Below are 144,179 nucleotides of genomic sequence, written 5' to 3'. Positions count from 1 at the left end.
AAGGTCTGTCCCACTCTGAGTGTTATTTTAAGTATTTAGGGGAATTTTTGTGCTTGTGAAAACGAAGAGATTGTTGCATTATAAATTCATTTCCTCTGTTATTGCACAGGCCATGCACAGTGCAGCTGTGAAAGCGCTGTAAGAGCCCCAGCAGTGTCCTCAAGCTCAACCTAGTCGGCCGAGGCTTTGTTTTTGCACAAAGAGGAGCTGGCCCTTTCCCACATCATCAGCTACAAGTACTTCCTAAACAGCAAAGTTGACACCACATGCCCGTACCAAAGGAAGAGAAGGTGTTTAATGACAGTGATGACTGTCCACAGGGAAGGTGGGCCAGGAGCCAACAGCTGTTTTCATGCAGGACTTGAAAGAGGGGTTAAGCCTAGTGCCCACAGCCCTGCACTGAGTAGTGCAAGCAGCTTCTGTAGCAGGTGTTACCTCCTAAGGAAGGGCTCAGTGGCGGTTGCCATCCACACCAGCAATTTTACAAACAAGCAAGTTTCTTGTGCGTTCTTCATCACCTCCAGGCATTCATATTCTTTTTAAGTACAGGAACATTAATTAGATTTTGACCACAGACCCTGGATTTGACTTACCCTGACAGGGTTTCCATTAGAGTAATCTGTAGGGGAATTCGCTGTTTTAACATCTGTGCGCCTAAGGCCTATCTCACATTTACTGCCGCTGCCTGAAAAGCCTCCCTTGTACGGCCGTGTGTTTCTTCATGCTCCCAATTTCACAGAAGTCATTTCAGCACCAAACGGTAATTAGCAAAGGGATGGGCCTCGGCTGACATGAATGCAATTTATTGTTTTCCACAAGGCCCTGAACTGAGCAAACAAAGAACACAGTCTTGCTGTCTGGCATTTTATTAACTTGTATTGTGTGACATACCTTACTGAAGGGAGATCTCCCAGTAAATGTAGCAGCAAGTAACCAGTAACATCCATGCTTTTGAAGAATATTAATTTTGGTTCAATTAGACAAGTTTAGCGGGACCTCAGCCTCTAAAATAGGACAGCCACTTTTATAATTATCTTCTGTATTAACTTTATCTCCATCCGACTTTTTACATAAATGCAACCTTTCATCTTTAAAATGCCAACACTTCTTCAATTTTGGCAACCGTACAGCATTGCTAATTATTTGCTCATTATGTGTGGTTAACTGATGAATCATTAATAAATGAGTGAATGGCTAATATATTTTTATGGTAATTGGAGATATAACTGATTGCAGACTTCCTTTGCTTTTCAAAACTGCCCTGAATGAGCAGTAGCTGCTTAATTGTTTACAGATGATATTTATGCCACTGACAAGCTCTTCCTATTGCCATGGTTTATCAGAGGTGAGCCCTCCCTGTGCCCCACGCAGGGTAATGCTCTCCCTTCCCCATAGTTGCAGCAGACTGGTAGGCACACACAGTTCAGACAGGTTTCCCACCAGCTCCTCACAATGGCTGGGAGCAGGACTACTGACACCACCACACTGATTGTCGGCATTTCCAAGGAATACCATACTGTGACATGGAAATGATACCTTTCTGCAATGTTCTCCCGCAGTCTGGGTGTCTGCAGTGAACACCACAGATAGGGCAGGGAAATCAGGCTCTGCTGACATTTTGTTTTAACTTCATACCACACATTACAGTAAATGGCTTATACAACCTCTCTCTGCCAGTGCACAGTTAATGAATTCAGAGATAATTGCAGGGTTGATTTCTTTCTTTCTTTCTTTCTCTCTTTCTTTCTCTCTTTCTAATAATCTATCTTCCCATAAATCATTCTTAGAATATACAGTTCCAAAACACAGCATTAAATCTTCTTGACAATTCAAATCAAAAAGCAAAGATAGTAAGATGACCAAACAAGGTTCCTTTAGCTATGCACATGCATTCTGAAGATCAAGTTAAAAATGCAAAGGAGATTACCAATTCTTAATTATAATTATTTAACCAGGTGGGTAGTTTCTCTAATGAACATTTCTATGAAAACAGAATAACTAATGATGGTCTTAAAGAAGTCTTTGTCTTCCCATGTACTAATGATCACATTTATAAATATGCAGGAAGGCCCCCCTGTACATTGCTAATGATAAGTAATTAAGCACCAGGCGTCAAAAGCTATAGAAAAGGGTCAGGGTAATGCAAGAGAAAATTAAAAATGCAATAAAATAAGTTGTGGAGCAAAACTGAATTTCTGGCTTCTGCAGGCCTGGCTATAAAAAAATCTTTTTCCCCTTCTGTATAAACCATTGCTGCTGTGGGGTATCCAAACAAAATCTTCTAAGTACTTTCATTAGATTTTACTTGCCTCTGTGCTTGTACTCATATTAAAAACAAGTGAACCACCAGCCATTTAAAACAGACACTATATTCAGTAAAGCCGCAGTTTCGCTCTATGTTTATGGGAAATCACTGTAGCTGAGATTATGGCTATCACCAACCTCCTCAGAAGCATTTCAAAACTTCTGATGAAAGAAAACGGGGACGTGTTAAAAATGAAATCTGGTTTTGTAATTATTTTTTTAATCCAGAGGTCAACACTCGAAGGGCCAGGATTTGATCCCTGGAAGGGTTGCCACCAAAGAGACAGGTCCAAGAAGCAAAGGCTGGTTCAAGCCCTCAGCTTTAGTTCAGCTACTGAACCCACACCACAAACCATTGCAAAGCATTAAAGGTAGCTTCTAAATGAAATTAAATGGATTGTCTTTGTAGCAAAGACATGTTTGCCTCTCTAAATGAAAAGCTATTAAATTAGGTAATGCTCACACTCTTTCTTGGAGGCTCAGCACAGAAGGCCCTGTGCTCCTGGTGGCTGCTGCAGCGCTCCTCACCAGCTTCCCTCTGGCACCCCACACCCACGAGCCCTCTCCATGGCTAACTCCCTGTGCCAAAATCCCATTTACTGCTGCTGTAGTTCAGGGTTCAATAAGACGACAGTGTGGGTCTGAGGGAAATAATGTACTATTATTATTTTTCACTGAAAGCAGGATTAAACTTGTTTGAAAAATTCATGGTGAGGGAACAGTAAAGAGCAGAGGGAGGGAGTGACAGAGTCAGTTGGACACAAATCAGCACTGTCCCTCTACCGAGCACCTCACAAAATGTTGTTTTAGTAGCTGCTGCAGCCCTGCTGCACCACAGGGCCACAGCCTCCCTCAGCACAGTCCCACATGGGCAGCAACTTCACAAAATTTCTTGGCCTGATCTCAGATTTTACCAACATGTTAGATTAAAACACTTGGTCTTTATATTTAGAGCTTGTGGACACCATGGCATTAATTGCAAATAATGCTGTGGCATTTCTTTCAGGTGAAACCAGTAACTCTCCCATATTTCTAGCCTTTCAGGAATTATTTTTGAATATGTTCTTAATATTTGACTTCCAAACTGACCCTTCCATTACCTCACACTGGGTATTTCCACCACTGCCTTTAGCCCAGCCGCAGCTCTGGCTCTCACACGAAGCACCAAGAGCACACAAGCCGCAGTCGGGCCTGGCGACGAGCACTGACAAGCCGGTGCGGTTTCCACTTTTATGGGCCGTGCAGCCAGCCTGCCTGTTTGAGCTGTTTCATTTTGTCTGCAGTCGAAAATCAAATAACCTAAAATAAAGCTGTGATGGTGAGCTGCTGCGGTGCAAGCGAGCGCGCTTGGCCCTGAGAGCGGGGTGTGTGCTGCTGAGCCGCAGCGGGAGCTCAAGCCCCGCCTGGGGCTGAGGCCCAAATACACCCTCCAGAGGTAACGGCTCCTGCAAAATAGCTGGGGAACATCTCTGAAGGAGACAGTCTCTGTGAATTCATGACTGTCGCCTCGTTCCCTCAGATTTGTGAGCCCAGGGCCATGCTCACTCTCCGAGTGCAGTGCGGCCCTACATGGCTCCACACGTCCCCGCAAGGGACAGCCCACACCACAATAGTGCTGCTGCCACGGCCGGGGTCTGAGGGAGAGGGGACCAGTGCCTGTGTTGCTGCTTGCAACCGCTAAAATACAAGAGGGGTAGGAAAAGCAGGTATTGAGTTACAGTTATCTTCAATTAAAAAAACGTTTATCTTTGAAAATGCGTATCTGTTACTGACAAGCTCTGAAAACCACCGCTCCAAGCCTGTCAGTAAAACCAAATGTTAAATGGAAAATATTTGCCAGGATTTAAAATTAGACCTACACATTACTTACAGATGTTTCAATGAAAAACACTTGAAACTCAACCACATAGAGTAATAAACCTCACAATGGTGTATTTTTTTTATCCTCCAAGTTAATTTTTATTATATAAGTAGCCATATGAAGAAGCCATTGCATACTGCTTAAATTAAATGTGGAGGAATGAAATCAGCAGTATCCCTTTACAGCATATGGTCCAGCAAATCAAATTATAAAGCTTTCCACATCTCATTAACTGCAATGAGTACAGTGAGATTTCTAATAAGTCACTTCTTTTTCATGTGAGAGGTGAGCAGTGACTTATTGTAACTATTCTCACAGGATGACCCTTGTGCTGAAATTAAGAACTAATCTAAAATGGGAAAGGTCATTTGGTCAAGTCTGATCATAACATTTCCTCGTTATTGTTTTAGTTGGCATTGAAGCACATGCTTTCCCAGTGCACCAGCTGAAAAATGCCTTTGATAATTTCACTGACAGCCAGTAACCCACACACTGCCATATAATGAGTTCGGGCTGGATTAGCTGACAATAAAGAATACAGTGTAAATGCTTTTATAGAATGAATTTTTCAGCGGGAAAATTTCATACAGGCATACTTAACTAATTTATTTGCATTTACCACTGAGATATCTGTCCACTGAGATATGTGGCAAAAACTTGTAGTCCACAATTAGACAGCAGCCTCACCAGTCTCAGCCTCCTCTTGGAAGGAACCTGCTCCAAGCTCCCCCTCATGGCCCACCTGTAGCCGTGGCTTCAGTTGCAGGGGCATGCCAAGGAGAGAACCGCATTCAAACCCGCACTTCCTCCTCTGCACAGAAAATCAAATCATCATACAATTGCTCATCATGTGGCTTTGCTTTATGTGGATTCCTGATTCAGTGGCAGATCTGATTCAGGAACTGAAGTATTCCTGGCTCTCCATCCCAGGCTCAAATCTCTAACCTGAATCCAATCTCCCTTCCGCCATCAGCCTGAAATTGTTTGCTAGAGGATATGTCGACCATAAAAATACAGCACAGTGCACAATGAGAGAAACATCTCAAGACAGTGGAAAAGAGAAGGCTCAGCCAGGCCAGCTGAAACACTTGGGAGGAAAATCAACAGGCTGTTTTTAGCAATTACAAAGTTGTTGGCTGATCTGATGTAGCTGGGCAGGAAATTCCATAGTTTTTGGAAACCATTGACAAAAATGTTCTGGCACTCCTATTCTCCATTTTGTACTTCAAGAAGAGTTAATGCATCATGCCCGAGAAGTTCAGCATGCAAAGGAAAATGGGAGAAAGCTTTTCAAATAAATATGGAGATGCACCGTCTTCCACAGTAGAAGAAAAATACTGTGACTTACTTGAAACCTCCTGACATACCACTCTAATGACTGCGCAGTAGTGGGAATGTGATCATTCCTGCCAGGACATTTCACTTGGTTATTAACCTCACGGAAAATTCTGGAAGACTGTAAACCAATCCTCAAAGGATGGATTTCTTATTTGGTCTGAAAACACTGCCTTACTTCTGTGCAGCCACTACTGAGAAGTCTGAAACCTAGCTACTGTTTAGATTAATTTAATTCCCCCTTAATGTTCATTAAATACTAAGTTGTTGTTTTAGGGTACCTCAAGATGAGTTGTTAGAGCTAATTTTTGGAAGAAGTAGTGTTTGAGTGCAAAGTCCAACGTGAAGGGGATGTTCGTGTCATTTCCTTTGAGCTATTTTAAGCACCTAGCACTGAATCAGTTCAGAAGCCCTGAGGTCCTCAGGCCCATGAGTGGGCAGTAGTCATGCCTGCTCTCATCCTGCTTTCCAAAACTTCTGGTGGGTTGGGTGGTGGTTCTTTTCAGTTGCATATGAAAATTCAGGGATCGGGGAAGCCTTAAAAACGTAAGTTGGAATGGTGACACTCAGACTGCAGAATGCTTAAAATAACAATTTTTTTTTGCAAACACGGACAACTCTCACATCTCAGTAGAATTAACTTTTGACCTCTGGACCTCAGAGAGTCGGAGTTTCAGAAAAATGCAGCTTTGCACAATGTGCACTGAATTACTGCAGTTCTCATGTGCATACAATTGGGTAATTATGTATGCAAAAGTTTAAATTAAGGCCAGAACAGACAATGTACTTTAAAACAATCTGAGTTGTTTTGCTGCAGTGAGTTAAGCTAAATGCAACAAATAATAACCAAAAAAACCCAATAACCAAATAAAAGCTCTGCCTCTTCCTTTGTGCAATGACTACGTTGTGCACAGTACAGTCCTTCGGCACCCCAGTTATACACCACTGCCTTTAGCATCTGCTGAAGATCCACTGCAGAAGGAGGACAGTGCATGATGGCACAGTTGCAGGGCCTTCAGTGAAAAAGGATCTCATTTAAGAAGACATTTGCAACTCTCCACTGAATTCATCTGATGCTCTTGACTGTGCTTATTTACTACATTTATCTAACCACATATTGACGTTCTGGGTACATGGGAAAAAAACTGGGAAAAGCCAAAGTGATGATACACTTCCGCACAGCACCCAGCAGCTGTTCTGAAGGGACTAATTTCCAAAACATGGGGCGAGCCCTTAGTAAACTTGTAATTCCTACTTTGAGAGCTGGTCTGCATGAAGGTTCAGGGTATATGGTGCAGACATGAGGTCGCCCTGCCAGGCTCATTAGAGCCACAATTAAGCAAAGCTATCACTTTCCAAACACCAAATGTGGGCAATTGCTATCAGCATTTCCATGCATGTTTTACTTTAAATAGTTGCTAGTTGCTCATCCTTCCCGTAGCTGAAAATTACCTACATACCTAAGTGCATACACTTGTTATGTGCCTGCATATATTTATTTTAAAATAGTTTATGCATATATAGCACAGAGACACAAAAGTTCTCCAGTGCTTGTTCCTGTAGGGGTAATAACACAGAAATATTTAAGATGATTCAACAGTGGACGGCTCAGCAGATGTCTCCAGCATGGTGCAAGACATTAACGTCTGCTGACTCATCATCAGAGTTAATTCGTGCCTGGCTCATGTTCCCGTCATCTCAGCAGCAATTTAGTACTTGGTGAATTTTCTCTCATCAGGAGTAAATGTTATCACAGACTTGTGATTATGTGCTATTTGAAACTGGTAGAGCTAAAGCCATGTGTGACAATAAAAGGTAATTGTTTACCTTTGAAGTTGATATCTATGGCCTTCACTGCACTCCGCAGGAAATTGGGCCAGTTCATGACTGCTTGGGCAGTCAGGCTGTGTCTGACACCCCTCTCCAGGGCGTGAAAATGAGGAGGGTGCACGAACAGAAGTTGAAACAAGCTAGTGGCACTTTTTTAGACTTGTTTTCCCCTACTGAGTGAAGCTGAACACAATAAAGAATGCAGTAAAGGAGAGGTTCCTCTTGTATTTAATGTAATGATATTGCTGGCTGGAGTGGAGTAATCGAACTTTCTGCCAGTGGAAGGATGAGCAATGCAACACCGTCTACATACCCATAAGCACACCTGGGCACAGACACAAGTGTCGCAGACACGAGGGCAGGTAGGGGAGTGTGTCAGGGTGGGGGTGCCCAGTGGCTTGAGTCCAGCCCTCAGCCTGCAGCACTGCCCTCCTCACAGGGCCCAGCCACACTTGGTCTGTGAGCAACAGCTGAACACCCAAGGCTGTGGTTTCCTTTGTGTACAGCCACCGTGTCCTGGGACACAGCACAGCCACCATCATCTCCATGTCTGGGGCTGGAGGCAAGTCAGCTGATGGATGTCTCACAGGAGACAGTATTTTGGATGTTCAACGGCAATTTTTCCTTCAGCAGGCAGAAGCTGTGGTGGAATTTCATGCCATCCTTAGGAAGAAGTACCATTAGTGCCCAAACCTGGCTCTCCAGTGACTGGCCTGGCTGCAGACAGACACAAACTGCATCTACCATGAGTTCCCTGATCTAAGAAACAGAAAAGCGCAGATCAGAAATACCAGTTGAAAGGATTTAGTGTTTGTAACACATGCTATTAACATGCTGTTAGCTTTCACAACTCATTTTCAGGAGATTATAACTATTCCTAGCCGAAATGGCCAGGGAGATGAAGAGGTCTCAATATCTTTGCCTGCTTTTCCTTATTTCATCTTATCCTCCCAAACAATCCACATTGGAATTCATAAATAAAGACATATGTACATTTGGAGCACGTTCAGATCAATTATCCCACATAATTTTTTTTGGAACTGGGAAGAAGGTATATTGCCCAAACGCTAATGCCTATGGATCTTTAATATTAACGTGATGCTCAAGAGATAATTACTTCTCATGAACCGGAAAAAGTCTGGCCAAAAAGGTTGAACATATCCAAAATTCAGCTGAATTCAGTGCAGCTAATTCTGGTTGAGGTTTTTTTTCTCCTCTGCTGGACACACTGCCAGATGTAATAGAAATAAACCCCATTGAAACTGGCTGAGGATACGTATCATATTCTGATTGGTAACAGATTTGCAGATTATTGGACAGGGGAGGAGAATTTACTAAAAAACAAAAGTCAGTTAAAATACCGTCATGGTTCAAGCATAACCCCTCCATGAAGTAAGAGTCTTTCCCAAGAGGAATCCTCAGATGGAAACATACCTTCTGCCCTGGCACACGATCCCAGAAGGAAGCGAGAGGAAACCATTTACTGTAACCCTGTCTGTGGCTGAACACAAGAAAACTCTGGCGCCAGGAGGACTTCTGGAAAAAGAAGAAAAGATTAGGTTTGGATTGAACTAAAACCTAGGAGTGTCAGACCTGTGGCAGTATGGTTAGTGGGTAATCTAGAGTGAACAGCAAGGTTCAAAGGCAGAGTGGATAAAAGCTGCTTCCATCACTGTACAGAGAGAAAAGCACCTTGGTTTCTTGTGTTAAGGCATGGGAAGTGGACAGCCCTCATGTACCTGTCCGGCAAAGCAACACTGAGCCCAGCTGCCACAAGCACAGCAAGTTAATTCTTCTACTTAGTGAGCTGCTCCTCACCATGGGACTGCCTTCCAGAAAGCTGCCCAAAACAGGGCTGGTGAGTGTGGAAAGCAGCTCCAGGGCGGCCCAGCTCTGCTCTGGCTCCTCTGTCCTGCTGCAGATGAGTCATGTAGAGAGCCGGAAAGGAAATAAATGCAAACACATGGCAGTCAAAATGGCTTTCACAGAAAAGAAAACATTGGGCTGGAGTTGCTGTGTGTGTGCAGCATGGAGCTGGTCCTTGTGGGATGGGCACTTCTCAGCGTGCAGCTTTGTGAAGCCGTTTGCCACAGTACAGGCAGTTACCAACATTTCCTGACTTGCTAAAGCTGTTTGCCAAGGTCAGGCTAAATACAGCACTTCTTCGTAGTAGGGTTTTAAATGTTTAATTTCCATGGTTCTGTTTGACATAAAAAAGGCTGGAAGAAGGGAATAAGGGGTGGTAGAGCAAAGGTGAAAAAAGCAACCCTGGATACAGCAGGTAACCAATCCCCCACGATGGTAGCCAGTGCCCTACCAATGCCCCACCATCTCACTACTTCTAGTATTAAACACAAATATACACTTAAACATACAGGTTACACATTCAAATCTGGAAATATATATTTATCCCATGCCACTTTTATTTCACTTCCTCATAAAAGGACTGTTTAATGGTTTTTAATTGCACTATATCATGTTCTCACCTTTCCATAGCACCTCCCTGCAAAGGAAGGCAGTAGGCGGCAGATCAACTGTGGTGTAGCAGATCCATGCTGCAGGACCCCTTTCCTTTGCCTTGGAATAAGGCTTTCAGCTGGGCCTGGTCTTGCTCCTCCTCAAGAAGTACACCTGCTGCTGCTCTTGCTGAGCTTTCTGCTCTGACAGGAGTGCAAAAGAACCTATGGAACATCCCCAATAATTTTTATTTTGGTGGTCTGACAATATTTTCCCAATAAATTAAGGGGAAAAGGCAAGTACATTTTCAAGAAAATTTCTCAAAATTTGATGAGATAATGGAAAAAAAAAAAAAAAAAGAAGTACTCTCCTGGCAAACTTTCTCTACATTTCCACCCAGAATGATGTGACCTTTTACTAACCATGTGCCAGTACTGTAGCTTCCTAAAAAGTTTATCTCTAAGCAAGGTCATAATGATTTTTACCAGACACCCCTACTAACACATCTGAACCTTGTCATGTGTTCATAGGCATTGTTCCTTTTACTCTCTGGAAGACCTTTCCACAAACAAAGATGCCCTGTTTTAATAACATAATGTGTCTCCAAAGTCAAAGAAAACATTCATGATTAAAGATGCTCACATAGCAGGGCCATGACTTTTTAAATGCCTAAGTGACAAAATAATTCAACCCAGTAATATTAACACTTCAAAATTGAAAGCAATTCAGTACTTATTGCCAGAAATACTTTTCATAAGTATATCATGGATATCAGCTTATTTTATCATCTTATTTTATGATGAATACGCACATACATGTCAGGTGTAAAGGCATGAAGAGAAGAGCCAGCCATGGTATGTTTTGTTAGTATGAGGCAAGATGCTCCACTCAGCTTTTGCATAATTATCTAGCCATGATTTTAAGTATTCAGTTCTATTTGTATGACTTCTTAAAATTCCCTGCAATATTATTATACTGATGGGAATGCAAAAAGATAATTGCTTTTAGAGAAAAGTTTCTCTTTTGTTTCACATTCATCTGGCTTCCATAAATAGAACAGAAGACCTTGAACAGCAGCAATGTGCATCCATGTGTCTCTAGCTATTTATTTACAAAGCTAGACCTTGACAAATGTAATTTGTTCAATAAAATTAAAAAGTATGCACAATAATTCACTTAGACAAAAAGGCTTGAAAAGGAACATCACTGGGAGCGTGTTGTCATCACTGGAAGTGATCAGCTGATTCCTGAAGAACTGGCAGATGCTCTTCTTTCGGAAACCAGCAGTAAGATAGTCTTCAGGAGAGGAAAAAGTGAGCTAGGAATCAGAGCAGTTCTTTATTCAGACAATAATTATACAAATTAGATCCATGAAAGCCAGAGAATGACTGTGCCTTGAACCTTGTCTGTGTGCATAGAACAATGAAGAAATTAATAATTAAATCTATTACATATGCTCATAACTCAGCACAAAAGATACTTCACTAGCTCAAACAATTCTGCATTTTCATTTGAATAAAGCTTTCACATATTTTTTCTCATTATATATGTATTATATTTTAAATTTAACAGCTTATTTTGTTGCCTTTATGTCTTGAATTAATAAGGCCACACTTTAATGCACTAATGTTGAATAGCATTAGAATGCTTTACAGTTATTACTTGAGGGGGGGGAATCCCTAGTTTCCCAGTGGTGAAATCAATTTGCCCATAACTTCCCGTCTCTCATAACCTCTGCTAGCAAACCTTGAAACTTTGTGCTGCTTTTCGTACCAAAAGACTTGTTTATATGTTCTGGCTGCAGCTGGGGCAGGATCTGAAGGTAACGCTATTCTGTTAAGTTTGCACAAACAGTTCAGGAACAGACCGAAATCTTTTCAGTCAGTTAAAGCAATTAGCAGCCAGATACACCGACCTAATGCTATTTCCTTTGTAAGAAATAATTTAGCCTCAGAAACACAGACGGCTCAGTGAGTTCTGACCCAGAATTACTTTCCTTTGGCTGGGTGGGGGACGCAGACACTCAGGGGGCTGGTGGGGTGCAGAGGAGGGCGGGGCCTGGAGCACCAGGCGACTTCGCCCCTTCCCAGCTGGGAAGAAGGACTGGCTGCAGCATCTGAATGCTGAGGGTGGAGGGAAGAGGAGATGGGGGAGAGAAACCACTGAGAGACTTCAGATGTAAAAATTAATGAGAGTTCCTCCAAAGTCCTCTTCCTAGATGGAGGCCGACTCTGGGCCCTCACAGCCTGCAGCCCACGCAGGCCCTCCGACGGCTGCCAAGTCAAATAACGCTAATTGCATTACAGATTGCAAGCAGAATTTGCTGTTCTTTTCAACTAAACCCAAGACTTTCCATTTTGTTTGGGGAATTTAAGAGGCGTGCGTATTCTTACCGCCAGCCAGGATATGGGGTTAGGAAAGGGGTGGCAGTCGCTCACTCAGAGACCAAAAGCAGATCTGTAAACGTGAGAAACCAGAGAGAGTAACTGAAGGAGCAGGCCAGAGACTGAAATCCCTGGGAACAGCAGCCTGGGAGGGGCTGGCTGTCCCTCACACATGCTGGGCAGCGCAGCCCCATGGAGGTGGCTCAACCCTAGCCCAGCATCAGGACTGGAGATGCTGCTGTGGCTCACCACAGGTGCCTGCAAACCTCCTGCTCCCCAACATGGAGCACCCACACCCATGCTCCCTGTCCCGCTATGGGAGGACCAGGGCAGGTCATCTTGTGGCAGACATTGAGCCGCAATACCTCTCAGCATAGAGGAGAGTGACTTTGAGCATCACAGCATAACATTTCTCCCAAATCCCCCATACCTTTTGGAATAAACCTAAAAATGTTTAAAAAGTTCTGTAGGAAAACCAGAGTCCATATTTAACTTTTGAACTTTACATCATCCTATTATTTCCCCCTATAATACAGAAACATGCTGATGTGTCCTGCCTCTTTTTGCTTAGTTGCACATGTCACATTCAAAACTCTAACACTACCCAGTCTTGAAATACTTTGCAATTATTAGGATGGCTCCTGTTGTCTGGCAGCTCCAAGGAGAAATGAACTCCAATTTTTGGAGCGAACAGAAATTCTGACAAACCCTCCCATCAGTCATTTAATATGGGAAGACTCTAGTCCTTTTGAAAACCTCCGCAGGATTGCTCACCCCACTCCATCAGCTGCAATGTAATACACATTTCGCACTGCAGCACCCCTTTCAGTGGCATTTCAGCTGAACAGAGATGTTAGACTGTCACGCTTATTTAAGCAGAAGGGTTATCACTGTTCCTTCATACAATACTATATAGCTCAAAGGTGCAATAAGAACCCCAGAAATATGCCAAAAAGGTTTGCGAAAATAAACAAAGCCAATTTTCTCCTTTAAGTATCATCATGACAAATTCGCCAGGAGGCTGGAGAGATAAAATGCAGCACTTTAAATACCTAAACTAATCAATACAGAGAGCCGAGCGTGCAATCCATTTTCTGAGAAGGACAACCTTTTAAGGTTAATTTTTCATTCATATAAATACAATGCCAGGGTCATCATTTAACTTAAAGCAGCCCCTTCAGTAAACTATAATAATTAGGCTCAATTTAGCAATAAAATTAGCCACCAAAAAAGCCACCTTACTGAAAATGAGGGCCAAGCCTGGGAAGGGAAATGAGGTCCGTCCTGGCGGCGGCGGGAGCTCCCGCGGGTGCCGGCCGGGGCTGAGGGCGGCAGCGGGGGCTGCAGGGCCGGCCTGGCCGCTCCTCCTGCGCCATCTCGTGGTGGCTCTGCCGCTCCGCAGGCGGTGCCGCCCCGGCCCCGGGCCCTCATGGCCCCGCCCGCCCCGCCGCGATCTGCGCTCTGGGCAGGAGTAAAGCCGCCAGAGGAAATGAAACGACTAACACTGAGCTGTTCGTTTCCTTAACTTTTCGGTCTGCGCTCAGGAGCGAAGGGTTGAGGGTAGCAGGGCAGGGCACGGGCGCGGAGCAGGAACAGGGAGGGTGTCCTTGCCGAGCCCCCCAGCCCGTGGCTGCCTCCCACCAGCGGCCTGGTACAGTCTCAGAATCATTAAGTTTGGAAAAGACCTCTAAAGTCATCCAAACAGTAGCCTAACACTGCCAAATCCACCACTAACCATATCCTAAAGTGCCACATCTACACGTGCCACATAATGTTTCCAGGGATGGTGACTCCATCACTTCAGAGCCTGACCAAGACTGAACTCTGCAGCTAATGGTTTATCTGTCCCCAGATCCATTTTGGAAAACCATCCGATTAAAGACTAGGTCCTTTGGTGACAGAGTGATAAAAAGCACAAATGATCTTTCTGATTACCAGATATGTCACTGCAACTGTGCAACTGCCACCTCCTAACGAGGGCAAGGGGACAGCGAGCAGCCCCCACGCAGCCCCAGTGCTGGCAGCACCTGGTGTCCACAGCCTCCTCTTCCCACGCCCACTGAGATCCCACAGCAGCTCGGCAGAGGTTCTGCCGCTGCCCTGACCTTGGGTAGCCAGCTGTGAGCCCCTGTTTGCAGAGTGGGGTTTGGGTAGGTAAGGCCAGGGCCTTGTCTCACTCAAGACACCACAGGACCCTCTGGCAGCACAGGACTTCAATCATTCGTTGGCCAGATCGTTCCATATGTTAGTGCCAATAAAAAAAAACTTCTGGTCTGACTTTGGGGAAGTCAATGAATCTTGCCATGTCTCAGCTGTCTTCTTTTGTAAACCAGAGCTGAATACTTTTTTTTAACTGTATAATAGCATCGTAAAAATCCAGTGCTGTTTCCATTTTTTCATCTTGGAATATCCCTCCTTCTGTAACACATTATCTAATTTCTGTCCCCTAATGGACTCAACTGCTACTCCATCACCCTTCTGTGGTGGTGCATGACACCTTCAAATATCACTTAGAGAAGAAAACAAAGTGTTTGTGACTAAACAAAGCAGCTTTTTGCAAACCTTCCCTCAAACATTGTCTAAGTGACACTGGGAAGCACCACCATCACCCTCTGCTGAGGTATAGCACCCAAATGGGGACACATACAACCATCCCCCCAGTCCTGAGACAGACATTGCTCTGGCAGCCACTGGCCTGCCACGCTGTCAGTGTTCATGCACAGTCAACTTCACAAGAAGGAAAAGGATTAGCAGCACTTCTGGTCAAAGGAAAGGAGATAGCACGAGTTCAAAATGACTTTCCTGTGGCCACACAGGAAATCTGCAGGGAGATGGAGGGTACGACCAGAGACTTGTGACCGTGGCTCATGCTGGGCACAGCAAGGGGCCACCACATCAGCTGTGGTGAAGGGTGCACACACACGCTTCTAAGATATGGAGTGAGCTTTATGCCTTTCCTTGGCATAACCTATCAGCAACGTGGTTACAACTGGCCTAAAACATGAATTAAAAGTGAATTCTCTCTCAGCACTTGCATTGGATTTCTTTGCTTTGGGCTTTGTTTCTCATAAGCATAGCAATAATTAAATCTAGTGAACCAAACTTTTAAAAAAAAAAATTCTTATGTCTATTTATTTAAAAAAACTCCACCTTTTGAGAGTCTTTTGCCTTTCATGAGAGTCATCTGCAACATGCAGCCACAGAGGGTCTGTGTGAGGGTCTGAAAGGGTCTGAGAGCTGGTGGCAGCCAGAAGCAGTTCCAGGCAGGAAGTTCCAGGTTTCCCAAAGGTAAGTGCATTAGCACAGATCCCTGCCTGAGAAGACAGAGAAGTCAGGGCAAACACAGGAGACACATGGCAACTACAACAAGGAGGCCAAAGGAGGTAGCAGAGCTGTGGGACTCTGCTGGGTTGGCAGGGACAGGATTGCTCAGAAGCGGGTGCAATGGCAGCATGCTCCTGGTGAGCACCACAGATGTCACATGCCCAGGATATAAAGATCCTTCTATCCCCATAAAAAGGGAAAAACTTATTTTGAAGGGGAGGGGAAGGGGGGCAAAGAGATGTAGAAACAAACAGGTTCAAACAAAGTTTTATGAGGAGGAGCTGGAGTGCACTCAGCCTGTAAAACAGCCCATGGCACTGTCAGGTCACCACTGGGCAAAGGTACCTCATGATGGTGTATAATCAGGTTTTATGAGAGGGATACCACTGTCAACAGGTGATTGAATAGCTTTTTGCATGATGGACCTTGCCAGGGACCAGCAAAGGGAAAGACAGAGATGGCCATTTACCTTGACATGCTTCTTCCACACAAGCCAAACTAATTGCACACGTCAAAAGGAAAAGGCAACGCATGGCTTTCATCCGTTCCTGATAACGATCAGATAGGGCTCTTCCTGTCTTCTCCAGCAGCCTTTCCTCCAGCATAGCATGCAGAGGAGGAAGAAAATACAGCTTTGAAGGTCAGGTAATGGCCTAATTAAAGCAGAATTCCAACTCGAATGCTGTGGCCCTGCCCTTTTAAAGCACAGCACTGGGTCAGGCTGTCAGTTGTGGTTTAGTGCACTGGTGCTGTTAGCACACCCCTAGTAATATGCTCTTTGGCTTAACATAGGTCATTTGACAAGGGGGTTTCTAAATAATTGCAGCAAGTGCAAAGAGACGTGTTAATTTTAAAACAGTTATTGCCCTGTGAAGGGCGCCTACCCCCAGCCCTGCTGGAGACGGGGAGAGTGCTCAGAGGTCATGAGAGCAGGTCTCCCCTACAAAACCCAAAGCACAGAGTGGGTGGTCAGGGATGGGGAGAACAGTACAATGGCCTTTGCAGCAACGGGCAGTCAGAGTTTAAATCTGTTACTTGCCCAGAGTCCCAAAAAAGCGTGCAGTGGTCCTGTGGGTATGGAAAGCCCTGGGTGCATCGCTCTCTAAAGCAGATGTGATGTTACAGCCCTCAGCTTGCACAGGCATGTATTTATGGCCCAATGGTATTTGTCTGGAGTGTAGGGGAAGGGAACACTCCTTTAGAGAGCATTACTGCATGGCAAGGGCACAGGTTCTCTTAGTTTTTAGTTATACACAGGCCTGAATGTATAGCAAAAAATGACATTTTTTTGGCATGATCTCAGTCTACTATCCTCATGCTCTTATTCTGGATGACTAGTCCTTGCTAGGGCAGAGGAAAATGCTTACTTATTTTTCAAAATGAAGTAAAATAACCTTTTTTTACCCTGTTAAATATAATAAAGTTTGGGCAAGAGGGATGTTGGTCTGGGAACACAAGAGCACAAGTTCTAATACAATGCTTTCTGTGTCTCCCGAATTCTTCCTACCAGCTGCATCACCACAAGGCTATCTGAAGCATTCACTAGACAGGACTCTGAAACTCAACTATTCCCAATAGTTACAGATGTCTAAAAGGATCAGATCACTTTCTCTGATCTTTTTCTCCTTCTTTTTTAAAGTGTTTAATATAGTGAACAAACAAAGAAGGTAATTGTGGCATTTCTCTTCTCCAATCACACAAAACTTCAGAAGCAAGAATCAGACCTTGGGGGAGAAAAGCAGGCACAATTGCTGCACTGTAATCCCCTAATGCTGCCAGCACAGACAGCTGTTCCTGTTCCAACTCTTTTCCGAAGCTGTCAAAGCATTTAGTTTCAACTTTTAGAAAGTTGTTGTATGTTGCCTTATTTCCCACTTCAGGAGCAAGGATTCATTCTGGAGTCCCAGATAACAACATCTTGTTCACTGATAGGGGCAAAACCAGCAAGTTTGCAGGACTCGTAACTCATGACCAGTGCTGCAAACACAGAGCTCGCCTGATACCAACACCTGTTCTTTGACCCCTTAAGGTGCCTGAAACATGACAGGCAAGTACAAAAATTAGGTTCTGTATTAAGACATAAATTATTATTTTATTATATTAAAATGCTAGAAGTTAGTACACATTAGTGGGGAACGTTAGTCATGCCAAGGTAGAAAGTCATATGGGAAGCAGGTTAGCGAAGAGACGTAGAAGGAGCCTGAGCAGGGCTCAGGAGGTCTCAGTTGAATTCCTGGCTCCTCCACAAGGTTCTTGCATAGCCGTAAGCGATTCACCTATACCAACACCCCTGCTATATTTGTAGGCACCACACTCTTGGCTTAGGAATATCATGAAAAGCCCAACCTTGCTGTTATCTCAACATGGATCAGTATCTCAGCAGGCAGACCCCACCAGGTCAAGGCCTTATTTCTCAAAACTGTTCCTGTTTGCAGCACCTGACAGCTAGCAGCAGCATTCTCACTGGCAGAAATAGGAATCCAGTGAGCCACTCCCTCCTGGGCACAGGGCAGCCCTGCCAAAGCACCAGCACTACGATGTGGCTGGGTGAGGTGTGGGCCCGCACACAGGCAGCAGCAGGGATCAGAAGATGCAGTTTCTCAGGACAGATAAAGCTCACCAGTGTTTCAGTGCCTTATTTCTAACACAGGACAACAGTATCAGATTTTCTTACAAAAACATCGGAAAGAATAAGGGAACTTTATTCAATACTACCCAGTAATAGTCAGGTATTATGGCAGCCACATGCCAGTACTGTTTACCAACACAGGCTTCCTTTTGATCTGTAGCACTATTGGTTTATGTGCCAATAAAAATATTTATGTGTAATAATACTAACATAGCTCTTTAACTGAGCTACAAAGAACAAGCATATGTACTGCTCCCAGAGAGGAAAAGAAAGCTCTTACCTGATGGAGAGACTTTTCTCTGCTGCATAGATGATGATGACAAGCGCCCAGAGATGAGAAGAAAGGCAAGCAAGATGCAGCAATTCTTCTCTGGCATCTACGTTTGTCTACTTGCTTTGCACATGCAGGGTGAAACATCTGTCTCTGATGAGTAACTGTGGCAAAGTTACTTAAACTTCTCAGTTATGCTCTGTGTCATCCGAGTGACTGGAAAATCATCATTCCTAAAACCGGACTCCAATATTCCACAACTAACCTTTCTCCTGCCTTTCAATAGGCAAGTCTTCATCCAGCAGCCAGTTCCGCCCATCAACTGGATATTCTTCACAGAAATTTGAGACATGAACAAATGCTGCTAATAAATCTCATTATTTGATGAATTTGTAGGGAGCCGGTCCATTAGCACCTGAAGCCTAGAAAAGAATCTGCAGCAGCATGAGAAACACTCCTAATCTGAAGGGACGTTCAGAAAGCAGAATCCTATCAATTTTGAAGTGATGTGGGTGAGGATGATTTGCCCCAGCTTCAGGCAGGGGAAAAATTTGGCTTTGTTTTAAATTTATATTGCTTAAACCTTGTTTTTTTGTGGCAGCAACATCACATGAAAACCAATATTTATTCCTTGAGGGTTCCCTCTGGCCCCACCTGATTTGGGAAAAACAGCAGTATGGGTTTTTTTTTGATTTATATGGAAAGAGGAAACCACCCTGGGCTAAAAAGTCTACAGTCAGCAGAAGCAGCACTTTGTCTTCAAAGACTTAGACACACGGCTCCCACATGATTAATGTTCCTAACTCACATTTTTCTTGCAGATGTGATTACAGAAGAGAATATGAAAAGGATTTTTTAAAAAAAATTGTTAGAAATGTATATATGTATTTTCATCAGAAGGAATGAAACAACAGAAAACAATTTTCTGGGTGGTTTTAAAAGAATAAAGTCAACTCAGATGCCAAAATGTTGACTGATGAAATACCTTGGCAACAAAACTAAACATTCTGCTTTCCTAGAAAGTTACTGATATTTGCTCAACCTGAAAAAAAAAAAACCAACCCATGAACAATTTATTACGTAATTACATACTAACATAAATACCTAAATTCAGGCTCCACATTTGAAAAATTGAGAAATACTGTCAAATATCACAACAATTAGTTTGCATTGCTTTTAGCTATGGAATATCACATATTCTAAGAAACTTCAGAATATCCTGTATGGCTGTGATACCCAGGTCCCCATTTCCTAGTTTTCTGCAGTATCTTTGGAACTAGACAGTAAGATTTCCAGTTATCAATCACTATTTGAAACAAACTGAGGTTGGCATGGGGAACAGTCTACCAATGCAGCTACAGAGCTACATTCTTTTACATTTTGAACACATCTTTTTTATGCATATGAGAAAGGACAAGAAAGGGTTTAAATCAGCACATATAAGCCGAACATAAAATGATAAAACAAATCTCAACAATCACCTATGAACATCTATCATAAACCATGAACAGCTTTGATAAATCATGAAGATACCACGGTTTCTCCCTCCACTCTCAGTCACAAAGTGCAAGACTGACTTGGAAAACACTGTGGTCAAAAGAGCAATAAGATTTAGCACCAGGACTTTTCATTGCAGAAAGCTCTATTAAATTTGTTTCCAAGGTACCTGAACCATGTACAGCCCCAACTGGACTGCTCAACGGATGCTGAGAGGCTGCTTCAGATACACAAAGAAGCTGGGCTTTGAAAATGCATTCATACATCTGCCTGGGCATGCTTTGCTCCCTCTGACTATGGACACAGTTTTCAAACTTGCCTTCCAAAGCTGCCTGTGAATCTTTTTGGCTTTGTAATTAACTCTTCAGTTTTTTCAGTATGATCAAGTGATAAGAACTATGACTCCATATGAGTAGATGCACACACACACACACACACACACACACACACACATATGTAAGAGGACATTCCTGGACAGGTGAGTTGGGGAGGAGGGGTATGGAACCAAAGATACACATGAGCTGACTGCAAAGCTTTACTTAATAAAACCTGTTGATTGCAGCCTGACTCTCACCTTATCAGACACTTTTCCTGCACAAAGAGTTAAAAAAAAAAAAATCCCTACCCTGGCCAAGTTAAATATCCTTAAATATCCCTTACATGGGGTAAATGTATCCAAACTGTTGTACGCACTGTCACTGGCAAGCAGAAGCTAATTCAGCACAATACACGAATGCTACCTCTGACACACAGGACAGGGACCTCCAGTGCCACCAGGCTCTCAAAGGTGATCCTGAGTAAACACCAAGTTTGATAAAACTCCATACTGGAGCGTGATCTCATGTCCTACAACAATACCTGCAAGATAAGACTTGTCCTTTGGAAGGCTTGTGAAGGAACGAAAACCAGTACACTATCTCACAGAGCCAGCTGAAAAAAGGGAGAGACTGAACACAGATGTCATACACTCATACACATTTTTCCATACGCTTGGGGGAAAAAAATAAAACGGCACGGACAAAGAATGTTTGCTGGGGTGGGGAAGGCACTAACGTGTTCCTGTTTTGCTCTTTTTAAAGGGAAAAATCCCTGTTTGTCTTAAGAAGAAAACCAACCCAAAACCCTGTAGAAAAGTTTTATGGAAAAACAATGTTTACAGCAATTTTTGCTAAAAGTAAAACTCAGATTTCCAATCATCTCTCTGAAGTAGCCTTTAGTATTAACAGATGTCTGGTTGGAATCTGCCTCAGCCAGTGAACTCATTCTGAATGGACACCAAAAAAGTGCACAGTTTTTGTTCCACATAATCTGAGCATAAGATGCTTTCTCCCAGACTTTACAGACTTGACTTCTACCATGCAATTATTATTTTATCTTTGAGAAGCAAAGACCTCAAATACAGAGCAGACAAACCTTCCAGTCAATGTAATTTGCTTTTCCAGATCTATAGCTTAGCTATAAGTAGTAAAGGAGGAAAGTGCTGGAAGTAGGCACTTGGTCAGGGGTTATAAATAGGAGACATTTCATTTGCCAGAGTACGGGCCTTGCTTACAATAGCAGCAGCCTTGATGGCTGCAACTTCGAGTTCGTTAATTCAGTCAAGAGAAGGCACCAAAGATCCAAAGCAGATAATTAGGCCAGAGATAGCCATTATAGCTGTTAATTTAGCAATTACTGCAATCTATAGTGGCTTATATTTCTGCCTGCACTTTCCTCTGTGTTCTTTACATACCATCTTCACAGATATAAATATAGCCTTTCCTACCACATCGACTGCTTTACACGTTTGCCCATATATCCCCTCACTGTTACACACTGCTGTGAGGCAGTTGTGACAAAGCCAGCCTGTAACTGCACAAGTTTCTAGCAGTTAAGCATTCCTTTTCCTCTTGCCAATTCTCCAAGTCACGCAACATTTTAAAAGTTATTAAATTCTAAATAAAGGAGATTAGGGATGCCAAATTCTATTCTGTGCTAAAAACAGCAATCAATATTTGTCAAGACAATAATAATGTTTTAGGGCTAGAAGACTGCTATTCTCTAGACTAGCTTTTTTCTTTTTTTGGTGAAGAGACAATTCATAATATTTTCCAGTAACTGCAGCATCAAACTCAAGAGTTCTGGTTTAGTTAGAGCATTTAAATTATCATACCAAATTAGGTAATGTTTCTCTTTCAAAATAGAACAGTGTTTTTCCTTATTAATAATGAAATTATGTTTGAAATAACACATGCATGCATACAGCAAGGCAGCAAACCATTTCTTAAAGCATCAGAGGAATGCAACACCTATATACTTGAACTATCTCCACAATTCCCATAAATCACCATTTTAACCTATTTTGTTCTGAGTTGTTTTTTTTTTTTATCAGGAAGATTATTCTCTGTGCAATTATTTTGACAGTCATATTAATTATAAGTTAATATCTGTGTGCAGCAAATCTGAGAGTGGATTCAGGATCAGCCTTGTAAATGTGTAGAGAACGTTTATCACAGTATTTTCCATTTTTATGAGGATGCAGTTGGTTATTATGACAAGGTGAAAGGTCTCAAAGCCTTCATTTTTAGGCCACAGGTGGTTCTTTGTAGAGGTTTTTTTTAATAAAGAGTATTATTAGTCCTTTAAATTAGCTCTTATTGAAACTTACCACATCTGTGTTATGTGGTAATGAAGCCAGGGAGGAGGTCATAGCAGGGGACTTGTGCTTGAAGAAAACATCTGGACATTGCTTTGACATTCACTAGCAACTTCTTTTATTTTATTAAGAAGTAAGGAAATTATACTGAAATCAATTGCAAGATGCAAACAATAAATAAAATGAAAATACAGGATCTGAAAAAAAAATCTAGGTTGGAACAAAAACCCCCCTTCCCTTCTCTCTCTCCCCTCCCATGAATTCCAACCAACAAGGTTGATTACCTGTGCAAATGGCAGCATCAGTTATAAAACGGTTCAAGTATTTAACACATACACTAGAGTCATTCTGTCTTTCATGGGAGGAGCTACTGTCATTTTAAATACAGCTTTTTCTTGTATGGCAACCTTTTTTGCCTGTCATTTTATTTACTACTTCATTTCAGAGACAGGTACAGTGACCTTAGGAAGTCCTGTACCTTTATATAGGCATTTTTTCCCCTTCACTTTCCCCTGGCTGATATAAGCAGAGAGATTTTGTTTCCTGTCCACAATTACAGCTATCACTTCCACTAATGGTAGTAAGGAAAAGTTTATTTTCAACGAAAGGAGGATTGAAAAGCCATGAAAAACATCAAATGGAAGTTGCTAAGTAACTGCATGTTGGTTTTTAATCATCAAGGCTGATAACTAAATATTTAGGAACTACCACATTAAGAAACTTGTCTGGGTCAGACGACAGTTCAGCTCCGTGGCACATGCAGCTAGGGATGTTTATAGGGCAGTGGTTACAGCGGGCCTCAGAAATCCTAAACAGCAGCGTACTCATGCTCACTGTATTTTCTTGTTTTAGGTGCTTGCTTACAAATGCAAATGACATTTCTAGTCCACTCAAGTTCTTATACCACTTTCAGCACAGCAGTAACTGAGGGTCTTCCCATACCAAGGCAGTCAGTTGGGACATTTGTTCCCTCAGGCAGGGAAGCATGTATCAATTCACTGGTTTAATGCCAGTTTCCTGTTTTTACGAATCTTGGCTTTAATATTAGGAACTTTCCATTGACACTTTCAGCACAGTGTATACTCTCCACAAACTTATTACATATCTGCCTAGAAAGCCCAATGCAAATTCTAAAGGCCTAATAAATATATTTGGTTATAGCTGTATGAAATTACTACAGACTAGCTACACTCCAGCTCTCCCCTCCCCTCCAAAATCACAATAGCTGCCAAGAAAGTTCACAATACTGCGTCACAATATCTTCCAGATAAAAAGCATTCAATGTGAATGTGACACGCAAATATTAAGACAGGACACCAGACTTCTTTTCTTTCCCCTTCCCACTGGGTCTTTTATTTTATAGCATTTGCATTAGGTAATCAACTGAAACACTTCAACAACAGAAAGCTGGCAGCATAGTGAGGAAAAATGGAGATTATTTCTCAAACAGCTGTGACAAAATGGTTTCAAGTTGGAATTGTATTGCACAAACAAATCCGTTTACAGAGGGTGAGTGGGAGCAAGCATCTTCAACATGGATTGTGAGGAAAAAAGGCACTATTTAGCTGTGTGTGTGTGTTTAAAAAGAGAAAAAAAATCATGAAGCACAATCCATGTTTTTCAAAATTACATTCAGTACTGCTTTAGAAATGCTCACAAACCTGTCTCTTTTACAGAAGCTATGGAAAGCTGCCGATGTAAATATCAGACAGTACAAGTGTATGAACATTTATAATTATGCTTCAGAAAAGTCTCAGGAAGAGGGCTCTTTCTATAAATACTGCTGCTAAGGTTACACAGTTGCATAGGCTTACAGTAGAGGAAGCATCCATCCAACTAAGCAGCCTTACACTTTCCTTAAGTTTTATCTCTAGTAGTCATAAAACATGCTCTAATTCTGAAGAGCTAAATTGGCAGTGCACTTGAATCAGGCTTTTGCACTGACTGCTTAAGCAGCACAATGCAGACAGCATCATCCACACACCTTTCTGTCACATACACCTTTAGCAGCTAAGCTTAATGGAAAACTTTAACAGATGTGTAACAGAAAATAACTGAATTTTCCCCGATATAAAATAGAACTGCTCTGAGACCATCAATAAGCAAAAGTTTGTTCCTGTAATGTAAAAATAGCTAGGTATCTTCAGAAAAACTAAATACCCAGAAAAGGCATTTCAAATGACCAGGATGGGCTGGTTTTTGTCTCCTGTATAGGTATTCTATAACTATAAATTTTCATGCCTGTTTGAAAATTAAGCCACAATCAGCATAATAATAGGGAGAGTGCTTGAAAATCCACCCAGAGCAAACAGGAATGTGCACAGAGGACAACTTGCACCCTAGCCTTGAGTCTGCTTATAAATGCACTAACTAAGTAAGAGTGAAATTCTTGTTGCATGGCTGCAGAATTATCATGGGAAGGAGCTAAAACCACTGCTGTTCTACTGTCAACACTGCCCAGTGTATCACAAGTGCTCCAGACATGCTGTGGGTACGTAGTCACCAGCACAGCTGGACTTTGTGCCACTGGGCCGACATCAACAATTTCAACAGTTTTGCACAAAATCTGGGCAGTAATTTTGTCGAGAAAGTACAGAACAGTGTAACAAAATCTACTCTCAACTCTCTATATACATATATGAGCATTTCAGCACCTTTCAAACGAACTTAGCCCTGCAAAAATCCAATCTCGCTCCTCCGCGGAGTACGGTGACTTCAGTTAAAGATTCATTTTCAGGAGGCTGCATAGTAGTTTACTGATCATACAACCTGCAAAACCAAAAAGTCATCTATTGCTGCTTTCCACTATGAGTCATTAAGGGAAAATATATACGATAAATTATATTTATATACTGTAAAATATTTTTAATGGCAACAACTTTGATTCTTTTCATTTCCAAACGGAAGATGAATAGAGCAGATTATTAAAAATCTGTAAAGCTCTTTTTCCTAAACTGCCTGTTAGGAAAACCAGGTTTGATAGTTCTGAATTCAAAGGATTCTAAAAAGTTCACAGTTGACTTTAATAGTTGCACTAGATAAAAAAGGAGAGTCTTAGTTCCTTCTGTGTTCTACACATGATCACATTTTCGGAATACATCTAGAACGAATACCTCTCCAATTGTTGCTAGTATTTTCAAAAAATACTCCTTGTTTGTCTCAAACTTGTCAGTTCACAGCAAAGAACAGGAAGTGATATCTGATTAAATAAAATGTGGTCTTACATGAGCTATGAAAAATGTATTGCTTTTTTAAAAGTAAAAAAAAGTTGCATTGTTCTATTATTTTTGTTATTGAAGATTCATAATTAAGAAATTCTAAATCCTGAAGGAGAAAAAGAAACACAATTTTTAAAATTGCTTACAGAATAGAAGAAATTTCTGTAGACCCTACTGAAATCAGTAGAAGTTTTACCTATTGTTTTCTTGTCAACACAGAAGCATTCATCTACATACCTATTTCATTACTTGCATGAAGATTTTTTATTTTCACTTAGTAAACTCTTCTGCTCTCTTAGAAGTCGCTTCTGAAAATTCTGAAGGAGATGCAAGAAGGTAAACTGATCCAAATTATTCTGAAGGAAAACAAGATAGTCAAAATAAAATCTAACATGGAACTATCAGCAAGTGGAAATCTTTCCTGGGATTATAAATATTCATTCTATTTCAAGAAAAAATACTGCTTTTTAATGAAAACTTTTAGATCTCCATTAACTACTTCTTGTGTATGATTCCTCAGTTCCTTTCTTTAGCTGGGAAATGTCTTCATGTGTGACCCTACACATCCTATATCCAAACACGTTGGCATTATTACCGATGTCAATAGACAAGGACTAGAACAGGAAGTCTTATGCATGGTTCATGCTACATAAATGGTAAGCTATGAGAAGGAACTTCCCTGATTATTTGGAAAGAACAAAGAGAGATCTATTTTTAAAATTAGAAGGGAAAAATCTTAGAAAACAAAGAAACTGCAAGATGTACTTGATAGTCTCTCGTTATCCTCTCTGTAATTGGGCTGTTACTTTTGGCTGCAGACATCCAGTTCACAGACCATTTTCCATTTCCTTTGTTTTCATTACAAGAACAAGCTGGTTAAAGAAACTCCACTCTGTAATTTTAAACTAAGCCTTCAGCACCATCCCTTAGGAATTTAAACCTTCACCACCATTCCTTACTTTGTCTCCTCAGTGCCTTCCCCCATCAAACCCTGTGAAAAGCACTTTAAGAAAAGGCAGGTGTAAGATGTGTAAATACTCAGATCTTTAAGAAAATTCAACAGGAAACAAATTCTTGCAGTTCTCCACTGCCATTTGCTATAATGCAGTGGCCCCAAACATCTGTTCTCAAATTTCAATTTACTTCATCTACCAGGTGTTTCACACTGTTAATAATGGCAACTCACAAATTTACAACAGTCACTAAGGCAGTTACATAAATACAATTATGTCAATCAAGTTCACTGCATCTTTCTCAACCAGACTACACATGACATTTTTCTTCTCGTTCTCTTACCCTAATAAAAGTTGAAGACGACATTTCTGCAAAGAGAATCCCTGGACAACATTCTGGTATTGAAGTCAGAGAGGTCACTGAAGTGTGTTTCAGCAATGTCCAGCAGTTAACTCAACCAGGAAACAGATGTGATGTTTTTCACTTCACACATAACAGAACTGGTGCAAAATCCCACTTTAAACTAGTTACTTTAAACCTTTTGGTCCAAATACATAAAATAAGCAGTATTTACAGCATTTTACTCCTTTTGTAAATGCAATGCTTTAAAACACGTTATAAAGCACCTCAGTAAAAATATTCTACAGATAAAAGTATTGAAGTAGTAGGAAAACCCTAGCCATACCACAGCTCACTAATAGAGTCATAATATGGATTCACCAATACCTCAGTTTACAATTACTACAAAGAATCCATGGAGAAACTTACTGAATTTATGATTTTTATACCACTGTGTAAGGATCAACTAGAACTGCAGACAATACCAAATTTCTTTGTAGTTTTCCCAACCTCAGTCAGTGGTGGTGGACATGAAACAAAACAAAAACCCCACTGCTCTGATTCTTGAAGTTTTTACAATATTAATGTGGAAATGACATTTTAACACTAATGAGTAGTTGTAATTTTTTTAATAAAACCACATATATAAATATGGGCAATTCCAGCAGCAGCAGCATTTCTCAGCAGAAGATGATTAACCATCCCAATTAATATCATGTGACATGATTCGCAAAAACAAAGCACAGATGTCAACCAGTTATTAAGACTACTCATACTGTATACAACCAAAATTTCCATGTTGAAAGCTGGGGAAAATGATTTCCTCTTCACAGAAGTATAAATGAAAATAAATTGCTCTGAAAATTAAAAAGAGCATCAACAGAAGTGTTTTGTGTTTATATTTTCAAATAGAACTGCTGTGTATTAATTGCTCCGAATTACAGTGTAGATTTCTTCAGGTTAAGGATACTGACTCCCACTGAAAGTATTAGTCAGGTAAAAGAAATTAAGCCTTTGCTCCTGGATTACCAACACAGCCATATCCAAAGCCCTGGAGGTGATCCACAGCCCACTTTTCTGATATAAAGAAATGTCTTGGAGGTCTACAAGCAATCTAATTTCCATGGCTGAGGACTAAGATGATGATGCGATCAAAGATTTAGGTCCATAAATCTAACAGTATAGTGTTCTTAGTTTGATTTAGGGTAAATCTTTTCATAGAAAAAGTTTTGAGCCAGAATATACAATTCTCCATCTTTTTCCCGAACTGCATGTGCTCTGACAAACTGAAATTGCTCCAGTGCAAATTCATAGAACTCATTCTCCATTTTCCAGATTTCAGACTGTTGTAGCTTGGCAATAGTTTCTTTTGTGGGAAGTTTTTTCTCAGTTGTTTTCCTAAGATGAGACTTCTTTCCTAAATGCAAAATGAAAGCAATAACTTCACTTTAAAGTTCATGTGCTTAAAAAAAGGTTTACAGTTATTTTATTTACAGGGGTTTAAACTCTCAGTGTGTTGATAGACTGCATCAGAAGTGACAAGTTTTAATCCAGAATGCATCAACATAACATGCAGAGTTGGAAAAGCGCAGTCTCTCTCACTAAATGTTAATGAATTTTACATCCATTCTTTCAATTCTTCCTCCTTATTCTAATAAACCCAGGGAATGAACATTCATTCAAGGAACAAGATTACTCCACACAATATACTTGGAGCAAGATTGGTCTTTCAAAATGAATTATTTAGATGTTAATCTGGTATCAAATGTTAAGAATTTTAGAAACTGCGGAACAAAGAACTTCTTTCCTAGAATCATAGAAACATTTAGGTTGGAAAAGAAGTTTAAGGCCATAGAGTCTGACCACAAACCTAACACTGCCAAGCCCCACTAAACCATGTCCCCGAGTGCCACATCTACACATCTTTTAAACACCTCCAGGGATGTTTATATTCAATTCAGACTACAAAAAAAACCCCAGCCACTGCACTGGTGTAAGCCCTGTCTAGCACTCCATGAAGGAGAAAAAAAATCCTGTTTTCATGTGATTTCAGTTGTCTATTTCTAATCAAAATATATACTCCCTACTAATGGCATTTAAAGCATTATTCTCCCATCTAAATAGGATACTATAGTCTTATCATAAATGATACATAAGCCACATCCCTGTTGCAGAGTTCCCGAGACAAAGAGGACTAAAATGACCAAAATGATGATAAGATTTTCCTTAAGAAAGTTTATCTGTTGCTTTGTAATAAACTTGTTAATACTACACATCTTGGGTCTATACATCAGACCCTTTTCCCCTCTATTTATAGATAGATGCTCTGCTAAGAGGGACCTTTCCTTCATCACAAGTTGCATGGTCAGCTCCTAGAAACTGAGCTACTGGCTACGTTATGTCTTATTAGGAGCCCTGGAAGATAAACACGTACTTGGGTCTCTGCATCCCTCAGGCCTTATTGCTCGGCCAACCAGGCTGCACCGAGCACAGTCAATTTCAGCAGGGCTTCTGAGGAAATGGAAATCTGCCACATCAGCCACTTTACAAAACTGAAGCCACTGCAAGACCTTAAAAAATGCTCTGTTAAATTTTTTTGCATGCAGTGTACCTACACAACTGCCTTTACCCCAAACTTAAATATTTACAATTTGTGTAAGGCAGGAAGATACTTGGGCTACCCCAAAAAAAAATTGCTGAGAATCTTTTAAAAGGAGTTTATCTTATTTGTAGGAGCATCAGCCAGCTGAGAGACAAAAGACTGGCAGAGCCTCAAAACTATTTATTGAACTCTAAAGAATTCACATTAGAAAGGCAATAAGAGGACGAAAAATCCATGGAATCCATGGATATCAACTATGTAAATACCTGTCCGGTACAGTTCTGTGGCACCCCTGAAGAACCGGGGCAAAGCTGCCTCCAATAACATGATAAAGTCTTCAAGCTCTTCAGTAACTCCCACTAGGAAGTATTCATTAATCAGATTGTATTTGGCTTGTTCCAAAGCCCATCTGCTTCCCACATTCCTAAAATGACAGAGAACAATTACAGCAAGTTCTGATGGCAGCCAACAGTCCTTGGTCCCTAGATAGAGATTACTTCACAACAGGACATTTGTATAGGAAAGGCAAGACTCATTCCAAGTTATAACCATTCCTAACTTCATTTCCCTTTCCAGTTTCTCTCGTCTGTGTTTTTATCTAAAAATGTGAATCTATTTATAGAGGAGTCTCCACAAAAATACCCAATGTATGTACATGGTTAATGTCTCTATTAATGCAATTTTCGGAGGATTTACATTTTCTCAATGTTAATACTTGGTCTCCACTTTCACATTAGATACCTGATAAGAACACACTTTCCTTTTTGCATATTCTTCCTTTCTCTCCTTCTCTACGTGGCCACAGTGTAGATAGGTTTGACCAACAGGTACTGAAAGGGGAGCTCCCAAGTGGCCATTTACTTTGCTTATGTTTGAAAGAACAGTACCTTTGATGAATAACTGCCCTTGATATCACTCAGAATAGTTCCATTAATCTGTGTGGGTTTTTTTTGGTTGCTGAAGGGTTTTTTAAATATGTGCCATTGTTATAAAACATGTTGCATTGACAGATGGACACTATTTGCTTTTGTTTCAGTTTCTACTAAGTAGCATTGACTACTGGATGCCTGGTAAAGGTTTAAGAAGATAAATTTATCCTGATCTCAATTATTTTATTCTCTCCAGAAACTTCAGGAGCTCGAACTAAAATATGTCCATTTGGAAAGAAAGATACCGTATTCTGACATAAAAAAAAAGTCAAGACTCCAAATCTGCAAAAATAATTTTTAAAATTGAAAACATACGTTTTCCCTCATAGCACTGCTGATACAGTATTCTAACATATTGCTTGTTTAAAAAACTGCAACACTGTTTCAGTAACTTTTTCAGAAGAAAACCTATTACTAAAGTACCCACTGCTTCACTCTGCCTAGCTCCTCACACTTTCCCCAACTGTGTTACATATTCAAATTTGTTAAAGTTTATATTTCAGCAATGATGTACTTGACTAGCAAGCTACACCTATCTCCCTACCAGCATTCAGAGCTGTGGCCACAGAAGAATGGAATTTGAAGCCAAAGTTTCTCTGGAGCACAGTCGGAACCTCCAGCTGCCACACATTCATCAAAAGTCTGGAACAAAGACAAAATTGAGCTGAGCTTTAAAATCTTATATACATATCAAACATCTCAGACTGGCTATTTGCTAAATGTAGTGGGGACAGAAAAACACAAGATATGATGTGAAAGGATAAAAGGTAGCCTTGCTTTCACAGTATTATTAGGATGACCTGTTTGTCTAAATTAAAATAGTATTTAGACAATCTTTTATGGTTACAACTAATGAACAGTTGATCTTACCTGATACACATTGATATACCTTTGATATAACCTTAGCAAAGGATATTTGACAAAACTAGCACAGATAGTCAGTAAGCGTTGGTATAATTGTTTTCCTGTATAAAAGAAGTCACTAAAGATACAGCATGAAATGCCATAGGGAATTGTGTGATACTGGAACAGCTGCATCTTTATAACATAGAACACTGTGCATTTTGTGTTTTAGATTAAAGACTGGTTTATCTAATTTTAAATATTATAACAAATAACTGCCATTGCAGAGGCTAATTTGGTTTTGGCAACCAGAAGAATTGAAAGGAAGGTGTTCACTGCGTAACAGAATATTCCATACAGTATTGCTCTCTACGTGGATACCTGATTGCTCTCTACACAGGAGCAGCAATACACAGTTTCAACTGCAGTACCTCAGTAACAGTAAGAACTCCATTAGCATTGGAAACAATTTGTAAATTGTTACTGTGTCACCATAAAGTAAGTACTTATAATATTTCTAGTCAGCATATAAGGCCTGCATCTAGGATAGATTAAAAAAAATATTTAGTAATAAGAGATCACATATACAACTTTTAAGACAGTTTCTTCTTTATAATTACAATTTTCTGTTCAAAACAACCATGTAGAAACATGTTTGCATAATTATTTGGGGTTAAGAACAAGGACAACATCATTTGCTTCTGTTTTGTGGTGAAGATTCTGAGACATTCTGAAAAATTTACTGATACTATATCAAAGCAGGGAATAAACTGTGCCTGGGTTCACAATGAACTTTAATGAGTTTAGAGTACCTTGTACATGTCACACATCACAAATAAAAACACAGCTTAACTAGGAAAACAAGACACTGGTATGTTTTTCCTAGCATAATTCTCTAGTGAAATTCTGCACTGATCCAACATGAGTACTGGGTAACTCCAACATTATCTTAGAACTAAGCTGTTAAATGCACCTCCAAATTAATGAAATGCAGTAGCTGATGATGGCGCTAAACCCTAAATTAACACAGGAACAGTTAGTAACCAACTGGAAAGAAAAGAGGGATGGTCTGCTCCCAATATCTAAAAAGCACTGTTTGGATGGGGAGCAGCACACAAAATGATTGGTCACATTTATTAGTTGTTATGGCGTTTATAGACTAAGTGTATTCAGTATGATTTTTGCGTATTTTTTCAATGTCTCTTGGTATTCACACATTGCAACACTAAATTGTCAACACTACAGAAAAATTGCATCAGCCTAAGAAAATATCACTGAAATCGTAAAAAGTATTTGGCCCTGTAACATACAAAATCTCACTACATTTTATAAAGGATTCCTCACTGTTCTAACAATAGTTTTATAAACTGTACTCATATACTTAATACCCTCCTTTTCTTCCTGATTTAAAAACCCAAAAGTAACACGCCCCAACAAACATCTTACTGAAAACCATGACAATGGATATATAGATTCTTTCTGAAGTAAATATATTTTGTAGCCTACATGATGTTGCCATTCTTGAAACTGTATTAATAGTCAATGTTTGAATGTGCTAACCTGATCTTACAGACATTTAAGGCAGATGAGGATGTATAGAAAGGTATGTATCACACTCCATAGTTTTCAAAAAGACTCCTTACAGAATTCCATTGAAAGGTTTATGATTTAAAAAAATTAAATCAATTGGGTTGCTAATTCTAAGAAAATAAACAACAAAGCCAAAGCATCAGCAGTTCTACAGCTTTTGTTGAAAAAATGTGTCTTAGTCTTCAACAAGAAGGGATTAGCCTTCTTACATAGGAGTATAAGCTTATCGTGATACTTACAACTCTGGATACCTAACACATTTTTTAATTTTATTTAATTTTTTTAACAAACTGCAAGATTAGGTGAATTTATAAGGGTACAAAGAACATACTCAATGTTATGCTCTGCTCCATTATGGACACGAAGTGGAGAACGTAACTTCCAAATCCACCCTTATCACCAAGGCTGATACAAGAACAATTCAGCTTTTATCAGGACATATTTTAAATTGTTTTCACACTAACTTTAGTAAGTACAACATGTATAATAAAGTGTACTTTACCTTTTTATCCCCCTGTTTTCGCCTCCGTAGCCCTGGTCTGTAATCATCTCCAAAGCGCAGAAAGTAATAATAAGAAACTAGTCGTTCTATAGGATCTCTTATGACATTTATGTAAATTGGTTTCTTTTTAACACCAAATCTAAAGTAAAAGAGGAAAAAAGAAATCTTTCAAAGGATAAATCAAAGCTTCTCATCTAATACTTAAAAGCCTGTCTCTATTGACACAACTGAAATCTCTACACAAAATAAATGATACTGAGAGGAAGTTTAGAGATCACTTCTTTTCATCCTCATACCCAGTGCATTACATGGATGTGAAAGTCAGTTCAACTTCAGTTTGTCTAGGATTATGATTTTAAAAGTTTTTTCTTATTAAAGAAACAAACAAATCTTACATATTTTCACACAAATAGATACTAAAAATGTTTACACAACCACGCTGACTCTAGAAATGCCTTAATTAGTTTAGCAGCCCCATATGTGTTTATAATAAGTATGAGGAAGTTTGATATTGAGTTCCTGTCCTCCTGAACTGGGCTTTGCAATGCTGCAAGTAGTTTTCCTGGCAGGTCTCCAGTTGTCAGAAACGTTAACAGCAGGAAGACAGAGCTCAGAGCCCATCAAGCTGGGTTGAAGGTATATGGCTATGCCTATTAAATATAAGCCTAAGACAGTATCTGTAACCATATTAATTTCTCTATCTAAAGATATTAAATTTATCCTTAGACATTTACTCTAAGCAAATTTTTATCTACTGTAGTAGAAACAGGAAGCCTGATGAAATCAGGTGGCAAGCTCATAGGATACATGACAAAGATTTAAAACACCAAAACTATTTTGTGCAAATGCTACCTTTCAATGATCTGTGTTCAAATCAGCTTTTACGATACACTTCTTGGTTTTACTTTTTCTTCCATTTGAGACATCGTTGTGGCAAATAATTATAGTATCCAAACATTAAAGAGTTTATATCACAATGGAAATTGCAAGTGTGTCAAGTACCCTGAAGTAAAGCTAGAAGTTGGAAAAAAAGTTCTGTTCCCATGCAAACTGGGAAAGTGTTCTGCATTGATAGAGGGCCATTCAAGCCTCCTAGCTTGGCTAAAACAGAGAGCACTCATAGTTTCAAGATGCAGTACCACTATTGTTAAAGGGGTACTCTGCAAATTTTACTACCAGATACTGTGCATAAGAGGAATCTTAAGTTTAAAAGCTGAAGAACAGAAACATAGAATAAGCAGCAGAAAGGAGGAAGTTAGAAAAAAACCAATTAACAGGCATTACTACGGCAAAAGACCAGCACTACAGACAGAGAAATTGTTAAAGGCTACAGAAAGAGCAATTGATTCTCCACTGTTGCCAGCAGAGTACCAATGAGTCAGACTGGAGCATTCAAAGGCGGCATTGCTGACATCTGTCTGCATGCCAGCTCCTACTTCCCAAAGTCTGCAAAATAGGGTGTGTGAACATTTCAACCATTTTGATGCAAAGTCCAGACTTTGAACTGCACCTTCTTTCAGGTCCACTGAAGTGCACGAGAACACCCGTGTGTCTCCTTCCACAGACTGCACTGCAAATGCTGAGAAAGCTGTAACAGACCACTTGGTGTAGCAGCCTCAAGCAACAAACAATATGTATCCAAGGGTTAAATGGAGATGTTGAAGTCCTTAGAAACGCTTGTGCTGGACTGGATGTTCATATGGATTTGCAGATGAGCTGGCAGAACTAGCTACAGTTACAGTAACATAAATCACTTACTACTGCAATTTTATTAATAATGATAATGAATTGGTAATTGCATTTTCAAAGAACCTTTTTTCCAACTATTTACCAGAGAAAATAGGAATAAGAGTAGATGGGAAATTTTTAAAAAAAAGGGGAGGGGGGAATTAAAACTTTTATTACTGTCATTTCTACGTGGATGGGTTATGATAACCTGTCCTCAATACTGCAATCATCCATGGAACCCACTACTTTAACTTGCAGCATAACTTAAGAGGTACTTCTGATATTTGACAGAGGACCTAAGTTTGATGTTCATGTATAAGGACACATTGATTTTTCTGAAATATTTTACACTTCTTAACTACAAGAATGTTCATTACAAGAACATACCTCACAGCCTTAAAGGTGTGGGCCTTGCCAAGCACAACCAGCGTATTCAAGATATTATTTTAATAATGAAAACCCAAAGTATGAGAAAGCAAGCTGTTGTGGGAAAAAAATAAATCACTTAGGTGAAAGGATAACAAACAACAAAGACAAGGATAACACAGTCCTGAAGGGAAGATGCAGATGAAAGAAATCTGTGAAATTGCTTAGATGCTTTCTAGATGTAAAATAATTATTTTAGTTTAAGAAGTTCTGGTATCTGAAAATGTTTTCAGCTTTATAAAGTAAGTAACAAATAAAACAACATTCAGCTTTGCTGCTCCAAAAAGCTATTACTCAGTTCAAGCATTTATTAACGCTGAAGCATTTTAACTTCAAAAAGGCAGAAAGGAAACTAATGAAATTTGATATATTTATTTGATTGATTGATTTGCAAGTAAGACTTTTTGCCTGTTACTTTTTGTAAACTTCAAGCTTTTACTTGGTGCCATTGGTCATTTTCAGCTACTACTGTAGCTTTTAGCATTCTCTATTATATAATACACTGTATAGAGAATCTATGAAGGTCTCACTCACCCATCTCATTCTTTGTAATAAAAGGCTCAAATTAAAAAATCAGTGTACATGACAGAATGAATAATTAAAACGAATGACTAAACAAAAGGAATTACTACATACAAAAAAAGAATTTCATTAAATAATTAATATGCACAGAAACATAACACTGAGGACTGACTGTCGGCAAGAGGTAAAAAGAGCGGGTTACTATCGTTTGTACAGTTGAATATAATGAGATCTGAAAATTCCACTTTCAATTTTAAACCATTTTCCACATGCTCCAAATTCAAGATGAAGCACTGCCTAGTAAGCATCTTAAGCAAAACTGACTTGTCAGTTCAAGGGGAGGTTTCATAAGACTGAGCTACGAAGGATCTCTGCTTTAGATCCAGAAGCAAAAATAAGACAAGAAAAGAAACATATGAAAGGGGAAATACAGATATGACCCTGAACCTTTGAAGTCAGTGGGAGGATTTTTACCTCATTTTATTTTAAATTAATTTTAGAAGTAGCAGGATTTAACTGCACAAGAATTATTTCAGTGCTTTTTTACCAGAAGTCAACTATTATAAGCCAGAAAACTACTTCAAAATATAACTTTTCAGATTCCGATAAAGTGTAAAGGGATACTATGGTAGAGAAGAACTCCATAACTTAAGAGGTAGGTGGTATTATCCTTTATTTACCCATAATCACCTATTATGAAACATTTTTGAGAACAGATATGTTAAACTTCCCCAAATGGGAAGCCAACCCCAAGACAGAACTGCCAGTGTTTCAGAGAAAAACCATGATTGTTTGCAATACAGACATGGAATACTAATCCCAGTATATAAATATTTCTTAAATGAGACTCGGCTACATTTTGTCATGCAAGAAGATGAGCAAACGGTGAAAATCAACCCCGAATATCGCCCGTCGTGGGAATGTCAGTGTTTTACCAAACTGCAGTTCCCAGCTTTTCACCACTAGAGGGCACTCAGAGCCCAGTCGGAGCCTACTCTGCTCCAGGGAAACCTCCAAGGGAACGTACTTGGCAAAGTCCAGGTAAGATATATGGCCGTGGTAAAACCCTGGCTTCATTTCCTTCCAGGAAGTCACATTCTTCACAAATCGGACCTGTAAAAGTAGACAGCAGAAAGTGTTTCTGCATTGCTGGAACACATTATGCTTTCCCACACATAGTGTTTCCTGGTTTGTAAGTAAAATCTTATAATGCATTAGAAAAAAAAAAAAGTCTATTTTGAATATTACAAAAAAAAAGTGCCATTAAAATAGACTTTTCTGCAGCGTAGAGATGACTGATTTAGATCATCACAAATTAATGATCAGAAACTAAACAAATGCAGAATAGAGGAATCAGAAGGGCAATTGAAGGAAAGGTATCACAAAAACATCAGCAAGACAAACGTATATTTTTGTCAGTACATTCTATTTGTAATTTGAAAGGAACGTGGAATTCCTTCAGTAGAAATGCACATACATCTTTAATGGAATTGTATGATCTGTATTTAATCCTTCAAATAAAAATGTACCAGATTTACAAGCATGTTTTTAGACCTATTGTACTGGGACGTAAGAAAGATCTGATGGTTCATTTGCTCCCCAACTCCCAAAATGCAAAGCAATCCAGACATTTTAATAATGCATGCAGTGTAAATCAGGTCTATAGTTTACTATTTTGAATAGTCACCTTAAGCCTAACATTCCAGTGAAACTTCCACATTAAATCATGAAGTAGCCCTCGCACAAGGGCTGATAAAGCAGTTTTCGGCAAATTTCACAAAAATAGGAATATCTTTACATTTCAAAGAACAAAGAAAGATACAAGCCCCAAAACAGAAAGTGTGATCAAATTAAGTGGGACATGCAAATCCTGATAGAGTTTGGCTTTATTAGATGAACAGAATATTTTAACATCAAAGCATTTAACTGTAAGTTATTTCTAAACTAGTGAATTGGATAATAAAGAAAGGATGATAAATTTGTACTGCCTGAGCTGTCTGACAATGATATGCCATTTCTGAGGCTAAGAATTAGAAGATAGTGTTCCCTGCACATCTACAATATCTTTTCTGTTATACAGTGAAATAGATAACCATGAAGATAAGTGAGGTGAGACAAGAAAGTCAAAAGAAGGAAAGGCTGAGAGCTCAAGACAACACACTAACATTTCGAAAGGTCAAATGGATTGAGAATGTCCTGAAGCTTGATATTTATTATTTATTATAACCTACCAGTTGAGGATTTTAAGAGGTAAGACTAGCCTGCTGCTGTTTCTTCAAAGGTACAAAACTCACAGTATAGGGTTTAAGAGGTCAATAACCTGTACTTACTTCCTCAAACACTGGCTCTAAGACCCTCGGTAAGAGAAATGTATGTTGCTTTTTAATAATAGGCAACATTAATCTTTCCAGTGCACAAATTTCACACTGTGGCATTGCAAATTTTAAACCATAAATTGCACGTGAAAATTGTGGCAAATCTAGCTGAAAAGCACTGCATAATGTAATACAGTGGTGTTTCATAAACTGCACTGTCTTTCTGTCTGGTTTTGTGCACAGCACAAACTGATAATATCAATCCAGTTGAACCACCTTTACTGCTACTGAAACAAACCACACTTTCACTGACTGTACCTTTCCAAGTTTAATGACAAGATATTTTTAGTGGAGAGCGTCAGATATGAATATCTGTTTACCTGGGGAAAAAAGTTTCATAAATGTATCATCCTCCCTTCCTTCACCCACAAAGCCCAAAATGTCATGGTTAGTTGATACAACTCTGCAACTAAACCTATGGTGTCCAGTGCAGTGTGCATGTTCAAGCACACTTTTCAGTTACGTTTCCATGAACAAGCTTTCTGAAATCTAACACCACCCAGATTTCAGTTTCTAATAGACTAAGACTAGACACAAAGAAATGCTAACTACAAAATTCCAAGGTTTTTGTCTTAGACCCCCGTGCCATCATCTGGCATCAAACCGTTCCAGTAACAGTTAAAAAATCCTTTATTGTCTTTGTCTTACAATGTTATTGTCTGCTAAGGAAATTATTTTTACGGACATAGGATGGATGGTCTAGCCTCTAACACCAGCCAAGCTAAGAGAAGGCTAGGAAGGTTTTATATGACAGCTCTGACATTTACATCTGCCTTGAGATGGACCAGCAACACACTGAGCCCCTGAGAACTATAGCTTTTAACACCTATAACTAGCCTGCAGGCAAGAGATTTTTTTTTTCTCCCACACTTTGCAGCATTCCAAAAATCAGAATTGTTCCAGGTCACAGACAGCCTAATGAGCCTGGATTCACACATTTTAGGTCAGAGACGAATATTGCTCACTGCTTCATACTGTTAAATATGATCAATTTTACCTTTCTTTTCAGGGCTTAGCAGATACTGGAGCTTTCAAGAGACAGAGCAAGCTTCTCCATCTGAACCCAACTGAATAAAATCTGAGGTGACTTTAAAAGTTCAGATAGACGTGAATGGAATTCCTGTGAAGTTGTTTCGTGGTGCTTTTATATAATCAGCTATAAAGTTGTTTCACAGCCTTTACTAAGTGGGAAATCAGCTGAGCTTCACTGAATTAAAAAGCCAGATCAAACGCACTCTGGGGGCATAAGATGTCCAGAAAGGTAAGTTAAACACATTCAGTTTCTAGAACAGTAAGAATTTAAAACAAATCCCAGTGAGGCAAATGATAAAAAACCCAACCAGCATACTTGGTCTGAGAAAAATCTGTGTGAGCAAACTGAAGTGACATTGTAAGCTCTTACCTCTGTCCAGCAACTGCAGCTATCATTCCCTCTTCTCTACAGTCTGACCACACACACACACCCCTTTTACCATGCCTAAAAGGTGGTCTGTCATTCCCCTGTGGCCTGGTATCACCTGGGCTTTGTGAATACCAAAAAAGCCCATCTTTTCACATTATATCCAAGGGTTTTTTGTCAACTGCCTTAAAATTACAAAGAATTCGGGGTGAGGACACAGGAGGATTTTCCATTTGAACTACAATTAAAAAGGGCTCTCAAGTAAGACTGAAAACCAACACAGTGTTCCCATTAAAGGAAATCTCAGATTCAGATTTCAAGATCAAGCATTATGGGATGACAATCAGAATCCCTCTGCAGAAAGGCACTGCTTTCTTACTTATCCTCAATTGTCATATCAACTAATAATTTACAGTTAGCTCTAAATCAGAGGGTCAGGAATGCTGGAAACAGGCTAGCAGCATACCTCTGGCTGCATGCCATGAGCAACCACAAGCAAGCTCAAGGCAAGGGCAGTTGAGAATCAATTTTGTGAGATGGTGTAACGATCCAGTTCACCAGTTCAGCCACAGTACAGCCAGGATATCCGCTTGGCACATACAGCTCTTTCTCAGAAGGAAAAATACAACTGGCACCCGTGCAGCACTCGTACTCACTAGACAATCCAAATCCCAAGAGAAAAACTCTTAAATGTTCAGGAGCACATGACAGTACTTCCACCTAACAGAGTTGCTGCAACCTGCTACTTGTTCCGCTTCTGACAGCCATTGAAACCTTCATTAACACAGGAAATAAGTACCCCTAAAGTCAATATGAGTGCGCTGTCTTCTGAGAGGCCACTGTTTTAGAATACACTTGGAAGCAAGATGATATATTTTCAGGTTGCTCTTCTGAGAACAATGGAAAGAGAAACTGTGATAGAAAAAAAAGAAAAAAAAACAGAAAGCAGCAAGCTGAGGGAGTGAAACACTGGGTAACTGTACCATTCACAACAGTACAGAGAATGTTCTTATACCCACTTTTCTAATAATATATCAAGAATACATGCTGCAATGCACAACAGTTATTTAATTTTAAATGTTTTGGATGGCAATTTCACCATGTAACAAAAATGATGTTTGTATGGCTGGTATGCCATCCTGATAGCCATAACACAGGCATACTTGTATGGACAGAAAGTATCAGTGCTGAAACATGCAAGCAACAAATAAAATCCAACTAAACAACTACTCTGATTTAATGAAGAAAGCAAGTGCTTCTACTACAGACCACACAGGTCAGAAGTGAAACACGGGCAACGTGGCACTCAGCTTGCTGCGGAGAAAAGGTCCAACCTGGGGAAATAGGGGTAGTTCCCAGGATCCTGCTGCCAGAGACGCTGCAAAAGAAAGGAGGGCTGCTGGGGCAGGTTCATCTGAAACTAAAATGGGTGTTAGGACTCTTACCAGATTATGTTAAATCAGATACAGATTATATTTGGAGTGGATTCTCTGGCAGAGAGTTTAAAATCTATTACAGGATTACAGCAGTTTGGAAAAACTACCACAGAAGTACTGCATAAAGGAAGGCTTGCTATTTTACAAATTTCTGCCAGGCCCAAGTCAATCTTCACCTTGCTTACGGAGATTTGCTTTAACAAATAGTATCACTAAGAGAACAATTTGTCTCTGTGGTGTGTTTATGTATTTTACTACTGGTGCATACAGACCTAATGCACTCAAACAAGCTATGCTGATGAAGGCAGCAGTGACTAAGTCACGCAATTCCAAGCCCACACAGTAAACCTCATCAGCTACCACTCAACATGCCTGCCATCTCCAGAATTATGCACTATGACTTACAATGGCAAGTTGCTATCTCGAAATACTAAAGATGAATAATTATTTCTTCATTTTTGAACAACTATGCAATATATGAAGTTTTTAATTGTCAGCATCTCCCAGTTAATGGCCATGGAAGAAGAGCAGTATCAACTGTTTAATTAAACTACTTGATTTACTACCTTGGACAACAGCATAGTATGAAATGAAGGTAGGACTGACAGTACTGTACGCATGCCCAGCACTGGTGGATTTTAATTTTTCAATTGATAATTATTAGAGGGAAGATGAAGAGAAGAGTTCCTTGTAGACAAAACTAATTTGGTGAAAAACAAACTTTATTTGGATTAAATCCAAACAGAAGTAGAAATTCAAGGTAAGGTAGCCTGTGTTTAACTTACACCATCAACAATTGGACAGATCATTACACTTCAAAGAGACACCTTGACAGAAGCAGAACTTGTGGTGGGAAGTACAGCACTAAGTATGACTGACTTGAGTATGATTTTTAATTAACAAATATAGGCTTATTAAATCTTTTGGAAAAACCACTGCTCTTAGTACACAGGTCTTTAGTACTTGTTCTATGCAGTGGAGAGGACTATAGGGATGGCTACCAGATTTACTTTTGGTAATCTCAGTAATCATGTTTAACAACATCACCTTCATATTTAGGAAACGATTTCACAACAGCAAATACACAACAATAACAAACCCTCTTTATCACAAAACAGATTCCAGTCCCACCCAAGTACACTATGTCCCTTGCACTGATATCCTACCCCAGTCTTTCTCTGGAAGTGGAGGGCTGTTAGCATCTGCTTCCCCTCGCCCCAGTCCAGCAGCTGTGCTGAGCTGCTTCTGCCTGTAGACATCCACCTAAAGGAGCTGGAAGGCTCAGTGCTGACATGCTGCAATGCAGAACAGCTCCTGCCTCTGCTGCATATCAGCTTAAGATGATCAGCATACAACTGGCAGTACAGACCTGAGAGTTTGGAAACATTTGTTTTACAGACAACGATGATGACATACTGATGTTTCAGATCTCTGACCTCGGTTCTGTGCAAGTGCACTCATGACAACAAAAAAAACTTAAAAAAAAAACAAAACAAAAACAAAAACAAAAACACCCACAAAAAAAACCCTAAAAAAACCTAAAAAAAAATTCAAAAAACCTACTTCCTCACCCCACCCCAAGAAAAACAGGGCATTGATCCGTCATCTTTTTTTAATACTCATCATCTGATGCAGTAGTAGCCATGATCATTTCTAGCCTGAGACTATAGTGATTTCAGTGAAAGCCTTAAGTGGATGCAAAGTGACCCATCCCTTAGAGTGTAAGCTACTTACAACCATTTTTTTCTACCTGTTTTTTAACACTGGGAAGACCTGACCAGACCTAGTCCTGGGATAAGTACAGACACAAGGATAGCCCTCAACAGCATGGCACAATGCCTGCACTACTCAGAGAGGAAATCACCCAAGACTGCATTCACTGCAGACGGAGATGACAGGCAGGTACTATTACACAGCCAAAACAGTTATAACAATAAAGGTCATTTCTGCCCCAGCTGTGTCCCTTTTTAGCTTTGTTTTTATCTAATAAACAGATACTTACCACCTCCAGTAGCCCTGAGAAAACCTAAACCTACTACTAAGAAATAATATTAATTCTTTATAAAGAAAACACGAACACATTAAAATTCATTTATATTGGAAAACATGGCATAGAAGCCAATTACATCAGACCATCTAAGTCTGCAATAGCAAAGGGTTTTTTTGTACTTTCCCATTGTTTCATAAAGACATCCCAAATACAGCAGCTTACCTGATCTTGCAGAGACATAACAGGATTATTTTTGGTTGTATTAATATGTAGAACATGATATTTGTTCTTCGCACAAAGATCATAGGCAATATTTGTGAAGGATGTGCTGGCAGTCTTGGGTACTCTGTTGTAAATAATCACCACATCATCTTCCTCATCCAGTGTCACATCTTGTCGGGGACCATCTACTGTATGACGTTGTTCTATTTCTCTGACTTCATGCCTTGCAATAGCCCTTTCTGTTAAGGATGAAAAATACAAAACTTCAATGTAAATATCACCAATTCTGAAGTTCAAACCTTAGAACACAAATAATCTGGTGAAAAGCAGTAACTCTTCAGCAATGAAGGCAACACTTGCTGTCACATGTATTTCTGACACATCTGAAGCAAAACTTAATCTATAAAAATATATGAAAGACAAAAGGGGAGTTATTCCAACACAGAACACGAAGACTAGAAAGCAATATGCTTAGGGAACACATACCATATTCTATGACTCACACTGACGTTACTGAAAGCCATCATCTCTAAAGAAAAACATCTATAATGCGCTATCAAAATGGCAACATCCCCAAAATATCCCAAAGCATTTCTATAATAAACCTATTTAAAAATTATAATAGAAGGAATAACTCAAGCAATTTGAAGAATAGGAATTTTGTGGAAACAGCAGAAATACTAACACCAGAGATTTAGTCCTGAACTGCACAGACTCACTGTCTTTCACATGAAACATTTGTTTTGTTATTTCAATTGATACTCTTTACAAAGAGTAAAGCATTACAATAAATGGGGCTGCAACAACTCAATTAGATTTATTAATTTCAAGTTTGACAAGAGTAAGAGCAAGAGGTGCTTATAAAACAGTTAACATTAAGGTGAAGAGTGATCTCTAAGTACTGAAATACTTAAATGCATCAAAAAGAAACATGGAAAAGCAAGCTATGAACAAGACATTTTGGCACAGTGAGCACTTTGCAAATAAACCATCTTTTCTTTTATACAAAGGGCAATACTCTGAGTAACTGAACACTGCTTCAAGTGCTAAAAGCTTATTTGGAAAATAAAACTCACAGTATTACAACATTTATTTATTTTTTTAATGCTGCTGAATATCAAATACCCTGTGCTGATTCAGATAGAGCTTTGTTATGTTCAATATGATTTGCAGTACAGATGTCAAAGCATCTTTTCTCATTCATTTAGGGTGATATTGCCTTTAATAATGTATTCAAAGAAATCTGCATTTGTCACCAGTTCAAGCTGAAGTCAATAACACAAGAGTAACCTGTATTTTGTTCTTACACAGGGTATAGCTCTTTCTGGATGACACACTTTTAACAGTGGCAGCTCTTGGCCTTTACTTCCCTTGCTTCCATAACACAGCTCCTTCTATTCCCTTTCACCACATCTCTTTAATTATAACATAAAATCACTTTTAAAGCAGAATCATTAAGCTGTGAACACCACTAGCCTGTAATTCCACATAAATTGTCTTCAACCAGAAACTTCCATCTGTCTGAAATGTTTCAAAGCTTAAACTCACTCAGTCTCTCATATGCTCATATCTCACACCCCATAACTAAGTTACATCAGTATGAAAATGTTTGTAGAAAACGCTTATTGAGTATATCTCAATTTTCCACATGACATCTGTTGCTCCCCACTACATCAGTCACAGTTTTTGCTCCTTCCTTTCTCATTTACTACCTCTCCCGTCACTGCTGGCAAATGTCCTATTTTGGAAAGAGATGAGGCAACAGACTCGGGTTTCATTGAAGATGGCTACAACAAAATGGGGCTGGCAACTTTCTGCCAGTAACAGATTAGAGGAAGCATTTGGTAGGGGACATAACCATGTGGCTGCCCAAGGCTACATGGATACTGAGTACCACCTAGAGAGGCTGAAATGAAACAAATTTAATTGGTATTTTCTACACCAGAGTAGTAGATGGAAGCTAGATTTGAATCATAGCTGCACAGAACCTCAGGGCTGATGAGGCTGGCTGGCACAGAGGGAAGCTTCCCCTTCTACATGGAAGAAGGAAACATTCACAAGAAACAGACATGATTTGCAACAGGATTGATGAAAAGTGTTCCTCTAATGAGGTATTTTAAACCATGATGATTCAAGAATTAGTGTGATAAGTGCACTTTAAAGACCATACATAAGATATAAAAGCTGTATGATTGGATGCAATTAGCAGAAAGGCTATTGCATCCTACCTCCTTCAACTTCTTATGGCGAGGGGGGAAAGCAAGAACTCATGCAAGGAACACAACCTTCACAAGCATGAAGTACACAGACAGTTCTATTATAAAAGAATAAGGAGCCTTTAAATTTCAAACTAAAATGAAAACTAATCTTTATGATGAAGCACTGAAATCATCTTTGTGAAATAACTTCAATAGTTAAAGAACAGATGCTGAAATAAAGGGCATAAACTGCTGAAGTGCAAGGGAAGCTGAAAGTACTTGAGAAGGGGATGAAGTACCTGGAAGTGTCTAACCTGGTCACTCTGAAGGCCTATTTCATTCTAGTCTATGAATAACAAAATAAAATTGCAAGTTCTGTACACATTTTTTCCCTAATCACAAATAGCTTGCAGTTTTTCCTGTGAAGTCAGGAAGCTCTTTTGATACTTTCTGAGAAGTCAGTTTAACTCTTAAAAATGACAAGTGGTTTGATGCATATGGATTTTACTTATTTATTTGTTTATTTATTTATTTATTTATTTGGGAAGAGGTAAGAGGTCCAGTCATAGTAACATGCATCTGAGAAGAGTCTTTGAGACAATGAGTTAATCGGGAGTTAGAGAATTTGAGGAGTTGATGGGCATTTGATTAACGACTTCATTTGCTCTTCCATAAAATTTAAATAATCCTGGAAGCAAAAGTCCTGTAATGGTTGAAAAATGAACATTACTCATGTGTCTTTAAAAGTATGATAGAAATGCAATATATGCTTTAATGATATTTTACATGTAGAAGACAGGGAGGAAGAAGACACTAAGTATTTATTAAGTATATTTTTTTTTTTACAAAACATCTCCTTAGATGACAGCCCTGCAAACTCAACTTTGATTATGAGAATTTGTTTACATAAGGTTGGACTGGTTTCACTGAAATAAACTAAAAAAATAAACGAGGGTAAGTGATTTCTTTCCTATCAAAGATTCTGTTGCCAATTGCCCTACAATATCACTGCTTTGATTGCATTCTATTTAAACTTCATTTTGTAAGAAAAACATCTATGCAAAATTATTATGAGCCAAATGCTTAAACAGGGTTAAGACCCTCCACACTAAATTTGACCCTATATGACTACATCCATTAAAAAAAATAAGAAGCTTTTAAGCAAGTGATACTTTGAATACGAGACAGATTTTCATACAGGATAATTTTAAGGCATAACATATCGTCTCACTTTTTTATTACTTCTGGTTTGGGTTCACTGTAATAAACAATATAATTACTATACAACTCTGTTCTGTCACCTGTAGTTGTTCTACAAGCAAACATTCATCAACTGCAAGGACAGTTTGCACACAGGCAGTACCACATATGATCAGTGTAATAACAGTTGCTACACTGATTATTTACCAGCAGATGAATTACTTGCAGCAAGTCTTTAGCTGGCTGAAGTAGTTGCTTTGTAAACAGCAGAACAAGTTTGTTTTCCCACCTATTTGTCTATATGAGCTGCTAAATCTTCCTTTATCCCATCTACAAGGTAGCATCTTCCCATGACTTACTTTTCTTGAGCCATCCTCTTGTAGCAATAAACCAGGAAATGTCATGGCTAGCAATAAACTGGTTTCCCAGTCAGATACTACTGGAAAACATATAATGGGCAAATTATGTCTTCTCCTTCAACAGAAGCACTAATAGCAACATTCAATCTGTATACCACCACTTTGAGATTGCTGCCCTTTCAAGTCAAAGCAGTTTCTCAACAAGCTCAAAGTTACTAAAAACACGTGGAAAGAAATGGACAGGCCAAGTTGGACCACTTAGCCCTATTCTGTCAGGATCTCAACTAATAACATCCCCTGTGAAAATGCACTGGACCCAAACATAACTACAGAAATATCTGAAAACCTAACTGAATAATGTTTACATAATTACAGAAACAAATCACCCAACTGAACAATATTTATATAATTATAGAAACAAATGACTGTGATCATAAGCAGTTATTAGTCTACATTCCTTGCACATTCAAACAGATGAATGTCTCAGGTAAAACAAGCTTATTAGCATTTACTTCAAATCCAAATGTTAACTGCATACAAAATATATTCTTCCCAAAGAAAATAGTGTGACATGGATTTTAACAGCTTAAAGATTAACAAAACCAAACATTTCGAATTCCTCACATTTTTCACAGAAGCATAAAAACCTCTGGGGATTTCTTAACAAAGAAATCTATCAAAATCAGAAACTCTTTACCCTGTAACTTAGCACTTACCAGTCTTGATGAAAGATACATTTTGAGCCTTGCTGGCTGTCAAAGTCAAGTTCACTGAGTAACTGGAAGAATACTTCAGAGCATACTGCTCTACTTCTCCAAACTATGCTCTTTGTCCTCTACGTCTATTTTCCTTCTGTATGTATCTACGGATATTATCTAGCCTCTCTTTAATGTGTCTTATGCGCCTGCCATAATTCCTTGTGAAACCTCCCACTCAGATGAGGAAAGACTCATCTTAAAATAAGTTTTAGCTCAGCAGCATTCAAATGCAACCCAACAAAAGAAGATGTGGACCCAAACTTCACTCAGGCTGACTTGATGTGAAGGAATTGGACAGCTCGTGTTGATAGCACTATCCCTGAGCAAACAGTTGCTGTCCATGTATGATACTGGATGCCACTTTAAACCAATAAGCAGGTTTCTTCCAGTTGGGATCAACACTGAAGCCAGTTGACTTGGTGTCTCAGCTTTCTTTCCACTGTGCTCCCAGGCCAATTAGGCTAGCAGCTGGTAGCCTCAGGCAGTGAGCAGCTCTCAAGCTGTTTCCTTGCCCAAAAGCTGCATTAAACACATGATTGGCCTAAATACTGAACCCAGGCAGGACCAAAAACTTAGTCACTATTGACTCCATTCTCCTCTGATGAAGAATGAAAACTGAGCAGCAGCTTAAAACTGAACCATAATTATGTAGCAAAGTTAATGTTCTGAATCATTTTCAAATGATATACACCCACCATATACACACAGCCTTCATCCCTCACTGAAATGTGGCCTCCTCTGGGAGCTGTTTAGCAGCACATGACTTACCAACCAGAGTGCTCCTGTACGTGGATATCAATGCGTCAGCCATGGAGAGGAGAAGGGAAAGAATCAATGGTGCTATGACAATTTAAGGCCATGGAGGATTTGTGTCATTATACTCTACTAAAACTGAAGGAAAAATATAGACTGAATTCATAAAAAGTTAAATTTGTGCAAGGTACCAGTATTAGTATTAACATTCTAACTATGATTTAAAAGACCTTTACAAATAATAACTCTATCCTGCTCTAGTTTTAAGTCCTGCTAATAGCAGAAGTACCATTGGTTCTTTAGCAACTTCACTTAAAGACCAACACATATTTTTTGGCAAAAATAAGAAAAGGATTTGTAAGAAATGAAACTGCAATTTCAGGTAATTTTTTTCAGGCACCAGTGAAACCTGATGGTAGTGAGAATACTTAGACAATGGGTAGATGGTCCTATAGCATTCCCAGCCCCTCCCCCAAACTACTCCAAATCACCTCACAGCTTCAGAAATTTTGGTTAATAAAGATACCATTCAGGGAACTACACTTCTGGAGATCACTGCTAATGCCATATGCAATAGCCATAATTTATTCTGGTTAAAAGAATAACTTGGATATCTTGCTTTCTTCTTTTCTTAGATATTTATCTGTGTAGCTCAGAGCAACTTACCTAAATAGAAATGTCTTAACACTTAAAACATTTTAGCTATTTGCATTTCAGAGAAAAAGACTGCTGGTCTCATTTGCAAATCTAGCTGCCTTTAATCAGCTATGATTAAATATCTGCTAAATGAAATATCTGCTAAAACCTTCAATTTAACATTTGTCTTTAAAAAGTCCTGAAGTTCCAGGATAGCCTTAGCACATACTTGCTCTGAGCCCAGTTCTGACCTAGAGCAAGTGAAGATCATATACAAAGACCATAAAAGGATGAAAATGGAGTACAAAACTTCAAATAATATCAGAAAAGTAACTTTAAGTTTTTCCAGTCAGGTCAAAAAATTCTAATGACTAATTTTAGAAATTTTATTCCAGCTTGGTTTTTTTCCAGTAATGCACAAAAAGATACAGGTATAAAAGATCTTCTGTAATAAAACCCAGTAGGTTTATGACCAATTAAAAGTCACCACCACTGCCAAAACATTTTCTTTAATAGTAGTTAATGCACTTTCAGGACAGAAGGGAACCATTTTCAAACTCCAAACTTTAAACTTCAACAAATGCTCATTGGAACTAGTTAAAAGGAACAACAGCCCCCCGTCCCCGACAACACAGACCATCAAGGAGACACCGCGATCACTGACTGAGAACTAATGCAGCAGCTGTCAGAAAATTAGACTTAGTGACACTAAAAAACCTGCTACAGTTCCACTAGCATTTAGTCACTTTACTTCAAAGCAGCATTTTTGCCAAGGTTTTATTTTGAACATGTAAGTAGAAACATACATGTTTCTAGGGAGTAATTATTAATAAGTAATATTGTTAAGGGTCTGATTATAAACTAAGACAAAAAAAGGTTTACTGAACAGTGAAATCATTATCCCACATAGACCTTCAATCTGTTTTTAATATCAGAGCCTGCATTTCTCTTATTTCTGTAAATTTTTTAGTTGATCAACTGCATTTGTGAAGAGAGCATTTAATGATTAGGCTCTGACCAAGTATTTGCTTTTTTAATTTTTTTTCTTTTATTTTTTAAGACTGCAGTTAACATACAGCCTTACATATATTTCTTCCAGCATACCACACATGAACTATAAAGTCAATCTGTGTTTCGGTTACATTATACATAAGACAGGTAAGAGTCTACATCTCAAGTTGTCCCATGAAGGGCAAAACTAAACAAAACCCCATGGAAAGTCACAGATCAGATGAATTACATATATAGATCAAAGCTCAGCTACACCAGTAAGGATGGTTACTCTCAGAAATAATATGGCTTATAGCAGACATTTTGGTATAACAACATCCAACAAAACAGGAAAAAAAAAAAAGGTTTAATTCTACCAAATATGAAATTTTAAAAAATTTGTAAATGCTTGAAAATAAAAGGTGCATACTTAAAACGCATCTTCAGCTCCAACTACACCATCAATACTATGTCTCCTGAATACTGCACATAATACGAATTATAAAGTTACATAACTTTTTACAAAAGCACTTTAGGCAACTGGTGTAGTAGTACATTTAAAAATAACCATATGTCGAACAGCTCCATAAACTCTCCAACTTTGAACTTATCTGTTTTGCTTGACCCAAGTGCTGACTTCAAGTTGATGATTTAGCATGAGGGTAAACACAGCAGTCACCATTCATTTTTTTTCCTCCCAGTCATTTGCAATTTCATGTTTCTTTAGGACAAGTAAACTGGAATAACAGAAAGCTGTAAAGAGAAGGATGTAATCACACAAGGAAAAGGTTTGTGGCTTTTCAGAACCCCAAAACTGCCAGTAAACTGTTAAGAAGCACTGTGACTATGATAAACAATGAAAAATACTTGCAAATCAGGGACTTCTTCTTTAAATAATAAACCTCAGCTAGGTATATAACAGCAGGGTTTGCTCTTATTTGTAGTGCCTTACTATCATAATGCAGGTCTTCAGTGTTTGCAAGAACAGTGCACAGAACTGTTTTATACATGGATACAGTTGTCACAAGTGTTCCACCATACAAATGTGCATGTCACTCCTTCAAGCAAAATCCAATTCAAACAGTGAAAGAAAACAAGATCAATATAGAATGTCTGACTCCATTTAGTAAGACAGCCTAGAAACTGGTCTGTTACTTATATAAATTTGCTATTTATACTATTATATAAGCTCTCTCCAGCCACACAATCACTTACATTTTTTAAAAGGGTACTGGCTAGCAAAAGAGCAAAAAGTAGCACTCAGCTATCTGTTAAAGTCATTGAGAGATGTGTATGTATGGCCAATGCTGTATTACAGTAAGTCTCCATCATGTTTAATAAAATTAATTGCTAAAATATACTGTTATTTGCAACATATTACACTTATACCCCCGCTTGTCTTCACACTTCTTGGCTAAACTAATCTAATCTGGAAAACAAGCTATTGCCATCTGGTCTAGTAGCCAAAAAAAGGAAGCCAGCAAACAGCACTGCCTTCTGATCAGAACGGCAACTGACGTGGTTAAGGTAGAAGAGCTAAATACTTTACTAGGAATCTGAGGAAGTCAGAGTACCAAGAATAACCTTATGAGAACTCAGTGTAGTACCAAGAGATACAGAGTAGTATTTGCTTAATTAACATTGGCTATGTACAGACTAAGCATTTACAGTGATAAATATGATTTCTAACCCTCACGTAGTTAGAGGAGTTTGTGTAAAGTCCTTTGAAAAAAATCAAAACAAGCCTGCATGCTGAATGAGTCCCACCGTTGTTAAGTCATAACAGAATTAATTTTAATCACATTTCATTTTTAAAATACTGATTAGATAAGCTCTTGATTATATATTTATTGTTTTCATTAAGAAGACTATTTATCTTACTCTTAGCTTCATTTAAGAACTTCAGTTTAATTCTATATCCTGGTTGCTTTAGGCATAAATCAAAGTATGTTTTATTTTTCCCTCAAATATGAGAATTGTTAATCAAGATATTTGCTAGTTCACATAGCTACACTATCAACATATATAAAAAAATACCATTTTATCTTTTATTCCAATCTAAGGCTTGCAGCCCAAAGACCTCACCTGAGATGGAGATGAAAAAGATAAGCATGAATAAAGATAATCTCTAAAAACATACAGACTACTTAAAAGTTACATTTCAGGAACACCAAAGCCATTTTTAGTATATGAAAGTACAGCCCCCTCCCACTCTTTCTTAATTAAATGCTACAACAAACACTAAATTAAATAGTTTGTAAACTACCTCTGGAAAACTCTTCTTGGTATATCCTACAACTCTTCACACCTTGAGTCCAAGCTATTCCTAGGCAGAACTAGGAAAACAAATACAGGCATCATCAACCTGGGTCCTTTCTGAATAAAAGAATTACCTGCTTTAAAGGGAGCCCTTCCCTTCTGACTTTCAGAGGATTCAAAGGAGCAGTGGTCCAGTGGACTAAAGGAGTCCACAGAGGGAATCTTACAATGGAAATTCCTCTCAACACATACCCTCCTCCCACACTCTACCCTGGAAGTTCAGTTGAGCTTTCATGAGAGAAGCCCAGAGGAAATTCTCAAGAGGAGTTTGAAATCATGCATTAGAGAACACTTGTGACACAACTAGCAAATAATACAAACCTGTCATCTTCTCTACACTAAGGAACAGTGGCAATCATACTCTCTTCAAATACTTGCATATCAACAACACTAATATAAATCTCTTTGCAGTAGGCATTGATTAGCAAAATCAGAATTATACAAGCAAAAGCTTGATCTAGTTTCATGTCAGTGTGATATGGAGCTCCTTGGGCTTGGTAAAACAAACAGTCCAGGGCTGTGGTGAGGTGGTTTGGCACAAAAAAATTACCACTGGTAGGAGAGCCAGCTGCTCACTGAAAGCCTCTTGGTGCTAATCCTGATTTACACTGGCTTAATCTTTTTAATTAAAAAGAATTCCTTTCTTACATGCATGAGAAATACTTTGGTCTTTCCCCAAATCAGTACTTTTTTCAACAAGGACTATTTGATGAAAATTTGATGAGAATAAACAGGCAAACACATCCCTCATTGCATCTTAGGTAGCTGTTGTAAAAAAAGGTAAAAACAATTCCAGCTCCTCGCTCAGAACTTTGTTCCCACAGTAGAAAGGGATACAACAGATCTGTATTCATCAATCTCTAACAATGCTTCCTGACTAAAAGCCATCATAATTATTCATTATCAGAAGGTGTATCATCACTGAACTTACTAAAAGTCAAAACTGCAGAGTGTTATGTTGGGAAATGCAATGCTACTGAAATAAAAGTCAACAAGAATTCCTACAGATTTCCCTCAGTAAGCCTAGAGAAAGAAAAGAATCAAGACTCTTTTAGTATTTCAAATTGATTAAAAATTATAAGAAAGTTAATTTTGTTTTACATGTTGTTTTATTAGTAGTTGCTAGAGAATTGCACAGTATATAAAGAGTTGACTGGTTTTGAAATAAAACAAAACAAAACCAAAGCACCCCAAATCAAGCATTAGGACCACCCACATATTTGGTCAGATTATCTTCTGCAGACATTAAGACATTAAATTGTCAGATTTTATTTTATACAAGCCAAGTAATCTGCTTCCAACAATAGTCAATAGCCTAAAATCTAGCATTAACCCATTTCTAATAGGGCTGAAACCAGTAGAGCTCTGTAAGGGAATAATCCTTTTGCTGCCATTCAGAACAGAAGTGTTTTCGACTGTCAATACCCAACCAGTGATGATATTTTAACTTGATTTAAAGAATATATTACATGGTCAGCACAGACATGAGCAGCCATGCTAAAACTATGTTTTGAAGATTTGTGGAAACTTCATAGCCCATGTTCCCAAAGAAAGAAGGCATGTGACACTGAGAACTCTGTGCCCTCACCAGAGGTGCAGGTATTGGTCTGAACTCAGCTTTCTCCAGGGAAGCTGTACAGCTGTAACACTTCCTTTCTATGACAATATTAAAACTACTGAATTAATCTAAAACAAACTTTTACTCTCTGTTCTTCACATTTCCATACATGAACACAAATTCTCCTGAGCTGCTTATGGTTTAAGTCTCCAGTAACCACAGATGGTTTCCATATATACAATTTAAATTTCCTTTGCTGTCACATTAAGTCTCCATCCTCAAATTCCATTAGTCTCAATTACTATTTTTGTGTATATGAATAGTAAGGTTCAAAAGTTCATTTTTATGTTAACAAGCTGTAACCATGTAAGGTTATCTATTTTTTAATATTTGTTGGTAATTCAAATAAAGTATGCATGAAAAAACATATAAGCTTTTCTTTTTGCTATATGAAATGGAAGTTACTACTTCACAATGTTAAATCTGAAAGATATTTTAATCCAAGCCATTACTGGGGGGAGGGGCTACAACAACAACTCTATTATAAACTTCTGTGGGAGGATATACTGATTGATAAAGGTTTTTAATAAGAAATGGCTTATTTATCATCATTTTATAATAAATAGCTTATTTATCTTGGATGCTTCAAAGCAAAAGATACCACTGGTGAATTCTGTTTCCAGGGAGATGACACAATACCTTCCAGAAACATGTCACACACTAAAGTTACTCCTTGGAGTGAGTGAGCAGAGGAAACCACGAAAGGGACTTCTTTGTCATGAAACAGACTCTCTGGCAACATTGTTACATAAGGAATAAAATAAAGTAAAATAAAATAAACTTTGACTCATGATACTCAGCAAACTTATCTGCAGCGATTAGAGAGGGAACTACCCATGTACCAACGTAGGTAGACTTGAAAGACAGCATATTTTGGTTAAGAACTATTCAGACACAAGTTTGGGCACAAAAGAGGGACAAAAGAGGCAATAGTCCTTTACAGTATCACATGTGCAAAGGAAGCTCCACGACGAGTAAACACTGAGAATGTGCATACTCTCTGGCTCCAACTTTGGTAAATTGTAAACACATACCTCTCTTGCTCATATTAAAATAACGTCAAAAGTCTTATTACTTTTATATTCCCAGAAAAAAGTTACTTCTCTCAGTTTCTGAACAGCCACCTCAAAATATTTTCACACCTCTTTTGACACCTAGTTCATAACACGCTACCTTCTCAGGAAGGCGAGGATATCATGGGCTGACATCAATTTGCAGGATTAAAATGGTCTAGGGTAAAAATTCTCACTATGTTTCAAACATCACACTATCAATGAGAAAATGGGTCACTTTTCATCAAAAGAAAATTCTGTATCGAAATTGTTGTAGATCAGGACTTCACATCTCTGAACACTACTCGCCTATGGCCAACTGAGAAGATAAAGAGAACCCTCAAGGAAGACACAGAGCTGTACTTCAGTAGATACATATTGCTATTTTTTTCAGGAAAATTGTGTTAGATTTAAAAAAGGTTATTCTATCCAAGTGGCCTACCCTCCATGTTCCCAAATGTGGACAAATTATCCCAATGATAATTTGCTTACAGTAACAGCCAGTTCTTCCAGAGTCTAGGGAAGAGGCTCCGCTCTGTAGCCAATGTTAGAAGCCTGTAAACTCAACAGGTAGCAGAAATTTCACTTGATTTTACATGTGGTGTTTAAAAAATAAATGAAACTTCAATAATTTGGTATGCCCCATAAACTATTTTAACCTGTTCTTCAGCTGAGGTACAATTTCTGTAATATATTGACTTCTAAATGCTATATTTACAAGTGTATATAGTACAGCTTATTTCAAAATACAACATTTCCCATGGAACAAAAAAAGCGCTGAGCTGCCACAGCTCTGTTCTGCTTTTGCGCCTTCCAGCTGCTCCGAGAGGGGAAAAAGGCTGGTTTAGGTATTGTGGGGTTTTGTTTTGAAATCACGACTCTCAACATCTTTGAAGCAAAGGAGTTTCAGGCTGCTTCTCTCCGAGGAGGAAGAGATGACTGTGCATCAGAGCACAGCAGACGCCTCTCCTGCCATCAGAGGGAAGCTGTCACGGGTGCTGTGATGTGACTGGCAATGGGGTAACTGACACAAGTTTAATGGCGCTGTCTGGCCCAGCAGAGCCGTGGGAGTCAGACGAGCTGTCTCTGCACATCTGTTGTGGGTATAAGCATTTGAGAACAATCCCTGCTTTCAGCCCAGATACTAACTCATCCAGTATATTCATCAAAAAAACAGTTGAATCCAATGGCTTTCATTTTCCAAAATGATAGATCCACGCTCCCTCATGACTACATACATGACTAGTTCCAACTTCTGAACTTCAGATGGACTACCACCGCCTCCTCTGCGAAGGGTCACCTGTGCAAAGCACACAGCCACGGGGAAAAAGCCACGGGAAATTAGCTTATCTATTCAGAGTATTTTTGAATTGATAACAATTGAGCTGCAAACCCCACAGAAGTTCACATGCATGACACTAAAACCTCTGTAACAAACTGTCTTGGTGAAAGGAAATTCAACATGGATATGAAACACATTTCATTTTAGGAAATGAGAGCTCTTGATAATAATTATTTAGGCTATTATAAAGCTAAATCTCACCAGGGGAGCACAGTTCTCCCTCTCAGAGGCACTTTCAGCCCAATTTGGAAGTCACAGGCAGCATCCTGGCTCATTTAACACACAATATAGTTGTCCTTAAATTAGTTCTAAACTGATAAATATTAAAATGATTGTCATGTTTATTTTATTGTTCAGATTATCATTATATGTGAAAGCAGGAAATTCTCAGGCAGTACAGATATTTAAAGGCAACTTGCTTGTAGAGCTTATGAGAAAAGCAATATTAATTTATCATTTATCATAGAACCATAAAATAGTTTGGTTTGGAAGGGGCTTTAAACGTCTTCTAGTCCAACTCCCCTGCAATGATTTACAGTCAGTTGTGCAAAAATCAAGACTGACATGTGATGAAGACCATGAATAATAGAGGTAAGTTTTTTTATTTGGCTTCTTGTTTTCCCACTCTACAGATATACCTGGTTCCCATTACCAAGTTTCTTCCCAGCTGTGAAGAATGGAAACCTTCATTGTAAAACGTATGCTGACATACATCTTTCAAAAAGCTAATGTTCTAACAGTTTTATCAATTACTCTAAACACCTGAGGAAATTGCATGAGTTGTCAAAATTAAAATTATATCTGTTACTACGACAAATGCTGTTTAATTTTGTCCTCACTAGCTGGGAAGCATAGCAGAGAGATCATAGAATTTTGCTACTAAGAAACATTTCAGCAACAGTTTTCTGTTTCCTGAATTTTATTTTCTTATTTTACCATGGTAGTAAAACTATTCAAACCTTTATTCTAAAAAAAAAAAAAAAAATGGCAGTAGAAAAATGAGACACTGTCTTAGTTGATTAGTGGGAATTTTTGCATCAAGGAAGCTGTCTTGAAAATGAGTTACATGTCTTCAAAATTAAATGAAGTACTCATTTAAAAAATAATTAGTATGTACAACAATCACTTGAAAGCCTATCTCCTGCTATAGGACATTTCTATTGGGCAGCAATCTGGACTGCATCATAAGACACTATTATACATGAACAGATGGAAATCATAAAATGATATTTAGCTACAGATTTCCTGTCAGAAACTTATATAAAAAGAAAAGGAGAAAATATGCTTAACATTTTCCATTAGCCAACATCAAATCACTGAAAAAACAGAGGCATCCATGTAATGCCTATGACACAGCAACCTATTTTTAATCCATAATTTTTTAAAGTCCCTTGCATATAAAATAGGCATAAATAAGACTATGTTTTCACCTTTAAGTACACAATGTAGGATCAAAACCAATAAACTACCCAGCAAAGAATACACATGTCTTTCAGTCACAGTTAAAAACAAGACTTCCCAGGTTTGAATTCTTATTTTTGGCTGAATATCAGAGGAAGCCATTGAAGCTGTACCAAACTTCACAGATTTGTAAGAAGAACTGATTATAGTATCACGGGCCAAAAATGTATTAAGCTTTCCCATTACAAGCTGTAATGAACTGTCTTGGCTAGAATAGCAAACACATTGCTTATTGCATTCAGATATGAAAGTTACTCGAGTTGCAAAGATCAAGGTGCATAACATCAGAATAGCACAAAAATAAACTGCTCCCTTAGTTTAAGGGCAAAGTAGTATCAGCTGTTGCAACCAATACAACTACTTCGAAACACAAAATTGTCTTGGATTATACTTAATCTGAAACTTTTGCTTCATTGCCAGGACTTAAAAAGTAAATATTAATGCTATTAAAGCACAATACAGAGATCATTATAGAAAGTTATAGGAAAAATCCAGTGTCAGAACATACCATCCAAAAGGAATGGGGGTTAGGGAGATAAGATACAGATGTCATCAGAGTCATAATAATGAAGGGCCTTACTATTAATTACCCCAAGCTACAACAGTTAGGACTTCAAATACAACCAAGACAACATTCTTAATTCCCCAATTCATGTGGTGAATTCAGGAGGTCAAAGTACATTAAACATGGGGAAGAAGGAAAGGAATTGGAAAGAATAAGTAATGTACAAGCTGGTTACCAGTTAGTTATGTTGTATTATTCCACACTCTACTAAAGAGCCAACACCGAATCCAGAATTCCTTATTCATACATACAGACACACACAGTTGCAAAAAAAGGTCAAGAAGTCTATGTTATTTTGGTGAGAGCTGGGAATAGTCTACATAAAGTAAACCTGGCAGCTCACAGCTATCTCAAACTTACCCTTGGGAAGGGCATCAGAATTCTGCAATATATGTCTGGGCACAGTTAATAAGGCTAGTCATTAGGAACTAACAATGTTGTCCTTTTATTTTACATTATGCAGCTGAATAAGAACTTGCCTGTTAACCCAAACTGGAGAGAAGGCGTCTCAGGCTTTACTGAAAAGTACTATTAAAACACAACCATAATTCTAGCAAGTGAACTTAAAATAAAAACAGCCAAAAAAAAACCACTAAAAAAAGAGGGAAACCATCTTAGGGACTAGAAAAATGTACCCCTGTATAGCACAACGAAAGAACACCAGGTACTCTTGAGGGTTAACCAGGTGCACTGGAGGTAAAGAAGTAGTGCTAGTTCCACACAAAAAAACCCCCAGCAGTTTCAGAAGCTTTTCAAGTTCTTTTAGGTAGCTTTTAATAGACTTGAATGAGAACACTGAGGCCAGAAAGCAGTGAGAGGCCTGAGGAATCCATCTTGCAACCATTAAGGCTTATGCAATCAACTCCCTCAGCTTTTTCTGTGGTTGTTTTATCAAAGAATAAATGCAAATGCTTATTTATAAAGCCTCGGGAATTTGAGGGGGAATGGACATTTGACTTTCTCTATGCAGAAGAATGACACTCTTCATCTATCTTTTTGTATGTAAGGCAGTTGAGATAACATTAGGTCTTGTCTTAATGGATTTTGGTTTAGTATCTTCCAACTCAGGGGTAATATAACATGACATACAAAAGGCTCAGGAACAGGCTGCAAACACTGGGGATATCACTTCCCTTCCCCTTAAATTCCCTCCAACCACAAACTTCTGCTCTACAGAACATACTTATTTCTATAAAAATAATCAAGATATTTCTTTGCCCATTTATTAGAGACTGAAAAAGGAACCAAGCATACAGAGCCACTGATTTATTCCGAGAAAGTATACTAGCACGCAGCAATATATCCAAGTGAGGAACCAGAGGATCTTCAATACACTTGGTATTTGTGCTGGCAGACACAAATAACAGTAAACAAGTTTTTTGATTGCAGACCTGTAAACTAAAGGGGAGGAATATATCATCCAACTTCTTTCTTTTCAAAGCTCTGCTACTGGGAATTTAGTTTACTTTGAGGGGCACTTACTTCTTTTAGGAGAAAAAAGATCTAGTACTCAATTATAGTATACCCTAAATCAAATCCCAAACAAGAAAAAATGTCCCTGCCACCAACATCAAGAACTGCTGATCAGTATACAATTATGCCAAGTATTACAATAATGTAATAAAGTCCACAATTGTGAAATTTCTACTAGGATGGCCCTATTTGTGTTCTGTTCACAGCTATCAGTGTCTTGTCAAACACACAAACTCTCACTGACGTCATTTTAAGCACCAAGTCTTCAGCTGTTCAGCTTCCAGTGTCAAATCTCCCCAGTAGTCCCTTAAATCCTATGAAGCTCCTCTGTCTTAAACCCACCTGAATGTTAAGATGCCCACATACAAGTTGCTGTTGCCTAGTTTCCATTTACAACTAAAAATAAAGCAACAGGAATAAAGAAACTAGACACATATGGATAGCAACACTGTTATTCTGAACTAAGAAAATCCACACAACCTATTGATGCAGAAGCAGTCCCCAGATTAGGATAATGGTAGCTGCAAGACAGGTCCCCTAGGTCAAACATACCTACAGAAAATAAACAAAAGTTATGGGGGAGGATTTCAGTTAAAAGAAGAGTTTTGGTCTACTTTGCATTTCACAAATTCTATCAACCTTAGCCAACATTTGCTACCTCAACTTTAATTTGTTATTGTTTCACTAGATATTTATCTTTGGAAACATATGGATGCTTCCTGAAAAAATTTCACCTTCATTCTGAAGAAGCTATAAGCAATAGACAAACAAAAATCACTTAGAAATGTTTATTCTTAAGCTCTCAAGATCTGGATAATCACTACACTGTGACAAATGACACTATTTGGGTTTTTTTCTCTCACTATTTGGGTGTTTGCTTTTTTCTCCATGCTATAGTTTTAGAGCTTTATCTCCCAATCCAAGTCAGACATATGCATTTTTATGCCTACATTTTGCTAAATAAAAAACCCCCCAAAATTGTGATACAGAATTGATGTAGCAACTAGATGCTTGAAACTGATTCTACTTCAACTATTATTTCTCTATTCAACTACCATGTAAAATGAAACCGACTCTTGACTGACAAAAAATACAAAAATGTCAAATTAAAATTTTTTTTCAAGTTCCAGACATGTAATATTCTGCTACTCGTACTGGTGGTCTAAAACTATGCACCACAGATATAGCATACTTATGCAAATGAAACTCATGCTAAGGGATCCACTTCTCCATCCTTGAAGTGCAGAGGTCCAGTGGAATATATAATGGCACAAAATCAGAACTTCCTCTGAGGGGAAAAAATTTTGCCAGTAAAAAAAATTAGGTAGTGCCCATGTATATTTGAAAGAACGAGTACAGACACTAGAATTCTGATTTCAAAGTGAACATACTCAATTACTCTTCTGTCTCTCACAAGAAGAGCCCATTGACAATATCTATTTTGGAAGCCGCTATTACACATTAGATTGCAATGCTCTTCCCAGCACTGAAGGAATGCAAAAGTTGACAATAATGAACTGTTAATTCATATCCTTTTAGAAGGAATTTGGACAATTAAAATATTGCAGTTCCTCCTCAAAACAAAATCTTCACATTACAGACTGTTATATTCTCATTATACAACTTCAGGTACTCTGTACCTTGGCAGGCCAGTCAAACTCTCTGTAAAATCAAGCCCAATAATTGTCTTTACGAGGCTGGTCATTAAACTTGTGCTTTACTACCAGAGTCTCTGCTTCTATCAAAGTATTGTAGTGGACACAATTATGTCTCCTGCTTTTGTTTAGCTTTCCTAAAATTCCAGATGCCAGTGCCATATTTGTCAGCTCCTCTGACCTCTCAATTATTGTACAGAAGAGCTCAGATAGACACAGCAGAGGCTGGGAAGTACCATTCCATAACAGGAAGGAGGAATGGGCTGTGTGTCTGCCCTCCTCAGCCCTACTTCCTGTCTTAGCCTCTTACCACAAACCTATCTCCATCAGTGGCTCAAGCCAGTACAGCAACCTACAAACAGGTGACACACCTTTCAATGAGGACACAGCAAAGAGCTGAAGGAAACCCAAGACATTTTCAACAGCTGTATCAAAACACAACAAAATTTACCTGTCAGGGCCAAAGAATGATTCTCTGTTTGATCCTCTTGCGATTTTTGCTTCATATGGGAAGCAAAGCTAAGGGTGAAGAGGAGATTCTGGGGAAAGGCATTTTGTCAAAACTGCCTGGTGCTGTGAAAATGTCATAGTCACTCAAACTAAGACAAAAAGGTTGGGATGGTAAAAGCCAGACCACTATTCGTTTTGCATAAAGGCAATCAAAAGAAAAATGGTATTTTTCTCAGCAAATTCATGGTCTCTAATAAAACAATTCTCAGGAATAAAGTCACCATACACAAATGAATATTATAAAGAGAGAGCAAGTCATCTTTGTTTTGCTATTAGCAGTATTAGTTCCTCTTTTTTCCTGCTGGTTCTTACAGCTGTACACACAGATATGCTATTTTTCCAAAAGAAAACAAGTTGTGCAAATTTACTGCAGAGTAAAAGGGGCAGTCTGATGGTTTATGGTTTAACATCAATAATGGATGGTTTATCTCAGTGAGAAGCTGATAGACAACAGTGGTTTCTACCTGTATGAACCAAGATCAGGGATAGAATTGCTTCATACAGTCTGCATATGATTTTTGTGACAACTAAACAGTGGGAGACAGCTAAGACTAGTGCATTAGCTGATACTTCGTTCTAGTTACATAGGAATGGCACTGAAATTTCAAAGCAGGCTCAGAAGTACCATTATGGGCACTGTTAGTGCTAAGGGATGGAAGATGCTGCCACAGAATCACTAATGCTAGCCCTTATAATCTGATTCTTACAACATGCCAGAAAGCATACAAGTTCCCTGTAGTCTTGCTGTGTTGGCCAGTGAAAAAAGAGAAAATCACATTTTAGCAGTTTCTGGAGCATGTGTGTGTGGAGGTGCATGATATGCTTCTCTCTTTCTCAAGCAAACAGTGCTGAAGAAAGTAAAGAAAGTAGCAAAGCAGCAAAGTGGTCCCTTATTTTTTTTCAAGTCTCACCTCTTTTTCCTATATTCTTTTACATTCCTTTACATTTTCCACCTTTCCATTCTACTTCCCTGCCACATCATCTTCTGGCCAAAAGATACCATTCTCACAGTGGGACCCAATACACATTTCTCTTCCCTCAAAATCTCCTCCTGACTCTAGGCAGGTGAACACTAACTTTGTGGTTGTCAATTACTAAAACAACGAAATACATGACACTTTTGGAATATGAAGGAAAAAAAACCCAACAAAAATCCCCACAAAACCACAAAAAATCCAACCCACCACAAAAAATACCCCACCAAAATTACATAGCCAAAACAGGTTGTCTGTGACTGCCATTTTTTTTCAATTAGAGTGTCACAAATAATTTTCTTATGCTTTCTTTCATCATTATTTTTAATAAAAAATACTGTTACAGAGAACAGAAGCAGCCAACAAATAAGATCTTGCGTATCTTGTATAAAATAACCTCTCTATATATTTCTGTTTCCCTCAACTTTTAGCTGATTAGATTTCCACTTTAACATTGGACAAAGGAAACAAAAAAAAAAGTGGTTACTTCTTTTACACTGCAAGACAAAGTCTTTAAAGATCTTTATAAGAACTTGTGGTACCAAACCAGCAGAAAAGAATTAGCTTTCCACGAATAGCTAAAAATGGAAAGTGATCATCTATATTAAAAAGGTGAGAAAGATTAGGGAAAGTTCAGACGAGATTTATGTTTAGAGAGCTAGCAAAAGGAATGAGTTATAAAATATCAATCTATAAAACACCTTAAAAGAACATTTAATATAGAGCTTGTAGTAAGGATAGTTAATATCAGTTTCCACTGTGACAGGAACTTGTAGTTTCAACTAGTTGCTAGATTTGTGTTGAGAGACACAAAACACACTAAAAATTGAAGCCCTGCCCTTTTCCAAATGTTAAGAACAAGTGCTTGATTAACATTATGTAAATGTATTCCTATTTTGATCATGACCAAGCAGAAAATGTTCATTAAGATGCAAACACAATATGCTGAGAAAGTGTCAGTCCACCTCTTCTGCAAATTATTCATTAGGAGTCAGGCACTACATTAGCACAATTTTCTATGACAATAAATACACATAGATTTGAAGCTTAATGTGGGATGAAATGATGGGAACACTCACATTTTGAGACCAACTTTAATATACTGCTACATAAAGTTTCATGACTAGTGATGGCCTGATTTACATTTTATGAAACAGCATATTAGACAGATAGAATTTTTGGCTGTTCCCCAGGAACACCATTAATTTAGTCAAAAGTCTGTAAAACATTTTGATAAAACCTCCTGTATAATTACATTTTTATACAATAAAAAAATAAAACTACTACTGCTAGAGTTTTGTCTGATGTTTACTCGGCACTGGAAAATAGAAATCAAAATTAGTAAATATGCTTATAAAGATTAAATAGACAATGTGCTTTTTTCATAGCTTTAAATGAACATTAAAAGAAGAGAATGCCAGTTGCAGAACAGGTATTTCAAAGTATCAGAAAAATAAGTACAGGTTCCGGTTTGAAGTTTGTTCTTGGAAAAATCTTCACAGATGTTATCAGAGAAGCCACTTACCACATCAAAGGAATCTACAAATATGCTTTTTTAAGTGGTTCCAGGAGGATGGCACTGAGTTTTCATGTTTAGTCAACAATGTGGTGACTCCTTCCCTGCTCCTTCCTCCAGCTCCCCGTCCAGATTCCACAATTGCGAGAACATACCAGAGGGAATGTACCTGGCTAGAATTTACTCCTTGCAAAACAAATTCCCATTTGGGTTTCTGATGGTTCACAGTGCTTGATTAGGCCATTGACCATCTTCATAGCCCTGCTATGGACACCTATGGACAGCCTTCTTATATTGCTAGCACACAAACTGTGTTACTAAAAATATCTCTCCAAATCTAATGATTTTCCCCCCCTTTTGGAGCACCCCAAAAGGCTGGAATGTCAGAAGAGAGCTGTTCTTTCCTCCCTAGAATCTAGTCTTGTTTTTCCTCTTTCACTTCTGTGGACTACACTACAGTGTAATTACCAAATGTAGAAATTAGTGCAACTACTTACTAAATGAATATTGGCCTCAAAGCTTGAATTCCTAGCAAGCAGAGCCTTTAAAATGTTGAACAGGGACTGTCTCATAGAAGTAGCGAGAAAGAGCAACACTACTGATACCAAGAAAGTCTCACTGCATTTACCAGTAACTATTGGATTCCAAGTTGGTACACTCCTAGAATGAAGTATTTTCTGCATGAAAAATTTTTAAAAGTAGAGAAAAAAAATTTCTAAAAAGTACCTAACCAGTATACTGTGGTCCTCAATCTGACAATTGTAATGTGACCATCTTGGGCGTTCCAGTCCACAGTGGTGCTTTCTCGTATCTTTGGAGTTTCTGGAATTACCACAATGGCCACACTGCCATGAAACCTGCATGCCTCCACAATTTATAAATTTAATGTATTTTTCCATTTTATAAACAAGGAAGCACAGCACAAAGCAGCTGTTTGTGCATGCACACACACAGAGCCCCCAGCCCAGAATTCAAAGCTACACCGCATAAGTGCCGGGCTCAGACCTAACTGTAGTATCAGTTTGACTCATCATAGTTCTCTGTAGCCCTGACTGATCCAAAAGAGCAGCTGGTATTTCAAGAAGGATATCCTGAAATCTTATTCAAGTTTGTTTCTTAGAAGAAATACCTCAGCTGCACACCAGAATGCATATTTTATTTTCCACTTCTTCCCCAGAATGTTTCGTCAAATAGCTAGATAGGATTTATTTTGCTGCAGTATCACCTTATGCCCTACTTTGCTACTAATGCAGTTGTCTAACATGCATTAAATTACCTGTTTGAGCACTCGACACTGAGGTAGATGGATTAAAAGGACATACTATCTTAGGTTTGAACCTTGCATACTGCAGAGTCAAGACAGCAAGGAAGCTGATACTCAGTGTAGATAATTCAATTATATTATTGCATTAAGTGCAATACCTTATCAAAATCTGTTAAGTCATCAATGTCCTTTGAGGATGACAACAGACACACATCTATCAGGAAAAAAAAAAATCAGCCACGAAAAGTTTACCTTTCCTTCCTCATTTCTCTGGTGCATTTCAAAATACATGAAATTATATGCTTGGGGGAAAAAAACCAGTGAGCAAGTGTTAAGTCCCTCAAGTATCAGGTCTGACAAGAAATGACACTTTCCAAACTAATTACAGTTTTAGAGAATTGTGCTTAGTTAAACTTAACTGTAGTAATTAGGCCCTTTGAGAAAAAAAGGATAGCTGGCTTTCAAGGAGTATATTAGCATGGGACCAAGCTGCCAGCACCTGTATAAAGACACAGAAAGATTGTTGCGTACCTGTTCGTGAAGGGTATTCTATCAAGTACCAGGTTTATTCAATGAAATTTAAAATTGTAATTATCAGATTTATCTTACCTAGACATCTTGTAGTTTGTCCTGAGAATAAGGCCCAAGACATCAGTGATACAGTACTACACTGCAATTAGGTGGTTTTCCATCAATTATGCAAAAATTGGTCCTCATATTTTGATTCCACCAACATGGTTTCCATGTGGACAAATGGAGGATTAGACTACATCAAATACACGGTTGGGACTATACACATACCCAACTGATGTACTTCGATGTATTTTTCTGAGTGCCCCTTGAGACTTGCAAGCTCTGCAGGGTCTGATACCATGTGATGTTTCTTGCTTCATCAGTAATGATCTAGTAGAGAAGGTAAAAGAAATTCTGGCAGATTCATTCAAGATATGCACTAGTCCTCCCTCCAATACAAGTATTAATTATATAATGATTTTTAAAAGGTATTTTAATTAGGGAGTATATGACTATTAGAGATGAATAATCTTGGTTTTGATAGTAAATTTATTTAGCTTGTTAAAAGAAGGAGCTTTATTTCCCTGAAAGAAGTACTTGTTAAGTGAAAGTCATGCCAAAATTGCAAAGGAAAATGTCAGCAGTGCTAGCCTCAAAAACAGAAGCAGTGCTACATAAGAACCTGGCTACATTCCTCAGCTTGTCTTGTGGATGGCAGCTAGTTTTGCAGAGGTAGGTTTGCTGGCCTTTGTAAGCATCCATTTTGTTGGACCAAGCTCAATAATGAGCTTTGTTTTTTCCATTTTGATACTCAATGTTGAAATTGATCTTAAAAATACTGCAATGACTTCTTTGTGCTTTTGGAGATGAAAACAGTTCTCTGCATCTTGCAGTTTCCATGACTGATAACATGATCTCTCCTTTCCATCACATGTACATTGTGATTTTTTTTTTCAGTCACCCTTCACAGAATTAAAAACTGAATTTAGAGCTTTAGTAAAAATTTTAAAACATGTCTAATACTGACCACAGTTTAGCATCAATCCGTAGGTTTTGCTTGCTGGTAAGAATAAGAAACCAATAATCCATAACCTAATCTATCCAATGAATTATATAACATTAACTAATCAGAGTTTTAGAAAACTAAATCAATGAAGTTTAAGGTTGTGGAAATACATGCTCTCCCTCTAACTATGTATTTTATCATTCAAGATACTCCAATGTCTAGTGATAGGAAGATAGCCCATTCCTGTTCCCAGCTTTCAAATTCACTATAATGCCTTAGGAGCTGTATAACCCTTACAGCTCCCTCAAACAACTACTTGATAATCTAAATCACTGTTTTGAAACTACATGCCTAAAAGTGGATTTTTCTCCTATTATCATAATATTTCGAGGAATGTAGAAGTTTCTGACATGTTTCCCCATTTTCAGGTTTTTCTACAATCCTGACGGGAAACATTTACAGATAGGAATCAACAGTCCCACAGCAGACCCAATCAGTGAGATCAAGAACTATAATTTATCTACCTGAGAATCACCTTCCATACCTGACAGTCTGCACATAATTACTCATTTATTGTTTAAAACAAATCCAACCTTATTGGAATGAATGTCATCAATGAGCAGGCAGCCTCTGCCCATGCAAATCAGCCTCACTTGACTTCTAAGTATTAAAGACAAATTTTGTACATTGATTTTTTTATTAAGGATTTAATGGTATTTATAAAGCACAAAAGCAACAAATCAACACAACTAATATAGTTGGAAATATCTCTATAAACTGTACCGAATTTCTCTGGCAGCAAAAAGAAGCTGGGCTGGTAATGTCAACGTAAAAACCAGGCCTTAATTCACAGCTATTCTCATGAGAAAATATTGTTATGGCTAGTTCACTGTACATTTTAAAGTAACAGAAAATACCCCAAGGAAAACAGCAAACATTTCAGTGCAGCCCTACTGATGCACTAAAGAGCCCGTCAATGTATTTTGGAATTTCATTAAAGTTTACAGTAAAACAAAAGGTCTCTCATCTCATTTTGTGCAAAAAAGATAGCCACTAATTTAACCTTATAATCCAAGGTTCTACTAAGAATTTCAGTGTTACTCTATAAAAAATATGATCCAAATGCCCTTATTCATCTCTTCTTCCCTCATGTCAAGGGAAACAAGCATATTTCCATTTATATTCTAGAATACATTTTTAAAACTTTTTTCTCCACTTTTTCTGGGAAGATAAATTGAGAATATGGCAGCAGGAAAAGCTGACATTCTAGTCACAGAAAGCAATGAGAGAAAGTTGCAATAGCGTTCAAGAGTAACAAATCACTCATCTATTGGCAGAAAATTTGCAGAGTATCTCTTTCACAGATATGTTCAAACCCAATCCCTTGGCACTGACCAAGCAGTTCCTTACCAGGGACTTCCTGTGCATCACTGCAATAAAACAGTATTTATAGCCATAAATTGGAGTTGGTTCTGTCTTCCTTATTTTCCATTATGTTTTGGGGTTTTTTTACAGAAATAACTTCAGCGATTTCTTTCAAGAGTTGCTCTGTTCCCTCGTGTCATGTTGTTCCTTACCAATAGATCCATCAGAGATATTTGTATTACAAGATGGGATGGGAGACTTCTTTCAAAATACTTTCTCTGGAGAGACTGAGGGAATCAGTTTGTATGATTTTAAAATCAACAGTCAGTAATTTGATATCTAAAGGAAATGCAGGGAAATAATGTTAAAAATGTAGCAAGCTTCCTCCAAGGGAAGGTAAAGTATCCTGAGGTCAGGGGCATTCCCATTACCATTATATTAAGAAGATTAAACCAAATGCATTGTCCTGCAAATGCACACACTATATATATGAAGTTATTTCCAGAATTTTTGTATCCTCATTCTTGTAACCAAATGTTGAGGGCCATTCTTTGCTATCGTTACTCTAAATCAGATGACAACCAAGTAACATTTGATTGAAAGCAAACAGCAAAACCTGACTAAAGTAAAGTACCCATTAAAACATCTTCAGGATCACTAGTGCCAGTAATGAATAACAAAGTACATTTACTATCCAGATGAACATACAGCACTCAGCAGCACACTTTTACAGGCCAATGGGTTTTCTATAGAGCCAGTGCAGAGAAATATTTCTAAAGTACCTTCTCAAATACGCTTGTCTAAATCTATATGTCCAACAGCAAAAGTAAGCTGTCAGGCCATAAATAAAGCAGACTATTTGGCAAGCTATTTATTTATTTCCTCAGACACTGTTTATACTGTTGCATTTCCTTTTGAAGTGCTAAAGCTGCATAGGTATTTCAGGTTATGTATGTAAGTATCAACAGTTAAATTGGCTGTTTTCTTCTAACGGCAGCCACAGTATTCACAGACCTTACAAAGTTTTAAAGCCCGAAAAAAGACTGACACTTAGTTCGAAGGTCTTACGAGAGGGAGGAGGGGCAAGCATGTGGTGGTAAAAGCAAGTGTGCACAAAGAATCCATGAATATAATTTTAAGCAGATGCAATCAGAAGCAGATACAATCCCTATACTCTTCTATTTTTACTGCTGTAAAAATGAAGACTTATTTATTAATAACTGCAGAACTTCAAATATTTTCACAGGCTTAAAAATAGTACAATTCTAATCTTAAGTAATTGCAAAAGACACTACCAGTCGCATGATGCAAAAAAAACCCCACAAGATCTAAGGAAATACTGTTCAAGCTAGAAAAATGTAAGATGGAAGAGATCTCAATAAGCAAGAAGGCTAAAAAAATTATGAATCCACAGGGATAACTCAGGTCAATCAAGACTTATATATCATAAGATTTAAGCTCTCATGAAAACCAGAATGGTCTTAATTGAGTAGGCTGCTAGTGTGCCCAGATATATTTCCATATATGCCCCTAAAGTCAGTCTTTAGGTATGTGAAATGTCAGATAAACAAATACTAAGCAATTCCAAGAGTAAACTTGTAAATAATGCAAAATACAGAGCATGTTAGTCTAGCAAGCCCAATTACAAGCAGTTTCACTAGAAAATGCTGATTAAAGCAAAATGTCAGGCATAAAGCACATAAAGGAAAAGTGTGCTATAATAATCAAGTCTAAAGATGACAAAGATGGATGCCTGCAGTTTTGTTCAAACCCTCAAAGAAAAGCTGCAATCACTTGGCCAGCTGGAGACAAATATATTTTCCTGGCTACCCAGGCTATCCAAAGAACAAGCAGTAAATCTCTCACAACCCAGACTGCAGTTCACCTTCACAACTGAAGGCCTTATGCCTCCAATTTACCAAACCAACTAGTTTCTAAAACCACAGCACCTTCTGCCCAAAACCATCCCTGTTCTTAATGAAGCTGAAGTGCATGTCAGCTAGCCTTCTGGCTCCCTATCTTTTTTAGATACTGTGAAAAGAAAGAATGTTCATCAAACAGAAGAATAAGAAAGTATTAGAAGAGCATCTCTGCTGACTTCCCACAGAACAGTTTCCATGGGAGATGCAGATGTCTGTGATAATGCAGAGAAATGCATGATGAAACACAGGCTATGGAATAATCAACATCTAACAGTGAAGTGAAAACATAGTAGATCAATTAAGACTCTTTTCTGCAATCTTACAACTTCTATGAGGTCTTCATTCCAGTGACTTACAACATGGCAACCTCAGACAAAGGAAAACTAGAATTAAGCATCATTCCTGCCCCCTTTACCTAGCATTCTTTACTGTTCACCAGAGTTCATATACAATGGTATAAAACACCCCTTCAACCATGCTTTCATTAATAGTTTAATTATACGTAGTGGGGAGGGGGAATCTGATCTTACATAGAATACATACTTAAATTACTTTCAAGGTATATTTTTTCATCTTCTTCCTGCTACCCCTACTGTGACATCAACTTCATAATTTTCTGTTCCAGTGTCTAGCAGCAATACTTCAACAGCCAGCTTCCCTCTATGACAAAGTATCTATTTTCAGAGAAATAAAGGAGTGAAACAGAAAAGAACACCATCAGTATACAGATATTTAAGCAATATCCACATTCTACACTGCTCTTTTGGTGCTTATACCTGTAAGTATCCTTTTGCTACATAGTTAAACAAGCCTCTGATTCAGTTTACCTTTGTATCCCTCAAAGATTATACAGAATTTGGAACATGCACCGAGGAAAGGAGGCGGGGGGGTTGTGCCTAAGTCAGCATTGCTGACAGAAATAATGCATGTCAGAGTATATGCCTAAGACATCTAGAACACTGAGGAATGAATAAATAATATGTCTGGATCCTAGCCTGCTTTTCAGAAAAGCAACATTCTTCTCAAAGCCTCTTCTCCCTCACTGTAATATTAAATACAACTTACTGGATACTTGAAAACAGAATATAACAACAGTTGTCTTAATAAAGCTAATTAAAAAAACCCAACCAAGCAACCAACCAAAGAAATAACCCCAACCCCAAAAAACACAACTGCCCCTCCTCCTCCTCCCCCCCTCCAAAAAAAAAATTAAAATAATGATTTTCTAAAAAAATTCTTGTACATTTCTGTGTACTGGACTCAGCTTTCCAAAAACTAACAGCTATTTCATTACATAAGAAAAATCATTTTAATGGAAAAATAAGCAAATTTAATTTCTGTATTTCAAGATATTTGTAGCATTACTTCATGAAATTAGAAACTCTAAACCAGTAACATATACCTAAAGGAATTTTGCCAGCTACCCTTACTTATCCTAATGGAAAAAAAGCCCTGCTAAATGTTCCAGAAGGGGAGGAGAGCCCAGTTAGACAGCACATTCACCAACAATATGCCCCAGGAGTTTAATTGCTGGACCTCTGTATCTAAGAGAGATAAAGATCTAATCCTGTACTAGTTGGAGATACTGCTAACAGCTCAGTTTCCACTTCAACAAGATAATTAAGTACGTGAGTATTTCCACTCACTTGCACAGGACTAGTCACATTTTCAATTATTCGTAATCAGAAATCTTACATTTCTGGGGCTTTTTTTTTTTTGGGGGGGGCGTATTATTTATTTTTTTATTATTATTGTAAGATGGAGATATTCACATATCCTGTGCCTCAAATAATGTTCATACTAACATGAAAAAAATGTGTTAAGACATCTCTAGCTATACATTGTATAAAAGTTAAACAATTTGCTGGCAAAATAGGTACAATTTTGTCCATCACTAGCAAAGCAGAGAATGATGTTTGACATGTTTGTTCAAAACAAACAAAACCATAAATATCCTGTCATAAATACCACTTATGCAAAAAGCAAGGTCAAAATTCACAGACTCAGAAGTGCTATGCCTTTGTTCAACAGGTTGGTCAGCACCTACTGACTCACTGAAGATAAAAAGGTTTCTAGACTTGAGAAATTATGTAACTTAATTCCTTCCTAATGAAGGAAATCATTAAGATGTATCTACCCAATTCTAATTTGCGGCCACTTATTTCTATAGAAATTTTATAGGCAGTTTTCCTCAGATCCTGGACTCATATTGGCCTAAAGCCCCCCATACCTCAGAGTTCTTGCCTGCTGACCTTTACCAGCTGTGGAAAAACCACATTTAAGGATTACATGAGCTCTCCTAAAAGAGGCTCAGGCAAGGTGAGTTAGCTCTTATCAACCTTTATCACATGTTTAAACTGCCATCCTAAAGCAGATGAGGAAGCATGTATCATAACCTCTTCCTGTCAAAGCAGAAGTGAGGGCAGCAACCTCTAGCTGGGCAGCAGCATCTTCTATAGGCACAGCTAGATCCAGGAAGGGACCCCATCCTAGGCCTTGGGCATCTTCTCCATTAGCTACATAAGCATCCAAGACTGTTTAGTTTTACAGTGCAAAAAGTCCTGGCTGGGAGTATCAGACTTATAAAACAGTCAAAAAGCATGAAGAGAAGCAATGTGTGCCCTTGCTTAAAGAAGACTGCATCTTTTCAGTACTCATCCATTCCTTCTGAGCATGGCTATTGATCTTATGTATTCAGCCTTCCTAAGGGCAGAGCTTACATTCCACTTTTTCTAAATCAGAGCTATAAAGCTATGACTGTATTATTATTCACTCCATATTCCAGCAGAGTTGGTATTCTACTTTTAATTGTAGAGCTTCTCAGTGACACCTACTGACATATGCAAAGCCCTGGAATCTTCTTACCCTGTGTGAAAACAGTGCAAATTTAAAATAAGAATACAGTCAAAAGTAAATACCATCTGGTTAAGTTATAAGGCACTTTTGAGGACCACTTACGTACATATTTCCTATTTCTTCCTCTCCTCTGCCTCCACATTATACCTCATTGAAATAGCAAAACCACTTCCATGACAGGGTTCTAGTTCTTTTGGCTAGTTGCCCAGATAAGAACATTACAGTAACTGCAACTAGAATATATGCTCTGTCCTATACAAACTCACCATGAAATCCTAAATACAGTACAATGCGTATGAATCATTATTATAGCCAGTGATACTCCATATCTCTTACCACTGAGTCATATCATGCACAACTAAGAAAATTACACTAAGATTTAAACTAGACTTACAGAATCTACCTGACAAGTGCCTTTTTATTGTACTAACACTCCCAATATTTAAGCTATTTTCTTGCACTTATTTTGTATTGAATAGGAAATAGTGTTTCCTCCACACACTAAAAGTAACTTTCAGATCTTGTTTTCTTTTGTCACCTTTCTTTGCTCAATGGCTTGCTACATTCCTTGCTACTGAAGAGGAATGTTAGAAATGTTGTATAATCAAAGTAATTCTAATGGGAAAAAGAAGTTTTACAGAAGGAGTTGTTTTCCATATTCTGCTAGCTACTCTCACCTGTAGCAATCTCCCACCCCCCGCAGTACTCCCCACCTGGAGTACTGTGTTCAGCTCTGGGGAACCCAGCACAGCGAGGACATCGACCTGTTGGAGCAAGTCCAGAGGAGGATCCCCATGATGATTAGAGGGATAAAGCACCTCTCTTACAAGGAATGGTTGAGAGAGTTGGGGTTGCTCGGCCTGGAAAAGGGTGACTTAACTGCAGCCTTCCAGCACCTGAAGGGAGCCTACAAGAAAGATGGAGAAGGGACTTAAAAGAGCATGGAGTGACAGAATGAGGGGAAATGGATTCACACTGAAATAGGGCAGGTTTAGATCAAGCATTAGGAACAAATTCTTTACTGAGAGGGTGGTGAGGCACTGGAACCAGTTGCCCAGAGATGCCCCATCCCCTGAAGTGTTCAAGGCCAGACTGGATGGGGCTTTGATCAACCTGGTCTAGATGAACCCATGGCAGAAACTCCCATGGCAGGGGGTTGGAACTAGATGATCTTCAAAGTCCCTTCCAACCAAAGGCATTCTATGTTTCTGGGATCTTGTGATTTTATGAAATCTAGAGAATAGATAATCTAGACACTAAAACCATGAGAAACAGATCTAATCTTCATGAAAATACCTGCACAATCTGAAAAGGCCATTAGGTAAATATGTTCTGAATTGAATTAAGTTAAAAATATATTTCTTACTATTTCTAAAGTCAAAAAGCCACCCAAAACTAACTGAACACATCACAGTAAGCAAGGAATTCTGTTTCATATTCACCCAAACTCCCATTTACTAAATTGCATCGAGGGAGAAAATATAATCACAGTGAATTGATTATGCAATTATGATATGATTATGTTGCCTCTTCCCTCTTGGTACAATTTGGTAAATGTATATTTATGCAAATGTTAAGCAATACTCCACAGGTAATGCAAGTTACATATTTCTTGTATTTTAGTGGGAGTACCACCAAAAAAGCAGGAGTCATAAGTGCACATTTAATGCTTTACTGTAGAAGATTATTCCAAATATACATGACTGTGAGAAGGGAGACACTGTCTAGATCATTACTATTACATCGTAGTAAATTTACGGTTATTTCAATGTGTATGGCACATATTTTTAAAAAGCTGAAATTCACAAGTCTGCTGTACACTTTATAGCCAGAAATGTAACAAGAAATGAGGATCACAGAAGTCGAAGTGAGAGGATGAGTTGGGTTTGGGGTTTGTTTTTTTTCAGTAATAAGAAATACACAAAATTAGTTTTGTTAGTAACTTTGTGTGGTATACAGGAAGACTTAAATGTGTATTTTCCTCATCTCTTTGCTTCTAAAGTCATAGATCTGTAAAGTCCTAACACAGAAATATAAAAGATATATCACATCAAGTCAGACAGCACAGAACAGTATGAAATACATTATATTCAAAAATCTGAAAAGTACATTTCACATTTTCAATTTCTGCTCTCAAAAGGAAGGAGGAAATAATCTGCCAGAGAGTTTTCAGGGTAACTATTTTGCACTATCCTCCTTTTCAAATACCATTAATAAGTATTTGTTCTTTGGTCACAAGCATTTCTTTCCTGCACTAACTAAATCCACTTTCTAAACAAGTCAAGGAATGTTTAAACACTCTTCAGATAATCATCTTCACCTCCTTCTCTTGTTTCTTCCTTGGACAATCCTTATTTAAACCGATACAACATAATACCAGAACTACAAAGCCTGTTTTTACAAAGGGGCTCCTATGTCCCAGTGCAATGTGCTCTTACGTGATCCCAACATTACACACAGAGCCACCAGTTTCAATGGTTGAACTCATATCACAGCATCCCAGAATGGTTTGGGTTGGAAGGGACCTCAGCAATCATTTGGGTACAACCCCTGGCCGTGGACAGGGACAGCTTCCACTAGATAACGTTGCTCAAAGCTCCATCCAACCTGGCTTTGAAGCAGTAGCAGTTTGAGTCTTTGCCCAGAAAGCCAAAAGCTCCAGTAAATGTCCTCCACCAGGACAAACTCAGACAGGATAACCAAGCAGTGCATTAGGTAGAAGGTGATCACTTAAAATACAACGCATGAACTTGATCTTGATTGACCCAGACCATGGTTAGAAACCTCACAACTTGTCACTGCATTAAATGTTTCATTATTCAAGCTTAGCTAGAGGAAGCCCCAGGCTAATCTTGCCAAGATCAAATTGCTATTTAAAACTAGCATTAGATCATATAAGCATTCTACGATATTTCAAAGTATCTATCCCCTGCAGATTTCCAAATTTCAAAATACAACTGGAAAGCTTATACTGATTATACCAGACAATAACAAAGCAGTTAACCTACATCTTGTATAAAGGATTCTATTCACTAAAAAGCAAAGATTACATCCATTTATTTTTTTGGCCAACTTACATCAACACGTAGCATTCACTGTTTAAATCTGTGTTTTATTAATTTATTTTTCAATGATTCACTTAACCTTTACTTACTTTAATGAATCAGATTATCACCAGATTTCTGCTCAGGACTGAAGCTTGGTGGACTTTACTAGAAGATCTCTTGTAAATATAAAGTCCCACATAATAAAGAAAATTTCTGTTCCTAGTAGTAAACTATCAAGCACTGGGATCCCACTGTACAATGTTCTGATAGGCAGAACTACATCAATACCAGCAACTTGCTCTGTAAATATCAGTTCTAAAGAAAATTTTAAGTTCCAACTACTTGGCTTACTGACAAGTATGTTTCTGCTACAATTTAAGGCTATGAAAGAGAAAGCTTTTGTATTTCATTTATCTTTCAGTTTATAATGTGGAATACAACTTTAGAATCCAGTTGTCATGCACTTTTAAATCTCTAATGAGCAACAATACACTTTCATTTTAAATATTTTGGCCAGACTTCACTTTCACTGATTAGAAAAATACAGATTTTGAATTGTCAAATGATTCCTCATGTGTTTAGTAACACCCCGAATGACGACAAGCAAGGTTTAAGAGCTGCTCTCATCTACATGCTCCCTCAAACAAAAATCACTCTTTAAGAATGTCTGGAAGCAACTGTAATTGAACACTGGAGTTGTTAAACAATTGCATTTCCATAATTTAAAAAAAGAAAAAAAAAATAGGAGGATATGGAGGTCTTAGAGGTAGAAAGGGGCATTGGATACATAAAGAAAAATTTTCTCAAGGGAGAAAATCTGTTAGGCCAGAGTAGCAGCAAAGATCTCAGAAAAGGGAAAATGCTGCACATACAGAACCTCAGGTATAGAATGTTCAACACAACACAGTAACTCAAGCCCATCTATGCTTTCAGTACTTAAATATAATGCTAACATTTTTGTCAATGGCAATAACTTCTCCCTTAGCAACCCCCCTCACTCGTGAATTAGGCTGGGTAAGATAGGATTTGTCTCTGGTTAATCAATGTTTAACCATTTAACAGAGACATTTTAATTCTGTGTTTAAAGATTACTTTCAATGGATGTTTATCAATTATATATACTTTGCTAAAAGAAAAGACTATAAGTTATTCTCAAAAGACTTTTGATCTATAAAATGGAGCCTGGGAAACCAGTATGAAATGAAAAGTCCATTTTGAAGCCCAGCAAAAATGAAAACAAAGAACAAAAAAATTATGCTCTTCTATACAAGTATCTGCAGAGTTGTGATAGGTGATAGAGCCTGCACAACCTAAAACCCTACATTGCTCAGAAAATCTACAACTTTGCTGTGATGTGGTTTTATATACTTACAGAAATTAAGCAATTTCACCTGGGCTTGGAGGTAAAGAAAAATTGAAGTGAAAGGTCATATTTTCAAGTGCACTGATTCTAAAAATAGTATTTAAGAATTCTGCTTCAGTGACATTCATGTTCAGTCTGTGATACATCTGTAGCACTTAAGGAACCAGAAGAAAAATGTTTAATTTGGGTGGCACTTTTTCCAAGAGTGCCATCTACAAATTCAATTTCAAAACACGATGCATGAGCCAAGACTTCAGTGACAGAAGTTAAAGCATATTTGGTTATTTCAAGTAATAACAAAAAATTTAGCCATAAACCCATTCGTCAGGAAATACATCTCCAATTTTAAATACATCCCCAAAAGCAATGCCACTTAAAAAGCCAACTTAAAACTTCTATTGCAATCTTTATCTATGACATATTGAATCTTTATATATGATGTATTGAATGAAGGGGGTGCACTCACTGCTAACAGAAAGCACTGACTTAAGCAGAATAGGAATAAGTGGCATTGTCCACAAACCTTTTCCAAATTGTGGAATACAGAAGAAAATCTGTTGCTGGGCATTTGCTAGTATTTTTCATGATTTTCCTGTTTTTTTATTAATAGAGCTTTATTTATGAATTCCTATTATGTCTGGAAATTCCTGACCAGTGAAAACAGTCAGACACTTTACAAACCCATGCCCTGACTGAGGAGTCCTTCCCTACCCCCACCCATAATCCCCTCAAATAAGAAGCCAGTGATGAAATTGCCTGAGTGTATCTGAGCACCCAATCCAAAGCCCAGTGATCGTGCACTGTGCTGTTTCCTCAGCCAAGAGCCCCTGCTTCTGGTCTAGCCTTGAGTTCATGTCAAATCTTGAGGAATATCAGTGCAAATGGGTCCATGAGCTGGGGCAAAGCCCCTTCTACCATCTCTACCAAAGGGCTCTACCTTTGGCAGATTGGAAGGTCAGGTCTACGAGGCAGAGAATTACTTAAACCAAGATAGCAAAATCCATCTGGGAATATGATTCAGAGTTCTTTTATGAAGGAGGGGGCACCGGATTTCTAAACACTTAGCTTCTATCTACTGTGCTAACATTGATTGCCAACCACCACAGGCTCAGCACTCTCATGGATTTATGACAGCACATTTGGAAAGGCTAAGTCGTATCACCAGGGGATTAAATTTTCTTGAATTAGTATTCCAGAAATATGATGATCAAACTCGATTACTGCCACTGAGATACATTAATATAGAGGAGCAAGAGCAGAAAAAAGGAACAGTTCTATTATTATACAGGCTGTCCCAGTAGAAAGGGTTTGAACTATTCAAATCAAAGTAATGCCAACCAGTTACAGTAATGGGGTTATTGAAAGTTCAATTACATTTTTAAGAGTTTTTATGAATTAAAAGTGTTACTTCTTAATGGGGGGAAGGGAAGGGGGCTGTGATACAGTACAGTAGTAGCATTATTATTTTCTCCCTTTTTAAGTAATACAGGGTTTGTTCACCAAAATTAAAATGTCTATGTTTAAATTATAAAAGGAGTAATCAAAAGATATTTAGATAAAACTGGAATCTAGCCCCCAAAAAATACTGGAAATATTTGCTTCAGTTGAGGAAAATAAAGCATCTCTGCTGGGTAGCCTGGATGAAGGAAAATGACTTACAGACAGATTTGGTTAATCCAACCTTGATTTCTCTCTATGTCTGGATACTCAAAATAGGGTAAATAGTAACTAATCTCATAAAATTTCTATTCTGGTATCAATCTAAAATCTGAATTAAACTGGAGTTAAGCTCAATAAATACACCAATACAACCTTATGGTTACACAGAACTGGCCAAAGTTCTGATATTGGTTCATTCACTTCACTATCTTGACGGTCTGTAGCCAAGGTTCACTTTTCCGATTTTGTGAAGACATGAACAATTAGCATCAGAGAGAAGAAAAACTGAATTTCCACGTGACATGAACAAAATATAGAGCAGAAGAGTTGAATAGCCTAATTTTTCCAGTAGTCAAAGATCAGAGAGTCTTTGCACAGAAAAAGTCTGGTTACGGGTATTCATATAAACAATTCAAATAAGCAAAAGCTACAGATCAAAGCCCTCATCATCCCCTGCCCCAAAATTACAGACAGAAATCCTCCCCTTTTCCATTTTAAACTTCTCTTTGCCAAGATGGTATTACTTCTTAGTTTGCTATTCCTATCTGCAACATGTCAGACATCTCAATTAGATACCATAAAAACACTCTACTCCCTTCCGTGAGTTTTGTAGGCAGTAGCTGGGAAGAAGTGACACTCTTAAGTTACAAGTGGATACAAACATAAATAGCACCTCCCTGTAGATCTATATGTGGACCCCAAAGCATCCTGGAGTCAGGCTCCCAGGCTCTGAACTTTAGCTGTACATGACTGCTGTCTTTATGAAAAGAACTCTTTGGCTCAGCTACAGTTGTCATGGAAACAGCAACTTTGATTTTTAGATCTTTAGTATACGTGATATTTCAGCCATATGTTGCGTGCATTTAAGTTCTCAACGTATCCCACCTCTTTAAAACTGAAAGAAGAGAAACAATGATTTCAACAATGAAGTAAAATGCACATCATGTACTTCTCAATGTGGAGAAACACACTTGCAAGCCAGAATAACCACAAATTTGAGATACTATGGGCATACTTGATCCATGTTTTTCCCTCCATCCCAAACAGTTTCATTTGTAACAAGACTTGACCTGAAAAATTAGAGCTCTATTTTTCTGATAAAGCCAGGAGATGGGCTTAATTTTGCTTATTAACACAGCAAACTGTGCACTGCTCCTTCACTAACGATGTCTGAGAGAGGTTCCAGTATTGATCACACAAAGGGTAGTGCTGGGCAGACACAAACTCTCCAATATCCCAACTGGTTTGCCTGCCTCTCTCCAAACTGGGACCAGCATGGTCCTTTACACCACCTTAGAAGTAAATATAGTCTTGGCCTGACAGCGTGGCGTAGCTATAGTAAACATCATATACACATGCTCTTCTACAAACACCCCCAATATCCAGTGACATAAAGGACTGAGCTATGGTCTGGATTCCAGAAAAACAAAACAAACAAATACTGTTTAGCTCTTATAAAACAGTTAAGTAAATAAAGCAGTGCAACTGCTCTCACACTTGGCATTACAACCACGATTGCCTGCGTTTCCGTATTTTCAACTTTAAAAAAAATGAGCAGTGCTATTATAAGGTGCTCTAATCCTCCTTAATGCAACACGTCTGCACAGGCAACCAGAGGGACAAAGAGTACCCACTCTTCTATCCCTCAGGGTGCTCAATACAGAGTCACAACTTCAGTCCAAGCAAAGTGCACTCTAACAATATTTCTTTATAAAATGGAGAGCACTTTATAACAAGTTGGCAATTATTTTCTCAGCTGCATGTAAGCTCTTAATTTCAAAGCCAGGAAAATTGATACCTGACCAATAATTCTAAAAGTTTACATCTGAAGCAACCATTATTAATTTAGGTGAATACTAAGTTATGGGTAAGATCCTTTGTGACAATTGACTTGAACACTGTACTGCAGCAAACTCACAGCTTCCTAGACTACACACAAATCCCACCCTCACAACATATATGTATATTTGGTCTTTAAAGAGATGTCCTTGTTTCATTTTGCACATACTCACTAATGAAGCTCAGTTCTAACTTAAACTATTTAAATAATCAGACCCAGAAAACTCTTGTCTTTTCAACTCAAATGCTGTTAGGAAGCATTCAGCATATTCCTAAATGATTTTCACCCTAGATATCTTCCTCCCACTCCTGGGGATAAGTAAGCAAATGAATCAATCAATGGTAAAGAAAAAGACAAGACGGTAACTTACTCTGCCATGGAAACAACTCTAGAAATTCAAAATAGATCACTTTCTCCTACATAAATATAAATGCAGTGTAAAGCAGCAGCTACAACGAATGACTTTTTTTCAACAATGAGATACTACCACAAGAGTTTCCAATCTCTAATGCGAGACAATACCAGTTATGGAACAGAAATACGGGCTACAAACCACTTTATCTCCAGCTTAAGCACATCACAAACAGAAATCAGAACACTGAGGCAGGAAAGTAACTGTTGCTCTCAAGAAGAAGAAATTACATTTCAAGTATTTAGGTAGGCAGCAGAAGTATCACTTGTCAATTATAGAATCAAAAATGTCTAACTACTTTCTCAAGGAAAAAATCAGGGAAACAGTTTCCCTAAGGAAATACGTAGAAGAAAAAAACAACCCTGAAAGACTAAAGTGTGAGCTGCTTTCTCTTCCACTGTATTACAAGCGGAATATTACAAGTAATAAAGAAATATGTTATCTTAACATGTTATTTATTCCACCAGCACACTCAGAATGTAAACTGTCACTCATCCTGAGACGTGTTCTCTCATATTTCATACTGTTATAACACTGAAAATTATGCAGTATTTCAAATATATACTAAATCCATACACATTTAAGCACTCTCCAAATGACACTTAGACCTTTAAAATTAAGGTCTGCGGTTTTTCATGATTTGCCTTCTATAAAGAAATTTTTCTAAATCTCTGAGTATCATGTGGACGAACTGGAAAACAGCTCAAAAATAAAAGCAACACAGTTACAGAAATATGGCTTCATGCCAGTTAAACTATAGTGGTTTTGGACTGAAACTAGAAACTACACGTTACATATATTCACAGTATTTGATAGATATACAGTGCTGCTGTTATCAAGAGTTCTAACTACTATTTGATTTCAGTAAAAATTGGGAAATGTGAGAACATGGCATCTTGTTAACACAACCAGACACTTCAGCCATAACTGCAGCTGCATTCTTAACCACAAAGGGCATGCACTGATGTGTCAGGAAGGCAAAACAGAGGAAAAACAATGGAGTGCATGGCAGGGAGGAGCCTGCTACTGAACACTCCATGCTGGTTTTGTCCATTTTAAAGTGGTTGGTAGAAAATCATGAGGGTGCAGAAGTGCCATAAAAATGATTCAAGAATCAGAAAGGTACCTTACAATGAGAGGCTTAGGGAATTCAACGGGTTTAGTTTTTCAGAGAGAGAAGAAGTGAGATGACTACAGGACGTAAGTACCTTCACAGGGCAAAAATACTGCAGGGTGGTGAGGAGGGAGCAGAGAGAACACAGTAAGATCCAGCAGCTGTAGCATGAGACCAACCACGCCCAGATTTTAAGAAACTGTGGCTTTATTTTGAAACAGTGAAAGGTTCCAAATGAACAAGGGAAACGCTCCATTTCTTGATGACATTTTCAAAGCAAGATTGCTTATCCTCCTGGAAGAAAACTTTTTCTAGGTAGGGATTGAAACATAAGTGACTAATGACAAACAAAAGTCTTTAATTGCCTTCTGAAGAGGCAAAAGCTATGAATCTACACAATTCTGAAGAGCTGTCAGGCATCCCCTGAAAAGTATAAATGAGGATGCAGTAAGGGACACGTGGTATTTAAGAGAAGTGGCCTGGTACATACATTACCTAAGGGCTTTACTGGTTCAGACCAAATTCCAATATCCTGTTTCTGACAAAGGCCAAAAGACACGCCTGGAGAAGACATAAAAACAGGTCAAGCAAACGGATACGTTCCTGATGTATTTAACATCATCCACCTACCTGCAATTTAGTAGATTAATGAATTTTCAGAACAATGAATTTTCCACTCCTAGTCTGTCTAAGCATTTCAATAATTGTTTCATGCTGAGGCACTGTGTTCTACAGTTCCCCAGTTTGTTTCAGCATTTCTGAGGCTATCTACCAATAGTTTATTTTTGATTGTTTCCTACTACTTGTATAACAAGCGCTCCTTGCTCACTTTATCCATACTACTTAAGATTTTTGCAGGCTCCTACTGTATTTCCTGATATGTTTTCCCAAATCTGGTGAGCCTTGGTCTACTTAATCATTTCCCATATGGGAGATGCTTTGTTTCTTTGATTACTCTCATCAGTCATACATCTTTTTCAAGTCTGCTATGACCTTTTCTGCAATGAAGGGCGAGAAAGGACAACACAGCAGAATTGCCGCATCCAATAGAAAAAAAAATTATCATGTTGTTCATCATTTGTTTTTAATGGCTTCCAGTATGCTACATGCATTTTTGACCATTGTGGAGAATTGATCAGAAGTTTCCAGGGAGCTAACTTCTGTAACTCCAAGAACTCCTGCCTCAGTCACGACAGCCAATTTAGATTTAACACATGTAAACCTGGGATTGTTTAACTACAAATATATTTAGATATGACAAAATTAAGTTTTAACTGCCATTACCCAGTCACCTGGTATTAAGAGATTCTTCCCCTGAATAGCTTATTATCATCAAAAAATGCACAATGATCCCTAAACCGAAAAGTACATATCACAAGTTCAAACCATGACTTAATGCTCAGTAAAATATACAAGTAACAATTCTAATTACAGTCCTCAAAAGATTCAGATTTTTTCCCAGCTAATTAATACGATGAAAGGACTTTTAAAGAACATTACAAATCTCATTCAGCTACCATGCAGCCTTCTCTTTAAGCATTAGAAGGAGCAGGAACCAGATGTAAAGGAGGAGATACCTGCAGAGGTCACACTATGTGGTTATTTTTTAAAAGCCCACACAGGCCCCTCCACTCAGTGACTTAAACTCTATTATTCAAAACACATTAAAGCAGTTTCCAAGCAACAGCCCTTTTTTTAAATTTTTTTTGTTTTTTAAACAGTCTCCTTCAGAATTTAAGTTTAAAGACACCTGTACATGTGAATAAAACACAAAAGCATTCCCTAGGTACTACTGTATCCAGTGTGACTATATTAGAAACTTTAAAAATCTAGTTGCAGAAGAAGACTCCAAATAATCAGTTTCACTGTTAACAACTGTCTACTCCTCACAAGACACCAAATCCCCAGATTTAAACCAAGTCTGTTGTGTGACTTCATTAAAGGCTGGTCAAGCAACTGGGGTTTTTTATAGCTGACACTACAGCTTTGAAACATCTCACCATTTAATATGCAATGTAATGTTACAATGTTGAGAGCATACTGCTATTGTCAACAAAGAGGTAACACTATCGTCCTTCAAGGTGCTGTGAAACCACACAATAACAATTTCTCAAAGGATGAACACAGGGATAGAACGAAGACAATAGGGAAGGAGGAAATATCCAATCCACTGTCTAGTTCCTATCTCATTTCAGTAAATCTGTGCTAACTCGCCTTTATAATTTCTACACTACAATACATCTGCTTCGTGTTTTATGTTCTCTTGATAATAACACTTTCTGCAAGAATTTATAATACACGAGAGTGCATCATCCTGAACTCATTTTGTTCCCAACCATTTGTGAAATTATTAACCAACTGTTTTTCCTGTGCACTGGATAAGAACAACCACTTTGGACATTCAAAGTTTTCAAAATTTCAAACTGAGTTTGAGTTTTGGTATAACGGGTTTTCTGTTTGTTTCTTTGTTTCACTGGAGGCCCATTTTCCTGGCATAAATTTCACTACAGTAGAATTTAAAAACATGGTTCATGCAGACATGTATACAGTTAAATTATTTGTTGATTTAATGTTAAATTTATATTGTGTGGTTTACAAAATAGAAGAATCTATTCAGAGACTGTAAATTTAACAGCTCCATTTAAGTTACTTAGACCTACTGGGTTCCTATTCTTCCCTAAAGCCAAGCTTGCATAGATTCTTGGCATCTTTCAGTTGTTATCCTCCCCCTGCAGATGGTTATATCTAAAAATACCATAATTGTATTACTGCATATACAGTGCCGTAAGTCTGAATGGCCAGGCTAAATTAGCTTAACATGATAATTGTTACTGAAACTTATTTCCACTGAGAGATGACAAACACACTGCCATGTTACAAAGCAACAGGTTTATGACAGTAAAAGCTAAAAGGATAAGTGAGGCTGCAAAGCACCAAAAATTGTCCACTGTTATTCTGACCTTCTGTTCTTCATTTTCAGAACCAGATTTCGGAAAAAAATCACCACAAGCCTTTGTATGTTTTCTTATGAGATTTTTCACCCCCTCTTTTTCAGAGAGAGAAAAATTTCTCTCATTAATGTAAAGTCCTGACTTTATTAAACTTACATTTTTAGAGTAACAGTAAGGCTTTGCAAAAACTCTACTGTATTTTTCATGGGAAATAATTAATACGCAGCAGCTTTTAAATTCATCATCTTGCAAAGGGAGCAGGAGAGAAGGAGAAATGGTCTCTTGTTCTGAGGGAGAAAATAAGTTCTCTCATATTTATCATTAATTGGAAAACCCAGAGTTGCACTAACAAGAAATGTGTTCATTAGTTGGCCTATGATAAGTGAAGCACCAGGCAAAAAAGAAACCACAAAAATTTGTATTCACTCATGCAGGGATTACTCAATATCTATTCTCACCCATCACTTCATTCTGGAGCAAGTTGGCTGCATGCTTCCATGAATCATGTCTAGAAAGGCCTTCTATCCATTCACACAGCCATCAGTGGAGTATTCCATCTGCAGTATCTCATAAGGAATTTTTAGCAAAGTCCCTCACTGACTGTTCCACAAATTCCAGTAACAGAAACACTGCAGCAAGTTTTCCACTTAAACAGCAGGGCCATATATTGCCATTAGAGAAGGAACACTGTTAAAATATGACCAATTTCAGTTCTGTGGTTACAGATCAATATAACAAGTCTTCAAGGAAGAAATAAGACTCCTTGAAAGACTACATTTCATACTTGCAGACATGGGGGGATAAAAAAATAAGGAAAAAAATCAATATATGAGAGGTTGTTTTCAAGAATGTTATGAAACGTTATCATCTTACAAGCAATTTTACATGCCTTTTCTGTTACCAGCATCATTTACAATATGCTGTTCTCCTTAGCTGATTTTATTTAACTTATTGCTGAGTAAGTGGTATTCAAGCTGCTCACAGGAAGAAGCCATGGAAATGTCAAAGCAGGTTAAATTCTTGAAATAGCCAGTGAGCTCCTAAGGCTGACAGACTACTGCCTATCCAAGGAGCAGAATAATAAGCACAACACATTTGTTCCCATACACATGTTAAACATTGTAAAGTCTTTAATAGTATGATTTTATTAAGAGGTACTGTGCAGAAATTATATACTGTCCCCAAAACTGTCATCAGTTTTCTCAACATACGCTCTTTCCTCTGATATGTTAGTTTAATGAGCTTACTTCCAACTATTATAAAAAGTACCTAACTCTATAAAGGTTTTATTTCAATGTGTACTGAACATAGTTTATTAAATAATTAACAACCCATATGGACTAATAACTAAAAATATTTCATTAAATCCTTTAAGCCCAAGGATAAAGATTCTCTCAGCACTAGGATGGCTGCAGGACTCCAAGTGAAGAAAGCGCTCGATGTTCTGTGTGATGTGCAATGGAACAAATGGCATAGAAAGAAGACCTGTAAACCCCTTTTTGTAGTAACTTGAGGGCAATACACATCATGAACAGACTCAAGCTTAAATCTACATCATAAATGCAGAACTTCAGAAACATGCAAGTGAGCTGTGGAAGAAATACCTGGGCAGGAATAGGCTTAGAGAAGCCAAGTTCATACCTGCAAGAGAGGCTGCAGTAGCAGAGTAAGCATTATGGCTCATTCAAATCTAATTCATGGAGCTTTAACAGGGTAACGGGGGTTAAGCAGTTCTCTGTCAGGTGACACAAGGATACCAATATGGTTTTCTATCCATAGCAATATTTATCAAATTTCTGAGAAGAAATACCAAGTTTAAACTTCAGTATAAATACAAACAGTGGCATTTTGTACACATACAAGTTTGTAATGTCACATACCTTTAACACACCTGTGAAAAACATGAATCAAACAGACCATATAGTTTCTGTACCAGGGTGGTCCCTATAGATATTTAAAAAATTCCTGTCCATCTGAAATAAAAAGACTTTGTCATTCTCCCCTTCCCAAACACACACATAAGCCAATCAGCGACATCCTTGTGACAGGGGCAGAAGAGTTACTGAAGGTTTCCATGATTGATGGCCTATAGTGACCCACACCATTAGTACCAACCTCCTGCCATCATGTCATCTCTTGTATTGCTATGAATCATCACAAGGCCCTACAGCCCCAACCTCCTCCCTGCTCCAAGTACAGAATCTTTAAAAGACGTGGGAAAATTACATTGCCCAACAGACTCTGTTTTATATGATTGTTACTCCGTGTTACAAGGCTGCCCTTTATACTCTGTAAAAGTTGTTCTTTTCAGTGAGTGGTTCACAAATTAACCTGTAAAATGGCAAAAAGCTCAATAAAAAGTGTTCTTCATTCTAGCATCATAACCAAGACTCACAAAGCATACAGAGGAAAATATCCACATAACACACAAACGAGAAATGCCATGCGCACTTTCTTGATCCTGTGGTTGTTAGATCACGCAAGGCAAGAGATCTTAAATTTTCATTGGAAAATTCCACTCCAGCAGCTGGCATTAGTAAATGTTCTTCTTGGATGTTCATTTTAAATAAAACGGAGATAACGTCCCTTACCTCTCCCCCCAAAAAAACCCACACCAACCAAACTCCAAACTCAACAGCCACTTCTATACCAACACAAAGTTTAGCTCTTTAGCAACCAGTCAGGAAAGACAGTGTCACTGCACAGTTTTATTCCAACTATTATAAAATAAAAACCACTAATCACAAGACTGCCACCAGAATCGTTAATATGTGTATTTACCACACAAAATTCGCAAGTACAGGTTACGCTGACATTTTCTGGTCAATTGGTAAAGCTTTATACCACCTGGTAGTTCTGCCTGTTAGGTTAAGGACTAGACTTTCTTCTGTAGAGAAGCAAATTTAGGTTGCTATTTAATTTTGGTACTGGACACAGCAAAGGTTGAAGGATCAACAAAATTTGCAGAGTTTGTAGATAAGCAATTCCGTCAAGGCCAGAAAATTCATCTAAGTCAATTCATGGATATTTGAGAGGATTTTCATATAGGTTTCTCTAGCATAGTAGTTATCTCCAGAGCACCAACTCATGTTTACATTTACATGTACATACTTAATATATATTAAGTAAAAGAGATATAGGAACAATCACTGTATTTCATGTTCCTGTTACTATATGAATACTTGACAGATTTGTTGGTTAAGTGTCAAGTTGTCAGACATTTAGCAGGTTTTTCATACTTAAAAAACACATGATGTGTTATTTTTATTTCCATATTGTTTTAAGATGGTAAAAAAAGGGGAAGTAAGTCTAAAAAAACTTTACCACTTTCCAATATTGATTCTTGAAAACTGTAATATCAATCTCACTTAACATTTAAAATCTTTTCTCACAATTTCCAGAAAACAAGTACTTTGGATGAAAATTTTATAGCACCAGTTTAAGAAATTAATTACATCCCATTACTTAGCTCAAAACAATATGTGTTTTCAACTGCAACTGTGACACAAGCTTTTACCCCCTAAAGTGTGCACATATTTAAAACTTACACATAATCACCACTAATGCTCCTTAGTCATTCAGTTTCTAAAGGCTTTTTATTATGGATTAGAACAAGAAAAAACACCCCAAACATCTTTCAAATAACTTCATTCCTCCTTCACACATTTTTTTCTTTAAACTTGATATATGAATAATTTATCAGCTATTTCTCTTTCCTAATTCTCATATTAAGACTGCCTTGCCATCTGCACTATGCAATCACACTTAAGTAGGCACATAAAAATCAGTAGAAACAATGCTTTGGGTTGCTCCAGCAACCACAAACATTTAGAAAAATGCCCCCACAAGCATGTCAGCAAGCCCGTGATTTTCAGAGTATGGTTTGGAAAGCATAGACAGGAAAACCAGAAGAGGATACATTTAGATGTTTTGCTGTTTGATTTATCATTTCTTAGTGCTAAACCACCACCTCAGTTTTATGCTGTGTTTTCACATCAGAAAGGAGACAAGAGTTTAATGGCATTTTAGAGGATAAATAAAAAAGCAGTGGGAATCAGAAGCAAGTACATTTTCAGAGTGTTAAACTAGAGTGAAGCCAGCCTTGAAAATAAGCATATTCCCCAACAGTCGCCAGTTGTTTGTTGGGATCAGACAGACTACATGTGGATAGCTCACAAATGCAAAAGTTGCACCGATCTTCTCATGCACATCCTTCCTACTCCTCAATTACACTCTTTTGAAGTTTGTCTTTAATATTTTCCTCTCAGCTTCACTACTATGTGCTTTAGGCCAAATGCGTTTAATGTGCCTCAGGAATAACTAAGAGTCCTGACAAATATTCTCTACCATTTTTTTTCCGGGTTGGATGCAGGGGTGGCTGCCCTTTCCTGTCCAGAAGCAAACATTTGCCATCTCTGCAGCTCAAAGCCCAAAGCATTAAACTCAGCTGAAATCAACAGTGTTTTACCTTCCTGCTCCAAGCTCTGATCTGCTGGCAGAGGAGCTAGGCACAGCTCTGGTTGTCACCCCTGCCATCAGTGGGGTGATACTCTCCCCCCAGCGTGCCAGACACACTGCTGGGAGAACAACATTTTGTGCACTCTCTGCTAACTTCAACAGCTCATCTGTCAGGTCTTGTGACTCCCCAGCCCTCTTATGCACCTCTACGACTGATAGCAATTTCACTTCATCAACCACTCCAAAATCTCTCCTCAAAATGCAAAATGTTGATATAAAAGCAGCTCCAACTGAATTCTGTGCAGAAGGTTTTACATAACCCTAGCTGCTTTGGCCATGGAATAGTTTCAAAGATAAAATTCAAGATTGTACTAGATATGACAGGTTATGAGCACTGCTATGTTTAAGTGTAAGCTTAGACAGGTATTTCTGGTCATTTAGCCTTTGCTTCTGGCTCAGGATGCATGTTTGAGAGGCAGTTCAAGGAGTACAATAAATATTACTACCCCATTAGAAAGTAAGGCTTTCTGGTACTTCTCATAACAGAAAACACCTAGACTACTGCTTGCCCATTCAACACACAGACTATAAGCCTTCATTGACAACTATAAATCAAGTAGCGTGCTAGAAATTTTCTAGGGTGTTTTTTACAGATTGGTCAAAATATGAAGTACATTCCTATTGAAGAGAACATTAAACAAAAGAGGTCCTGCAAAAACAGTGGAGAAAATTTTGTCTTCACTCAGATCAACAGCAGTGTCACAATTAGCACATCAGAATTAACAATGTATAGAGCAAAGGGAGGGACACCCAGAAATATGCAAAAATAAAATTTGTTTTGATAAAGTAGAAAGATACTAAAAATGCAAAATATTCCAATTCCATCTAAATGTTCTTACTCCAAAAGTTGTGTTTTTTGACAAGAACAGTCTTCAAAAAGCAAATATACATCTACTCTTGAAATGCTATCTTTCTAAGTGAAATGGAGTTCAAAAACATACTCAGTCCAATCCCACTTCATACACTTTGAAGTCATCAAATTGGATAGCAAGATCTAATCACTTCATCGTAAAAGAGCAAACTATTTATTAGGTACTTATCTTCAAAAGCTTGCTTTGTTGGCAGCATCACCAAAGTTAAGACAAAATAGTTAATCTGCCTAAAAACCTATTAAAACAGACTAAATTATTCACAGATAAGGAGGAAGGCTTTGTAAGGGTCTTTTGTTTGGTAAAACGAAATTAAAAAAAAAACAGGGGCAAACCACCAGACATTTAATATTCCCAAAGGCAGTAATTTGATTAATTTGATTTTAGTGCTATGGTCATCTCAGTTCACAGGGTAATGTATCAAAAAAACTATGCAATTATAGGTATTTTTGCCAAGAAAATATCTTTTCACACTTCTAAGAGCGCACACATTGCTGACGGTTTACTGACAAATGAGACGCTGAAAAATCTTGGCTCTGAAGTTGTCACTGGGAGTGCAGCTGAAATTGGATTCTACCTACGAAATGTTTTATTCAACACTAGGATACAGAAAACCTGACTTTGTTTCAAAAAATACAAATCCTCACACGAGCTCTTTTGTGTGCCTGGTACAAAACCACACCTTCAGAAAGTGATTATACACTTGTGCCCAAGAATGCTTTGGTCAGTAGACAAGGTGTAGTATTTTGTCCGTCATCATGGGGATATGGCTTTGTGAGATACTACTTTTACCACAGACAATGGAAGGATATGGCTGTACTCAGGCTTTCGTAAAAATGAAACCCCATTTCTTGAAAGAATAAAAACTTTTAAATAAGAACTTGGGAAAAAAAAAATTCCTCGATTTTCATCTGTCATTCAAATGCTAAAGGAGCCAAAATCTTAGACTGCTTTGTTTTGTCATGGAGACAATTTTTGGTCTACTTAATGTGTCAGAATAGGACTCTATCATTTCCTCAATCTGTTTTTTGACTTCTACTCTAAATTTGCAAATCCCTATTATAATTAGAGAAAACCTTTGCTAGGAATGAATGATCAAAATCAACTCCAATATAATATAGTCAATTGTTGGTTAATGTTTTGTATATTAAAATCCATTGCAAATGCCACGTTTTGTAGAGACTTCCACTCCTCCACAGAATCAATGCAAAGAAATGCAATTATTTCAAAGAAAATACAGATATTCTATTTACACAATCATTCTAAATATGTTCAACAACAACATATCCAGAAGACAACAGATATTTAAAATGGAAAGGTACGTGGGGAAGATTCAAGAGGAAAAAAAAAAAACTAAATTAATTGGATTTTCCTCTGCAGTTTGCAGAATGTGAGATGCACAAGCATAATCTCTGCTCCACTTCTCTCATACCTCCAAGTTCCTTCATGTTCTCAACAGCCTTTTTGCACCTTTTTCAAAGTGAAATGAAATGCCACTGCCTTTACATCTGTTGTCCAAGATGAGGGTGAGGAATATAGACATATATATTATTTATATTTCATAGGATCACATGCATCATAAATTTACATACTCCACACTCTCACCTATGTATTTTTAATATATATTTAAAAAAAAAAAGAATAATAAAATAAGATCTTCTGAGAAAAGCCACTACAGAAGTAAATGGAGAATATATGCATTTTAATTGAAGGAACCTAAGAACCCATCCCCACACTCTTTACAGTTTTACAGCAATTATGCACAAGGTTTGCATAAACACTTCAAAATCATCAAAAGCTGTTTTATCAAAACAGCACTTAAGTTTTACATATGTTTCAACACAAATTAGTATTCAGAATTAAACAGCAAGTTGATGAAAAAAAAGGATGTCAGCTGTCATTTTAAACTCTAACCAGATATAGAAAATGGACATGAAGAAGGAAGATAAAGACTGGGCCAAAGTGACAAATAGCTTCTTTCCAAATACTTTTTGTAATTTAATTATCTTATTAATTCTTTCACTGCCCTAGACTCCTAGCAACTCGTGATGAATTTTATCACTACCAGAAAGCTTCAATGATAGCAATTATTCCAGAAGTATTGTTACTGGAACCATGATGACATAAGAATATTACAAAGAAGGGACAACAATAATGTGTTCAATACTAGAAACAACAAAAAGACATGTGGATGTAGGTGGGTTTCCTGCAGACACATCTGCAAACAATACCTCTATGGTAAAAATACACTCTTAATTTAAAATAAAAAGCTGAACTATAGCAATGAATTAATTCCTTGGTAACATAATGGCACTCAGTATCAGCCAGTCTCTGACACTTCAGGGCACATCCTGCAATAACACTGATGTCCTGAAAGTTAGCATATTTCTGACACAAAACCATACAAATCTGTCCAGCATGAATGTTTCTACAAGTATCAAGACTTGATATGTTTCGTGAAGTGCCTGGGCATACCAATTATAATCAGCACTAGCAGTTATTTGAATACAGGTAATTACTGCTTGGAATGCCAAATGGAGGGACTTGAGTTCTCCAAAACTTCAAAGGTCAAGTGGTGAGGAGCTGGGGGGTGAATAAAGAACCAGCTGAGCCAATTCCAGGAAGGAAAGAGGTTTACTTTTCTCTCCTAAGTGAGTGGAGACTCCTCTGAATGCCACCATTCTCAAGATATTGGGCTTTGAACACAACAGCTTCACAGGCCACAAGTTTTTAGGGGAGTGGGCAAACCCAGCAGAACTGATGGGCTTGAGCACCAGATGAAGCAAAGGGTTTGAAAAAGATACCACCTATCTCCCACCTAGATAGTGAGCAGGACAGATTGCAGCTAAAAGTCTGTACATATTTATGAAAGGCTGCAGCCAGCTGGCCAAATTTCAGATGCCTCTCTGTATACTGGAGTTCTTTCACTCAGTCTTTTAACTTTTATTTCCGGTTGAAAAAATAATGAAAATACATGTACTAGTTCAGCTATTTTTCTACAGCATAGAACTTTCATTATGCTTGCCAGGCTAGTATTTCAGATACATAAACAGATTTCAAGCAAAGCACTTACCACTATTTTAATACTGCTTTGACAAGGTTTAAATACACTTCAGATAAGTGACAAAAACTACAGATTGCACACAGTTACACAAAAAGGCTGTCTTTTGATCCACTGAAGTGATAATACATGGAGGATTCCATATGCAAAAGCCATCTAATTCCAAAAGAGGAGCAAGAATTTGAGGGAAGGCACTCAGAAGACAAGTCTGGCCAGAATAAGTCTAGCAGTGAGTGACTCATGGTTGCCAGTCAGCAGATATGGAAATTACTTGTTCATGAACTGCTCAAAATGTCCCTAATTTCAACAGTCAGAGACAATACAAAGCTATGCAAAGAAAAAAAGAATTCAGCTGCAGATATGTCAGTTTTCTAAAATAAGGAAGAAAACAAAATTCCTACAATTTATTTCACTACCCATATACACAGAATCATAGAATGGCTGGGTTGGAGATAATTTAGTTCCAACCCCCCTGCTGTGGGCAGGGGCACCTTACACTAGACCAGGTTGCTTGAAGCCCCATCCAACTTGGCCTTGAATACTTCCAGGGATGAGGTAGCCACAGCTTTTCTGGGAAACAAGGATAAACTGCAAAGCAATGATTGAATCTGTTAACTCCAAAGTTTAGGTAGTTTAACAAGGTCTGTTTTGGACAGGTTTTTTAAATATACATGGATTTTATCTGTTTACATACATGAGTACACAGATATACATATATAAAATGCAAGACCAGTCGATTTTAATTTGGCAGAGTATTTGAGAGTTTCTGGGTTTGTTAGGGTTTTGCTGTCTTTTAGTCTTTTAAGTCTTTAGTCTTTTAAACCTTCAGTAACCTCCAGTGAGAGCTAAAAAAAAAAAAAAAAAAAAAAAAAAAAAAAAAAAAAAAAAAAAAAAAAAAAAAAAAAAAAAAAAAAAAAAAAAAAAAAAAAAAAAAAAGACATGAACTTCCAATCATTGCTCAAAAGCAGAAAGTAGACATAGAAAATACAAAGCCAAAACTTGCTAGGTATTTCATTATTGAAAAAATCCAATCTCCCTTCCTATGTAGAAAAAAAATAATATGGAAGAACAGGATGTAGAACTCCTTTGAACACTTTCTCCTGAGGTTCTTAGCCTTGAACTATTTCCATACCTCATAGCTATCATTACCAATTTTGTAATACTGCCTTAATTCACAATGAATTGCATGGTACTCACATTTCTTTTGCTGTCCAAAAAGGCTTTTCTGTCCTAAACAGGTGATTGTAAATGTGGCTTTTTTCCAGGATTTCCCTGAAGGATGATATTGTAGTTCTATGTACTCTTCAACTTAAATTTGTGCCTTACAAAGTAACGTACATAGACATGTACTGGCCCAAACCTCCTTTTTCAATGGAGAATCTAGAAAGATTGAGTACCTTACCTGGTGATTACCTCATCCACCGCTGCCCAAGGTTGGAGGGACTGGAGGCATAAGCTTTATCTGATTTCTCAAGTCCAATTCATCTCTCAGAACTGTTCTCAACATTATCTAACAAAAATACCCCCGTGCCACATGACTCTTCAGCACAGCATCTGCTATTAGAAGTGAAGGTACAGCTCTCACATCACCAATTCTCAAAGCTATTTCACTAAAAGCATGAGGCCTGAAAACCAGGTACAAAAACAAAAGTTTCTTGTGTGCAGCCTTTCAGAAGAGGATAGAAACTTTAAAAAGTTATGCCTCTTATTTCCACTGTTAGAACCAGCTGTTGGGATGCCAGCGAAAAGGGATAAGATCAAGTCACAGAGCCCATCAGCAAGTCTAACGTGTCTTGGTATGTGCTTGGGAACACGAACAGTTCTGTACTAGTCAAAATTCAGAGATTACCAATTTCACAGAAAATACAACTGCAGCAGCTGAAATATTTATTCCCCCAAAAAGTTATAAATAAATACAAAACCACAAACAGCAATATAATAAATTTTTTTAAAATTATACAATTGCTCTATATCACACTTTTCAATGGGAATTACTTTAAAAATTAAAATAGTCCGGAAGTACTTTAAAATTTATTCTGAAATTCTTTAAAATTTATTCAGAGGCATGGTCAAGGGAAATGGTAAAGGGGAACCAAGTGAAAAAGTATGATAGAACCAGCAAGACAAAGCGGAAGAAAATTCCCCTGGTTGGAGATATACTGAGGAAGCAGCATTACAACTCTTATTTCAGGAAGCCCAGTATACAATAAAACAGCTTCTGAAAGAATGCCTTGGGCTGCTTAACAGAAAATAACTACTGGTGAACAGGGAGATATTCAAAAGAAATGCTGGAAATTATTTGCATAGTTGTGTGTGGCCAGAACTTCCAACAACCACAAACTCTTCTTTATAACTGAAGTTCAATTATAAATAACAAGATATTAAGGAACCATGCATGCTATATTATAAGAGACAATTAAAGAAGCTTTCTGAAGGATTCTTCCCAGCACATGCGACTGACAGGCCTACTGATGGGAGATTTTATTTCTAAATGAGGGAAACATGAGATACCTACAATTTCAACATTCCACAAAGCAGAAAACCTTGTATTTCTATAAAGTATATGATTTAATCATTGGGAAGTTAAAAGTTTAACTTCAAAGCAACAGTGGTTTATTAGGGACTTGCACAGTGTTTCGAAAGACACTACCCCAACAAGGGCTGCAGGCACTAAGAAACTACCTTAAACTTTTTTTAAATCTGGCAATCAATCATCAACTAATTTTTTTTTCCTGGGCTTAGGAAAAGACCCTCAGCCTTTCAAATTATTTATGTATTTTTAAACAACAAAAAAACCTGAAAAAGTAAAATATTAAGAATTTCTTTCAAATGACAATTCTATATGCTGAATTCAAGGTGCTGAATTAAGCAGATATGAGCTGTAAGTTTGTTTATCACTTAGTAGAAGAAATACTCCCACATTACAGCTAAGAAGTGTTTCAACATGATCTGAAGCAGGTTCAATCCTTGCTTTTTCTATTACGATACATTATGTTTCTCAGATATAGACTACTTCCAAAATGCAGTATGTAAGCATCACTAAACTGCTATAAAGGAGTACTATTTCTTCACTTCCACCCTACCAAAGAGTAATCCTTCCCCATCTACTGTCCTCACCTTTTATGATCGATCCTACAGGCTGGAATCCTTGAATGAGGCACTGTCTTCTCCCGCTTCTCTGGCCAAACTTCAGGTGCTACTAGTGCTGTAAATACTATTACTTTAGCAAAAGAATTAGAATACATACAAACTTTCCTCTTCAATGTCCCCACGAATAAATTATTGAATTTTGGGCAGGGAAGAGAAGACAGGGATGGGTTTCTTCCAGCTGGATAATCTTTTTGATCCAAGTCACCACAAATATTACTGGCAGTGCAGGACACGGCATGCACATGTTTAACGCTAGGTCAGTTTATACCAAAGGCAGAGCTGCACCCACCGGGCTTCCAAAACCCAAAAGGGCCAGTCAGACATTATTTCAGTTCCAGGAATGACAATGAAACCTCAACGTTTGCCTTCCATGGGCAATATTCTCTATTAGGGCTGTGTATTCCTAGAGCTAACACACAGGCACCTACATCAGGCTTGAATCAAGACATTAAAGCTCTCACTGGCACTTAGGGACAGCTTAGTTTGAAGAGAATGCTAATTTAGCTGCCCTTACATGTAAACTTGTAAATAATACGAAGAATTAATAGCTGTATGTACAAATCTCACCAAAAAAAGATACTTCAAACTGTTATCACTGGGCTCTGCCTGTGATCGCACCAGTACAGAGTATTTGTAAGGAGCTGCAAAGAAGTTACAATGAATATTTTGATTTTTTTTTAAATTAGAGTTATCTTTCATATGATGAAAAAAACCACAGGTTTACAAATACCTTTTAAAATTATATTAGGATCATCATAATCTTGTCACAGAGACAAAAAGCAGCAGCAGCACTTGTGATGGTCATTTGCTTTCATCTCCTTTACTTCTCAACTTAAAAAAGTTTGCCAGGATGACTAAGTTTTAGCTACATAAAGGAAAAAAAGAGGTCCCCATTCTTTTTTCACACAGAAACACACTCCAATTTCACACTATAGGCAAGATATTTCAAGTTGTTGAACTGAAATTAAGCTCCTCAGCTGTTCAGTACAGAATCCGGAGTTGCTCATTTGTGAAGAAATTGGATAAAGCCCTTTCTATCAGAAAGTATGGCTGAATATTATTAGAACTGCTGATAAGATGGCACAATTATTTTATTTGCTATCAAACCTGAAACAATTTGGTTTTCCTAGTCGACGTCTTACAAGTACTTTCCAACATGACAGTTCATCATATGATAAGGACAAGAGGGCACAATCTTAAGCTCTGCCAGGGGAGGTTTCAGTTGCATATTAGGAAGAAATTTTTTATGGAGAGAGTAATTAGACATTGGAATGGGCTGCCCAGGGAAGGGGCTGCCTCTGTCCCTGGAGGTTTTTAAGATGGGACTGGATGTGGCTCTTAGTGCCACAGTTGTATTAATCGTGGTGGTGTTGGATCAACGGTTGGACCTGATGATCTTGGAGGTCTTTTCCAACTTAGCTGATTCTATGATTCTAACTCAATTCAAACATGTGACACAGCTCAAAACCTAGTACCCAACTGATATGGAACAAGACTTTCAACATAAAGCGCCCACTGAAACACAACTGAAAGACCAAAAGAGCTACTTTGTCATTACCGTGAAATCATATACCCCTGCCTGCTCACAGACACACGCACACGTGCACCCTTCAGCCTTTCAGGGGGCAGGGAGAAAGATCGGAATTCAAGTGCATTAGGCCAACTAATTACTTTGATTTGGAGAAAACCATTCCCCATATTCCAGCTCAGTAGAAATACTACCAATTGTGATGGTAAAAAAAACAGCTGTAATGAAACTTTAACATTTACTACTCATAAAGTACATGCCAAACATGTAAAATGGGAGACATTCAGACAGTTAGAAGCTTTTAAGCAAAGCATACTCTCACACTAAAAAAAAAAGAACCCGAGTTCAAAGGTGTTGCAGAAAGCCCATTTTCCCCTCCTTCCACAGGTTTGAGAGAATCACTAGGAAGCTTCTCACAAAACAAATCTTTCCATTTTATTTTTAATAAACCATATAATAGTTTTCCCTTGTCCTTAGGAAATAAAATCAGCAAAAAATAGTAATTAGATTCTTGTCCCAAAGCAGTATGAGCTGTAGGAGTATTTTAATCCTCTAAATATGCAGCTTAAACATGCCCACTGCATATATATTAAGGAGGAAGTGGAAGTTTTAACAGCAAAATCCTTTATTCTCACAGGCATTATGTTATTCTTTTCATGCCAGGAGGTAGATTTCCATCAAGTAACACACACTGTCAGCAACAGAGGCACTGAAGCCATGGGTATCAAACACCTGAAAGCAGATGTATACAGAATTCCACTGAACCTTAAGCACTATGTTAACACCTGCTTGAATTATCTTCCAATTTCATTCATTTTCTTCTTCAAACGTTTGTTTACAGTTATTAAGACCCTGCAAAAATTACGCCTTGATTATAAATGGTACAATCTTTCAGTTGAAAAATATGCAGAATAAGGGCATCCCTCAACTCAGGCAGTCAACCATTGCAATTTCCAGGGTCCCAATCTCTAACATCCAGATCAGAGAGAGCAAAGTGGAAAAGAAATGCTGTGAAGTTAAAATCCCAGTGGCATTCATACAGCTCAACACTGAGTTATGCTGACTCTGGCTCTGTTAAAAGCTCATTGTTAAACTTTCCATGTCACTCAAAGTCCATTTCTAGTTTTAACACCAAAAGGAACATGATGTGCACTTTTCTTACTACAATCTTAAAGTGTTCATAGTCTAAATATCTTAGTACAGTCAAATAATACGAGAAACCAAATCAACCATATCTGCAAACCAGCCCCTGCTCTTGTATACACCAGAAGTCTCAGTGCTCTGTTTTTACAACTCCTAGGCACCACAAACTAGGTTCAGAATGGTGTTTTTTCACATCCTTGAGATTCTTGATAAGTACTGTAAAATATATACAAGTTCTGCAGCCTTGTGTACAACAAAGTCATAAGATGTTATCTGCCAGGCAGATATTAGTCTAAAAAGATCTCTTTAAGGCAGGAAAAGTAAAAGTAATCTTACACAGGAGGTGTCAAGTTAATCACAATTCTGTTTAACTACAGCTCAGTCTAGATCACTAACTACACTCAGTAAATGCAGAAAACAGCATCCAACATTCAATGAGAGTAAAACAAATTACCCATTTGTCATTAAGAGCAATGTCTTTAGCTTTCTTTTTTTTTACCCTGTGCTTTCCATTACAATGTCAAGCGTCAGTAAAACATCTGAAATAGAAATTAGATGTGAGGAAGACGGTAATTCTCTGCAGCAGCAGAACTAGATTGTTTCGGCACCACGGCGGCTTCTCCTCTCCCTTCCCGGTGCCTGTCAGGAGGCACTCACAGGCCGGGCGCTGCTCCCAAGGGCTCCGAACCGCTGCTCTTCTAACAAACCCCATCGGCACAGCCACAGAAATATTTACCTTTCCGGCACCGACCCGTGCCAGGTGTGCTGACCTCGCAGAGCACACGCACATGAGCTCAGGCCAAGGCTGCTGCAGACCCAGCCCGCCGTGCGGAGCGCGGGGCCGCCCGCGGGGCTCGGCACACACGGACCCGCCGGGGCTCCCCGGGCCCGGCCCGGCTCCCCCCGCGCCTCGCCTGGCCGCGCCCGCCGCTCACCCAGCTTGCCGCGGGACTCCTCCAGCTTCTGGATCTGGTTCTCCAGGAACAGCACGGCCACCCCGAACACCAGCACCGCCAGCAGCTGCAACTTGGGCGGCAGCATAATCCTGAGCAGCCCCATGAGCAGCAGCAGCAGCGCCGCCCGTCCGGGATCACGACATAACGCGGGACCCGGCCCGCGGGGGCCGGCGGGAGCCGCAGGGACGGCGCGGGCGAGGAGGGACGGAGGGAGCGCGGTCGGGGGCGCGGTCGGGGGCGCGGACAGGGCCCGGCGCCGCCGCTCTCACATCGCCGCGCTCAGCCCGCCCTCAGAGCGCCCTCAGAGCACCCCCGCGCGCTGCCCCGCCCTGCCCGGCCCCGCCGCCCGCCCGCCCTGCGCGCGCTGCTCGGCAACCGAACGCCCGGCCGCGCGCCCGCCCCCCGCCCCGCGCCGCCACAGCCGCCGGGCCCCGCCCCCCGCCTCCATTGGCTGGCGCTGCCATCGCCCCGCCTCTCCCGCAACTCGATTGGCCCCGCGCAGGCGATGCTCCGGCCCCCGAGTCTTGACCCCGCCTCCCTGGCGCGGAGCTGCCGGAGCGGGGCGATGTCCCGCCTACATGCGTCCCTTTCTGATTGGAGGGTACGCCTTGAAATCCCGCCCACCTGCCCACGCTCATTGAGCAAAGGTACCACGGCGCTTGGAGAAAGCAGAATGGTATTGGTCAGATTGGCTGTCAATCACCGGGCCGGCGGCCGAAGTGCCAGGATGGCAGCGACTTCCCAGAAAGGGGAAAGGGTCTTGCTTCGGGCTGAGTCCGCAGTGCCCGACCAGGGCTGAGGAACGGCAGCTCCTCTAAACTCGCTGTGAACCCCTGCTCCGAACGTATCTTTTCTGTAGAATTCCAAGTGATGTTCTGTGTTAGCTGTTCCTGCCGGCGGTGCCGGGGGTTGGGAGCCAGTCTGTGCTCTCCCACATCAGGCAGTGTGCGGGGCAGCCGCGCTGGGCGGGGTCTCCGCGCAGCCCGGGAGCTGTGAGGGCTCCAGCACAGCGATGGCGGCGGAGGCCGAGCCGTGGGCCCGGCGCTGGCCCTGCTGGTCCCTGTGGACCGTCTGGTTCCTGGGGCTACAGGCGGTGAGAGCTGGGGCGGGCGTGTGCGCGGGCCGAGCGCGGCTGCGTTTCCTGAAAGAGGGCGGGTGCGAGGGTGGGGTGGGGGCGGAGTGAGACGTGTCCCGGTGCTATCCCGGCGGCTGTTCCCTGCACATCCCGTCCCTCTCCTGCCTTCGCCACCCTTTCTTCTGCTCTCCTTGTCGGAGGCTGGTTTCTGCTTCACAGTTTGTATCAGTGCTACTTTCGCTTTAACATATTAAATTACCTGGTGAAAAAGCAAAGCAACAGTGCAACGTGTATTTGTAGTCAAAGCTTTGAAGGAGAAAATGCTGCTGAAATGAGACGTGTCACTGATTAAGAATTGTTATCTTGTCCTGTTGAGAATTCAGCTTCTGAGGTGTGAGGGGTTCCTTATTATGATTAGTACACTTACTATTTAAGAAAAATATAATAGTTAAGGTCCTAAAAATTGAGGAAAATTAATGAGGAGAGAGAATTTCTCCTTTCTGATTATTTCTTTTCTTGTTCCCCTCCCTATGGTTTTGTTCTCAAGCTGTTTTGAGCTTGTGTAACCAAAACTTCTTCACTGAGGGATTCGCTTGTAATGGAGTCTTTACTTATTCTCATACTTGGTTTATTTTTTGGTTGGTTCCCACTGCACCTCCCCAAAAAACACAAAACACAGAATATTGGCCTTATCTTCGCAGATGCTTTGGGGGCTTGCTGGGGAAAGAAGTGAGGAGTGTGGCTGGTGGAAGCAAAGTGTCAATGCCAGGAACACCAGTTTTGCTTCGAGGTGAACAGATCCAAAAGTGAGGAAAAGAGGACAGTAAAGCATGAAAGGGGTGAATGGCAAACAGCAAGGTGCAAGAAAACTGCTTTAGGTACTACCATCATTAATTGAATAAGTGACAAAAATTTAAATGTAACTTTGCCAGGGTTTCTCATCAAGTTGCACCAGAGGAGGTTTAGATTACATATTAGGAATAATGTGTTCACTGAAAGAGTGGTCAGGCATTGGAATGGGCTGTCCAGGGAAATGGTAGAATCATCGTTCCTGAAGGTGTTGAAAAGGTGTGTGGATGTGGCACTTGGGGTATAGTTTAGTGGTGGACACAGTGGTGCTGAATTAATGGTTGGACTCAATGATGATCTTCGAGGTCTTTCCCAACCTTAACGATTCTATGAAAACAAACACCAAATGTCGTTTAAGTGCTATGATAGTTGATTACATTGTTTTTGCTGCCCATGAAAAGCAGAACTGGTGTTTTCCATGGAAGCCATGGAATTGAATTGCCTATTTGAATGTATTACTAAAAAGTCAGAATTGCAGGTTTTTACCTACACTTCCATTTTTCATATGTGATTTTCCTTTAATATTATTGCAAACATGAAGATAAAATCCTATCTTTGTGCCTTGTTGAGCAGTTTGGTCTGTGTCATCACTCCCTGGTTGTGTTTTTCCCAAGCTTAGCTGTTCTACTTACTTTAGAAGTGGGTTTTGAGTGACATGAAATTTACTGTGATTGTTTTGAAAGAGCAGGCTTTGGAAAGCTGTAGCCATGTGCATTTCAGCTGATTCTTTATGTTTGTTTTTTTTTCCTTAAATTGTCAATAGGAAAATAGTAGAGTTATCAGAAGTGTATATAAATTAATTTTGGCAGGTCTGATACCTCAAAATGTACATACTGTGAGTGTCTGGAATTGACTCTTAGTTTAAGACCATTCTTTAAAAGAAGGTGGTGTTTTGAACCTGCGGGCTGACCATTAGGCATTACTGTAAAACAGTCACAAGAGACTTAGTTGTTCTTTCTGATCATTAAAGCATTTAAAGTCATCTTAAAAAAAAAATTAATACTAAAAAACATCATTGTGCTGATTTTCAGGTAAGTGCATATGGAGCACAGTTGTCTTCAGAAGCTTGCAGAGAGCTGGGCTTCTCCAGTAACTTGCTGTGCAGTTCTTGCAATCTTCTTGGACAGTTCAATCTGAATCAGTTGGATCCATTCTGCAGGGAGTGCTGCCAAGAAGAAGCTCAGCTGGAAACTAGAAAGGTGAGTTTTGGACCAAATCCTTTGTGGAATAATTCAACATGTTATGTTTATGAAACTTTGCATTTTAAAAATATATGAGAATCTGCATTATACTTTCAAGAGGAACACACAACATTTATTCGTAGCCCAATATATATATATATAGGATGCAGATTTGCAGACTGGCCATAGTGCTCTAAAATAACGTCCCTGTACGAACAGTGGAATCTTTGGTTCTTTGGCAGCTCTTCTCTGGTGTGAAGTATCCAAACTGAGGAACTATGTCCAGCTTTCTTGAAGGGGATTTGAAGAGGGCAAAAGAAGAGGATAAGGAGACTGGTGTTACTGATCTGGTGTTACAGCCCTTGCTTGGTCATTGACCCGTAATGTAATGGCCAGGACGGCTTAGCTCAGTCCCAAGGAACAAAAGGCTGGTGCAGCTGCCAGGTCAGCTCCTGAAGTGGCACAAACCTGACAGAAGCAGGACTGCTCAACTCCATTCTGCAGCAGTGGGTACAGCTGGATATTTTGGGAATGATCTTGCTCAGAGCCCATGCTGTGCTTCAGTCAGTTAAATTAAGGCAAAGCCTTTCCTTTATCTGTAGTAAATAATTATCTCTGTTTCTTAAGGTACATCATCAAGGAAGAATATTTTTAGAGTTCTTGGAAAGAATACATGTTTTCTCATATGTGGTAATTTAAGACTGTAGCATCATGTATAATATTCTTATGAATGCTGTTTAAGAAAATGGAAATTTTTTATTCTGTTACCACTTCTTAGAAATGTGTTTTTCAGATTTGGTGATTGTTTTGTGGTTTTAATTTTTTTTTTAAAGCTTTTACTCAGTAACTTCAAGTCTAGCCAGTGGAAAATTAGTGTAGGGAGAAATGACTGTTAATACTATCTTAACATATTGTACTCAGAATCATCATGGTTTGGATTTACTTGTGTTTGAACATATTGCTGTTTGTAACGGTTTTCTGTAATTGAGCTTAAGATTTTACTGTTACATAAAAATTAACAATTTATTGTAGCTTCTTGCTAAACAAGAATTTATATGATATGCATGCAGAGTAGAAAAACTGAATGCTGCCTTTAGCTGTAGTTTTTCCCATTCCATTTTTTTTCAGGTTACCATAGAAATCGTCTATTAATGAAAATTTGATAGTGAAGAGTAAATGGATGTCAAAAGTCTTAAAAGGGTTTTTTTCATACCCTCTTGCTTGTAGAACTTTTAATCTTACTCTGAAAACCTGCATCTCGACGTAAGATGTTTGACTTGCTGATTTGCAGCCTCGTGTGTTGCTGAGTTCCAGAGCAGTGGTGCTCTGGGTTTTGCTGATGCTGTGACCAGGTGCTTGCACATCCTCAGAGTACAGGAGTCTTTTTTTTCTGAGCCAGGATTCCTGTACATGACGTAGCTTGTTGGTTATATGAGCAGGTATTTGCTCCATGGTGTGGGACAGCATGTTCATACTCTGTGCTACAACCAGATTTGCAAACTAAAGAATTCCAGGGCAGGCCTCAGGATTTGAATTTAATTCTCTTTGCAAGTGTGTGGCAAATATCAGCAACAAGGAAAGCAGGAGTTAATTTATTGCATGACTTGTGCCTGAGTTCTAAATGAGAATTTAAAGTTTAAGGGGATAGCACATCTATCTGAGAATTTTTATGTAATTGCTACTTTTCACAAATGATCTGTGAAATATCCTCAGGGCTAAAAATACTTTGTGCTGCGTGGTATCACTGCAACCTCAAATGAGATGTTTACGGATTTGAACTGTTTCGTAGTCTTGAAAGATGTTTATTAATCCTGGGTTTATTATTGGTCCAGTAGTTTGTGAATTGACATTGTGGAAAATAGCTGTGAGGTACTCTTGTTACCCACAATTTGTCTTGCTTTAAACTTCTGCTGACACCTGTCCAGTGAAATATTTTAATTACTTCAGAATTGGACTGTGGGTAAAATGAAAAACATGTTTTGGTTATTTTCTCCTCCTCCAGAGATTTTGTATGCAGTTTCACACTAATTCAGAAGCTAGCTTAAACAGTATTGCTTTAGACAGCTGCAAGTTTTAAGCCTCAGTCTGTCAGATGCAGAATACTGCTGGTGTGTAAAATGTAGAAGGATGAAATGGAGGTGAAGCTAACTGTGCATGAAATTGTAGTAGCAGGAGAGATTGTCCATATTTTGCAGTAGCTGAAAATAGCTGCACTCCATCTGCAGCTTCACTTAGTCTGTGTGATCATTTCAGACATAGCTATAAGCATGTTCCATTAATTGTGTGTTATAATCTTAGACTTATCTCAACAATATATGCGTGTCAAAATCCAAATTGATTTTAAAAATCAGCTCAGTGATAAACTTTGCAATATGTTAAATTTCCCAGTTGCACTGGGATTGCTACAACCCACAGAAATTATCAGTATGTCTAAATGCAGCTTTGAAATAAGTTTTTGCTCACGGAGGTGTGTTGAACTTCAGCATTTTAAATTTCTACTGTCAAGTATTTGTCACGTTGTGGTGTTTGGTGACTTAGAAAGCACAGCCTCAGGTGTAAGCAAAAGTTGAGTCATGAACATGGATGGTTCAGATGGCAAGTTGTCATGGGTAACTTCACGCGTGTCTGTCGTACGCTATTTCGAAATAGTTTATGATTCTGCTGTGAAACAAGGCAATCAGTGATACAGAAATCTATATGCATAATTCAGAAGTTCCATGGAGATGGGTAATAACTGCTCCATTCCACATTCCAATTCCAAATTTAAGCAAAAAGTATAAAATCCTGAGATTTTTAGCAACTTTCTTGCATGTATTCAGGGTTATCAAAATATGCTAAACTGTCAAAGTATGGTTTAATCATTTAGTGAAATATCTAGCCTCTGCACTGCTGAGGTAATGACAAGTTTAGGATTATTTTTCACCAAATTTGTCATAGGTGTAACAATATAAGTTAACTAAAATATTTCAGAAACTTGAAATGGATTGTTGTGCTCTAAGAGGGGAAGTTTGCACCTTGATATTCTTCCCACACCATTAAATAAAAAAGTTTCCTTTCAACCTTAATGCAAGGTATAGACATTACCCTGCAGACAAACAGAGTGGATGAGACTTAGAAAATAATGGTATTTAGAGACTTTAAATACTGTGTTTTTTCAACATCTTGAAAAATTATGAAAAGGGAGAACCACCTGGGGAGAAAATCCTGAGAATGCTTATTAAAACACTGGAAAATGGAGGGAAAAGTCAAAGCTCAACAGTGGAACCTTTCCTAGGTTTTTGGTGTTGATTTCTGCTTGCCATCTGGGTAGAGGTGTCTGCACGGCAGTTGCATTGATCAGGTGTGGTTTAGGCATATTTGCACACCCGTTCCCCAGTGCCACATTGTAACCAGTGCTGTACTTAATCAGGTACTTGGAGCTGCAGGAAGATGGTATCATATTTTCACTGCATCAAGCCATTCTTTTCCTTGAAAGTCCTTGGTACTTGAAATTGTGGAGCGTCATTTTAAGGCATGAATGATTTGGTTTGTTTCAGTGCTGCAAAAACACAGAACTTCTGGTCTGTTGAAGGTGTAGCCTGAACTCTGAACCCCTTTTTCATTATAATGAATATTACTTATATTATCCTTATGATGTATGTCAGGTGTAATTTAAAACCTGTTCTTTGCATAGAGTTAGTGTTGGATCCCTCTATGAAATGAAAGAAATATTTGCTGTAATATTAGTAGTAACCTAAAAAACATGACCATTGTCATTATGACTATGTGCTACTTTTATTTAAGAAAAATCAAATGGAAAGCTTTCTTAAAATTCTACCCTTTTACATGTACAGGCTTCTTAAATGTGCTGTTATGAATTACAAGCAGGAATGAGGTGACATTCTTGTTGAGACTCACTTTTTAAAACTCAAAATAGTTTACAAAACTCACAGTAATTACTAGAAGTAGAATAACTTGAAGTGCTTTTAGTGCTTCAGGCTAGTCCTGTGTAACCCAATTTACGTTCATTTTTCAGGGTTTTTTTTTTCTTTTCATTTCACTAATTAAAGTGCTACACTCAAATTACTGTTGGCTGCCTGCTTGTTCTGCCAGAGGCTCTTAATATGAATAGTTCCAGTGAAGCAATCTCATCTCTTAGTTTTCAACTCGATGGTTAAAAACAGAGAACTCCTTAGAATGCATTGACATCTCAGTGGGGTAACGTAACTGTAAGTCATATCAATGCTTGTGGAAATAAATTAGACTTGTAGTTTACTTCTAGCTGTTTCTCAAAACCCACATCTTGTCTGTCTTTTGATGTGTTCTGTAAAGTCTTTTGACTGCTTTGTAAAAAAACAAATTGTGCTTTTACATAACTGTACTCCTTATTTATAACAGGGTACATAAAAATGGTTCACATTCATTGTTTTTTATCAAGTGTGGCTTCAAAAATAGTGTAATTCAATGACAGTGTATTTTATTTAACACTCAAATAATCAGAACTCTTTAATTAAGTCTAATATGTCATATGATCTCCCTTCAAAGTTTGCTTTTAACTAAACAGTGTCCCATACAGTTCATAGAGGAACAATTTGATGGGAAGTACTGATAGGGAAGTTAGGGGAATTGAGCTGACTGCATTCCCTCTAATTGAGAAAGTCTCCTACCAGATTACTGCTGCTTCAGAATATTATGCACAACCATTCCTTGTACTAAAAATGTGCTGCAGTGGATGTCCTTCTCAAGAACTTTACCATGTACAGTCTTTCCCTTCTGTCTGTACATGATGTTATCAGCAATGAAAATAAATGTTGACAAACAGTAGTCCTAGATAAGGAAGGTGCAGATAGCTAGTCAGTGCCTAAGACAGAAATTTACCATCTTTTGTTTGGCTCAAATTCACCGAAAGTTCATCTCTGTCAGATAAACTGAGATAAAATACATTATCTGTCTGTAACAGGGCAAGCCTTACCTATGGGAGACCTCTATCGAGTCTTATCAGTGAAAAAGAAAAGGTTGGGGAAACTATAAACGTGAATTTAAGTTGTTGATGTGCATCTATGCTGGGGAATGGAATAGATTTAGCTAATTAAGGCTGGCCATCTAGATAAAGTACTGGCATTTGACTATAAATTTGTTGAAAAAACTTCAAAAATTAAAGGTCTCAAAATTAATGAAATGTGTGAGGTCAAATAAAAAGCTCATGAGATCTGTCCTCTTTTCAACTCGCCTTTGTTTTTAGTAAAAGTATATATTCTGTAGAATAAAAGAGATGTTCAGGGATTATACTTCTAGAGGTAAGTAGATGCTTAGATAGAATCAGATGGTGTATTCCAAAATGGAAACTTGAACTATTAACTTTCTATCTCTACTTTTTTGCTTGCATAATTCTGCACATTAGGTCCAAGTGAGAGCCTGTACAGGAGCTCTTTTTCTGCCATTCTTTCCTATTTCACTCTGCCTTCCACCCCCACTCAAATTGGGCATTCACACCACTGAGTCTGGGCTACAGTTCCACACGTCTAAAGTTGATGGTTGCTCAGCTTCTGCATTTTTTTCACCCTTGTGCCAGATCTCTTGCTCACGTGACCTTAAACCAAACCATTTCATAGAGCAAAGTTAACAAAGATAGTCTGCCAGAAGTGGAAGTTGTTTTGGAATTTTTTGGTGGTTATTGGATTTAAACAGCAAAAACGTTTAAATAATCCTGCAAGGAGGATATTGTTTAACACCAAAAATAAAACACTTAAATGGATGAGACATTTCCTGTATGCTGGAGAATGTAACAGTAATGCACAACTGTTTTGTACATACAGAATAAAAAAGTTGATTCTCCTGCTCAAAGCAGAACTCAAAGTTCTGTGGATCTCCAAGAATGCAGATTCTACAGCCTTTCTTAGTAAATTGTTTCAGTGCTTAAACACCCTCATTGTGACTTCCCTGCCCCCCATATTCAGTTGGAATTTCCTTCTCTGCAAATAAATGAGAGCTTAGATTCTGCTTCAGCTTTGTTCTGAGGAACTTGCCAATAATACATAGCACTGATCACAGGAATAACACTGATTCACATAACTGGTTTTTGACTGTTAGACTCTGTTTCCAAACTCTTTTTTGGAGTTAGGCATCTCCCTTCACAGGATAATGAGTTGTCAATGGGAGAAGTTGCTTTGTTGCTAAATTTACTGATGACATCAGTTTGGAATGATGTGTGTGTAGCAATAACTTTACTGGCTTTCTGTATCACAGAGCAGTAATTCATAATGTTCCTGGCAGTGAGGCTTTCTGACTGTTCTCTGTTAAGAGATTCTTACTCATGTTCTGCCTCCAGCAAAAAGAAAGACTAGAGTGATTTTGAAAACTTTGAACTGTCCCTATAAATACTGTGCATTGTCTCCCATAGAAGAGAAAATATTTTATAGTTTATATCTCAGTGTATATTCTTTTAAAGTAATTTAGTTTTCTACTAAAAGTCATAAATGGACTGGTAGTTAGAGAAGTTTAGGAAAATGCAGAAGAAACAAAATATCTTTTCGTTGTAACTAAATTTCTCAGAAGAACAAATATTGATCAACATGTTGGTTTGCTTTCTGGGTAGGTGGACGGAACACAGTAACATTAATTTGCATGCCTTTCAAAAAATGAGATCATTCACTGTATTTTTCAACAGTACCAGTTTTTACATACCAAGCAACTTGGGCCATTAAGAATAATAATATCAAATTTTTTTTGACATTTTTTGAAGTAAAACAGTAGTTTGAGTTGATAGGAGATAAGGAGGTCTGTTCATCGGATCTGATAATATAATATGGAATCAGAATTACAGTGAATTTCATAAAAAAATTGTTTGTGTTGGAAAGAGATTCATTGTTGGTCCCTATTTAGTGGAAGATTGTTTTGTACCTGAGGCAAGCAAAGATTATAGAGTTTTAGCTGTAGTCATAAGTTGTGCTTTACTTATTAGCCTATTGTCAGGGGTTAACTGTACTTTTTAAGTAGTGTGATGTTAGGAGAGAACAATACAGGGTTACCGGGGAGAATCCAGGTACCATAAGGCAGTTATTGACCACTGTGTGGCCTTGTCTTAATAGCCCCTTTCATTTAATTTCTTCAGACATGCTGATACTATGTGGTTTTTTCAGTTGATTGCAAACAGCTGTACAAATCCAGTTTGAGTGACACTTTGTAACCTGTGTTAGGCGAGGTCAGGCCTAGTCATTAGTTAGAAAAAATCGGTCTGCAAGACATAGGTGTTACAAAAGTATAATTAGGTATAACTTTTTGTATTTTACGCAACTTTTTTTCACCTTTGATCTAGCGTAATTTTATTATGACCAAGGAGCAATCTGTGTTAAGTACCACTTTTTGCAGTTCAGTTTGATCTGAGTTCCTGTAAACAGTAATGGTTATGTAGTAGGAATGCAATTTTCCTTCTGCAGTGTTCGCCATGAGAAACTGTGATAACAATACCATATCTGTGCATAAGTGAGGCACCATTGGAATTGTCTTGCAGAAATTGCTTCAGTTCCCTTCCTAAGAGTAGGTGAAATGTTTCCTTTCGCCTTGGTTTTACTTACTGGAACAATAATTTTTACAATTCCTATTTTTATTTAGCACAATTCTTATGTAAACAGTGCTATTCTGTGCTGTAATTGCCACTTTCCTTCATCATTAAAGCAAATATGACCAATAGTGTGGTTTTCCTCTTCTCAGTTGTGCAGAGCCATCTTGATTACAGCAGAATGAACTGTAGCAAGAGATTCAGGTGCTTTACCAAAGCTTTTGAATGAAATTGAACTCAAGTTGATGCTTTGGAAAAGATGAGGGAAGAGTTCAGATATTTCACAACAGAAAGACTTAGAAAGCATGCTATTAGAGTGTTGTAAAGAAAGCTAAGTTCTTTTTATAGATACAGACATGAATTGGCCTGGAAATCGTAACAGCATTTGCTTTGAATGTTAGCATGGACACCAGTAATAGTTTAGAGGGTCTTTATTTCATTCCTTGTAGTACTAAACTCACTTTTATGGGCACTAAAACAAGTGAAGCATTACTTTAAAATGAACTAACTCATGAGTTAAGCATTGTGTAATGAACTGACTCGAGATGTTTATATGCCTCCATGCTGAGTGATACATGTCATTCTTAGTAACACTCGAACACAGTGACTGCCTTCACAAGGAAGTTTGGAGAACATCTGCTCTGGACACAATGAGATGGTAGCAGCAGTAGATATTATTAACAAGTGTGCTTTTGTGGTGGGCTAAGTGATGCAAATAAACCTGTGCTTCTTGGAAAAGACACCTTTGTTTAGAGTTATAAATGAAGCCAACTGATTCTTCTTTTATCGTGGTCTAGCCATCGAGAGAGCAGCTGTTTGTCCCAGCATGAATCTAAAATTTTTTGTACCAGCACAGTTGGGTTTCAATTACGGCAGAGTTACAAGCTCAAAATTTGGACATCAGTAATTGAGCTGTTTTCTTTGTTAAACTTCTATCAGATATTGGCCAGGAGTTACAAAGTGTGAGTAGTGAGTAATTACAAAGTGTCTTTCATATTTTGGATTCTTACAGTGATTTTGTTCCATAAAAATTCTTGTTTGAAAGGAAGAAAATAACTGTAAGAATTCTTTGTAATAATGAGAATTCAAAAATGCTCATTTGACCATTGTCCTAAGTCTGAGTATACTTAGTTAAACACTTGCATAAAATAGTTAATTAACTAGATAGAAGGCTGTTTATTCCTTTGTCCACTTCTTTATGCTGACTTCTTGATAGAAAATGCAGATTGTCAGTATTAGAGAACCAGTATAAATGTTCAGTGGATTAGTGAGGGTGCAATCTAATATCTAAGTCTTGGATGGCTGATAGAATTGTTGAATGTTTTTTAAAGAATAACAAATAGAGACAAGGTAAGTGAAGCTTATCGCTATCCTATTTCCTCCGTGTTTGCAAGTGCGTTGTGTTTTAATTGCAGAGGAACTTTAATTATGCAAGCTGGTATCAGAGCTGTTTATCACTGCCTTTTTTAATTAAAACCTTTATTTGAGTGGTGAAAAAGCTTTTTAAAAAATCTGGTATTTTTGATCTCTTGAGTATTATTTCATAGTACTTCTGGGTTTTAACAGTCAGATCTTAGGATTTTATCTTAAATCGAATGTTTAGTTGAAAATGTATCTGTAGTTGAACAAATTTCTGAGCTGCTGTTCTGAACAGATAATGCAGTGTAACATTTTATGTTCAGTTTCCCATTTAAGTAATGATCATTGATTAGTTCACACCAAGGGAGAAGTTGTAATTTCCCTCCAAGTGATTAGAGTATTTCTTGTGTTTAATTCATAGTATTTAGGCAAATATTGAGTTGGACCTGAATTCAGAATATTCTTATTCTGAAATGAAGATGCATTTCTGAGACTTTGCTAATATCTTAGGGAAAGAAGAAACAGTTTTCCAATTCCTAGCCTATAATTCCTATTGTAACATGTCCGATTGCAATTTTTTTTTTTTTAATGAAGCCTTGCACAGCAAGAGTGTATCTCAAATTATCTCTTTTTTTCCCATTTTTAAATTTTTAGTGTAATGAATGAAAATTATCATGGATCTTGAGTGGACAGTCAGTTGTTGCATAAATCAGAGACAGGTCTGCAATTATGATTCTGTCTAGTATCTTATTTGTAATAGGCATCAATGCAATAGCATATTGTCTCCTCAAAGAGAAATAGTTCAACAGATAACACACCATATATAAATAGTAAGTTAGATTAATTTTGTCATTAACAGCTTCTGTTTATTATTACAGCTTTATGCAGGAGCTGTCCTAGAGGTATGTGGATGAAAACTGGGAAGGTTCCCTCAAGTCCAAGGTAAGTAAAGCCACTTCTTTTCTTTCAAAAATGAAATACTGTCACAGCTGAGTGACAAAATGTACTTTTAAGTACTATTACAAGTAGTCATAAATTTATTATATATATCAGTAAAGTGACATTGGGCTGAGACTCATGGAACTGGTCTCCAATAATTGATAGATGAATTTATATTGTACACTTGTGGAATTACTTTATTTTCCCAGATCCTGCCATATAATTGTTTTATCAGTGGATAATGACAGCCAACTAAAGGGAATGGAGTACAGTTGTGTAAAAGGAAAATCAGTACCATCATTGTGTGGTGGGAAGCAGCAGCAGGAAAAGAATCGGTGAGAAATTTCAAACTGGAAATTTCTTATAAATTGGGGAAGAGCTTAGGTGATAGCAGTACTTTGGTCATTTTGTTTTTTTTTCATGTAATGAAAACCCTCATACTGTACTTTGGACATAGTTGGAGATAAAGACTAATCTAGTTTTAGAATTAAAAATGGCACAAACAGTATGTCTCCATCTACCATGGGCAGTGTTAATACCTGCCTGTTTAAAGGTTGGCTGACAAACAAGTGAAAAAAAAAAAAGGGTTTAAAACAGGTTACAATTTACATAAGGTATGCAGCAGCCTGCCACGAGTACCCACACATAGTTCAGTTGAGTAACTGCAAAACCAGAGCAAAGCTATTTTCTCTTTTCCACTGTTTAAAATGTCAAAATAAGAATTGTTTAAAAAAACCCGTCCTTCTTCGGGGCGTGAGGAGATTAACTTTGTTAGCACAGGAGTCCCTACTATCTCCATGACCCTTCAAATTTAGCAAACAGAAAAACTTTCCCAACTGTTGTTGCCCATTGGCTCAGCTGCTTTATGGTTGTGAATTTGTGACAGTTAAGTGCTCCCTTGAGCTATAGGTTTGAAGGAAAAGCTCAATCTGTTAGTCTGACCCCAGCCTGCAATATGTCCTCCATTATCTTCATCTGAAGGTCCTTAAAGGGAACGGCCCTCACACCATGAAATGTGTTCCAAAGACTAGGAACGGTGCAAAAGGAAAAACTTGAAAATTTTGAATAGTTTTTTTTTCCCTTTCAATCCTTGGTTATCTAAACCTTCTCAAATATTTACAGTCCATTAACCATATAACTTACTTCTTAAAAGTAAGTGGCTTTAACACAGCTGAATAAATTTTTAAGTAGATCTCTGGTTTGGCTACCCCTTTTTTTTTTTTTACAATAAGAATTAGAAAAGGACTGAGCAGTGCACTTTAATTTCTCTTTTGCCTTTTCATCACTGATTTCTCCAGTTACTCAGTCTAAGTTTTTCTTGACCAAATTTACTGCTAGAGTATTAGAATGTGTCAGAAGGTGGGATATATTTTAAGAGCACATTTAAAAATTTTAAAAAGCAGCAGAATATATTCTTCCAGCTGATATTTGTCTTCACACTAGTAATAATCTCAGAATACTTTTACTTAAATTTTCTCCTTGATTTTAACTTCTCCCAGAAACAGTATGCAATGTCTCCATCTTAGGACATTAACATTCAAAAAGTGTTTCTTATTTCAACTTTTCACTTGGATGTTTGCTACGGAGGTTAGGTTGCCTGAAGGTCATGCTGCTGCTTTTGAAGCATTGTCTTTGTAGGCTTCATTGAACTGTGTAGCCTGTCATTAACGATGTCTCATCACAAATAACTGATTCCTTTTCCATAGCTTCTGTGAGGATTTTTTTGAAGTTTGTTTGGGTGTGTTTGGGTTTTTTTCCAGAATATACACAAAATGATGCTGTTAATTGCAAGGCTGTGTCTGTATTAGAATTACATGGATTAGTGTATGTTACTCCTGTAACTGGGAAGTCTTCAGCTTTAAGTACCTATCTAAATTGTTTTGTCACTTGGTATAGTCCCACAGACTTGATGTGTCTCAGATTACTTGTGGACTATATTTTATTTGACCAAAGATTGAACAGTGTTGTTTTGGGTTTTTTTAATTATAAGATTCACATTTTAAAATAATTAGAGATTAAAATCAGCTGGATTAATAAAAGGTTTGTAAAAGTTATCCAGTTGGGAAATGCTGTAGGTTGCTTGTGGTTACTAAATGCAATAATTTATGGTCCTTCTGTATCGAGGCTTCTTTCAGAATTACTGATTATATAATTTTTAGCTATAAACAGTTGCTTAAATACACCTGTGTGCCTGAAATGTGAGAATCATTACATATGGAATATATTTGTAGATACTGGGAAAGCAAAGAAGTCAGAAGTGATGAAAAAAATCTAGTCCTCATCAAGAGGATGAAAAAGTCTAGTCTTCAGCAAGATTATCTCAGTCTTAAACTGGATGTTATTCTTTCTAATGTCACAGCAAACTACTACTAAGTGCTTTTGTGAATATAGCCAAGGATGTCAGTTAGGGTTTCCAAATACAGCTTCTTGTGATAAGTCTGCTAACAGACCACATTTCTGTACATCCCTTTTAAGTTCATTATTGAACTATTTTTCCTTATAAATTTCCCTTAAAAATAAATTGCTTCGTTATACTGTACTCTAAAATTAATTCCTATATTACATATACTTTGAAGTTGTTCTCTGTAAAACTGTTCTTAAATATTTATCATTTAAAAGCACTGCATCAAAGTAGAACATGGAAAATCTAAGTGATGAGATTCATAAATGAAGCAATACCTTATTATACAAGTAATGCAAAAATGTGACAGGTTTTGGCTGACACCCATAAAACTAAGATGCTGGAATAGAATAGTAAATTATCAGGGTCAGTGATTAATCTAGCATATTTGTTTTAAGTTGACATTTCAGTAGCAACTGTGTTCTGTTCACAGTGAGATAGGAGATCAGTGTTTGTTTAACAAATACTGAACTGGGCTGGCTTTTTTTACATTGAACATTTCTTTCATATTTCTCTGCATTCTTTTTTTACCAATAAAATAATTTTCACCTCTCCCTGTGTGACTCTAAGTTAAGAAACTGATGTGCTTCCTGCAAATCTGTTATAGAAACAAGGTCCTTCATCTTGAACTCAAATAGTATCCAGCTATATCAGACCTTCTGACTTCAGAGTCAGTAAGCACTATTATATTGCCCAAGTTCTGCAAGTGTGAGGGGAATTATTTTAGGTACTAAAATGTAATTTCTTTTGGGATTGTATTGTATAAGGTAAAATCGCTCATTCCCTAGTTATTTTAATCTGTAATTATTAAATACTGATGAAAGAAAGTTAGAAAATTACATTAACCTTAAATCTTGCATTGATAGAAGCATTAGTAAAACTCTTGCTAAGAAATATGGATATTATAGTGGGAGACATGCATCAATTTATCATAATCTTTTGTAAACAGGCAATACACAAATTAAAACAAAACTTCAGATTCAAGAAAGTCTCTTGCCCAACTGCTTATACAAAGTGCCCAGTCTTTATGGTTTTGTGAAGTTTTTTCTTCAGGCTTATTTGGAACTCTGTCTTGGATTGGTTTCTGAAAGCATGTGGTGCTTTGTATAAAACCATGAACAGCTGCATTGTAACTTGACTAACAGACTGCAAATAGTAGTTATTTATGCACCATATGAATTCTTAAATTTAATTTTTTATGTCAAACCGAGGTCCCTGGAAGGTAAAGAGCTATAGACATTAAGATGTAAATGAGTGCTTGATGTGTGCTGTAGTTCAGTCTTTTTTTGCAAGGCTCTCATGGTATCTTTAGAAGCAGGCTCATGCCATCTTCAAAACTGCAGACCATGTATTAGTCCCCAAAACAAATTATTAAAGAGTCTGGAGAAAGACAGTAATGCTTTTGGTCTGCCTGTATTCCCAGTGATTTACAAATTCACATTTTGAGCAAATATTGCTAGTTGTCTTAGCAATGCTTAGCTATTGGTGGCATTGTTAAATGTTGGGATTTCCTGTCTTCATAAAATATCCCTCTTTGCTCTTCCTTTTGTTTTGGTTGCATTTTTTTTCACAGGTTTAACACTTGGTAATTGGCAATGTCTCAATAAACCCCTTTTTTAATTCAAGTTCATTTCAGGTACAAAATGGTCAAGTTCTTTGTGCCTTTTTTTATGTACTGTTCTGTGACATTAGGTACAAACTTGTGTCTCCAGTAAAATCTTTTACTTTCAAATGGCTTGTCATTAATAATTCAGTGCAGAATTAAGCAGACTACCCTTTGTTTCATTAGCTTATCTGAAGTACTATTACATTTGCTTTCTGTTTATTGAAATTAACTCAGAGCAACTCTTTGTTCTGATGACCCCAAAAAGAAGAGTGCAGGTGTGTGTGTGTGCATATACATAGACTTGCTGTTTGGGCCACAATGATGCTTGATTTCTTTAATAATCTCCCCTTAGGACTCTCAGCTTCATTCCCAACAGAACTAGTTTTCACAGACTTTCTTAAAACAAAGAGGTGTTATATATCAAAACAAAGGGACCTTGTAACAATAGCAGTGAGTTCTGCATTCTGCTGTGTTCATAGGTAGAGGCTGCTTTTTGGTCTTTGAAAGCACCGTTCAGTATTACCTCTCTCTGCAAAACAGTGTGGTGTGGGGCAGGCTTTTAAATGCTTATACAGACCTGATCCTTCTCTGACCTTTTAGTTGTAGTTGATTGTGTGGCAATACAGTCTGCTCTGTAGGAACACCTCAGGAGTGCCTTCCAACAGAAGGTGTGCGCTTTGGTATTGCACGTGTTTTATAAGAGCATGAGGTAAAGTGATTTTTGCAAAGCTGTCAGTAGAATAACTCTTGTGTTTAATTCACCAGAACATTGTGTCATGGCACCAAGCTCAGAGTTCATCTTACAGAATCAAAGTGGAAAATGCCTCCCCTGCTCACCCATGGAGGGATTGGAGAAATGCTTGTTTCTCTGTGGTAATTTTTAAAGCTGCTACAGAGAGAAGAAAATGAGGAGATAACTAGAATTTCAATATTAGACATCAAAGTAGTATAGAATGGTGTAAAGATGATGTGTGAGGAGCCTTTAGATGCAGGAAGCAACAACGTTGGTGTCAGGGCACGGAGGAGGAACTGTTGGGGCAGGGCTGAAGGTGGAGTATATTATACCACATCCCATGATGAGCAAGCACTTGTGTGTCCCAAACACACAGGGTGCACTGTAGCTGCATCTGACTTCCTAACCCCATCAATTCATTTCAAAGGCTGTTAATTCCACTCAAGGACTGATTTGGTGGAAAAGAAAAAATGTATTTGATGGGATAATCTGTATTTTTAATGCATGTCAGTATTTAAGTTTCCCATTTTAGCTTCTAAAATTCAGAATATACAAATTATTTGTACAGTGAGTGTTTTTCTTTGTTGCATTGCAAGTTCAAGTGACTGATGCAGAAAGTCACTATGATCAGCATTAGAAATAAATATGCCATAACAGAAACTAATTTCATTCCAGCTGTCTAAAATTTCAGGAAAAATGTTCTGTAGCGCTTCAGCTTTCAGAAAATTTAGACATTTGACATTGATTCAAGTGTGTAATAGCTACTTTTAACATGACAGAATGTAATGCTGCCTATAGAATACTTTCTTCTTCTTCCTAATTCTGTTTCCATTTTATATGAGCTTGTTCAGTCCGACACTGAAGCCAGAGAACAGCCGCTCATGTCCAAATGAGCTTTCATCTGTCCCTCAAGTAACAAATTCTCACACCTGTTACAAGCTTAAAGTGCTGTAACCTGAAGTAACTCCCAAAGGCTATTCTTTAATGCAGCTGAGTTCTTGAGTTCTGTCGGAGTTGCTTTGGAAACTTTATCCATTTTACTGTGCTCTCTTACCATTTTTAAGTTTTGCATTAAGTTATTCACTATGCTGACTGCTTCTTACAACTTCCTATTCATATAAAGCCCTAGAGACTGACTTTAGCTTTAGATTTAAATTGAAGAAAAATGTGGAAAAATTCCTCTGGAAATAGGTCACTGTTCTGTGGACATAACAAAGAATAAGAGATATCTTTGCCGGTTTTTTGCATGTTACTGTTGATGGCAGCCAAGATGACAGGTCACAAGGACATGGGGAACACTGAAGTTGCAAATATGCCTTTGAGTTTAAATCAGAGAGTATGTGAGCAAGTACTGGTTATTTAGTGCTACTCTGAATTGTTATACCGTACAGGTTACAAATGACATTAGTGTACAGTCCTGTAGAAGGAACAAAAATAAGTCTTATTTTCTTCAAGGGCCTGGCAGGTCCTTGGGCCATTGGTATTTTTTTACCTTGTTTATACTGTGTAGTGGTTGGGGCAGCAGGCAGAGTATATGATTTTGATCTGTAGCGGGAGCGCAGTGGAAGAGGGAAGAAAATAAGTGCCACTCTGTATAACCACGTTAGAAAGTGTTCAGGTAACTGCAGTAATATAAAGATGCCAGGAGACATGTCTGCAATTATGGAGGAAAGCACTGCACTCTGTGAGCCAGGATGAAGCATTAGTCCTGAGGTTGCACTCATCTCCCTGCACCAGCTGGATGCAGTGCCATTTGTGAGAGATTCATTGTAGTCTAACCTTGAAAAAGCAGCTTGAACATGCAGCCAGCACCTTTGTAAGAGTCAATCCATACTGACAGGGTTCATCCTTGGGGAAATGCTACTGACGTACTGCAGGAGTGTCCTGAATCCACTTAATGTCAATACAGATACTAAACTCAGCCTTTAGCACAGCCTGACTGTAAAAAGGAAGGAACGAGGACTGTATTTTCTGAATAAATTTTAAATACTTCTAGAACTCAGGCATTCAGTAGGGTAAAGTGTTGGAAGGAGGGGATTATGCTCACAATTTATCCTGAAATAATTTATATTGTCTTTTCAGAGTTAAGGTAAACACAAAGCCTGGGTCGTGCTGTAGGGATACAGGACTGTGCTGCTGTTAATACCCACTGGTTGCTGACTAGTGCTTCAAGTGAGGAGTTGTGCAGCAGCAGCCCCACCTCAGATGGAACTTCTCTCCATGTCGCTGCCTGACAGGCCATGGAGTCCGTCTTAAAGCCGATTGCTGTTAGGAGTGTCAGGAGAAGAGGAGATACCAGCTCCTCTTCTTGTTTCCTGGTCTTGTTTTTTTGCTGGTTTTCAACACATAATCTCAGAGATCTCTGCAAGACAAGATTGTCTGTCTTGTTTGCAAGAATAACACCTCTACCCACAGTTTCCTCTGTGCCCTTTCCCCCGCGCTGCTGCAGTGTGTGGAGTGTGCTGATGAGATGGGTGTCATATTCAGCCTCCCTCACAAAGCTTATCTGCAGCCAGATTTTGATCGCTCCAACACTTCTCCTCACATTTGTGTATCACAGTAGCATATGGGCCAGTCTGCTGAAGGCTGTCAGTTGTATGTGCAGATAAACTGACTTACACAGTTGCACTAGTGTTTGAGGAAAATCCAAGCAGATATGAATCTTGTTCAGATTACCAGCAAAAATAGGTGTTCCTCTGGCATAGTAAGTTTAGCATTATTAATTTTGTTAAGATATTAAGGTTTATAACATTAAAATATCTTCTAAAGCATCATTCCAAAAGAAATAATTTGTGGAATACTAATTTGATGTAAATATATACTTAATGCAAGTGGAGAAGAGTTTGATTTTTTTTTCTTTCTTTTCTTCAACCATAGCTTTTGTCAGGAGTGATAAGCCAAAGCTCTTCAGGGGACTGCAAATCAAGGTGAGTCGTAGCCTAACTTTTTTTGCAGGATGTTAGGAAGAATTAAGTTTGGTGGAGATAGTCCTCTTGTGGATTGTTCTCTATTTGCTGATCAGGTAATCCTTTAGTAGAGGACGTAAATTTGCACTGCCAGTATGTATCTTCACAAATTTCTGCTAGTAATATTAGTTTGTGTGTTGCTCAGTAACTGGTACCAATTCTTTGTTGGTGGTGGGGGTTTGGTTTATTTTATTGTTGTTTGGTCTTAAGCCAAGAAAAAAATTGTACTGTAACCCGTAATAGCAGATGGGAAAAGAATGTGAGGAATGCTTACATTCTGTCCTTACTTTGTGGATATCTTGAATTTACTCAAGCTTATTCTGCCACAGTTTCCTTTTCTCCTATTCTATTCTCTCCTCATTTTTTTATGGAGCTGCCATTTCCACACATTCAATGATTCTTATATTTTTCTCCTCCCTCTCAGAATTGTCTTACTGTGTTCTATTGTGCTGTTTTTATTTTATAGACTTCAAACATCCAACTTTATAGAAATGCATGTACTGAATGGTGTTTCTTATGACTTGCATATGTACAAATCTGCATAGGCTACACTGCCTTAACTCCCAACAATTCTTTGGTTTCAAGATCTACTGTTAGACTTCACCTTCTTCTTAAAATCCTGTGTGAACTTTGAGTGTACTTTGCAGATACACATCTTGATTCTCACATCTTGTGCTCCCATCTCTATTCCCCAAATGGCACCATCTGGAATCACTTCATAGCTATGCATGGCTGCAATAAGTGATTTGTCTTCTCAGCAGCAGATTCCATCTAAAACAGATTTCCTCTGTCTGTCTCACACATTCATGTCTCCGTGTCCTCCAGCTTCTTTCAAAAGCTTTCTCTCCTTCTGCACGTCTGACTATTTCTTTTTTTTTTTTTTTTTAAACTTTGTAGATTTATTGAACATCAAAGCAGTCTAGACTACAATTGGTGTAGAGCACTACCAGAAAAAAAATGTTGTGCAAATTAATCTGTATTTATTCTACAAGACTTTTGGAAAACTGATTAGAGATGCCGCTAGCTTCATTAAGTAAAACCAACTAGGTTAGCTCAGTCGAGCAAAGTGAAATGCTCCTGGGGAAATCTTTTCATAAACTGAAATGGTCAGAGCTTTCTAATACTGTTAAAAGCTTTTATTTGCATTACCTGTTTGTGACTTAGTGAGTTTGCAGAAGCATTAAAGAATTGTGTTACCAGCAAAGTGTAGTAGGCACAGATACAACACGGCAGAGAAGTATGTGATTGCATTAGAAATTGATAAAACTTTTACATGTTGAAGTGACCTGAAATTTCTAAGATGGTAAAAAGGCTATTGATCATATGAGAAAGATCATTCATCTGCTTGATTTAAAAATCCAACTTCAGTAACTTGCAACAGTTGAAGTAAATATCACCTTTCAAAGCCAGGCTTATGGCATTGCCTCTCTGCACATGCATTAACTGCTGTGGTGCACCAAGGAGAACAAACAGATGTTTCTGACACACACTCTCACGCCCCTTCCTTTGACTTGTTCCTCCACTTTGCTCTCTTTGACATTACATGCAAGCCAGAAGTCTGAACTGATTTAAATCACTTGAGAGCGGGGGAGATGTTAATATGGAGAATGCATTTCCTGCTCAAGGTAACTGACTCTTTTTTCCCCACAGTATGTGCGTGGTTCTGACCCTGTACTAAAGCTGCTGGACGACAGTGGGAACATCGCAGAAGAACTGAGCATCCTCAAGTGGAATACAGATAGTGTGGAAGAATTTCTAAGTGAAAAATTAGAACGTCTATAAATCATTGCTTTCCATCCTCTTTTTGGTTTTTTTTTCATATTTTGTCATGGTAATCTTCTCAGATGAATTGTTCTACAATTGAAAACACATTCCAGATTCTGTATTTGTTTTAAAATATCTGTTGTGCTGTACTAAACATCTTGTAATTAGAAGGGAAGCTTCAGCACACATATCTGACAAGTTGACAAACAATAGCTTGTCTTAACATTATTATTTCAGCTCTTAATGCATTTATCACTAACAAAATGCCTTGTTTTAAAGTTAATTATGCAAATATCAGTTTCTTATAATTGGTCCTGTTTTTACAAATGCTCTTAAAATCGAAGAGCTTCAAATAATTGAAATCATTACCATGCTTTTTTCTGCTGCTCTTACTAAGGAAGTCAGAACCAAATGCAATCTTCTATCTCCCAAAGAAACTTGGCTACTAATGCCCTCTTCTTTTTTTTTGTATTTGAACTGTTCTTTTATGGAAGCATTGTTTACAGTGAGTATCTAGTTCACAGGTTTTGAAGCTGATGGAGGAACTCATGCTCTGATGCTGTGAAACATTTAGTAAGTACACTTTAGTGAAGACTACATAGAAAACCTCTGAGGTGTATGGAAGTCTGATGTCAGGTGTGCTTTACATTAAGTGTTTTGCTTCAGAAAACATGAGCTATAAGTTTTGAAAAAGCTTTCCTTCTAACTTTCAGAAAGTTATTGTAAGCCTGTTTATCAAATTAATTTAGAAGCTTTTCTTTTAAAATTTATATTTTTTTCTCACTTGAAGGGAATACAGACAGTACGTATGATAATGAGTCAAATCCATTAAGACTTGTCAGGTTTTTCCACTTATCAATAAATATGGTAATCAAGAATAATGTCATCTTTTTTCTGAAGTCTAATTAGCAAATAAATTTTCCCTTTAACTACTTAATGCTCACCAGTTTTTCGTTGGATGGGTGTTATGCTATGACTTGAGGTGATACTCAGGTTTGGTCTTTATATATAATTTTATATCTCAAGCAATTTCTCTATAATTTACAGATCTTATACGCAACTATGGAGAAAATCTCATGAGCTTCATAGCAGAACCTGGAACTGAGACCACTCTAAACTATCAGGAGTAATACTCAAAGGTGATTCTTCGGGCGTAGCCTTTGGAGTTTTTATTCCTGAAATATTCTTATAAACTCGTAGCAGCTGTGTGCAGCTGGGTCACATGATGTCTCACTCTCATGCTATCCTTGTGAACCATGCTCCTGGCTTCCCAGATGACTCAGTGTGAGACAGCTACAATAGTGGTCACCACTGTCTTGGAGAAACGTAATTTGTACATGAAAAGCACAAATCTTTGCAGCTTGTGCTGACTTATTAGAGTCAAACATGGATTTGTTCTTGGGGTATATGAAGTATTAGTCAGCAGAGGAGCTACAACCAAAGCATGTGGCATGAGGACCAGTATTTTGGTAGTAAAAATATGCTGCCATCCACTGGTCTTTTAATATACTGACTGTATTCCATACTTCCCATTCCTATGTTTGCCAGTTTCTGTATGGATGATTAGGCGTGCTGTTATAGCAGAATATTTTAACCTTGTCCTTCTCTCCAGGTTTAGGTCTTCTTTATCATGCAACAGAGAGATTGTTTGCTTCATTTGATATTTATCAAATATTTTTATCTGCTTCTGTATGATTCCTTCCTTCTCCTTAACAAGACAGCCAGTGTTTCTGACCTTCACCCTCGCTTTTCTTTCCATTTCTTCCTACTGCCAGCCCAGTACTTCTCTACACAGACTTTGTCTTCCCACACCAGGTCCTTCACTGCTGCTCTCGCTTGTCTGTTACAGAAGCAAGGAATTCACTCTGGTATCTAGGAGATAACCATCCCAGAGTGGAGGAGGATGATAGGCCAAAGAATTTCTCCTCCAGCATAACTGAGTTTTATGACTGCAGTCACAGTATTACTTCTGCAATTTCTGACCTTTCCCAGTACTGGTTCTCACATGTTTCCTCCATTAAGGAGACTGGAAATGAGCTTTTCTCCCAGTTTTCCTCCTAGGTTCCTGATTTGCTGATTCCTATTCCACATACTAATCAGGCCTTGTAATACACATACTTTTTCTCTTAGCTTAAAAGCATGCACAAGGTACATTCCTGTATTTCCCTATATATAGGAACCTGTTTGGAGTCTTCCCTTGCATTCTGTTTCTGGGATGCTGAGCCCTGATCCTTCTTGATGTGTAGCTTCTAGCAAAAGCTTAATTACCTACACTTCCTGACCTGTTGGCTGTGCTCCATGCTGTTCTTGAAGTGTTGAATTCATACTGTGCTGGCTTTATTCTTTCTCACTCTGTCCTTTAGATGATACTCAGGTTCTTGGCTCTAGCGCCATGCGCTAGGAACATTTAACATTCTGGCACAAATGAGTTGGGCTTTGTGCAAAAAGAGGCAATTGGAGTGTGGCATAATTTCTTTTGGAAATTCTTAAGTTTCTATTTATCAGTGTGAGGTTTTTTCTCCAGTCTGCAGCTGTGAAAATTCATAGAGCTCAAAAGGTTATTTTGGCTTGTGGCAATTAACCACACAGAATACAAGGTTGAAAGCTCCAGCTTGAAAAGGAAGTGATTCATTTTTACTTATAGCCATGATAAGCACCCAGTACTTCATGAAAGGCATTCACTCAGACTTATGTAAGAATTATTTAATCTTATATAATGCTCTTGTTGTGCCAAATCTTGAGAGAGTTAATGAAAGGACAAATAAAAGCAGCAAGCATGCATGACTGAGTTGGAACATGAACTGCCCATCTACTACTCGTGTCTTTTTAGAAGGAAAAAGGCAATCTTTTTGCAGAAAAGAGTATCTGTGCTTTTAATAAAAAATTGTTGGACATTCCATTTTATACATAGGTATGATGTGAGGAACTTGAAACATAGTGTACAAGCTACTTTGAAGGGTTTCCTGGTACTTGCTCAGTTGTAGAATCCTGCAATGTGAATCTGAATACCGTGGTTGTAACAGACAAAAATCTGTTTCATAGCTAAGGGAAACTTTCCAGCAGACATTAGAATCATGGAAAGAAAGTATTCAACTCAGTATTTGTTTTACTGTTCAGCCCATAGATAGAACAAGAACAGATTGCCAACTTAATGAAGAGCACATACGAAAAAATTGTTCAGAAACCTGAGAACCTATTGAGAGTGTCACTTTTTATTGAACCTGAGCTTTCAAAAGCCAAGTAGATCTTCTGATGTTCAGCCATGGAGATGAGACATCCCAGTCCACCAAAAAAAAAAAAAATGTATTATTGTCATTCTAATTTATCAGCATGGAAGGTGGATGGTAAGAGCTGTAGAACTTTGTTACATTGTACCCATAAGGGCAAACAGGCTCAAATGTAATGACACAGATTTCAAGAGTGCCTGGCAAGGAACCCCATCAACATGGCTGGTTCTTGCCATGGGTAAGGAGGGTTTTGTTGCTAGGGATGCCTTGACCGCTTAAAGTAAATGGACTTTGAAATTAGTCAAGTGTACCTTAAAAAGGGACCATTAAATGTGAAAATGAAGAGTATTTACCTCAAAAGCACCTAAAGAAAACTTCTGAATTTGTGTGGTTTTCCCTTAATTATTAACCCAATTACTGTGAAACAAATTTGCTGTCATGTCTAAGAGGAAGAGCCTAAGAGGCTCTAAGAGGGAGAAAATACCCAAGGAGACACAGAACAGACAGGCCTCTGATATGTTATTGAACACTGTGGTTCAGAATGGCAGCTTCCCTCTCAAAGGCACTATCATAAAACATCTAAGCAGAAGGTCGCTGGAGAATATTATCAGTAATTTTTTCCTTATCACTTGTCATGAAGGATGGACAGAAAGAAATGCATTATGAAATTAGTCACTAGTGAGCTCAGACAGGAAAACTACAGTATTGACCAGAGTATTCTTGCATTTACTGATTTAAATTGGAACCATAGCACCAGGTGAACAAAGACTGTCTCAAAGAGTACCTGATTATCTGTTTAGAAATAGGCCTTGCTCATCAGCAAGAGTCCATCAGCTTTGGTGCTGTCCAAGAAACAAGGTATCTAACTATTTGTTTCAGCTGCACCTTGTACACTGAAAGCCTGACATACAGCAGCCCTTGTGTCCACCATTGTGAAAGCTGAAGTGTCTAAACACTGAGAAATGGAAGAGGGCTCTCAGCACTTCTCACTACTAAGGCAGCCATGATAAAAAGAGTTGATCATGATTTACCCTTGCATCAAGGAAGCACTTCTTCTGAGTCATAGTTCATTTTGTCTGCTGTCATGGTTTAACCCCAGCTGACACCTAAGTACCACATGGCTGCCTGCTCACTCCCCATTCTGTGTGGAAAGAGGAGGAGAATCAGAAAAGGTACTGGGAGATGTTCTCTTGACAATGATCTTTTGAGGCTGGATTTCTGACTCTACCCTTAAGATAAAAGCCAGACCTGTAGGAAAAGCACATCATTTAGTATTTGCTCTTGCATGCTTGGTGCCAAGCTGTGATTAGAAGGACAATCCTGTTTTGGTATAGACTAATCCTTTTTAACCTAGCATTATCTTCATGTAGTTATATCAGTGGAAGTGTTCAAACCATGGAAAAAAAGCATTCCTTACCTTAAATATGGGCAGAATAAAATTTCCACTGCTTTCTGTTGGGGGATGTATGTAATTTCAAGGCAGAATATCTATCAAACCTATCTCTAGGCTACATTTCCTGCCTAGGCTAGAAATTTCATGGGCAAACAGGTAGTGCAGAAGGATAAGCAGAGAATAGAATAGTTAAGACAATTTTTTTTGCTCCATCCCTTCCCCCTGCATTCAGTGACCTCATTTCTCAATGTTACTCTACATTTTAGGCCACCTGACCCAGTTTCTGGAAAGCTTGGATCTTTGATAAGGAGAGGTCTTGAGAAAAGACACATCTTTAACCAGCAGGTTTAGGTGAAACACCTCAGAGTCTCTGTACTCAGTGCAGCCAGGCTCCAACCCTCAGTTTCCAGTCAGACAATGACTCCTAATGCCGCCAGCTTGTCTTTTCCCCTCCTGGGTCTGACAGCAGACCTGTAATAAGGTGACAAACCACAGCTTCCCTCCACTCCCAGGGGTGTGGAAACACCCGCATCCATGCTCCAGCGTTAGTCAGTCAGGCATGCCCTGACTGAAGCAGTTGTGGCTCCAGAGTGGGGTCTTGCTAATACGTTTATTAGATTATCTGCATCATTCACAGAGTATCTGGTTTTATGACCTGTCACTTCCAAAATCCACTGCCCCCCACACCACACAGATGCCTGGGAGCCTGGCCAGGCTTTCCCCACACAGAGGCCTGGCCTTGCTGTGGAGGGGCATGGGCTGGGCCCCACACACAGCAAGGCCCCGAGGGCAACAGACAAGTGCCACCTTCAACCTTGCCAAAAGGGACTGTGACAAAAAGGATCCACGAGGTGATTTTCCAGTTGTGTGGAGTAGGCAGAGGTGTCACCAGCTCTGGGACAGCCTCCGTGTGACGTCCCAGCTTGGCCTGGACCTCTGCCCGCTGCAGCAGCAGCTCCCTCTGTAGCTGGCACTGGCTCCCCAGAGGCCATGGCCCATGAGAACAGCGAATCCAGAGAAACTAAATCAAAGCAGAGCTTTTACTACTTAATCCTGGCAGCAAAGATTCAGGTTTCCTGAAGAAAAGCATGGCAGCTGTCACCAGCCCTCAAACAGATTTTCCAGGCCAAGAAATAAGCCTTACGGATCACTTCTGCACCACTGGAACAAAAGGCTGTTCCTTCCATCAGGCAGTGAAAGAAACATTAGGGGACATCTGACACCCACCCTAAGAGGTGTGTGTGGGTGTGAAGGGAGAGTGACTGTTCTCCAAACCCCGAAGCAGCTCATGTGCCCCCCAGGCTTCCCAGGACATCGTGGCTGCCCCTGCTCCTGCCTCAGCACCGATCATCGCAACACGGACTGGTCTCCAGTGCAGCTGAGGATGGGGATCAGTGTCAGGCTGGCACTGATGCATTTTCCTAATGGGATCTGAGACAAAATCGGTCAGGAAGTGAGTACAAGGGTGGGCTTTTTTTTTTTTTTTTTTATTTTAATTAAAAAAGGTAAGTCTAAAGGGACATTGAGTTTGCTTGTCCTCAGTTCAGAGTTGTGCACAGCTCCAGTTCTATCTAGCTGCAGCCTCCCCAGCTCACCCTTTTCCTAGTTTACTGACAGATTCTTCACTGTGAAACTGTTTCATTTATTGTCATTTATCATTGTAACAGCTGGAGATTGCCATAAATTATTACCGTGTAAGTGAAACAGCCCTTGGCCTAACATGAGCAATGCTGCAATTCACCGTTCAGGCAAGTACAAGCACTGGAAGGCCACAATATTTAATAATACTAGGAGTATTTGTTCCCCCATTTCTCACCTTTTCTGAGACTGGGGCTCTGCTGGGGCTCTGCCCCTCACAGGTTCTATGAGCCTGTGTTTGGTTTTAAATTAAGATACACATAGCCATATCTGACCTCCTTTTTAGCAGATTATTATTCCTTTAAAATGTACTCAAAAGGAATACCACTTACATGCTGTGAATCTGTATTCAGTGAGAAATTATACCCCAGTTTAATTTTGCATCTTTGATTACAAAATCAGAAGGACAGCATCAATTCACAATCAATTCACCCCTTGTTGAGGATTAACAGTGTAAACCTGGGATAGAGAAAAGTGTCGTATGGACCATGATGATCACACATGCATGACAGACATCATGTCTGCACTGGAGCAACACCATTACAGACATCTCCCATGGGTTATTGTAATGGCAGCATTGATGTAGAAACTCTGGTACTAAACAGGCTACTGAAACAGCCACTGAAAAACTCTGGATGGAATTCTGTGTCAGAGTCAAGAGTTTTCATGTGATACAAAGTTCACCAGCCAGGTAAGAACTGCTGTCATTAGCTGATAAATTCTCCATGTAGAAAAACACATATATGAATGGTGGTGCAGTGAAGTGTCTGAGCAACAGGTTCCCTATCACCAACCTCCTCGTGTTCAGGCACTGAGCAACACCCAGAATCCTCACCCCTGGACAGAGAGCCTTCCAAGGGTCTTCTGCTGGCACGGAGCACACTGTGAAGATGCTGGCTATTTAAGTGGGTTTTAAAGTGTGTTAGTTGTGGTAATTGTCTTCAAGGAGAAGGGAGGCTTTTAGCCTAGGTGTTCAAAACCAATGCTTGTGAGACAATCAGAGGGTGTGATTTTGCTTAAAGCAGTATCACTTCAAGAATGACTTAAAGACTTGGGTAAAAACCTTCAGCCAAGTTCATAAAACTGTGAGACTTTTGGAGAGTTTTCACTGCTTTGGTGTCACTGACCTCCTGTCTACACTAGCACAGCACAGAGGGAGAGATTTGCAGAGCAAAAGAGCCGGTGCTGACAATTCAACATTACAAGATAGTGCATTCCAGGTGTGCTCCCAGGAAACATCTCCCACTTTCATTTCACAAGAAAGGAGTCCAGACGACATACTCTTAAGACTACAATGACATGAACCAAAGCATATCAAAGGACAACTGGGAGGTTCACATCAAAAGCACACTCCCATTGTGTACCAAAACACTAATAAAAGCAATCCAACTGTCCCTTCCCAACTCCACAGTCCATGTCTCCCTTCCCTAAACACAGCCATTTGACAGAGTCTTGCCTGATCCCTGCAGATAGGCATTTAAAGATGGACACAATTGTTCAGGATCCTACTGTTAAGACTTAAAAAATTGTATTTAGCACATTTGCTACTGATATTTGCTGCAGAAGTGATTGGATTACAAACAACTACAGTAATTGCCATTGAGACATAATCAGCGTTTGGCAGCAGTGCCAGAGTTGGCTAAAATAATACAATGTTCTCCACTTTTATCCCCAAATGGTTACCACTGCAAGGCAGCTAACATTTAATTTCACCTTACAAATATACATAATCTGGCTGTACAAACCATCTCACTCACATAGGCACACATAAAAGATCTGCTGCACTTGGACTCATAAGTATGCTGTCCCTTGCAAGTGTGAAGAACAGAGACATCAGCACTTTTTTAAACTAGAGTAAATAAAGGTTAGATTCGAAATAGAAGGATTTCGCTTTAGCTGAGAACAGTTCACTGGAGCACAGAAAGTAATGCCACTGCTCTAGTCCTCTGTGACTATTGCTGAGAAGCAAGAGCCTACAGGGGCTGCTGGGCCAGAAAGTGTCCAGCAATGTGTGCTGTAGGAAGAGCTCCCATCTATGCAAGTCTCACACAGCATTCAAAGCCTCCATGAGAATTAAATGTAACTACCTGCACACCTACTGAATATCCATCTGGCACCAAAACCTAAATACTTCTCCAGCCAACCTCTATAATGCTTTAAAAGCGTTAAGCTACCAATTTTGCCCACCACACCCTATCCAAGAACTTGCAGACTCCCCTCATCTCTAAGCTTAAACAGTTTCTTGTTTACGCGAAATTTAGCTGAACAATTTATCTTTAGGCATGTCTTTAAATTAAAAAAATAAATAAATTGTGTGATCTACAGACTTTTTTACAGAACTAACAAAATTATTGAAAAGCTTTATGTCCCTTCCTTGTTATCACAGATTTCTCCAAATCTCTCAGCGTAGTAGTGAACACATACTACCTAATAACCCCAGCTGGGATTGCAACTGCAACCACAGGGTTCCCGCTGCACACTGACAGCTGGAGTTTAGATTTTGGTTTTCTAATCATTTCCCACCCATCCATAGTCCTAGAACCTCTTACCTTCTTGCTCACCAGTTACAGCAGGGTTTGAGCCTCTCTGGGATGCTGGAGGGAAGAACAATCTGCTCATCTAAGAAAACATCTCCTGCGGCACATACGGAGCAGTGGAGCAGGGCTGGTGGGGGCAGGACTCGCCATTTGGTTCCCATCCTTCACAGCCACAAACTGGAGCCACCAGCTGTGTGAGCTCAGCCAAGTGCGACTGCAAAAGCCTTGGGATAGCCACAGTAACTTGTACATCTTCACCTGATGCACTGGAGTCCCTGTGTCCTGCTTCTGGGAGAAATACTCTTGTCTCTAGAAGTTTCTTAATATTTAAATCCATAGATTTGAAAAAGCTAGAAAGTTCTGAATTGACAAGAAAAAGAAAATCTTTATTAAGCTGACACAAGTAGTTATTCTATTAGCACAGGGCAAAAATACGTCTGTTCTCATCCAGGTTGGACCCTGTCTACTTCTGTATTCCCTGAGAGGCTCCCAGACCTTCTCACAACTAGTGCTTGAACAAAGACAACAGAGCAAAATGAAAGTTTGGGAAAATTATAAAGTAATATCAGGGCCTCCTTTCAGGACAACAAGTGAGAATTCTTTTTTTCCTCTTGCTATCTTTTTCCTCTTGTTATTAATACGAAATGTGAGCAGAGCCCTTGAGAGGTCATCTCTGAGCCAACCTTTACAGGCCAATATGACTAAGGCACAAATCATGAGGAAACAGTAGCCTCAGTCACCATGTCACTAAGATGATGTGGATGAATCATCCCCCACTTCTGTACTGCAGATTCTCCCAGGTAAAGACAATGACACTCACCTTTGTAAAGGAAGTTTATGATCAGCAATATGGAGGCATTACACTGAAAATACCGAATAGTTCCTCTGCACAGGGAACAGGATTAGAAACGTAGTAATTCTCCTAGATGTTTGATATTCTCAGTGGAGGAACACCAATGCTTTTGCCATTTGCTTTTTCCTTTTCCACAGATACATAAAACATAACTCTCTAAAGTGTCCGCCAAGAGGATTTCAGCATTTTCAAAAATTATAACACACAAAGCCTCCCTGTTTTTGTGATACTTCCAATGTATACCAACATCACTGTTGAGTATCTGGAATTAAAAGTAATTTAACTCAGAGTAGTAAAATTGGAAGATTTTTAGAGTGTTTCTCCTTTTGAATAAGCAATTTCCTATCTCATTAGTCCTTTTCCAGTACTTTTGCTTCTGCCTGTAACTGTGTAAAGACATTTTAAAGCTTTAATTCATTTTGCAATTCCAAATAGCTTTCCTTAATCACTCATGTCAAACACCTATTTCACATTTTTGAAAAATTTATAAAACAATTCTGTGCTGTCAGGAGGAAAAAATTCAAATTATTAATTGCATGCAAGCTCCCCATGCTAATGTGTTTCCTGTCATTCACTTCTTGCAAGAAACTATTTACAAAAGGCATAACATTCATATAGTAGTTCAATGTTTGCATTCATGGTACGTTTTCTTGCCATTTCCTCAGCTAAGGTACAGAATTCATCAAGCTACCCAGCTTGGAGGTGTTTCTCACCACCAGATGCCACACTGAATGTTCCCTGTCACAGAACAATGGTAAGGGCAGCAGCACAGAAGACGACTGAGGCGATGTCTGTCAGCTTGACTGATGTCTTTGCATCTCCACCAACACAATTCGCACAGCTAAGGGAAACTAACAAGCTTGCAATGTACTGCCTTGTACTTCCATTAATAGCTGTGTGATTAATTGGCTACAGCCCATTATATTCCCAGTTAGGAATTCTGCTTAAAGAAAATTAATCAGGACTGGGCTGCAGGCCAAGTTTAGCAAGGGTTTTCAGAAATTCATAAATTTTTAAGGTGAATGAAATGGAAGAAAAAGACTAAACTAGTTTCAAGTAAGTCTAAGAGATGGGGATTCGACTCTAGTCTCATAGAACTCAGTAGATTATGACCCTAAATAAATATATACTTTGGCAGTCAGTGGAAAATAAGACAGCCTAATTCTGCAGTCCTTGTTTACACAGCACTTGTAGCCATAGAGATAGCCATAGAGAGGCACTGACTAACTTCCCATCACCTCTTATATGGTACAAACTCTCACAGGAGTTCTTGTTACACAAGATTCCAGGACTTAGTTCATTTATGGCTCATGGGGCCTTGACAACCCTATTCCCTTTCCCAGATGTATTTATTTCAGACCAGATGAATACCTGACCCTCTAAAACACCAGCTTTGAGCTGGGATAGGGGAAACCACAAACATAACTACTGATTAGGCATTTAAACATTAAATCCTTTTGCTCTACGTTTAATGTGGAGTTGCATGGCTAGGTGGAGATCCTCCACAAATTCTGAAAGAGGTATTAAAAGGCACCATACTGCACTGCAAAATTTCACACATCTTCACTACCTTCCACTGGCAATTTCAGTCTCCAGTTCTGAGGAACTGAAAATCTCTTTCCTTTTATGCTCAAGTATTTTGTACTGAATACAAATGGGAATATTTTTGCCTGTTCCTTCCAGGTGGAAACATAAAAATTACTACTGGGACTCCTGCCAGAAATTTGAGTCAGAGAAGTAATACGATGTCTTTTGAATAAGGAGCATTTGTTTCATAAGTCTTTCATATTTCTGGATTGTCGTGACTGCCTTTCTGTGTACAACATTGAAATGGTGAATTCCTGGGCCTTCTAAAATGCAAACAGGAAGAAGCAGTCTGTTGCTGTTCCCCTGAAATTTCACAGGACTGCAGTACCTGCCTAAATCCCAGAGCAATGATCTATTTCATAAATGTCAGTTTTTAAGGTGGGATGAAGCACGGTTCAGCTATTCCAATCAGTACTGGTGGTATTATGTGGACACCAGTACTAAAATACTTTACACTGATTACTTTTGATTTTGAAATCCCAGACAAGGTGTGTGCACAGTACAGACACAACCAGCACAAGTCCTAACAAGTGTTATATTTGTCCTTACGTTTTCTGAATGCAATATATTCTTGGTATGTTCTAACATTCAGAAAGCCCACGTCAGCTTCTTGTAAAATCTAGAACACCCCCATCTTTACTGTACAAAATACAAATGAGGCCAACCCTGGCCAATTTCCTTTTCTAATTCATCATGTATAAATCCCTGGCTATGATGTTACATGCATGAGTAAAGTCAGACTACCAGTAGGCTACCAGGCCTGTGCAGCCCAAAGCTGGCAGGAGTCCTTTGACATACAGCAGAGTCGGTCTGAAATAGTTTCCCTATAGGTTTCACCTCCAGATCTGACCTATAGGGACTATATCCTGCACTAGAGGAACTATATACACTGTGAGGAGGAAATTTATCATTCACATATATGTCTGACTAGTGCATGTGCCCTCTGTAAAAAAATCCACAACAGACTGTACTCAGGCTTTCTTCCAATACCGCTGTCTTTAGGAATTAGCAATTCCTGCCTTCTTGAGCTGCTTATTTCCTCCTAAATACTTGAGTTTGTTTGCAGAGGGGAAGTATTCTAAAAGCCTTGATGGCTGGTTTCATAGCAACAGTTAGCCTTGGGACTAAGCTAAAAAAGGAAGACAAACAAAATAAAATATAAATTCAAGGCATCTCTATATTCAGTACTATCAGAGGTACAGAAAATCAGAATTATTCTAAGGCAAGTAAGGTAGTAGGATCAAACCACTTGCTAGAAACTCAGACCTTGGGCACCACTAATCTAAAAGTACACCACTAATTTGGTTCTGTTCAATATATTATGTCTTAAGTATATCTTCCAGTGATCACTGGCATTATGCTATTATACGGTTCTATACAGAGTTCTTGTCACATTAAACCTTAAATGTTAGCATGGTATCTTAATCTTGGAAGGTATAATGACTTCTGAAGAACAAGTAAAACCATTATGAAGCAACCCATACCCCCAGCAGGTTTTGCTGGGGTACCTTTACCGTACCTTGTATTTAATAGCACTGGGTAATCATTGGTACTTGTTGGAGTCAGCATGAATTCTCAAATGCCTATGCTTGAAAGGGAACATCATTGTAAGTCTTTGTGGTGTTGTCAGGTCAAAAACCCAGATGGACAGACTGCTGACAGTAGAAACTTATTGCTGGAACCAAGCAATAATGACCATAATTTCCTGGCAAAAGTAGCTATATATGTTGTACTTCTGATGGTTATTCTGTGGCATGACTAATTGAGACAACAGTAAAAAGCATTCTCATGGGATATTAAAATGATATCTGGCATTAAAAGTGGCTCTCTGGATGCACTGGTGCAATTATTAACGATGGACAAAAAACAGTTGTCAAACTCCCAGACCGAACTTTGATGAAGTTGCCTGGTAGAAAGCATTCTTTTAGGAGGAGACTGGAAAGCCTCCATGTAATACATGAAAACCCACATTCTACACTGATGCACTCAAGTTGCCTACAGTATATCGAGCTTTTTTATTGTTAGTTATTTTGAAGCACTGTAGAGGTAAATTAACTAATTTTCCATATATTGTCACACCTAGGCTCCTAGAATATACCCCAGGTCATTCCTGCACAATTTTCCAAAAAGAACTGAGTTGAGATCCAAGAGGGCATTATTCAGTGATGATAATCAAATTTATTGATTTCTATTTAATCTCATTTAATCTAACAATTTACAATTGATTCCCAGATTAAACTCTAAATGTATTATTGATAGGGGAACCAAAACAGTTTTAATGTTACCCTTTTCCCTGGGACAGATTTCAAAGTGGAACTGCCATGTACGTTTCTTCTACTAAGAATAATACAGCAAAAGGAAATTACGAAGCTGCTTCCTGTGGCCAAAATTAGGGCTCAATTGTACAGAAAGAAAAAAAAAAATCAAGCTACAACTACTATATGTAAGTATTTAATATGAATCACTCTTATCATTTACGTAGCCAATGTTTTGTTCCAGAACACACCTACACATTTTCAGTGGTTACTTACTGCAAGCATATACATAAGCTCCAATTACTTGCATGGTTTTATCAAAATATCTTTAGCTTTTACATTTGGGCATTTCTGATTTTGCTTTTCTTCCCCCAAAACATCACAGCCATCTTTTGGTAGCTTCTGTTAGACATGGACTTGCTGGTCATTGCCCAAGAAACTTCAAAGCAATTCTCTCAAGTTCTATTTTAGGAGAGCACCCACAGTCATTAAACTTCATATTTTTCAATCTTCATATTACTGCTTTAGTGTACTGCTACAGCATGTGCACTGGAACAAGAAAGACACTCTCCTTACAGTGCTCCTTAAAGGTATGGAATATTCTGACAACTAGAATATAGCAGCTTCACTCTATCCCTTTTCTCAACTTCCATAATGTTCAATAAATTGCACAACTATGGAGGTACCTGCACTAGTGACACTGTAAGAACTGAAACACCAGCACAGCAATTCCTGTACTGCACATGAGAGCCAGAGATGTCAACTCCAATCCCAGCAGCAGCAGAGCTGTACTAACACACTGCTGTTTGTGGGCTAATTACGCTTGCATTTCAGAAGACTAATTAGTTTGGGCTAGGTTATGCTAAGTTCAGTATCTTTGCACAGTCATGGACTTCACAGATATATTTCTCCCCTTCCTCCACCTTCCCACACACATTTGTTTGAATAAAGATACTACATTAAGATGGTTTACCTATAGCCAAAATTTCCATATGGTAAAGAATTTTCCTCCAAGATACAACACTACTCTAGAAAGAAACAGAAGTAACATAAAAATTATAAAAATCTCATGGTTGGCAAAAACTCCAAATCAGGATTTCTGTTATGAATCATTAGAAATTAATTTTCAAGCTTGGCCTGACTAAGAAAGCATTAAAACCAGCAGTTATGGTAGAAACTATTTAAAACTAGTATTTAGTTTTCTAAAGGTGCTCATTTACTCACACTAATGATGTCTTTTTACAACCTTAAAGTCTGCTGTTTATGAAACACTAAAGGGCGCAGTGTTTAGGAAAAAGTTATTTTCAAATAATACTACCTTTAATAAAGCCATTTTTAGATTCAAAATGTTTTTTTCCTTCCCATATTGAGAAGACATCCTCTTGCAAAGCAAAATGCATAATGCTAATTGAATCCAATTAGAACATGACAATAAACTGTTACATAAGAATTGGGGATGCAGAATTTCATTACAACCCATAATCTGAAAAAAACGTATTCTCATTTATACAACTACTTAAAAGTAGGGAGACAGTGCATATTTGTTCAGCAAAATGCAGTGCTTAATTTAACATAAAGGCTGATTTGCAGTTGAAAGAATCTGCATAATTACTAATCAAACTGAATTAGGCTCTTTTCTGGAAAGCAGTTAAAGGGGAAAAAAAATACAAGGCAAGATTCATAATAAGTCAGAATATATGTCACTAGCTTGTGTCAATCCACCTAGGTGCAATTTAAAATCTCAGCATAATGGGAACTCGCCTTAAGTTTTCAAAGATGACTAAATGCACAAGACACTCAGCAGACAGCCAGGAATGCCTCAGCACACCTGAACTCCAGAGAGAACCATATTGTTTATGTTTCACATTTGGTTTTGGTTATTCAAATAACGTGCATTACACCTGCATCAGTTCACAATAAGTTTATTTTATGTGAAGAAAAGCTTTGCCATTAATGAAAAATTTCAGTAGAAAACAGTACCTCCTGCTTTCAATCTAGATTACTCAAAAGTAGAAGCTTGTATTAGTGAAAACCTCAGTAGAAACAAATCTGTAGGAAACGTTCTTGGCACATGAAGTAAAAGCTTTAAACACATTAAGTTTGAATAGAGTATTGACCATGCAACCATGCTGGCAGAAAAGCCAGTTTTTAATGGCTGGTATTTGTCCCTCAAGACAATAACATGGAAGACACATAAACCTGCTTACATAACGTTAATTGTATATAAATATGGTGTTGCCATAATTGACAGTCTCTATTCAGGCCAACCATTTAGTTTAGCAGTTCTAAATAAGTAATAGGCACTTTGCCTTTCTGATTTCCCCTTTCACCCATCAGCCAGTCTGAATCCATGCCAGGGATACTGTACACTGTTATCACCTAAAAAAAACCAAAAAACAAAACAGAAACACATTCTTATACACTTTCTTTGCATGGAGAAGAGTTACAGTCTATCTTCATGTGATTTCCAGTGTCTTAGAATTGAGATTAACCAAGTTAAGCAGAGCATTTAATATAAGCATCCATGGAACACAGTCTAATACTCATAAAAATTATTTCACTGGTCCATGGAAAAGAAAGGACATAGTAGCATATTTTAAAGTCCCATTTTTCTGATGAAATTCTATTCATTACTGCTTCTTTTCTATTACATTTTATCTATAAATCTTGTGTATCACCCTCAACTTTAACAGGAGACATGAAAGAAAGGTCACTGGATCTCTAAGTGCATGACAGAAAGAGAGACGGTGTTGATGTGCTACCTCCTCATAGAAAATCTGAGGCCACAGCTTCTATCTAAGTCACTGCCTAGGTAAGAAAAAGGTCAAATGGAGATATTTAAGTAATGCACATTTAAAAACCCCAAAAGTCTGAAATTCTGGTTTTTGGATGCTCTTCTTCAGGGTTAAGCTAAATTTACATTACCAGGTGGAACTCTGTTCCAGCACTCTGCTTCACCACCTACCTCCACCTGATTTGTATGGACTCTCTGACTTAAGAGTGCAATTGAATTGGAACAGGGATAAACACAATACAACCTCCACCATTAAAAAAAGTAGTAGTTGTTTTTTCATATTCTTTCCAAATTACAATATTTAACATTTGAAAGTCTAATCATATTGATAATAGTGTTAAAGGTGTGGTGACAAGTAGACAGCAGAACAGCATCTTGATTGTCCAGCAAATGTTCTTGCAAGCTAAGCTGGTGTAACTAATGTTAACTCTCACTGTGGAATATTAGGACATGTAAGTACAGGGCAGTGTTCCAAGAGTACTACTGAAGTTTAACTTAAAAAAAATCAACTACACAAATTTTTTGATGTAGCACATGTGAACTGGCTACTCACAAGTATTTTACTTTCAAATGATCAAGGTACATAGAAAACTCTTACCTCATCTGCAAGTAGTGATAATTCACTGCTGTTTGCAGCATCATAATCATAGAGAACTCTTGCTTTCCTGCTGCCACTTGATGACTTCAGTTCACTGATGCCTGAAGTAACCACTGAATTGCTTACTGAAGGCAGTGAAGCAGAGGCTGAGGCCAAGACTGAGGGAGTAGCAACACTCTGCACAGGAGTTGTGGAGGACTGATTGTTGTTAGAGAGGAAAGTAGATGGAAAGCTGTGGGAGCAAACAAAACAAAAAGACCCCTGAGTGAATCTGGTTTTACATAGGGCATTACACATGCCTCTATGCCTAAATTAGCATTCTTATTTTTATCAGCAATAAATGTAAGTAGGCAGCAGTAACAGAATAGTACTGATATTTGTATAAACTAAGTAAAGATATTTGTTCTTGATCTGCAGTATAAATCAAACCAATATAATTTAAAATAAATTCTGCAACCTTAAAAAAACATGATATTTGCCTCTTAAAAAAAAAGACAAAACCAAGAAAGCACTGTTGGTCAAACTTAATTCAGACTGTATTTTAATAAACATTTCTTTTGACAACTCTGCCAGTAAAAGTAGCCTCCACTCCATCCTGCTCATTCCTCAGTTATGTGGTTACACAAAAGATTGTGCTGACGAACCAGGGATCAGGGAAATATAATGCAAGTTAAAAGCAGAGCCTCTCTCTGAAAGCAGAAAAACCACACAACTATTTTTTGTAATCTAAATCAGTTCACTGATTCAGCTAACTGCATGCTGTAAAACAGAAATATTTGTTACTCTCAAGATGAACTTATATTGACTTAAGCTCTTCCTTTCTAAGTCGGGCTGCTACTTGCTCAGTGCCAGCTGTAGTGCTTGCCAGACCCTTCCATGAAGTCAATTAAACTCATTAACCTGACAGAAAAAAAAAAGGGGGGGAAAGTGTATAATCTTCTACTTAGTTAATGAGCTGAATCACGAAATACTGTGATGAGTGCCAGAGCAGATACAAGCGACAGGACAGAATAACATGGCTGAAAAGTGGAAAGAGCAGAAAGGAGAGCAAAGCAGTAAGAGATTTCAGGGCAGTGGGGTAGGAAGAATGGAACAGCATAGGAGGTAATGAAGAGCTCTGAGATTGTCTCATGTCACTCTGCCCTACATCCTGGGATGCAGCTCCATGGCAGACTAAACTTATTTATTTAGCAGCTGATACAGCAAATTTTTGTCCCTTTGCAATCTTACTTTGTTGTAAAACTCATCTGATTCTACCTGGAGAGTAGGTCAATGAAGGTTTTGATGCTGGCAGAGCCAGTGCAGTGAAAAAAGGTGACAGGAACTGTAGATGCATTTCTTTCTCTTGACCAGTCAGTTCCCACACTACTTCCCTTATCAGTCCTTCTACATACATGCTGGGATATGGACATATGACATCCCCTCCTTTTTTTTGCCTACTCTTGATATAACAGAGACCTATCCCTATCATGCATATGAACCTGCTAGTAAGTCTCATCACTTCCCACCTATGCTCCCCAGTTAGATTATTTCTCAAGATGCAGTTCAATGGCAACTTTAACCATACAAAGCCAGAGCAGTACATTCCCATAACCATATCTGCAGCATTATTTGTGCTCATAAGAGGAGCTGTTTTAGGGAGCTCATGCAGGTGAAAACTAAACCCATCAATACAGCAACTGATCTTTGGCAAGGCAGCTCAAATCTGTAACAGCTGGAGCAGTCCTGCACACAAGGTTACAGTTTCACTCTATACTTGACCTGGTAAATGCACACTGCCACTAAATAGGGTGGACCCACTCCTCTACCCCATTTTAGCACAAATGTTCATTCTCTGTCATTTGAGTCAGATCTCTTGCTTTTGATTCAATTGTATCTAACAAAAAAAATCAAGAAGATTGTTAACTTTTCATCAGAACAGCTTTTTACGCATGTTCACCTTGCAGTCATGCAATTATTGTATCCAAGTGAAGGGAAAGAGCAGTGTATCATGAAGGACAGCACTAGCCCCTTTACAGTCAGACTGAATTGCATATAAAAATTGGGAAGACTTCAGGAGACTGTTTTGAGTTTAGTTAGCAGTTTACTACTGTGCAGAGGAGGAAGTACCGCTTCCCTGTCTGGCTTACCTTGACTTCACTTGATCATAAAGACCTGGTTCAACTCACCAAGAAGACACTCCAACTCCACAAATTTATATTTTTTCATTAGCTACATTCATTTTTCAAACTAATTCACCATGTTCCCTTACAAAACAAATGAGCAGAACAAAGGGAGGCAAAACTAGACCCCACATTTTTGTAAGTATAACTCAGCTGTACTTCATAATGTATTTATTACTTGATTAGCTTACACATAACCCAGGGAGGGGGCACAGCACACAAACCCTGTTCACCTGTTTATTTAATGCAACCACTATGCACCACATACCTACAAATGGAGAAGCTCTCCCAAAGCAAGGAGCACAACCTGAGCCCCTGTCCCAGTGCTCTCTGTTACAGTTCAGTGGCACTCCCTTGCACCAGGAAGGAAAGACACACCCAAGATTTAATACCATAACTATTTCAATCCACATAGGCAGAGAAATTTCATTTGAGTGTTTGAGGCATTTAGAATTTTGCAAAGCTTCCATGCTTTTGGTTTTCCAGTAGTCATAGTAATTTTATTAAAAATACTAATCAGATCATAACCACAAAGAGACATATTCTTCTGTTTTTCTAAAGGCAGTATTTTCCTGAGATACACTTTTTTATACCTGGTAGCAGCTTACACAAATTTTAAACAAAGACAGTTGTTCTGGGACAAGCTACACGAAAGCAGATTTTAAAGAGGAATATGTTCTTCCTTGGCATAAGGGCATTATGTTTAAGGCTTTCTGTTTAGTAAATACACTAGGATAAGAGTACACATTCTAAAAATATCCTCTCAAAATAGTTGCATAAATATATTTCACTTAATTTTTAATTTAAGAGTTGCTTTTCCTTAATACAGTTAATCTTTATTTTCAAGCTTTCAATTCTACAACTTGTTTTTGTGTGCTGTCACATTTTATAGTTCAATACTTCTTTCCATGGAATGTAACTTTAAAAATGTAGCTTTTTTTAAAGATCAAAGTTTTAAAGACTTTAAACTACAGTTTAGTAGTTTAAAGTCTTTTTCGAGACTAAAAAGTCTTTAAACTACACATTCAAACAAACTGAGGAAAGGAAATCAAATGCCACAGGAAGTTGCAAGTCAGGAAAAGGATAAGACTCAAGAACATTTTTGTTTTTACTTCCTTGTCATGGAAAACATAAACAGAGATACCTTAGAGACAGTTATTTACAACAAACACTACAGTAAACTTTTAAGTACAGGCAATCCTTCAAT

General features: G+C 38.4%; 3 protein-coding genes across 10 annotated transcripts in view; 1 reads left to right on the top strand and 2 right to left on the bottom strand.

The window, feature by feature from the left end:
* Nucleotides 1-23,849: 23,849 nt before the first annotated feature.
* HS2ST1 (heparan sulfate 2-O-sulfotransferase 1) lies at nucleotides 23,850-132,820 on the bottom strand. Of its 3 annotated transcripts, XR_003571121.1 has the most exons (8): nucleotides 101,498-101,741; nucleotides 43,603-43,841; nucleotides 37,208-37,293; nucleotides 33,505-33,643; nucleotides 31,114-31,211; nucleotides 29,907-30,064; nucleotides 25,983-28,455; nucleotides 23,850-25,296 (listed from the first exon to the last, which is right to left on the bottom strand). XR_003571121.1 is itself a non-coding variant. In XM_027882891.1 (7 exons), the coding sequence occupies exons 1-7, from the start codon at nucleotides 132,803-132,805 to the stop codon at nucleotides 28,229-28,231; spliced, it is 1,017 nt and encodes a 338-aa protein (XP_027738692.1). In that variant the 5' UTR covers nucleotides 132,806-132,820; the 3' UTR covers nucleotides 23,850-28,228. The 3 variants fall into 3 exon arrangements, 2 of the variants coding, with proteins under 2 accessions (XP_027738692.1, XP_027738691.1); XM_027882891.1 differs by lacking the exon at nucleotides 101,498-101,741 and adding an exon at nucleotides 132,736-132,820 and having other exon boundaries at nucleotides 23,850-28,455; XM_027882890.1 differs by having other exon boundaries at nucleotides 23,850-28,455.
* Nucleotides 102,053-124,865, top strand: SELENOF (selenoprotein F). Of its 2 annotated transcripts, none has more exons than XM_027882892.1 (5): nucleotides 102,053-102,194; nucleotides 104,474-104,641; nucleotides 114,398-114,461; nucleotides 122,076-122,125; nucleotides 123,815-124,865. In XM_027882892.1, exons 1-5 carry the CDS (start codon nucleotides 102,084-102,086, stop codon nucleotides 123,944-123,946), a joined length of 525 nt encoding a protein of 174 aa, XP_027738693.1. In that variant the 5' UTR covers nucleotides 102,053-102,083; the 3' UTR covers nucleotides 123,947-124,865. The 2 variants fall into 2 exon arrangements, with proteins under 2 accessions (XP_027738693.1, XP_027738694.1); XM_027882893.1 differs by lacking the exon at nucleotides 102,053-102,194 and adding an exon at nucleotides 102,511-102,611.
* A 6,504-nt stretch (nucleotides 132,821-139,324) lies between the features above and the next one.
* Nucleotides 139,325-144,179, bottom strand: part of SH3GLB1 (SH3 domain containing GRB2 like, endophilin B1) — a 21,623-nt gene continuing 16,768 nt past the window's right edge. For all 5 annotated transcript variants that reach the window (XM_027882888.1, XM_027882889.1, XM_027882885.1 and 2 more), the window contains 2 exons: nucleotides 140,811-141,042; nucleotides 139,325-139,797 (listed from right to left, as the gene is read on the bottom strand). In XM_027882888.1, the coding sequence (XP_027738689.1) occupies nucleotides 139,690-139,797; nucleotides 140,811-141,042 (340 nt within the window). In that variant the 3' untranslated portion in view covers nucleotides 139,325-139,689. The remainder of the gene's footprint in view (nucleotides 139,798-140,810; nucleotides 141,043-144,179) is intronic.

Source organism: Empidonax traillii, unplaced genomic scaffold, assembly GCF_003031625.1.
Source record: "Empidonax traillii isolate 1590-97213 ecotype Southwest subspecies unplaced genomic scaffold, ASM303162v1 scaffold114:size1751661, whole genome shotgun sequence".
NCBI classification, from domain to species: Eukaryota; Metazoa; Chordata; class Aves; order Passeriformes; family Tyrannidae; genus Empidonax; species Empidonax traillii.
The sequence above is the reverse complement of the archived record's forward strand: the minus strand, read 5'-3'. Positions and strand labels throughout refer to the sequence as shown.

Bases quoted from the DNA above. Each gene is read 5' to 3' on its own strand.
- HS2ST1 (XM_027882890.1), bottom strand. From the start codon at position 101,621: ATGGGGCTGCTCAGGATTATGCTGCCGCCCAAGTTGCAGCTGCTGGCG. The intron at 37,294-43,602 runs GTAAGCTGCTGT...CTACTTTTACAG, and splicing joins TTATGTCTCTGCAAGATCAG to GTCCGATTTGTGAAGAATGT. The intron at 30,065-31,113 runs GTAGGGAGATAG...CTGTCATTTTAG, and splicing joins GGCCACAGCTCTGAATGCTG to GAATGTGGGAAGCAGATGGG.